Here is a 144,179-nt window from a genome sequence, read left to right on the forward strand (position 1 = left end):
AGTCCCAGTTCTATCCAACTTGAGTGAAACCAGCAGCTTCTCTTGCCAGTATAGGAGAGGAGTTGAAATACCTAGAACAGGCCCTGACACATAGTGGGTACTCAATAAATGTTTCTTGAATATTTGTTGAATGAGTGAGTAGGCTGAGACTGAGAGGCCTGACTTGAAGTGACTCAGAAGAGAGGTTCTCAGCTTACTGACCTAATCGCCTCTGGTCCCCTGGGAAAAACCACCTGTCAACCTATGTCATGTGAGACCCCAATAGGCTGCCCTGCACAGGTGCTGGGGGACCTCACATACACTGATAGATAAAGGCAAAGTGAGCATGAGACACTCAAAGAAAGAGCAGCTTAAAGGAGAAGGAACAGGATGAATTAGATCAGGAGGGTAATGTGGAAGGCAGAACTCAGGGATGTAGTGGAAGAAAACTTCATTAAAAATGTAATGAGAACTCTAAGTAGATGTAATTAGAACACTCTGTCAAGTGTTTCTGGAACTTAAAAATATTCTAGAACTTAAAAAAATTTCCCAGTTAAAAAATTCAACAAAAGAATTAGAAAAGTGAATGGTCACTGTTAAAAACACAAATTCAGCCCCAAAATATATAGAAATCAACACAATGAGGAAAAAGGTAGGGGTCATGGGAGGGAGACAGTTCTGACAGGCTTATAATACACAAATAATCAAAAGTCCCAAAGGGGCAAAAAAGAACACACAGACCAGAAGTAATAATCAAATAAGTAATAGAGGAACACTTTTCTGAAGAGGACAAAAACTTGGGTCTTCATATTGAAAAGCATCATCAACTCACAAACAGGACAATGAGAAAGGATACACACCTAGAATCTTTCACCTGGTGAAATTTCTGAACCTCAAGGATAATGAGACAATCTTACAGGTTCCAGGCAGAAAGAACAGGTCACTGACAGAGGAAGAAGTAGTCTGGTGCTGGGCTTGCTCATACCCTTCCCTGCCTCTCTCAATCCACAGCGTGGAAACACCACATGCCTAAAGACATCCACATCTCTCCTACTCTCCCATTCAGTGTTGCCGCTGAACGGGGCTGGAGTATCCCCACTCTGGCTTCCCTTTAACTGCATGTTAGGAAACTTCAAGTGGGTCAGGCAATCATACTGTCCTTCCCTCGTGCATCCATACCTCCTCTCTCCCCTCTCCCAGCTTTGCTTCCTCCTCTAAGAAAACTAAAACAATCCAGAGAATTTGTGCAGATTCCCACCATAAAATCTAGCCACCTCTCAGCATCTGCACCACATACTCTGCTCTCCTCTGATATTAGAAATATCTCTGATCCTCTCTTGTGCATTCTCTCTGACTTACTGAAGGACATCACTCAAGCAAACCTCCCCCCTCTCTCATGTCTTATCAATTTTTTGTCTTCAATCACGGCTATTAGCGTTCAAACATATTATTACTTCTTCTACTTTAAAAACCAACCAACCAACCTCCCTCTCAACCTCCCTTCCCCTTCCTGTTACCAACCCATTTCTTTGCTCTCCTTTGCAGCAAAACTCCTCAAAGCAGTTCTCTATATTCCCTTCTACAGTTCCTCCTGTTTTTCTCTTTTAAAACCACTCCATTAAGACTTTTTCTTCCACCACTCCATTGGACTCACTGTTGTCAAGACCACCACCAATTCCATGTGGTGAGAGCAGTGATCAGTCCTCAGTCCCACAGCACTTGACCCCACGGTCCACCTTTCCTTCTCCCTGTTTACTCTCTTTCCTTGGTTTCCAGGATGCCACACTCTCCTGGTTGTCTTCCTACCTCACTAGCGGCTCCTTCCCCATCTCCTTTTCCACGCCTCTTCTTCTGGCCTGTTTTAATTTGGTTTAAATTAATATTCCTATGTTCTTCAGTGGAGCCTGTCCAACTTTATATAGTGTTAGACGTTCTTCAGCACAATGATTTTCTTTTGATTAAAAGGTATTGAGAAATCGCCTCATCAGCAAATGAAAAGAAGAAACAAGAATAAAATAACTGTCAAGTGGGAAAAAAATAACAAAAATGATAATGGCTAATGTAGCCAGGGTTACTTGGCTTGTGTCAACGCAAATAATCAATAATCATTCTATTGTTAAAGAAAAGGGGAGTGAGAATTTTATTCCAGCCAAACTGAGGACTGTAGCCCGGGAGCCACAGCCCTTGCAAGGAAGAAAGTGCTCCGGAGAAGAGTGATTTTCAGCACGGTTATATACATTTCCAAACAAAGAGACACACACCAAGCATGACAGGAGTACATTCTTTCAAGAGTTCAAGGAGATATTTTGTTACAAATTAGCACCTACACAGCAGGCCAACATGACTCGGGAGTCAAGGGAAGGGAGACTTATCTTCAAAGAATGCTGAAGTCATAGGAAGGGAGGCATCAATTCTCTTCAAAGAGTACATTCTTAGGATAATGATTAAAGCAGATGTGCAATGAATGTTTGACAAGCAGCAAGTCAGGCCTTTTGCTTCAAATAAAATTTCAAGTTTAAACCAGAATAGCTTCCCCATACACCTCAATATATAAAAATTTTCTTAAATCACTTGGGAAAAGACCAATTTGCTGGTGGCACTGCATCCTGGTTAAGTCAGTCCCCAATATGTAGCAGGCTCTCTAAAGTGTGTTTGAATTCTTTAAAGCAGTAATTCTATTTTGGGAAGACACTCTAAGAAAATAATCCTAAAGGAAAAAAATATATCAGTTGTAGAAGTACAAATATAGGTGCTCCATTTGTAATGCAAAATACAAAAATAAAATGAAAGAGGCAGCGGCAGACGCTCAGCAGGTGGGAGCGGCCGCCATTGACTGTTTTGTGGGGACCAACCCACAGGCAAATCATGGGAGAGTTATATATTGAAATATTGTCTACAGTAAATTTATGAGGTCTGCGTTAATATTGGAAATGTTTAAACAAAAGCGATCTGAATGGGAAGAAAAAAGAGGGGCACAAAATAGTACTTAGGTACTGATTGCAGCTATGTAAAAACAATTCAGGCTGTAAATATTCATTTGGAAAAAAGTTATTATTTGCAGCCTTTAATGAAGATGGTAACATGTTGGGCACTGACAAGAAAACGGCACAAACATGCAGGAATAACGCACGACAAGGAAGTCCAAGCTGCGGTCTGGACTCCCTCGAAGTACCTTGTAAGCTCTGAGCTGGACGTCCCGGTCGGGCCATGAGCGCACAGGCCGCCAGGGGGCGCTCCAAACACGTCTCCACGTCCCTGGGCGCCCTCCGGGCCGCGCCGCTGCCGCAGCCGGGTCCCTCCCTGCCAGCCTCCGCCCCGCCCGCCGCCAGGGGGCGCCGCAGGCTGCCCGGCGCTCGGCTCGCCGCCCCGGAGCGCCGGCGCGGGCGGGCGGGCGAGCGGCGGAGGCCGGCCTGGCGGGGGCCATGGGCCGATTCGTGTGGACCAGCGGCCTCCTGGAGATCAACGAGACCCTGGTGATCCAGCAGCGCGGGGTGCGCATCTACGACGGCGAGGAGAAGGTAGGGCGGCCCGCCCGGCCCGGCCCCGCTCCCCGGCCCGCGGCGCGCAGTCAGGCCGGCCCGCAGGGCCTCCGCCTATGTCCCGGCCCCGGCCCGCGGCCTGAGCGTCGGCGCCCCCCCCCGCCGTCGGCGCCCGCCCAGCGCTCGGCGCCGGCTCCGGCTTCGGAACCGTCCGGGCGGGCGCGGGCGGCGGCTGCTCCCCCCGCCCCCGAATGTCCCCTTAGGATGGCGGGGCCTCCGCAGGCCGGGGAGGGCGCGTGCCGCGCGCGGTCGGGGCGGCCACAGCGACGGCAGATTCCTTGGGCACGGTCTCAGGTCCCTGTTACCCCGATCTCGGCGTCACGGCCGGGGCAGGCCGGCCCCGCCTCCTGCCTGCGGAGCCGGCGTGGTTCTGCGTTCCCCAGCCCGGGGCAGCTCTGCGGTGGCGACCTGGCGGGAGCCGGCGGGATCCCAGTCCTGGCCAGGGCGGGTGACGGATTACTTTGAAGGGGTTTCTGAAAAGAGGTGTCGTTGTCTCGTTGGGACGCCTTTGATAAGGACTTTTTTTGGAATTACTTTAGAAAGGAGTTTTGTCAAGTGATGTAGTAGGCTGTACCTTGTAATCCAAGCATAAACCTTAGGAGATGCATTTGTACATTGAGAGGAGACGTATTAACTGTATGTAAACATTGGATGGAGACTTCCGTCAAACTACAAAATTTCATCTTATTCTGGATGAAATGTATAAGCTGGAATTGGAAAAACGTAAAAACCGCATTTACTCACCAGTACTTTTAGTTGCCAGGAGTTTTCACTTGCTCCCGCTCCTTCCTTGCAGGTTTGTTAATACAACTCCTTCTGTACTTCTGCATCCGTTCGTTGACCCATAGCTTTTCCTGGTCGGTGCTTGCAGAAGCTTGGGGCTTCCTTCCTCCTAGGTAATGGAGGGCAGGGGTTACACTGCTGTCTAGAGGCAGGGCTGAGGTGACATGGGACCCGGCTGCTCCGCCTCCCTTAGGGCATTTTCTGTGTACTGTGTTGCCTCCATTATTGAGTTAAGGTCTTTTTTTTTTTTTTTTCTTTTTTGAGGAGATCAGCCCTGTGCTAACATCTGCCAATCCTCCTCTTTTTTTGCTGAGGAAGACTGGCCCTGGGCTAACATCCATGCCCATCTTCCTCCACTCTATATGGGACACCGCCACAGCATGGCTTGACAAGCAGTGCGTCGGTGCACGCCCAGGATCCGAACCTGTGAACCCCGGGCTGCCGCAGTGGAGGGTGCGCTCTTAACCGCTTGCGCCTCCGGGCAGGCCCTAAGGTCTTTTTCTTAAATAATTTACTTGGACTTACTCCATTTATGGCCTCAGCACTTGTATGAACTTGCTCTCAAATTGAGTTTGCATCTTTTGGCTGGAGTGACAAGTTAAGTGTTTTTGTTTTTTAAACCAAGGTTACAGCTTTGGAACTGTTTTAAATGGGAAGCATAATCAACCTCCCGTCCATCAGCGGGTTTAATATGCCCTCACTCTCAGAAGTGGATGCTGACGGTGATGGGTCTTCAAAGACTTCTCCAAAGCCACTCCCTGCAGGAAGTCATGCTCTCGCAGAGCACCAGGCTCTTGTTCTTTGCAATTCCAGTATGCAAGTTAGGAACACCTTGGCTGGCACATAATGTAACTATGATCTGTTTAAAACAATAAAAAATCAAAATCATTGCTACCTGTATGTGAAAAACCATTGTTAAACCAGCAAATTCTAGTTTTCCCTTTCAGCAAATTCTAGTTTTCCCTTTAAGTTTTTTGTTTTTTCTTTTAGCAGATAAGTAGATATAGATATCAGAGGATTAAGAAAAAAGCCACGGGAAACACTTAGTTGAGACCCTTTGATCTAGTCAAGAATTCTTAACTGTTCCAAAAGCTAGCAGTGGTGAGAGAAGGGTGTAGGTGTCTTGAGTTGAAGCACAGCTCTCAAACAAGCCTGCTCACCACTGTGGTCCCTGGGCTGGTCTACTCAGTCACTTGCTGACCTGTCTCTAGTATGACTGAGGGCCAGACTGATTCCTAGGGAAAGTCCTGCATCCTGGCTTCCTCCAGCTACTGGAAGGCTTACAGACCTCGCGTGGTCTGAGGACTCTAGGAAGCTGGACATCAGCCTCCAGATCTGATCAAGTTCCCTTGCAGAATCTTTCTCTGGCTCCCTTGATCTAGGCACTGCCATCCACACTGCTTAGCCTTCACAGCTTTGCAGCCCAACACATTCCCCAGGCAAGGGTGCAGTGGCTGTCTAGTAGACCAGTTGGATGCTCCTGGAGGGCAGAAAGTGTACCTTACTCATCCTTGTATCTTCTGGCTTATTGTGGGTATGAAATACATTTTTTAAAAACCCTGAATAATTAGGGCACCTACTGTGTACCAGGAGCTTTATGTACGATCTCATTTAATCCTCTCAATGGGCATATGAGGTGAATATTTTACTGAATGAGAAAAATAACTTTCAGAGAGAAAGCCACTTGCCTAAGATCCACAGAATTAATTATTAGGAGAGACAGGAGTTAAATCTCTATTGATCAGACTCCCAAAGCTTTGTTCACTGTGCCGCAGTGCTTCAAAAGTACGGCAGTCAGGGGCCGGCCCCGTGGCGTAGTGGTTAAGTTCCGCTACAGTGGCCTGGGTTCACCAGTTCGGATCCTGGGTGCGGACCTACACCACTCGTCAGCCATGCTGTGGTGGTGACCCACATACAAAATAGAGGAAGACTGGCACAGATGTTAGCTCAGGGCTAATCTTCCTCAAGCAGAAAAAGAGGAGGATTGGCAAAAGATGTTAGCTCAAGGTGAATCTTCTTCACCAAAAAAAAAAAAAAAAAATACAGCAGTCACCAGTGCTAGCCTCTTTTGTAATGTTTAATATAGCTAATCCTCCCAAAGATGAGGACAGAGACCCTCAGTTGATAGTTGAGGAAACTGTGACCCGTCCAAGGTCCATGCTTAGTAACTGGTGGAGCGAGAGTAGACTGTGTTCTTCCCACTGCCCAGGTGCCTCTTGCGAATAAAGGCGCGCCTGCTTGTTTATAGAGGCCCGGTTTCCACGGGGCCATCATGACCAGATAATGTGTGGTTTGCATAAGCAGCGTGGACAGGTCGTTTGTTTCAATTCATAGAAGCTTCTATAGCCTCAGCTAAGTGAAAAAATAATGTAAGAAGCGTGTTAAAATAATGTTAGTAGTGTGTAAAGTGGCAAGTTGGCAGCATATACTAGAGGATTTAGAAAATGTTTGTTTTCTTTCAGCTGGCTATTTTACTTCTAGGAATTCACCCTAGGGAAATTGAATCAGAGATGCATAAAAATGTAATGAAAGAGGATGCTCATCTCAGCAGTATCATATATTATATACTATTAGGGAAAAATTGGAAGCAATGTACATGTCCACCGTAGCGGTTGGTTAATTAAATATGACATGCCCTAATCAGTATGAGGAATTGCTAATGATAGGCGGCTAAGTAAAAAAAGCAAGTTATAAAACTAAATATCACGGCCTCATTTTATTTAAAGATTATACACACACATGCACACACACATGTATACATGTACAAATATATACATGCACATATATGCGTATACACGTGTGTATACGTGTGTGGCTAGTTTGATTATGAGTGATTTCATTTTCTTTTTTAGACTTTTAAAAAATATTTTCCAGATTTTCAACAGTGTATTACTTTTGTAAGAAAAATGTTAAATAAAAAACGAAACATACAAAGTAAAAGCCTATTCAGCGAATGTCTAAATTAGATCAACTGTTTAAGTAGTTAAAATTATTCTGGCTCTGAGAGGTGGAAGCAAACCAGCCTAAACTTGTCTGTCAGGTTTAGCTCGTAATCCCTTGGAATCCCTGAAGGGAACTATTACACAATGTCTTCACTTAGAGCAGCAACGTTTTACGTTTGCACATTGTTAATTGACACAGCAATGGAACATACTCTGGCTTCAGCTTTCAATTCACATCCTTATGCTTGGATTTCAGTAAACTGAAGTGCGAGTTCTTATCAGAACTATTATGCTCAAATGTAGCATCATGTACTCTCAAGTTGATAAAATATTTGCTTTTGGAAAAGGGAAATCTTACTCATTGGCAAAAAGGAGATTTTTAAAATATCTTAAACTCAATTATTTAGTTTTTCAGACACAAGGTTAACCAAAACATTTGAAGCCAGACTGATTTAAGTGCCAAGAGTATGTATGTTTTACTTCTGATTCAGAGGAAAACATAGAATTCGTGAAGTCTTTTCTGGGAAGTGTTGAAGCGCTTTGGTGGAATGATCTCTCACAGAGTGTATTTCAACCAGATGGTTCAGGAGGTCTCTTACCATTAAAGCTTATTAACCATGTTATTTAATATTAAGATATTAGTAATACAGTCATACCTTACTCATAGAAATAATTTTTTAAAATTCATGTCAAAAGTATGTTGGTTATTTATTATACAAAGACTTTTTTGGCAAAAAAAAGTGTTTCTGCATATGTTTGATTTAACAAGAAATAATGTATATACGTTTCAGAGTTACCTGAAGTTATATATGCCTGTAACAGATTTCTTTATCTTTTTTTATTAGACAAATAATAAAGTTGTTTAATATGGGTAAGCCAATAGAAGAAACTTGAAATAATCAGTAATCCTACTATCCGTAAACAATTACTTTTGGCATATTCTGTTTGTGTATGTGTGTGTGTAATCATGCTATGTATACTATTTTGAAACCTACTTTTTTCTGTATTAATATCATGAGTATCTTGTAATATATTTTGTCAGCTGCATACATAATTAAATTTATGATTATTTTTACTTAAGAATGATATATAGGGCCGGCTCCGTGGCTTGGCGGTTGAGTGCGCGCGCTCTGATGCTGGCGGCCCGGGTTCGGATCCCGGGGGCGCCCCGAGGCACCGCTTCTCCGTCCAACGTGAGGCCGAGTCCCACGTACGGCAACTAGAAGGATGTGAACCTATGACATACAACTGTCTACTGGGGCTTTGGGGAGAAAAAACTGAATAAATAAAATCTTTAAAAAAAAAAAAAAAAAAAAAAAAAAAAAAGAATGATATATAATAATGTTCTAATTGGTTATTTACTTGACCGTTTTTAATCAGATTATTTTAAATTCAAAAGGATTATTTGTAATAAACTAGACTCTCTCTAAAATGCCTTCCTTTGAGTTTTTGTTGTAAGGTGGCATTATAAATGGGACCAACCTTGTAACTTTTGAAATAACTAATTACTCCTCAAAAGGATACAAACAAGTCCTACCTTATGGCAAATTCTGCTTTCTAGTAATTAGAGTTAATAGACGCTTCCAATATATTTCTTGCTTTTAACAGAAATGAAGTGATTTGATTTATTAATCTCTTGGGTTCCAACTCTAAAATTTGCTTCCTTATATATTTTCAGTGCATAATAACAAATTATGAAGATTAAAGGTTTGGTCCTAAAGACCTAGCTGGCATTTTTTGTGATTGTGTTATGGTTTTAAAAAACATTTTTACATTTATATTTTGAGTAGGGACACAATCCCATGATAAAAATTAAAAACCCACAAAAAGTATAAAGTTAAGTCTCCTTCCCACCTGTGTCTCTTTGTCATCCAGTTCCCCCCCAGAGGCCACCAGCACATCATTCTAGAGAGCTGTGCATATATGTCATACATAGGTATTTGTATAAAATATATTGTTTTTTCCTTTTTAAAATATAAATTTGTAATATACTATGCACACGAAGTTCTGATCTTGTTTTTTTCACTTAATCTATGTGGAAAATTTACCATAGTTCATCAATTCTAAATGTGCACTCCCCCCCACACACATTTTAACAACTCTGGAATCAGGATGCATCTTACAATCACTAGCATCTTAGATTCTATCAAATACAGTAAGTATGTAAGGAGTCTCCTCATTCGTTTTAATGACTGAGTAGTCGTTCAGTTTGTGGATGTACATTTCCCTGTTGATGGACATTAAATTGTTTTCTACTTTTTGTTTTTTTTGTGAGGAAGATCAGCCCTGAGCTAACATCCGATGCCAATCCTCCTCTTTTTGCTGAGGAAGATTGGCACTGGGCTAACATCCCTGCCCATCTTCCTCTACTTTATATGGGACGCCACCACAGCACGGCTTGACAAGTGGTGCATCAGTGCACGCCCAGGATCCGAACCTGCGAACCCTTGGGCCTTGGAAGCAAAGCACGCAAACTTAACTGCTATGCTACTGGGCAGGCCCCTGTTTTCTACCTTTTGCTTTTGACAGACAGCAGTGAATAACCTAGCAGTATATCATTGTGCACGTGTGAATTCATCTGTGGGATAAATTCCTAGAAGTGCAATTATTGGATCAAAGGATATGTGGTATTTGTATTTTTTTTTTTTCGTGAGGAAGATCAGCCCTGAGCTAACATCCGTGCTAATCCTCCTCTTTTTGCTGAGGAAGACTAGCCCTGAGCTAACATCTAATGCCAATCCTCTTCCTTTTTTTTTTCTTTTTCTCCCCAAAGCCCCAGTAGATAGTTGTATGTCATAGTTGCACATCCTTCTAGTTGCTGTATGTGGGACGCCGTCTCAGCACGGCCGGACAAGTGGTGTGTTGGTGCGCGCCCGGGATCCGAACCCGGGCTGCCAGTAGTGGAGTGCACGCACTTAACTGCTAAGCCACGGGGCCGGCCCCTGGTATTTGTATTTTTGATAGATGTTAATACATTGTCCTCCATAGAGCTTGTCCCTTCAGCAATGTGTGCAAATGCTTATTTCCCCAATGCTTCACCAGCACAATGTTATCAAACTTCTTGGACATCTGCCAAACTTATGGATGAAAGGGGTATCTTGATGTTTTCTTAATTTGCCTTTTTTTTTTTATTATCAGTGAGGTTGGCATCTATTAATTTGTTTAAGAGTCACTTATATGTTGGAGAGGATATGGAGAGAAGGGAACTCTCATGCACTGCTGGCGGGAGTGCAACCTGGTGCAACCACTATGGAAAACAGTATGGAGATTCCTCAAAAAATTAAGGATAGAGCTACCATACGATCCAGCTATTCCACTGCTGGGTATTTATCCAAAGAACATGAAAACACCAATGCGTAAAGATACGTGCACCCCTGTGTTCATTGCAGCATTATTCACAATACCCAAGACTTGGAAGCAACCTAAGTGCCCATCAAGGGACAAATGGATGAAGATGTGGTATATATACACAATGGAATACTACTCAGCCATAAGATACAATGAAATCCAGCCATTTGTGAAAACATGGATGGACATTGAGGGTATTATGCTAAGTAAAATAAGTCAGAGGGAGAAGGTCAAATACCATATGATCTCACTCATAAGTAGAAGATAAAAACAACAACAAACACACAGAGACAGATTAGATTGGTGGTTACCAGAGGGAAAAGGGGGAGGGAGGAGGGTGAAAGGGGTGATTAGGCACATGTGTGTGGTGATGGATCGTAATTAGTATTTGGGTGGTGAACCTGATGTAATCTATGCAGAAATAGAAATATAATGATGTACACCTGAAATCTATACAATGTTATAAACCAGTGTTACCGCAGTAAAAAAAAAAAAGAGTCACTTGTAGTTCCTCTTCTGTGAACTTTCTGTTAATAGTCTTTGCCCATTTCTCTAAGGGATTACAGGCTATTTTCTTATTGATTTATAAGAGTACTTTATATATGAAGGAAATTAGCCCTTTGTCTCTGATGTGAGTTACAATTATTTTTTCCAGTCTACCATCTTTGCCTTTGGTGCAAGCACCAAGAATTTGTGTGCTTGTGTGTATGCGGAGTTGAATTTATCGGTCTTTTCCTCTGATGCTAATGGGTTTAATGTTTTTCTTAGAAAGTCTTTCTCCATTCTGAGATTATTTAAAAAATTCTCTCGTGATTTTTTCTAGTGCTTTTATAATGTTTTTCTTTTAAGCTCAAATATTTGATCCATCTAGAGTTTATTTTGGTGTAATGTGTTAGGTATAAATCCAGCCTTATCTTTGTTTGTTTTTTCTACTGGGCAACCCAGTTGTCCCAGCGCCATTGGTTGAATCTCCATCCATACTTATTTTTACTTGTTCGTATCTATTTCTGGATTTTCTTATTATTTAAAAATTATTTTAAAAAATTATATGAGTATTATACATGAATTCAATCTCATGGTAAAAAAGTTCAACCAATGGTGAAGTGTACAGTTTCTCAGAAGGGCCCTTTGCTTCTCTTCCTCCCATTTTCTTGCTTTTTCTGAGATAATCACTGTTAACAGATCAGTGAGTATTCCGTTTAGACCTTTTTCTACTACTCTTGTGTGTACACATGTGTATAAATCACATGTGTGTATATATATATCTCACGTGTAATTTGGGGGAATATGGAGATTATCTATACCTATCTATCATATCCTATCACATGTAATTTGCTGCAAGCTGCCTTTTTCCCCCCTAACTCTATGTCTTAGAGTTCTGTGGTAGTCCATGCAGTTCTCCCTCATTATTCTTATTTTTAACATGCATGGATTCCTTACATGAATGTATCATACTTGATTTACCACTGACCTATTGTCATACTTGTAGGTTGTTGGGAATTTTTTCCTGATTTTAGCAAGGCTGTATATATAGCTTATGAAGTGTGTAGCATTGCTTCTCTTTAATTTGTGGTAAGCCTCATTTAAAATGTTTATTTATATGATTTACTTTTGTGTAATCCATGAGGAAGAAAATCTGAACCACATTGAGTGATATATTAGTAATATTTTGTGATAATCTTGTCTTTCTAGATAAAATTTGATGCTGGGACCCTCCTTCTTAGTACACACCGGCTAATTTGGAGAGATCAAAAAAATCATGTAAGATAACAGTTTTTTCCATCTGTTCTAAGTTTTAAATCACTGAAGTTTTTCTTTTTTTTTTTTTTCCTTTCTGGGAAAACTATAAATAGATGCAGTAAATTTTCATTTTCAGAATGTTGAAAGAGTGTGACCCATATGATCTCACTGAATGGAGTAGAGACAGAAGAGTAGGTGTTGTCCCTCATTCAGCTCCAGCAAAGTCTGTAGTTACTGAATAGAGAATCACGGTGACACCAGCCAGATCCTACCTCATAAATGCATGTTCCGTGTGCAATGGGAATGATTCTCCCATCAGTTGTCAGGGGTCCTTAAAAAAACTCATACATCCTCAAAACAACCCTTTCTCCCTGATTGTTGTTGAGAATTAGGAGGACAGGTCTGCTGTGAAGGGCATGCTTTTACCTAGATATTAAGAACTGCTACAAGTCACTCAGCAAGAGGAGAAACCCCCTCATTTTTTCATTTTGAGGAAGAGAGAACAAGTTATGTGTATGGAACTGATATCTTTATTCCAAAGAGCTTTAACTTGAAATTGTGTGTGTGTGTGTGTGTGTGTGTGTGTGTGTGTGTGTAAATTTCAGCATTGCCAGTAAATTAAACAATCTCTTTTACATTATTTTCATAATTGCTGCCCCCTCCCCATGAAATTTTAATTCACAGATAAGCTATATACTATACTGAGGCTTTTTGAAAGGCCACTAACATTGCAAAATCTGACTCTTTTTGCCCCTCAAGAACCACTTTTTGCCCCTTTACTGGCGATATTGCCCTTGTTGATAAGTATACCTTAGAACTGTTAATGTTGTCTAATTCTTTTAAAAGAAATATACATTCAGGAAAGAAATCTTTTTTGGAGGGATCAGTGTCCTTAAACCATGTTTATAAATTAATTAATCTTAGTATAATTTTTTGATTATCATATAAAGAGGCTAATTTAGAAATCCTTTAGACCTGTTAAATGCCAGTCATTTGTAATAATTTTTAAAATTAAATGTACTAATAAAGGGAAGCTACGTCAGTATTTTCTGTTAAAAATGAATTGTGGGTGGATGAGTAAAGTATAGAAAATCATAAAGAAGAAAAATCACCTTTATAATATACTCCTTAAAGTTGTTTTGATTTACCTGTTCTATTTTTTGTTTTCTATATAAGAATATATTATATATAAAAAGTTTTCATATAAATACTACTTTTTAAAAGATGTACATACTGTAAAAGGTAGTTACAGCTGCTTTTAAACCTGTATGTTCGGCCGGCCCTGTGGCTTGGTGGTTAAGTGCGCGCGCTGCGATGCTGGTGGCCCGGGTTCGGATCCCGGGTGCGCATCAAGGCACCACTTCTCCGTCCATCCTGAGGCCGAGTCCCACATACAGCAACTAGAAGGATGTGCAGCTATGACATACAACTATCTACTGGGGCTTTGGGGGGAAAAAGTAAAATAAATAAAATCTTTAAAAAAAAAAAAAAAAAAAAAAAACCTGTATGTTCTTTCATGCAGCAAAATGACACCACAGTATTGTTTTCATACAGTTTTTCATTGTTTATTTAAGGAATAAAATAACATTATTTTTTGTTTTTATTATTAAGTACCTTAAAGGTATATGGCACTGTATTAAATGCTATAAAACAAGGATTTCTGATGAGTCTTATGAATCATGTTTTCTATTGATTTCCTCCTAGGAATGCTGCATGGCCATTCCTCTTTCCCAAATTGTATTTATTGAAGAACAGGCAGCTGGAATTGGGAAAAGGTAAGGTCTATATATTACAGGCTTTATTCACAAAAGATGTTTCCAGTCAAGCTATTATTGCTAACTTAGTTGCTCTATTGCTGTGCCACGACTGCACATGAGGGAGTGAATCTAAGGGTTGTGTTTTGGGGCTTTATAAATAACAGTTGTGTGTCAGGAGTTCCCCTTAGACGTATTTTCCTACATTCAACTCATTGATGAATGGAAGTCATTCTTTTTTTTTTTTTTTGTGAGAGAGATTAGCCCTGAGCTAACATCCGATGCCAGTCCTCCTCTTTTTTGCTGAGGAAGATTGGCCCTGGGCTAACATCCATGCCCATCTTCCTCTACTTTATATGGGACGCTGCCACAGCATGGCTTGACAGATGGTGTGTTGGTGCGAACCCTGGGCCAACGAAGCAGAGGGCAGACACTTAACTGCTGCGCCACCGGGCCAGCCCCTGGAAGTCGTTCTTAAAGCATGAATCAAGTACTAAGGTTTGCTATAATATCCTTGGGTGATAATAAATAAATGTGGGCCAGCTGTTGTTATATATATTTCCACAGACGTGGTTTTACATGTCTATCTATCATTGAGTACTTAAAATCAGAAATGATTCATCTGAGGAAAATAACTGACTTTGCTCCTATTTCTAGTTGATCATTAAGTTTCTCAACTTGGACTTTTTCCGATATCAGTGTTAGAGTATCATAATAGTTATTGTCTAAACTGGTACATTTATAAGAGTAATAGTGGGAGCTGTTTACAATTAGACCAGGGCAAGCATAAAATGGTTCTATCCCAGGCAGCCCAGGAGATGTGGTCCCCCTGGTTTAAAGCCACAGGTTAAAATGTTTCTGTTTATTCAAGTATATCAAAAATTCTGGCTTCATATTTTAAGTGCATGTAATTGAGGGCAATTTATGAACAAATATTGCTGATAAGGAAAATTTTTTCTAAGCTCATCTTTAGCTTTAGTTGCGTTAGGTTAAACAAATGTTGAACTTCACTGGAAATGCAGTGCATGCCTTAATTATAATGCTATAGCTAGCATAAAAGATTCCCTGTTGACGTAAAAGAAACTAACCAACATTTTGGAAAGATTAATAAGGCATAGATTCTTAGAGTAGGCTATTTCTCTAATTTATAGTTTCCCCCTTGTTACTTTTCTCCATCTTCTTAAGTTTCTTTTTTTAAATTGAGGCATAATTGACATGCAGCATTATATTTGTTTCAAGTGTGCAACATAATGATTCGATATTTGTATATATTGCTTTTCTTATTAAGTTCTGAAAGTAAAACTAAGGGTGTTCTAGGGCCGGCCCCATGGCTTAGCGGTTAAGTGCACGCGCTCCGCTGCTGGCGGCCCAGGTTCGGATCCCGGGTGCGCACCGACGCACCGCTTCTCCGGCCATGCTGAGGCCGTGTCCCACATACAGCAGCTAGAAGGATGTGCGGCTATGACGTACAACTATCTACTGGGGCTTTGCGGGGGGGAAATAAATAAATAAATAATTATAAAAAAAAAAGAATTAAAAAAAAAAAAAAACTAAGGGTGTTCTAGATCATCTGAATTTTTCTGTGTTGTATTCTAAGGAAATATAAACTCTATAACAAAAATATTTAGAATATTTACCTTCAGATTAGTGTCTTATTTTTATTTCTCCAATGAGGAGAAATTCAATAATATGGCCAGGTTAACTTTCCTCAAATATTCTCTTTAGTTCCTCCCCTCAAAACAATTTCTGTATCTCGTTGATTCAAAGGTATATATATATTTTCACCTTTTAACATCTCTGAACCCAAGATACTTCTTTGATTTGGAAGATTTTAAACTTGATGAAGTATGGTAATTGAATGACCCAAGAAATGAATATATGAAAAAATTGGCCTGGCTCTTTTATGCTGACTTGGGGATTTTTAAACTTCACTTTATAGCATAATCTTTTAGCTTTCCTTTGGGTTTCCTTTGATGAAATCTGATAGTAGGGCTCAAAATTCTTTGACAAAATCTGATAGTTTTAAAGATTGTGTAATGCTTTTGCTCAGTCACTTTATCCTAATTGTCATAGTTTTGTTGCTGTACTTGACAGTGCATTTCAAAGAGTCCTGTGATTCTGCTTGCACGGTTTGTTTACTCACTCCACTTAAAGGTGTTCAGCACAGGAGCCGGCCTGGTGGCAGAGTGGTTAAGTTCGCATGTTCCACTTTGGCGGCCTGGGGTTCATGGGTTCGGGTCCTGGGTGCAGACCTACACACCGCTTATCAAACTATGCTGTGGCGGCGTCCCACATATAAAGTAGAGGAAGATGGGCACGGATGTTAGCCCAGGGCTAATCTTCCTCACCAAAAATAAAAGATATTCACCACAAAGGAAGCGATGAAGGAATAGGCCCCAGGTCACTAACCAAAGCGTCTGTTACATTAAGGAGACCCCACGCATGGTGTTTCAATTGTACAGTGATATTTAGGTAACCATAACAAAATAAAATTGAGTAATAGGTGAATCTATAACGTGGTCATAAAGAAAAAGCTCTAAGCTAAGTATCCAAGGTATTTGACTGAGCTTTGTGGTTTTGCTAATCTTTGTAGAAGATTGTTTATTGAGCAGGCTGGGAAGAAAGACTTGTAAAACTGAACAAATATAATGATATTTTTAATAGAATAGGAGATAATGGTAGTCATAAAGATTATGGTAGTTTGTCTTCCTAGAGCAGCAGTGTTTTGAGAATTGTTTTTGCTATTGGATATCTTTCTAGATCATGCTGTTGATTGAGTGGCATTTTCCATAAGTGACACTGTAGAGTGTTAGTTTTGGATGGAGTTTTAATAAAATGTCAGCTGGCCGGTTTTACCCAGATAAGTTTTCACATTTTGTTTTCAAATGAGTAAAGTAGTATGCTTTGGCAGAGATGATAGGCCCCCTGCTAACCTCTGGGGATGACTCTGTGGATGGAAATCACTAATCATAAACCAAAATCATAAACCACCCCAAGTTTTGCAAATTTATTTTGAACTTATTTCCTAAAACCACATTTTTATTAATCTATAGAGCTAGTAACTTGAACTTTTTGGTTCATAGCTTGTAAGTTTTAAGTAGAGATATTTCTGAAAAGTTTATTAATACTGAATGAATACCAACTTTAAAAGGATTCCTTTTAGGATGTTCTTTGTTTCTACCTGAACTTTAAAAGTGATCTGGAATATATTAAAAGTTATGAAAATAGAATTAGTGATTTTTAAAATACAATTAAATACATTATATTCATTCTTTCTTTAGTGCCAAAATAGTGGTTCATCTTCATCCAGCTCCTCTGAACAAAGAACCTGGTCCATTCCAGAGTAGTAAGAACTCCTACATCAAACTCTCTTTCAAAGAACATGGCCAGATTGAGGTAAGTTTCTATATGAATAAAGTTGGACTAGAAATGTGTGCTTGTATGTATTTTCGTTGTTGTTTGTTATTATGATGGAGGGCAATATTGTACAACACACCAGGTTTCACCATATTTTTACAATAAAATTTTTATTATATCTTAAGCCTTATCAGTGGAGAATATGAAGTTTAGGTTTCAGTGGGAACAGGAAGCAGGAGGGTGTGGTCACAAGGAAAGAGCAGAGGTTGGAAATATGCGAAGTCATGCCATTAGACTACTAGTAAAGTTTTTAGTGGTATAGTTTGATTAAAGGACAGAGTATAATGCAGTGAAATGTTAAACTACCTCAATATCTGAAAGCTCACCAGCCTTAAATCAGGCGGTCTATCTTGATTAACTCCATACAGTTCTAATCACTTCAGTACTTATTCCATAGTATAATAGGTTCTACGTCCTGATTAATAAGTTGCTGTATAAGTATTCTTTAGACATTTGCTAGTGTGTATTTATCTCGTCATTGATATCATAAATTACTTATGTTCTTTTTTCTATAGCACCTCACCTAGTGCTCCTCACACAGTAGGCACTAAGCAAGTATAAGTGACTAACTGAAGTCATTCTCGCTGTTGGAGAAAAATATCATTGATTTTTTTGTGAGCATAGGCATGTTTTGGCCCTAAGTTCTGGCTTCACATTTTAACTAGACAAATTATTCTCTGCTTCCTTCGTGGATAATGGTTGTATATTTTTCTTGGCACTGTGTCTGTTTTCCTATAGATTGAAAACAATCCACATATGCAGGATTGTTTAAAGTAAGTCTATTTATTTCATTGTCACTCATCTCTTTGTTGAGAATTGCTCACATTCTATAGAAGGTCAGTTCATTTTTTTTATTCCTTTGTGCTTTCTGAAGTTGATCCAAGAAAAGAACTTCCTTTGATTTCCTTTGATGTCTCTGAGAATTCTAGGCTTGTTGGAAGTGACTGAACAGACCTTTCAACTAAAGAAATGTTAAGTAATGATTTGTATGAGGGTGCCACAGCCTGACTGACTCATTTAAAGTGTATGTATGTGCATAACAGTTTTACAGGCGTTTGTCAGAGGAAATGACACAGAGAAGATGGGAGAATATGCCGGTTTCCCAGTCATTACAAACAAATAGAGGACCCCAGGTATTTTTTAAATTGTTTCTTAATTCAGTATTTTCAGCATTTTACTTGCATCTTCATTAAGGGAAAAGATTTCTATGATTATAGAACTTGCCAGGAACAAAATGATGAAATTCTGATTAAAAATTTATTTTCGCAGAACCTAATTTAGTGCTCTATAGACAGTAAACACGTAGTAAAAATAAATGACTACTTATTAGAGTGATTCTTGGGGTGGTAGAGGTTAGATTCCACTCACTGCATTCTGTTCTTCCTAATCATTTGTGCCATCTGAGAGAACAGACAGTACCACTGGGTGATGTTTCCAGGCCAGTCTAAATTAACCACCAACTGTAGACAGACATTCAAATGTGTAAAAGTAGCTTGTTTGATTAACTGTCAAGTGCCAACTTTTAAACTACCATTTTTTGCACATTTGAGACCCTATTAAAGGTCTGATGCATACATAACAGCTTGCCAAAGAACAAAAAGGAATAGGAAATTTAATTTATATCTAAAATACACAGTAAAATATGCCATTTATTTTATGTTCAGTTATTCCATATAATAATTTGGAGATCATTATGTATGGCAAGAAACTGACAAATGTTTTGAAAGGAAACTGAATGTAATTGTATGCTGTTTTTCTTTGGTTCTTTGTGGGTCCTTTCCCACCATTGAAAACACAACTGGTGGGTTATAAAAGATTGTATCCTTCCTATTTTGTATGTTTTATTTTCTGCTTTTGTTTTTCAGCCAGGAAGAATAAGAGCTGTAGGAATTGTAGGTATTGAAAGGAAACTGGAAGAAAAAAGAAAAGAAACCGACAAAAACATTTCTGAGGTACCACACAAGTTCCATTCAGCTGTCTTTTTCAGCCATTTGTATTTATTCTTTTGAATACAGCTTTGACTAATTCCATTTTGTATATTGAAATATATTTAGTTTGCCTGAAGCCAGACGGTCTCTTATTCCATTTAACAGATCTATTTCAGATTGGCATAATTTAGCCAAAACGTGTTTTAAAAACCTTTTCCAAAGAGGAATAAAAAAGAGACACAAATTTGTTTTCTGTGATATTAGAAAACATCATGATTGTTGTCTGTAAATTTTAAAGTCTAGATGGAATTGATTGGAGAATACTCCTAATGAGTTCAAGGTCCTCTGTATAATTATTCTGGACGTTTGATTAACTTAGTTGAGGGAAAAATGCTGTTCTGTGGCCCTTAACCCTGGCCAGACACCATAAAATTTTATGCTGATGACTGACCACTCAGGGACCAGATAGAGAGATAGTTAAGAATGGCTCAAACTAGCCTATCACTTCCACAGGAGAATGACCCTGAGCATGTACATTACAGTGTTTCTGAAACTTCACCATATATGAGGAAATTCAAGTGAAGGGGAAAGAACTCTAGTTAAGAAAACCAGTTATGCATTAGATTCTGCAATTAGTTAATACATCTAAACACATCCTTCGTTTTTCCATGTTTATATAAAAATGGTCTTGGATTTTTATAAAATGGTAGTATGAAGTAGTTCTTTAGTTTTTATAATAGTTTGTAAGTAAAATTCTGTTGATTATTGCTGTTCATAGAATTTCAAAGATCTAATCAATCAAATAAAGTCTAAACTGCAAATAGTTATTGAATAGCTATATTAGTCAAGGTTCTCCAGAGAAACAGAACCAGTAGGAGATATATAGATATGGATAACTACATCTCTCTCTCTATATATATACATAGATGAAGGTATATCCCTATGTTTATATCCCTCTCTCTATGTACACAATGGGATTTAGTATAAGGAGTTGGCTCATGTCGTAGTGGAGGCTGAGAAGTCCCACAATCTGCCATCTGCAAGCTGGTGACCCAGGAAAGCTGGTGATATAAATTCTAATCTGAGTCTGGAGGCCTGAGAACCAGGAGTGCTGATGGTGTTAAGTCCTAGTCCAAAGGTAGGATAAGATTGATGTCTCAGCTCAAAGCAGTCAGGTAGAGAAGCTGTTCTCCCTTCCTCCAACATTTTATTCCTTCAGGCCCTCAGTGGGCTGAATGAGGCCCACCCACATAGAGGAGGGCAGTCTACTTTACTCAGTCTGCCAGTTCAAATGCAATTCATGCAGAAACACCCTCACAGACACACTCAGAATAAGGTTTGATCAAGACCTGGGCACCCCATGAGCTAGTCAAGTTGACACATAAAATGAACCATCATAATCCCTGTTCTGGGCCCACTAATTGAAAAGACAGATTATTGTTGAGAAACCAAGGGTATTTGACCTATCAAGTGCCCGTGGTCTAGGTTTTGCTGATTATATATTTATGATAACATTGTACGTGTTCCTCAGCTCTATGAATTTCCTGCAAATTGGCAGCTGGATCCAGAGGTGTGATCAGACTCACGTTTGATCCCTTTGGTAAGACTAGAAGTGATGCTGTATTCTTTGATCAGGAGGCACATCATGTCTTTTTTTATGATGTTAGCGGCTGTTAGTGTTCAGTGCATAGATCTGTCGGTTCATTGGTGGTTGCAAATGGTTATATTCTGTGATTTATTTTTCATTTATTAGAATACTTTTTAAAGAGATGCTTCCCTTCATCTACTATGTGGCTACTCAGTGATATAGTTCATATAGGGAAGCCAGGATAAGTGCTTTTTCCTTTATCATCAGGGTAATAAATTGGTTCCTTATCATCCCCCAAAGGTGACTAATTAGGTTTTTTTCATATTTTTATGAATTTATAAATTTTAACACATTTGATGGGTTTCAATCAATTGCAGTTATCCTATTTAAAGCTCAAATTGTCCCATCTTTGGCCACTGGGAGTCTCTTCAAGTTGGCTCCTGAGTGCTTTTGATGTGACCTGGTGGACTTTGATAGCTTCTTCACTATCTGGTGTGACAAAAGTTCCAGGACCATCTTGTACATTTCTTGCCCAAGATCTGGAATCAACCATTATCTGAGAAGCTTTGATTTCTTGTGCTAGGAAATGGTATTTCAGAACCACAATCTACCTGCTAGGAATCTGTATCTCTGCTGCATTGATCTTTATTTCTAGGCCTTTTCAGTGCAAACAGCTAGGATTTTTTGGTTTGTTTAAATATAAGTGGCTCACGAGGTCATACTGATACTTCCTATTCAAATTCAGGACTACACTACCAAATAATTACTAAAGCAGTTAAAAAGAATTTTTTTGTGTACATTCTCCCCATTCTTCCACCTTTTAAAAATAGTTGTATCGTATCTACACCGTCTGAGCATTCAGCCACTACAGACACTCTTTCCCCTCTGGCTTGCATTCAGTCTCAGTTTTACAAGCAACTGCATGTGTAAAATCACAGTCCTTATGTTGCCCTGCTCTATTCATTTTAGTTGTCTGAAGCTCATGCTTTAGGAGATTTTTCAGAAAGTGCTCATGGGAACAGTATTCCCTGGGTCTGGCATGGTTGTATTCCTTACACATGAAAGTCAGTTTTGGTGGATTTAAAATCTTTGGCTTATACTTTCTTTCCTTGAGTGCCTTCAATACGTTACTCTCAGGTTTTTGTCTCGCATGAAGTGTTGCTGCCAAAGAGTGATGATGATCTAATTTTTCTCCCCTTAAAAGTCACTTGCTGTTTTTCCTAGATGCCCCTCAATTTTTTTTTTCTTTTTTTATGAAGCTCAGTAATTTTACAAGAATGTGTCTGTGTTTTAGTTATTCTGGGTTGTTATTCTCAGGTACACAATGTGCTTCAATATTTAGTTTCAGAAATTTTTTCTTTTAATTTCATGGACGTTTTTCTATATTATAATTTTCAATAATTGCTCTGATGTTTTTCTTCTGAGACTCCTATTGTTGCCTGTCTTCACTATTTGTGACTTTCTTTCAAACCTTTTTTATCTCTTCATTTCTTTATTTAGAAAATTTTCCTCTTTTTCACCTTTTGTTTTTCTAAAGATATTATCTGTTGAGTTTATGTACTCTTGGGTTCTGTCTAGTATAGTCTTTATTTCAGAAATGATTTAAAAAAAAAATTCTTTCCTGAATCCTGGCATCTCGTTTCTCATTTATATTGCCCTTTCAAAGCTTGTGTCATTTTATTAACATCTTTTAGCTCATTTTGAAATAAAAGGCTAAATTTTGATCTGATCTTTGATCATGTCTTTCTGGCATGCTTTCATTGTAACGTCATTATGTTCCTTATTTTCTTACAATAACTTTGTTTGAGATTTGACCTCGATACTTTGCTGTTGCTAATTTTCATGTGAAATTAGTTTTCCTGACCTTTTAGAGGAAGATCTAGTTCAGGCTAGCTTTTCTTCCTCCACGGAGCTCACTTTCTGCTGTGTTCATGCCATGTGTTCTAAAAGGGATGGCTTGCTCTCTCTGATTCCCTGGCCCTGTTCCCATCCCCTGCTTCTATCTGGACCTTTTTTCCCTTCCTCTCGATTATCCCTACCTTGCTCAGTTTCTGATTCCTCTCTCAGTAGTTTCTCCCCAGAGTGGGTGCCTGTCCTGGAAGGGAAGCCTGCAGGGTCAGTTTCAAGAGTTCATAGGCTGCTTTACCCCTTCCTGAGGACACCTTGGACCACCCACCATTGAAGTGGGCAAACCCTTCCCAGTTTTAGTTGCTGGCCTCAGATTGGCCTGGTTTACGTTCCAGTGACCACCTGTTGGCCCGTTTGGGGCTCTCTTCTTCTCACACTTATCAGTCGCCCTGTTGCTTCCCTTTACTTTCTCTGACCTAGGTGGTGATGTCATGCAGGTCTTGTGGCTCTTGGTGGTTTGTCCCCACCTGCTTGTATCTTGAGGTTTTTGTGGATGTCTTGTCCCTTAGTTTTGTAGTATATGTGGGCTGTGGGTTTTTGGTTTTGAGATCTAGTTGGCCTATCTGTTTTTATGTTGGGATTTGGAAAGATTCAAAAACTATGCTGCCACAGCCACCATCTTCCCGGAATCCTGGGTTCCTACTATCCAGAGAAGTAATCATCTCAGAGCTCATGACTAGATTTGAACCAGGGTTATGAGAACTCAGGTCTCCTGATTTGCAGGCAAGTGTAGTCTGCTACATCATGGCCCCTCTCTTTGACACCCAGAAGGTGCTATCACTGTCCTCTTTCAGTGACTTTTGTTGTCATCCTTTTTTTGTGACACTTTTGGAGATGGCATGGAGTGGTGAACTAATTTTGCACTTTGCGTGAGCCATGCCTCAGATGTTTTGGATAGTATGGTGATGAGCCAGCCAGGCAGGCAAACAGGCATTCTCTACGTTGTGAGAAATACTGTGTTAGGAGAAAAGAGTGGCTGTAATAGGAAAACATAACATGGTCCCTACCTTCTGTTGGAGGCAGAGAAGGCTTGTTAGCAGAAGTAATGGAAGTGAAGGCCTGAAAGATGAGCAGGCGCTAGCAGGTGACCATAGGGATAAGAGAATCCAGGTAGAGGGAACAGAATATTCAAAGGCAACAGAATCAAGAATATTGAAACTGAAAATTCAAGAATATATTAATAGTTACTGAAACTAATGACCAAAGTAATGACTGAAAGTCAGTAAGAAATAAAGCTATAAATCAGCTTGAGAGTGTATCCCATGGTTTTAAAGCAGATGCCATTTTTCTCAAAATTGGAGTGGAAATTTGACTACGAATGTGCTAGAGGGATAGAAGGTCCTGTAAACTGGCAGATAAAATAATAGAATGGGGATGTGCATCTGTTTTGCATTTATACACGTATTGCTTTAATTTTTATTGTAGGTAGTTTCTCCACCCATTTTTTGGATAGTTGGCTAATTCCAAATTTTAGAATAATAATAGAAAGAGAAATGAGGAAGCTTTTGTTTGTGTTTTATAATTATTTAAAATATTTTATAGGTAATTCTTCTAAGGCACTAAAATATATTTATTTTTCACTGACTATAAGCAGTATGGACTAATTTATATATTCTATGTGGACTTACTATTACTTTTAGCATATTTTTTCTATGAAAATATAAAACAGTAAATAAAGTTACTTACCATATACAATTTTAAAACTGTTGTCTTACAAGTTTCCATTACATAGGTAAAAAAAATATACAATATTTTATGTATTCAAAGTAAAAATCTAAGTCTGTAAAGTGTTAGTGTCTTTTATTTTTGAAAACTAGGTTGGTGTGTGATTTGTCCTCCATTTAAATGTTAGAATTGACTTAGTTTCAGAGCTGGTGCCCAGAGTTTCCCACAAAAGGTTTCCTGATCTGCTGGCTGTTGCTGATAAGAATCCAGTGTTTAAGCCTTTTGTTTATCTGAGGAAATTCCTGTTAGGTGTGTGCACATTCCCCTTTGTTTTCAGTACTAGCTTTAGTGGGTAGGCCATAAGAATCTTACACTATTCTTCTAGCAAAATCCTTTTGCAGATGGGGGATACTTTCCTGCATGTAATTAAGATGGGCATGAGCTAATCAGAGCCTGTTGGCCACTAGTCTATGTGGACTGAAAGATTTTTCAATTAACGATTAGTCGCTTAGTAGGTTTTAAAAAATAACATCTGTACATCTATTAGATGTAAGATATTCTACACTAGAAGTATATTGTTGATAACGTAATTTATTTTAAATGTGGCTGATTAAGTTTGAAGAAGCCTTTGAAGTGGATATTCACTGTAGTAAATTAGCAATTGATGGGTTTCATTTAGACACATTTTGGTGGTATTTGAGTGTTTTTCTTTTGTGATATCTACTATAACCAAAGCTACCAGTATAACCTATTCAGTATTCGGAGGCTGAGGTTCAGGAAATCAAGCCTGCTATTAAAGCCAGAATTGTTGTGCCCAAAGGACTGTTCCTGCAGCTGCGTATTGCTGCTTTCAACCAGGAAAGCTTTACAATGCCTTTGGTCTTGACCTCCTATCAGGAAATGGTTTTGGGAAAAACCAGTGACAGATTTTCTTAGTTGTGTCAAAGAACAATAAATAATATTTTCTGAACTATTACTTATGTCACCTTTTGTTTGTTTAATCAATAACTGTTTTAAAGTTGTATTTTATGGTTTGTTTTGGAAAATGTATGGTTTCTTAGCTAAATTGAATTCTTAGAATAAGGTAGATTTATTATTTGTATACATATTTATATAAATAAATTGATATTTGTAAGAGAATTTTACAAATTTTTATCATAGGGAAGAAAATACAGTGCTTTATTGCTTTAAAACATTTTAATTCTTTAGGCAGATTCCAATAAAGACTCATTTCTCATTTCAGGCCTTTGAAGACCTCAGCAAGCTAATGGTCAAGGTATATGTCATTTACACCCAGTGAATTCATACCAATTATACAGTTTTGAAAATATATTTTGTTAGCAGACACTTTAGGGACATGATTTCTTTTCTGTCTTTTACTGTTCTCTTGACAGGCTAAGGAAATGGTGGAGTTATCAAAATCAATTGCTAATAAGATAAAAGACAAGCAAGGTGACATCACAGAAGATGAGGTAAATAGGTTGCTTTTTTAAGGCATTAGAAACTAGGTTACACAAATAACACGATGAAGTTTTGGTAGTTTACCAGTTTGCTTTCTTAATGTAGTGTTTTATTTCTTTTAGGACTTAAGGATATATGAAAGTGCTAAAGAAAAAATCAACCATAAAAAGCTTTGATAGGTCTAGTAGGATTAAAGGATATTCAGTACCTTTTCCTGGGGTGTAGAAAACAGAGATATTGAAATGTATGAGTGGCTGTTTTATACACATCCCTAAGTTTGATATCTGTGTCATTAGATTTTTCTACCATCTGATCACAGCCATTTTCCTTTCTAAGTTTTCGGTGGTATCATTTAGTTGGCATTAAATATAGCATAGTTGTTATCTAAATCTCCTCTCCCACCAAACTTGTGAGGTAAATGGAGTATGGGATATCAAAATAGGAGAAGGAAGAAGAATAATTAGATTTATGCAGGATTTATGCAGGGAACTGCTAGAAATTCGCTTCCATATAGTTCACAGAAGAGAAACACAGTAGAGAAAATGGGTAGATATAGAAATAATTGAGTAGAATTGAATTTATGATGGAAGGATTTCATAAGTTGGGGTGGATAGACTGATTCTACATAGTCTTTTTGTGTATTTTCTTTTCTCATTATAGACCATCAGGTTTAAATCCTATTTGCTGAGCATGGGAATAGCTAACCCAGTTACCAGGGAAACCTACGGCTCAGGCACACAGTACCACATGCAGCTGGCCAAACAGCTGGCTGGAATATTGCAGGCGCCTTTAGAGGTACAAACAAAACCTAAATAGTCTTTTTAAATTGTGTTAAATTATTTCCGTGTCATCAGAAATCATAAGAAGAGCCTAACTCCTTTCATGATATGGTTACTAGTCAACGAACGTTATTTTTTCTTTCAGGAATATTAAATTAATTCAGTGTACTTATTAATGAATTCTTTGTCAATAATCTTCTAAATTGTTTTCAATTTCCATTTCAGATATCTATAACTTTTGAAATCTATTTGATATGAAGTTTTTATCTCTTATTTTCAAAAGGAAATCTATGATCTCTCTATATATAGATATATTGACATATATCTAGTCTTAATATATAGTGTACTGTTAATAATTTCATAATACAGACTCATATTCTAGTCTAACATTATTCAGGCAATCAAAACTTTTATTTATTAAAGTGCTTGTATTAAGAAATATTTCACACATATGATAAAGTAGAATAGTATAATGAATCCCTGTGTGCCCACCATCCAGCTTCATCTGTAAGCCAAATCCAAGACATCACCTTGCTTTATGTGTAAATATTTCAGTATGTAATTATAATGATAAATATGCCTTTAAATGTAATTATAATCCCATTTCACACCCAAAAAGTTAAAAATAATTTTTTAATATTATCAACTATCTGGTTAGTGTTCACATTTTTTCTTACAGTTGGTTTGTTAAATCAGGATACATAGCAATTGGTTGATTTATCTCTCAAGGTTTTGTTGTTTTTTTAATTCCATGTGTTTCTCCTTTTCCCATGTCTCCCTCCTCCCCCCATAATTTATTTATTGAAGAGACTAGTAGTTTATCTTATAGAGTGTCTTAGAGTCTGGATTTTGCTGACTTGTATATTAACATGCTTCCCTGTCCTATGTATTCCTTGTAAACTGGTAGTTATATCCAGAACTTCTTTTTTTTCCTGACAAGAATATTTTATAGAGGGTGTTGTGCATTTCCATCAGGAGGTATATAATGTCTGATTGTCTTTTTTTTGTGATGTTAGCAGCCATTGACAGTCATTATCTAGATCTGTTCCTTTGTTAGGGCTTGCAAAATGGTGATATTCTTATTTAATTCTATGATTTCTTCTTCATTTATTAGCTGGAATAACTTAAAACATTTAAATGCACTTTCTGAAACATGGTATAGGGCCCCTCTTTTCATTAAGTAAATGTGAAAACAGTAATAATGACATTAAAGTCCAAATATTGAATCTGAAGTGCCTCGTGGTATCTGAACAGGTTCTCCTGTTTGTAAATATAGTTTTTAAAAGCCTAAGAAATTTTATGATTTCTGTTAAGAAATGCTAATGTGCTAATTATAACATAATACTTATTTTATTGCATATTTTAACAGGAACGAGGGGGAATAATGTCACTCACAGAGGTGTACTGCTTAGTAAACCGAGCTCGAGGAATGGAAGTAAGAATAGAATATTTAGATATTCTTTTAACTAAATATAGACTTTCTTAATGTAATACAAATTCCCCTATAGTGAATACAATTTGAGGAAGGGTTGTGACTGTCAAAAGTATTTTGAAAAGCAGTGTGGTCCAGTGAACAGAACATTGCCCTAGGGTCTAGGAGGTGGATCCTGCTCCTGGTTTTGCCAATGATTTGCTGAGTGACCTTGAGTAGCTTACTTAACCTCTCTGGAACTCAGTTTTCCTACCTTTAAAATAAGGGTTTGGACTCACCAATACTTTTCAGCTCTAATATTCTGTGTTTGTACTGTGATTAATAAGGTTGAGCATGATGCCCTTTCTCTGTGGCAGTTAACTATTTGAATTAACTGGGATGGATACAGATTGCCTGTAGATGATACAGAGGGGAAGCTGCCCTGCTCCTTTGGCTCTGAATCAGCAGCGGCCATTCTTCACCTCTCATTGCCCCTTCACACCCTTGGCCTCCACGGTTCTGTCTGTGCACTCTTTGTGCCCTCGAAGTCAAATACAGTTTTGTGGTGTCAGCAGTTGTGTCCATGCAGATGACCCACACCTGTCTCTCCAGCACTCATCCTGGTCCCATGAGTTAAGCCTCTGCTCTGTTTTTATTTGAATAGTCATCATAACTGCCATCAGTGAGTACTCACTATCCACCAGACACTGCATGGGTTACCTCATTTATCCTGCCAGTAACTCGGTGAGGCACCTACTTTTACTATCTCCCTCTGGGGGATAATTTGGGGATGAGGAAATTGAGGCTTAGAAAGATTAAATAATTTGACCCAAGCCGCACCTAAAGACAGTGGTTTGACAGGGATTTGGACCCAGGCGGGGCTGGCTCCGGAGCCATTCTGTGTGACTCAGAGCTGTGCTTGTCAGCCACCACTTGGGCTCATTGTGAAGGCCGCATGGTCCAGAAGGGTAGCCGCTAGCTAGCTACATGTGACGATTGTGAACTTGATGTGTAGTTAATCCAAATTGAGATGTGCTGTAAGTGTAAATTACACACCAGATTTAGAAGATTTAGTTCAGAATAAATAATTTTTTATGTCGATTATATGTTGAAATTTTGGATCTATTGGGTTAAATAGAATATATGTATTAAAACTAATTTCACCTATTTCTTTTTATTTTTTTAGTGTGGCTACTAGAAAATTAAAAGTTACATATATGACTTGCATTATATTTCTCTTGGGTAACACTGCTTTAATGAATAGAAGTCTGCTTAGTCCTTTTTGCCTTATAGTGATTAAGGCACCTAAAATCCTTGATAAGTGATAATTTTTAAATTTCCTCTTCTGTTTTAGGGATCATTATAATTATATAGCATCATTCTATTAATTTGCAGTGTAAACTGGATTTTTTTCCCCCATTAGTTGCTCTCACCAGAAGATTTAGTGAATGCATGCAAGATGCTGGAAGCGCTGAAATTACCCCTCAGGTAAAAGAACCTCCGCGGGAAGTTTGCCGGCTATAGCCACTATTCCTCACAGAGTAGACAGGCAAGCCCTGCCAGGCACCATCCTGCGGGGCCAGCCAACATATTGCCCCTCTTGAAATTACATTCTGTGTGAACAGAATTCACTTGGCACTCACGCATCTCTGTCATCCTGGCTTCCATCCTGACGGGCTGTGCGTGGCCTGAGGGGGCTAGTAGTCCAACTGTTGTCGACTTAGGCCAGTGAGAGAAGAATGGAGGCACCTCCCATGAGGTCAGAATAACCAGCCCCTCTTCCCCTAGACATTTTGTGTTAGTCTCTGGAGACTTAGAAGTAAAATGTTGAGTTGTGAATTACATTTTCCTTATCCTCAGGTTAAAAAAAAAGTAGCCAGACGTTTTATTTAGCATCTGGATTATAGTTCATAGTTTTAGTAACTGTTTATTTATGAGCTTTTCAGTTGTGCTGTAGTTGCTTGTGGTCTTTATGTTTTAAATGTTGTTTTGTGTTAATATTGCCTTGATACCTGGGCATAAGAGAAAGTAAAAAATACTTGCGCCTCCTCAGGGGTTGAAGATCCCAGATACTCACGGCTTTGTTCTCCCGTCTGCGGTTTGTAGGCTCCGAGTTTTTGACAGTGGCGTCATGGTAATCGAGCTTCAGTCCCACAAGGAAGAGGAAATGGTGGCCTCAGCCTTGGAGACAGTATGTGAACCGGGTTCCTCCAGTTATTAGGCCTTGCCACCAAGACCCGAATGCTTAGAAACTTGAGAAACAGGATTTCCTTTTGAATTTAACTTTACTAAAAAGTAATATTTGTAGACCCGATTAAAGACGGTTTATCAAGGAAAAAATAGTAATCAAAATTATACTTTAAAAGCTTTTTGAAACTTACCGACACTCATAACATCTTCTAAGTAAGGAGAATTAGAATTAGTGAGGTGCTCTCTTTTCGTTTGAAGCTCAGTGTTGAGAACAAGTTTTTAATTTTTTAATTAGAATGTTACCCATGATTGAACTTTTTCTTTCAATAATACCTACATAAGCAGCATTTTAAAACATCACAAGTTGTTTTGCAAAATAGTTGCTTCCAAAAAATATGAAAAGCAACTATAGTTTAGATGGATTTTACTGGCCAAACTGCTGATATTACTCATTAGGATACTTGAAATAGTACTGCCTTCATAGCCTCTGCAGTGAGCCCGAATAATTTAAATAACTCACATTTATTATGCTTCTTATTTTAAGCTAGGTGAAAACTCCAAGTCTAGATATTTCTACCATGTGATTTTTTTTTTTGTTTTTTTTTTTTTTTTGATGAGGAAGATCAGCCCTGAGCTAACATCCATGCTAATCCTCTTCTTTTTGCTGAGGAAGACTGGCCCTGGGCTAACATCTGTGCCCATCTTCCTTCACTTTATATGGGACACCGCCATAGCATGGCCTGACAAGGGGTGCATCGGTGCGTGCCTGGGATCCAAACCCAGGCCGCCAGCGGCAGAGTGCGCACACAACCGCTATGCCACAGGGCCGGCCCCCTCTACCACGTATTTTAAACTGAACCTATAAAGTTCCTCACTGGAGCACATAATAGGCACTCAATTAGAATTTGTTATATGTTCCTTTTCAGAATATCGAATAGTTCTTTTTAGGCTTTATGACAGTGCCTTTGTTACATCACAGAGGGCTTCATGATAGTTTAACTTCTCTATTTCTTCTGGGTCCTTCAGCTTTTGTAGAATTAAACATTAGTGAAGAAGATTTAGTTCTGTAGTGAATATTCTGTGGATTTAGTAGAAAATTCAATAAATTACTTCTTGATTATGCTGGTAGACATTGTCCCTAGGTTGGTACCTAGGTGGTCTACATTATCATATTTTTTCTGCTCTGTTTCTGTTAGGTTTCAGAAAAGGGATCCCTAACGTCAGAAGAGTTTGCCAAGCTTGTAGGAATGTCCGTCCTCCTGGCCAAGGAAAGGTAAGTAAGGCCCTTCCTCTTCATTACACCTTGTGTTTGTGTTTGTGTTTCTGAACGGACAGATGACTGTGGCTTTTTCCCTTGATTTCTAGGTTGCTTCTTGCAGAGAAGATGGGCCATCTTTGCCGAGATGATTCGGTGGAAGGCTTGCGATTTTACCCGAATTTATTTATGACACAGAGCTAAAGGTTTTGTATTTGAAATACTTCTTGTCCATACACTTGCATCATGTGGAGGTTGTCTGACATTGAGCTAAGGATAAACCCTGATAAACTGAGCATTTACTGGAACTTTGCAGTATAATATAAAACCCTTTTAATTTCTCCATAAATATAATGGTTCAGGAAGTTTATTTAGGATAAATATAGGAAAATACAGAAAAATGAATGCCAATGTGAATTTGAAATCATGCTACAGTTGTAAAGAATCCTCAGAGTTTAACTTGAAATATGATGGATTTTAACTTGATCCTCAAATCTGACCATTTTTTAAAGAAGGGAATTTAGTTCACGGGGGGAATAAAGGAGAAGTTGCATGTTTGGACAGGTTAGGTCATTATTTTGGTGTGACTAAAATTCACTGAATTATAAATGAGGTTTTTTTCTGTATCTAATGTGCCCATTTTGGGGGGTTTTCATAAGCAGGTCATACCTACGGTGTAGCTGAAGAACCTGCCAACATTGGAACAAAATATCAAACTGCAGAGTGCCAAATGAGGCTCCTCCTAAGGGCTTTTCTTTAGAAGCAGTCACAAGCATGTCTTCAACAGACCAAATAAAGCACTTAAAAAAGGAGAGAATTTTATGTGACTTACGTATATATAATCTGAGTAGTTTCTTTCTTTCTTTTTTTTTTAAGTGATGATTTCATAGCTGGCATTTAAAGAATGCAACTATGTCATTTTGTTTAAAAAATGCGGTGGATTTTGAAACTGCATTAAAGAGCTGTGTAGACATGCCCAGAGATATGATTACAGATTTGGGGAGTAGACGGCTCAGGAGTTCCCTAGGATTGTTGTGTAGGCCGAGGGGCTGGGAGGACCTTTAACTAGCTTACCAGGGACCTTGGTGCTCTTTGACCTCGAAGTCAAGGACAGGAACATAGAGAGTGGAAAAGTAACGTCTTCTTTTCCTTCCCTTAGGGAGTTTCAACACTGAACTTTTAAAAATCTTTCTATCATATTCTAGCAATATTTTTTTTTCTTTACCCCACACATCATAAGTTGTGTGGAGAAACTATCTCGCTAAAAAGTATTACTGAGGTAATAAAAACCAGCTAATATTGAATTTATATTGAGTTTTAAAGCAGACTTGTCTGCCTTCATATGATACCGCTATACAGCATACAGTGTGATGGCATTACCTCAAACTCAGGGACCCCACAGGGACAGAGGAGACCCTCTTTCTCAGACTGAGTTGGTAGTGGAAGGTAGGGATGGTTTTTGGCCACACCTCTGAAAGGGATAGTATCTATATTGAGAGAACTGCTGAGACCGGGAGGAGGGGATACCCAGGTCCACAGTCTGGGATCCCTAAGACGTTCTCACTGAGTGAGGTGGAGGGCCACTGCCAGAGGCTACTGCAGATGCCCTTTGGGGATGTTGCAGGACCCTGAGCTGCAGACCCAGGGAATCCCTCCAAGTGTAGCCAGAGTCAGTCCCTGATCCCTGCCAGAAAAGGGCTGTCGCTGCTTCGCATCCGCCAGTGTCATGGGAATGTTGTGGCCGAGGCATCCTGCCTTAGTCTTGGTTCTCCAAATCTGTCACTGATTCTCCGTTGTGATGACAGATCCCCTAATTCTCCCACTGCTCAGCCTCAGGTTTGTTTTGGGGACATTTCGGTGTCTGGCTGCCCAAGTCTTTTGGGCCATTGTGTAAGCTTGTTTGTATGTCACTCCTCTCTCTGGGTTGCACTCTTTCTCTCACACTGCTCTGGCATACTTGCACGTGCACATACACGCATGTGTGCACACACACACATGTGTGCACACACACACACACACACAGACTTACATGATATCTTATCTGGCTAAGGTTTTTAAAAATTACAAAGATAAATAATGTGTTTCAGCAGTTGGAATGAGTTGCCACTGAGGTTGTTTGAGCTACGGGATCTAGCTCTAATGGTTTGGATTCATTATAGAAAACTCCCATAATTCAACGTATTGATTTACATTAGTGTGACAACGCATTAACAAAAATGGAACAATCTGAATAGTATAAAGTGAACTAAAGAGGAAAAAAAGTAACATATGAATATATTTTGCAAATGTCACATTAACTAAAAAACAAATATGATTGATTTTACTGTTTTATTTTTAAAGTGGGCATTCTTCACTGTTTCCAGACCTCTGTATGTATATTTTTATCTCTTTTCTTTTTTTGCCAAATAAGATGTTATTTTGGTCCTCTGTTGGTAGAGGTTATGTTTAAATACAGCCAATCAGGCCCTAAGTGCAAAAAAGTTCTTTCTGTATTGGTGCTTACCACTGGTATGGTTATTATTTTTGCTTTCCTAACTTTGCTCTTAGGAGCATAAATCTGTTTGTAGCTTTAATGGTAATGGAATATTTCTAGTCAGATACTGTCAAAAGTTTTTTTTACATTGTACGAGTGAAGATTGTTTTCAGGGTTAAATGATTGGTATTAATGTATATAGAGTAAAATTATTGCAAAATTTAAAAATGATTTTTCTTGGTGTTCTTTTTAAATACTCTGAAAAATATATGAAAATGATAAACCTTTAGTCAGAATAAGCGAATATGTTACAATTTTTTCGTTTAGATTTTATAATCAAGAGTTGGTTATAAATATTTTTGATCTCAAGCTCTTACTATTTTAGTTGTTTTAAAAGAATGGGAAATGGCTCATGAACTGTTTTTTCTAATTCTTGCTGTGAATTCCACTGTTGATTGACCATGTGTGTTCATGTGAATGTACTGTCTCTTATTCCCTGTTACCCAACAAATCTTACCAGACGTGGATTCATCGTCATCATTCTCATGCTCAGATACTTAAAATGGTTCTCCTTTGCCCAGCAATCTCAGAGTTTTCATTTTGGTACAGTAGAGACACAACTTATAAGGTGGTCAGGTTTTAAAGACTGTGCTGAAGACTGCCTAGGGATGAAATCATGCATGCTCAAAATGATCCTTGAAAATCGCTTAACTTGCCAATAAAGTTCTCTGTATAGTCTTATAATTAGAATCCCTGTGGTGTGATACATGAGTGTATTTTATGAATTTAGTAGGTACAGTATGTAATAGAAACTATGTATCAACAATAGACTTTATAGCACCAATAAACTATTTAAATGCATGTCTTTTTTTTTTTTTTTTGCCAACAGTATGGTTGAACTTATGTAAATTTATTGCCAATCCCATCCCATTATCTAGAGTGTAAGCTCCACAGGGAAGAGATATTTCTCTGGTTTATTCATGGTTAGATCCTCAGAGCCCAGAACAGGGCCCTGGCACACAGTACGACGCAGTAAATAGTTACTGAATGAATTAACTCTGATGTATATACCTATTTATAATTTGGCTCCACCTTATCCTACTTTTTATCTCCCATTCAATTCAATAAAGAAAACACTTTTTTTAAAAATACATACTGAATTTGTGTGAGGAACTTTGTGTGCCACTGGTGGGGATACAAAAGTGAATAAGATAAAGCCCCAGCCCTTAAAGAGGTTGGCCTATTGGGGCAGTAGACATGTGAGCAACCTTAATTCAAGATGAAATGAAGTATGTGCCGTGGAGGGGATACAAGTACCATGCTGTGGAAGACAAGGAAGGAGCCCTTAGTTTTGATGGAGGGACTTGGGAAGGCCTTGTGGGAGAGGAAGAGCCTAGGAAACTAGGCTCACAAGGACCAAGAGATGGTCAGTAGGTAAAAGGCATTGGTCAAGGGAACAGCATGGGGTGTGCCTCTTCCTGTTCCTGGGACACTTTCCCTTGTCTATCCAGACTTTCTTTCATTACTTCTTCCCACTCACCCACCCCCATGCGCACTAATCAAAATCATACTTTGCTCAATTCCAGCCACTCTAGAAAAATCTGTTTCCAGTACACAACTCTACTATTTCTAAACTCCATAAGAGTTATTATCTGTCTCATATACTTGACTATATTTTATCTTGTTCTCTAACTGTTGTCTTGATGCCATAAGAAAATAGAGAAATCAGGTTTCTTTGAGTTTAAGGACTGTCACACAACACTTCTTTTGAGTTCCCACTGGCCTAAGTCAGTGATTGTACAAGGTAGATCCTAGTTAAGTATTAACCAAATTGAGTGATTTTGGATTATAATGTGTCATGAGTGACTCACAAACCTAAATCAGTGTCCTTTACTCCTCTTCCTAAGAGGCTTCTCAACCAGGCTTGTCAGGGCTCAGCCTGTCTGAGATACGCTTACTGAAATTCCATGACATGGGCCACATCCATGATTTGCGTAGCACTCCAAAAAAGTCAGGTTAACACACATGTAAGAACTTGTTATTACAGTGAGAAAACTGGGTCATTCATGTTCCTCCTTGTGCCCTGATATTCATGAGTCAGTTAAAGCTTTTCTCTCAGGGTATTATCTAGGGAAATAAAAGATCTCTCCATTTGTATAAAGGACATTATTGAGATAGTGAAGCAATGTCACACAGTTTGCACAAGATCATTAGACCAGTCACTGACCCAGAAGGAGAATTCAAGATATATGGACAGCCAGCTTGTTTAAGTTCGATACTGACAATACCACTGTTCTTTTTTGTGTGTGTGTGAGGAAGATCGGACCTGAGCTAACACCTGCCAATCCCTCTTTTTGCTGAGGAAGACTGGCCCTGGGCTAACATCCATGCCCATCTTCCTCTACTTTATATGGGACGCCGCCACAGCATGGCTTGACAAGCGGTGCGTTGGTGCCCGCCAGGGATCCAAACTGGCAAACCACAGGCCGCCGCAGTGGAGCGCGAGCACTTAACCGCTTTCGCCACCAGACCGGCCCCTCCACTGTTCTTTTGAAAGCTTTTTTTTTCTTCAAGTCAATGTGCCTTCTTTTAGGAAAGATTAAACTATTTTAACTGTCCAATAAAGACAGTAATACAGTTTGGCAAGAATTCTAATTAAGGCAATAATGACCAAGCATCTCAATAAAGCTGTTATTTTAAAAATGACCCATTGATCCAGCCACTTGCTCCTAGATTGAGGTCCTTGCACCCCCCAAGAGTGGGTTTCTAGGGAGAGTGTGTGTCTGAAAGGTTAATACAGAGCAAGTTGCTTTCTACATGTTTCACTCAGTCACCACAAAACTTTGATATAACCGATATTATATGCCTTTTCCAGTGGAGGAAAGGAGGAACTAAGTAATTTGCCCAAGGTTACAGAGGCAGGGCTGGAATTAATCTCAGCTTTATCTAACCCCAAAGCCCACTCTTTCCACTGAGCTTTTGCTTTTCAAACGGAAAATGCCAGGGACTGTGGCATGCATTTGAAAAGGAATCCCGACTTGAGCTGATGAATGGATATTAGACTAGATAATTCTACTGTCAGTGAAAATGGAAGGTGACTTTCAAGCCTTTTTTGAAACTTTGGATAGATTTAATTAGTACTGCTAGAATTAGTTATTTGAGAAGATAAATACTTAGCAAGTTTGATACCTCTGATAAACTCTAATTGAATAATTGTGCTACCTTTTAAAAGATTAAGTGATAGATTCAAGGACCTGCAAATGCTATATTTTTTAAGAGTTTTAAAAATTGAGGTAAAATTTACAGTGAAATGCACAGATCTTAAGTTGGATGAGTTTTGACAAATGCATAATAAATCCATGTAACTCACACCAACCAAGATCTATCGTTACTAAAAGTTTCCTGGTGCCCCTTTCCAATCACCTGCTCCCCAAAGGTCACCACTGTGCTGTGATTTCCACTACCACACATTAGTTTTGCCTGTTAAGTGGTATATTTTGTGTGAAAGAAAAGCAAATGCAAAACTCTATGGCACCTTACAGTGTACTCAAAAGCAGCCACAGCTGTTAAACACGGTGGAGGGCCGGCCCCGTGGCTTGGTGGTTAAGTGCGTGCGCTCCGATGCTGGTGGCCCGGGTTCGGATCCCGGGCGCGCACCGAGGCACCACTTCTCCGTCCATCCTGAGGCCGAGTCCCACATACAGCAACTAGAAGGATGTGCAGCTATGACATACAACTATCTACTGGGGCTTTGGGGGAAAAAATAAATAAATAAAATCTTTAAAAAAAAAAAAAAACACGGTGGAGCTCTATCCTCTCGTGTTCTTTCAAAAAGACAACTTCAATGCTTTGTGGATTAGAGTTTTTAAAATGCTATTTTAAATTTAATTAAATAATCAGTTCTGGCTCCTGAGAAAGAAAAACGAATATGCACTTTACCTAAATTGCTTCCTTTTGAAACTCTTCAACGACATTTGGGAAACCAAGTTTACAGGCCACCGATTATGCACTTCAAACACTTACTTTTATGTTCCCCCAGAAGAAAGTGACACTGGGGAAGTGACTGTATTTGAAATATTGGGAGACTGCTGGCTCGCCCTTAAAACCCGGGTTCCGTCTGCGGGCTGTGGGTTTGTGTGCGTTAGGGGCTCTGCACCCCCTTCCCGCAGGCCCTGGCCGGTCATGCGCGTTTCCTGCCCGGTTTCCCGTCCAGCAGCGCGCTAGCCGGGCGCGGGCAGGAAAGGATGCGCTGCCCAGATGGGGGCGGGGGGGGGGCAGACCTCGCCAAGGTCCCCCGCCCTCCGGGTGCCGCCCTCCCCGCGCCGTCGGGGGCGGGCCCGGGTGGGGCTGCGGGAAGCTCGCCCAGCTGGCCAGGGCGCGCAGTCCCGGGACGCGGGATGCTCGGCGCGCTGCCTCGCGGCCCCCGAGGCTTCCTTCCTGACGCTCTCCTCGTCACCTCGCTCGCCCCGGCCCGGGCTGCTGCGCCCACCCATCCCGAGAGGTAAGAAGAGCCTTCCGCGATCCGGCGGCGCTTCTGTGCCGCGAGGACTCTCGGTGGCTCCGCCGGGGCCGGGCAGTGCGCCAGGACTCTGCCGCCCCCACCCTCCCCGCAGCTTGAAAGCACAGGTGGACGGTGCTGTTCCCTGGACGTACCCAGTCCCCTTGCCTCCCTTCTTGGTGCTCAGCCTCTGCCGCCGAGGAACACGCTTTAAAAAGTGTGCGTCTCCGTATTTCGGCGTCCCGGCTTGAACGTGAAGCCGGCTCTCCCCTGGCGCAGGTGTTGCCGAGGGACGGAGGCTGACCGGAGACGGGTGTTGAATCCCAGTTGGGACCCAGGAAGAATAACGTGTAGGGATGCTAAGCGTTTCAGAGCAAGTTTGCGTCTTTCCAAATAGAAATCCTTTTTGAGATATAAGCATTTCAAAACAGTCCTCATTTTAAGAGGGCTTTGTGCTGACGACACGGGCAGGGCTGGATTTCCAAACAAGAACTTGACTTGCGGGCCTTCAGGAAGCTGAGTGGAGGTGGGGAGCGCCTAGCTCCTAGGGAAGCTGCATCCAGCCCGTGGGACCAGGGCAGAGCCGATCGAATATATAAAGCCTGTTTACACGAGCTGCGTTGGAATTAGGGATTTCCTCCTAATAAATATTATTATTAGATATACACACACACACGAGCGTGTGCGTGTTTGTCAGAAGGGTCAAAAATTACTTTGCTTATTTTTATTTTCCGTTTTATTCTTTGATAAGTCATTGGTCCTATGGACTTAGCGTACTTCATTTTCTTTTTCTGCAGCTATGAAGACCCTGTGGGGGTTTATCTTAGCTGGTTTCGGCAAAAATATGGTATCTGAGCTTGGCGTGATGCTGTTAGCCATTGAGAATATTCACAACTGATACCTTTAGAATTTGCCTGTAAACGTTTATGTAAATGCTGTATAGAAGTATTTAAAAATGTGTATGAAATACACTTGAGTTCTTATTTTCTCAAAACGATTCTCAAGCCAAACGTTGTTAAATAGCCAGTACTGTACTGGAAACAGCATGTTGGAAGAAAAGCAAGCAAGGTAAAAAAAAAAAAAAAAAAAAAAAGAAAATTAAAGAAGCACGCTATCTTTTAAAAAAAATTGTAGTGCTTTTTGTCTAGCATTCCATTCCGTTCTGGGGTGCTCTGTTAATGTCTTCACATTAGTTGTTGAGCTAGTAAAAATTCAGCATTTATTTTCAAAAATTTGAGAACATTTTAAAAAACATCCTTACGATTTTCAGGTAGGCTGGTTTATTTTATAATTCCATTCAGCTCTAAATGTGGATTATCACACAATTCTGTGTTTTACTGGTCATTTAATCACAAAATCAGTTGTGATCAGGAGCTTCTTTAAGAAATGGTTGTCATGGGGAAGCAAGCAAATTGGGAGAACCGAGTACAACTTTTGGGAGCGAGGGTCGCTTGCTCTTCCTTACTTTGGTTACTGAGGATCAGTGACTTAAAGGGAGTGTTTAAATTGCCCTCAGCAGCCACATTTGCCCAGGAGATACGATGATACTCGCCTGCTGTCTTTGGCCAAGTTTCCCAGTCCATGTACTAGGAAAGGATTGGGTCAAATCTGTGCCTAATTCCATCCAGCAAAATTGAATTTTCTTTTTCTGTTGGGGAGGGGATGGAGCCTAATCATTTGCATAATTACACTTCAGATCTCCGCTTTCCTTAAGGAAGTCCAGTATTTCCTGTGTTCAACCAATTTCTATTGAAAGAAAGCTCATAGAGACACCAGTTCTCTTTCCATTGAATTTTTTATTATTTCCATCAGTCCTGGGGCCGGCCAGGTGGCACAAGCGGTTAAGTGCGTACACTCTGCTGCGGCGGCCCGGGTTTCGCTGGTTCGGATCCCGGGCGCGCACCGACGCACTGCTTGGCAAGCCATGCTGTGGCAGCGTCCCGTATAAAGTGGGGGAAGATGGGCACGGATGTTAGCCCAGGGCCAGTCTTCCTTAGCAAAAAAAACAGGAGGATTGGCAGATGTTAGCACAGGGCTGATCTTCCTCACAAAAAAATAAAAATATATTTTCATCAGTCCTTCTAATTCCATTAATTTCTGTCTTATCTGAAGGGATGTAACATACATATATTTGGAATATAGTATACTTATTAAAATTAAAATATATTAACTGTGGATAATGGGGAATGTAAACATTAAGAAAATATATATTTGGTTATGTTTAGTAGCCCATAGTTTACTAGACTCTGGTGTGGAAAAAACTGGCTCTTAAATGCCCTAGGTCTTATTCTATCGTCTAATAGTCTGTTTGTATCAACGTTAAGTCCCTCCTCTCGCAAGAACCACAGGCCAGCAGGGTCTTTCCTGCCCTCTGAGGTGGTCTGGGAAGATTGTTGCATGAAATCATCTCTATCTCCTGATGCATACCGGCAGGAACAAGTATTGGAAGACTGACAGGAGATGATAATTGTTATTTATGTTTTCTCTTTAGAGTGCCCTAAACAAGGGAGTCCGGGCCACAGGGAGTTCACCTTTAATTGTAATACTCTGGGTATCTTTTTTAAAGGTCCAATAGTTTTGATGTAGCTCCTAGGCATTAAGAAATGAAGCAATCCAGCTAACACACCAATTGTGCAAGAAAGAGTATTAATAAGCCCATTTGGAAGCAAGGCAGGTCTACACAGCATAATGCAAAATGAAAGTTTGGCAAAAATTTAGTAAATTGATCAGTGTGAAATGCTAAGCAGATGTATCCTCCAGATTGACTATTAGTTTTGATGAAATTAAGCAAATAACAGCAAACTCTCCACTTAAGGATGTGCTGTAAAGAGAAGAGATGGTGTTTCGCAAAGATAATCTTGGTGTTGGACATACCTGCAAGTTCTTTAACAGGCAAGTTATAATGGAAGAAAAGGAGCGTGTAGAATTACAGAGCTTTTCCCTGGGGAACATTAGTGTCCTCCTTACTTTCTTTTCAGTATCAACTAGGAAGTTTGACTTCTTAGAATGGTTTTATTTTATGATTACTATTATATGAATCACATTGAACAGAGCCGTCATTTTTTTTCAGGTTCTAATTTCAGGTGTTTTTGGAAAAAAATCACAATTTGGTTGTGAGAAAGGACATGAGGAGACCAAAGACCTGGGATTTTGCTGATCAGAATGAAACAAATGTTGAAAGACTTTTCAAATCTATTGTTGGTGGTGCTCTGTGACTGTGGTGAGTATTGTGAGTATACTTAATGCTATAGGTATCAATAATTGATGTTTATTTAAACATCAATGTGAGGTGTATAAATGCATGATGTTGACCCTGCGTGAAGAACATGCAGTACCTTTTAAACTGTGATCCTTGCAACCCTGGGTTCTCTTAAGGTACTGCATTATTGCTTCAAATTTCACTTTATATTTTTAAGTCTTTAAAAAAATACTAAAAAGCAACTCACTTTCATTTTAACAAATCAGAGACAATCATGTGACTCTGAGTTCTCTTTGATTGATTTCCTAGTAATTCAGTATTATACATTTAAACTCCACTTACACACATGAAATCATGTTTTACATTTTGGGGTTCTACATAAGATTTTGCTTGACAGGAGAATTTTGCCACTAGAGTATCTTTGGAACCAATCCGAATTTCAGTCCTTGCCAGTTGCATGCCTTAGACAAGTTTCTTAACCTCTTTAAACCTTAGCGATAATATTGACTTCACAGGGTAGTTGTGATGTTAAAATAAAATCAAGAATGTCTGAGCATATAGTAGGTGCTTAATGTTCCTTTTCTTCATTCAGTTTGTTTCAACTAAAAATCGAGTTCGTTTCTCAGAGAGTTTTATGCAACTACTGAACCAATAGATTCAAGAATATAATACTCACTACTTTTCTTTTGATGATTTCCAAATATTTCATAGACATCTAAGCAGCTGATGGTATGAGAGTGGAAATTGTTTTCAAATTGATGAAGAAATTATGATCCAAGAGATAGAGAATCCTGGCTCATGTAATATCAGTGGCACATCTACTTAAATGGACCAGAGTGTGTTCTGTTCATTTTGTCCAGTGAATCTCCTTCCTTAGTCTTTTTTTTGTAAGAAGTTTATTTAAACAAGAAGAAGATGCTTGATTTACTGAAAACCAATCTGGGATTCATTTCTTTTAAAATCATTTATCCCTACTTAAACAGATCGTTGTATGTGTAACAGCCTCATACAAAAAATTATAAGAGTGTGGTTTCAAAATGAAAAAAGTATCATAATCTTCTGTTTAAACAAAGTCTGCAAGGATGTTTGTCATTGTTGAGAGCAAAATATCTTACTGGAATATAAAAATAAAGGTTGAATGAGTGTAAAATAGAGCAGAGCATAGAAGTTGAATGTACAAGCTACTAATGGAAAGGAAAGTATTTTCATAGAGCTGGATTTTTTCCCTTCATTTGATATGGATCAAAATATATCACTACCAGGTAGTTTTTTTTTAAACCACATGCTTATATTGAGACATGAGTTACTTTAAATACAATAAAGAAATGGGGAGAGAGGAAATGAAAGAATAGAGAACACTATACAGTCAAGCACCCCATAATGACATTTCAGTCAACGACGAACCAAATATAGACGGTGTCCTATAAGGTTAGTACCATGTAGCCTAGGTGTGTAGTAGGCTGTACCATCCAGGTTTGTGTAAGTACACTCTATGATGTTTGCACGATGATGAAATTGCCTAACGACGCATTTCTCAGAACGTATCCTCGGTAAGCGAGGCATGACTGTACTGTAGTAGAGGATATGGTAAAACCAAATTGTAGTTTTCTAAATGATAATGTATTCCTCTGTGTAAAAACAAGAGCTCTAGAGTAAAGTAGCGAGTTCTCTCTTTGCTGCTGCTGGAATCCATCAGTTGTATCTTTTTTCTCCATTTCCAGCTGGGCATGTGTGTCTCTTTCAGTAATTGGCTGCCCATCAAATCAGAATCTGATCTGCCTCATTGACAGTTCCTGTCATTAACAGTAGGCTCTCATTAGTTAACTAAGTGGTGTATGCCTCTCAACCTTAAAACAAACACAGAACCATCCTGCTCCATCAGATTCAAATTAATATGACCTTTGTTCTCAGCCTTCGCTCCTTCCTTGGGCTGTGGTGAGAGCTGGAGTCTCTTTAGCCACCCGTTCACAAAAAGGTACCAGGTGGGCTCTGAACCGGTGCACAAGCTGTACCAGAATCAGCCTCCTTCCTCAACCTTGAGTCGTCTCCATCTGAAAGGGAGTGTCCCTCTACTTCTGTATTGACTAAATGAAAAAAAAAGAACTTTATCCTATTACGGTTTTCAAGCAAGTGGTGATCAAGCATTCAGGTCTGTCCAAGTTTTATATATTTTATTTCACCTCATCTTAAATAAGAAATGGGTGAAGTGCTGAACTAATTAAAAAAAAACCCAAACTTTTATGTGCTGATATATTCATGTGCTGATTCTAATGATCGTTGATTGACTACGTGTAAGGGTATATTTAAAGACTACCAAGCCAGGGCCGGCCCCGTGGCTTACTGATTAAGTGCGTGCGCTCCGCTACTGGTGGCCCGGGTTCGGATCCCCAGCGTGCACTGACGCACCGCTTGTCCGGCCGTGCTGAGGCCGCGTCCCACACACAGCAACTAGAAGGATGTGCAACTATGACATACAACTATCTACTAGGGCTTTGGGGAAAAAGAAAAAAAAAAAAAAGGAGGAGGATTGGCAATAGATATTAGCTCAGAGCTGGTCTTCCTCAGCAAAAAAGAGGAGGATTACCATGGATGTTAGCTCAGGGCTGATCTGCCTCGCCAAAAACAAAAAAAAAAAGACTACCAGGCCAAACAACACATTGAAGTCTTTTGGACATGTATGATATATATATTATTATTATATTAGAAATGATGAAATCCAGCCATTTGTGACAATATGGATGGACACTGAGGGTATTATGCTAAGTGACATAAGTCAGAGGGAGAAGGTCAAATACCATATGATCTCACTCGTAAGTAGAAGATAAAAACAACAACAAACAAACATATAGAGGGGCCAGCCCAGTGGCACAAGCAGTTAAGTGCGCACGCTCCGCTGCGGTGGCCCGGGGTTCGCCGTCTCGGATCCTGGGCGTGCACGGATGCACTGCTTGGCAAGCCATGCTGTGGCGGTGTCCCATATAAAGTGGAGGAAGATGAGCACAGATGTTAGCCCAGGGCCAGTCTTCCTCAGCAAAAAAGGAGGAGGATTGGCAGATGTTAGCACAGGGCTGATCTCATCACAAAAAAAAAAACCACATAGAGACAGAGATTGGATTGGTGGTTACCAGAGGGGAGGAGGGGAGGAGGAGAGGGAGGAGGGGAGGGAGGAGGGCGAAAGGGATGATTAGGCACATGTCTGTGGTGATAGATTGTAATTAGTATTTGGGTGGTGAACATGATGTAATCTATGCAGAAATATAAGTATAATGATGTATGCCTGAAATTTATACAATGTTACAAACCAATGTTACTGCAATAAAAAAGTAAATTAATTAAAACTTAATAAATAAATAAATAAATAAAGACTACCAACCCAAACAACATGTTGAAGTCTTTTGGACATGTGTGATATGTATATTATTATTATATTAATATAACATATTGTATTATTATGTATATACAATAAGAATAATAAATTCATACATATGTTGTTTTTCAAACCAAAAGGGTGCTGCAGTCCCTAAGTCTAGAATTATTTCTTACCCTAGGCATAGGCCAGCTGATTGTTGCTTTGCCAAATTCTGTCTCCTTTGATATATATTTGGATAGTGTTCAGAATAGAAGCAAGGATTCTTGTGTGTCTGTGTTTTTTCCACTCTTCAGCTGCTCTGATGAGTCTTTTTTAAAAAGATATGATTGGGGGCCAGCCTGGTGGCATAGTGGTTAAGGTCACGTACTCCGCTTCGGTGGCCTGGGTTCACAGGTTTGGATCCCGGGCGCAGACCTATGCACTGCTTATCAAGCCGTGCTGTGGTGGCATCCCACATATAAAGTAGAGGAAGATGGGCATGGATGTTAGCCCAGGGCCAATCTTCCTCAGCAAAAAGAGGAGGATTGGCAACAGACATTAGCTCAGGGCTAATCTTCCTCATCAAAAAAAAAAAAAAAGATATGATGGATCCTAACTGAGTGATACTTGTGGGCTAGTAGTCATCTTTCCTGTCTAGGCCAGTAGCAGTTACTGTAAGGTCATTAAAATTGCCAAGGACAAGCCAGGCTATTTCCTAAATGTTCACTCTATCCCTTGGATGATCCATGGAGAATAGTGTCAACATTTCTTATTCCTTTAAAAATTTCTGCCTCGTATAAACCGAGGGCACCAGTTCCTTTACTGGTGAAAATGCCCAAGTACTTGTCTTGAATGTCAGAAAATAACAACTTTGAAGTATATTTAGGGTCTTAGATTTTAAATAGTCTAGAGCAGTTTATATTATATCATTTAAACCAAACTTTCTCTCACTTCACTGTAAATCCATTTCCCCCAAATACCTAAACACCAGAATTTGATTACAATGAGAAAAGTGAGGTGTTGGATTTTCATCTTGAGAATTGTCAATTGTTCTTGCATTGTAGATTTTCACTGCAAATATATTACATTGCTGAATGTTGTGAATTCGGAGTATTTTTCACTGATTAGTTACTTTAAACATAACCCTGAAAGATGACCTGTAGGAACAGAGCCACTTTAGAATGGCAACAGCACAGTGCCCAGCTCCCAGGATAAGCGCTCAGCATCCTTTTACATCATTCTTGGCTCAGTTCAAACTTCTCTTGTGTCTAAAATGATGTTTTCTTTGATGTCACCAATAGTGCTGTTCAAATATACCTTTTTAAAACCCATTCTGACCATTTCATTTCAGTTCTTGGAGAAACTGAATACCTCCTCTTGGGAGAGCCAGGCCATGTAGCGCTAAGCAACAACACTGTGTCTGTGGATTTCCATTATTTCGATGGTGCTAATGGGACGCTGAGGAATGTATCTGTCCTGTTGTTGGAGGCCAACACCAATCAGACTGTTACCACTAAGTACCTCCTGACCAACCAGTCCCAGGGGACTCTCGAGTTTGAGTGCTTCTACTTCAAAGAGGCTGGCAACTACTGGTTCACGATGACTCTGGAAGCGACAGATAACAGCACTCCAGTCCCCTGGTGGGAGAAAAGTGCCCTTCTGAAGGTGGAATGGCCTGTCTTTCACGTTGACTTGAATAGGACATCCAAGGCAGCAGAAGGCACCTTCCAGGTGGGGCTTTTTACCAATCAGCCACTGTGCCCATTCCCTGGGGACAAACCCGACATCATGGTGGATGTGATCTTCACCAACAGTCTTCCCGAGGCAAGAACAAGTCAGGGACAGCCACTGGAGATAAGAACCAGCAAGAAGACAGAACTCTCTCAAGGCCAATGGGTTGAGTTTGGCTGTGCACCCGTGGGGCCTGAAGCCTATGTCACTGTGGTGCTGAAGCTGCTTGGCCGAGACTCGGTCATTACCTCCACAGGACCCATTGACCTGGCCCAGAAATTTGGATACAAACTGGTGATGGTGCCGGAACTCACATGTGAGTCTGGGGTGGAGGTGATGGTACTGCCCCCGCCATGCGTCTTCGTCCAAGGAGTGATTGCCGTCTTCAAGGAGGCCCCCAGACCCCCCGGGGAAAGGACCATTCGACTGGCTGAAAACAGCCTGACCTTGGGAGAGAGGAGAACAGTATTCAACTGCACTTTGTTTGACATGGGGAGGAATAAATACTGTTTTGACTTTGGCGTTTCCAGCAGAAGCCATTTTTCCACAAAGGAGAAGGAGTGCATGCTAATTCAGAGAAATATAGGTTGGTATTGAGATTAAAAATTTTTTTAATCAAATTGATGCCTTCATGCAATCAAAATTATTATTTTGAATTTAGGTGAACTTAATTTTCTGTGAACTATATATGATCATTTTTATCATTTACTCCCCATTAGTGTCTCAAATGGTATTATCATCCTTATCTGAAAAGTTAAGAGTACTGATAAGGGTACCCGGCTCACTCTTAACCTCTTTCTGTCTCAGTTTTCCCATCAGTAAGGGGGATAATTAGTATGTACCTCACAGAGTTGTGAGAATTGAATGAAATAAATGTATACAGTTCTTAGCATAGTGCCTGCCACGTAGGAAACACCAATAAACATTAGCCATTATTACAATATATTTTAAAAATTCTATTATTACATCATATGGCAAATCCATAGCAGGTATGATCAGAATTCAAAGCTAAATCCCAAATCGTGTTTAGTAACTTCTGGCTTCCTCTAAGCACGTCTCTTTCCTCTCATGTTCTTCATTGTAGGAATGAAGTCTCTTTAGTGAGCTTTCTGAAAGCAAGATTTCTAAAAACTTCAAATTCTGAATTCTTTGTTTAATGACCTACCTAATCACAAGGAAGCGAGGTTATCACCATCCCTTCCACCCCCGTGCTCCTCTTTGCATTTCTTTTCCTTTTCCTGGGTGTAAGCCTGATCTTGGCAAGAGGTTAATCTGGCAGAGATTGTCTGGTTCGCTTACATGTTCTCTTGTCTTCATCCCCACTGAGCCAAGTGCCCCTCGACGGCCCAAGCCTTGACCATCTTTGTAACCCCAAGTGTTGTGTTTTTTTTTTTCGCTGAGGAAGATTCGCCTTGAGCTAACATCTGTTGCTAATCTTCCTCTTTTTGCTGAGGATGATTTGCCCTGAGCTAACAGCTGTGCCCATCTTCCTCTATCTTGTATGTGAGCTGCCATCACAGCGTGGCCACTGACAGACAAGTGGTGTAGGTCCATGCCCAGGAACTGAATCCAGGCTGCTGAAGCAGAGTGCACCGAATTTAACCACTAGGCCACCAGGGCTAGCCAACCCCAGTGTCTTTTTGCTCCAGATTCACTCACTTCCTCTTCTTAGAAGAAGTCCCTTTCCTTTGACTCCCTTCCCACTCATTGTCCACTTCCCTGCTTGCACTTACCTCTCTATCTGGCCTAGATTATGAGGCCCATCCCTTTACTCACTCTCCTACTAATAGCTTAAACTCCTCTGCCCTTGTCCTTCCGCTGTACCTGCCAGGCCACACCCCAGCTCTGCATGGATCCAGCAAGCTGCGGCTGCCCACTGCATCCAGACTGCACGAGAAGGTCACACCTGGGCAGACCAGGGCCACCATGGGTGGGTCATGCCTCCACCCTCAGCTGGGCTCACCGTGCCACCCAGTGAGGCGCCCTGGTCAGCTCTGCTCCTGTTCTCCACAACAGCTCTTTCAGACCTCCCCCATGGACCTCACGCCCTATTCCCTGGCTAACTGGAAGCCATCAGATGTGAGTGCCCTCACCCTCCTGCTGAAGACTCTGTAGGCCTACAGGCATTGTGCCATCCTCTCCCTCTCCTTTGTCACCGGGGAAGAGGTGTCATTCCTCCAGTACAAGGTCAGCCCTCCCCTCCACTGTGGATTCCAGCTCCTCTGCTCATTTCAGGAAACTTCTGTTTATCATTATCCTCTCTCTCTGTCTTTCACTATCCCTTCTTTACTGGCTCATTCCCATCAGCTTTGACATTTACTTAATTCTGTTATCTAAAAATGAAGCAAACCCCGCCCTTCAACCCCTGGTTCTCCCATAGGTAACACTCTGTCTCTTCTTCCCTTTATAGCCCACGTTCTTGGAAAGGTTTCCTGTACTTTGGGGTTCATTTCTTCACCTCACATTCACTTTTCAACCCACTCTGAACCCACACCCCTCCCTGGAAAACGCTCTCACTAAAGCAGCCAGCACATGACTTCCAGGTCCCAAAATCCGGGGATGCTTTTCAGTCTTCTTCATTGACCTTGTGTCTGTGACCTCATACCTTGTTTATCTCCTACCTCCCTGGCTGTCTCCTTTGCCTGTCAGTTCCACCAGCTCGTCTCATCCGTTAAGTGTTGGACTTCTGCATTTTTTTACTCTTCACATACTTGCTAAGCAGTTACTAGCCTGATGCTGACGACTCCAGATTGGCGTCTCTCTCCTGCATCCAAGTGCTGCTGAATAGCTGTCACCCCTCAGATGTCTCCCAGGCACCTCAAAGGCAACATACCTGGAACTGGACTCAGTTTACCCCCTAAACCTGCTCTTCAGTGCAGGACTCCACCACCCATCTTGTTCAAACCAGAAACCCCAGGAGTGCCCCCCTTCTCCTTCAGCTGCTATAAATAATAAATCATTAAGACCTATGCATTTTGTCTCCTTGGAGCCTGAAGATAGTATGTAAATAACGATTTATAGCAAATATATTAGATATTGCCAAAAATGATTATTTATGATCTTCATTTATCCTATTTAGTGTGAATGTTTATATTTTTCTCTGCAGAAATGTTAATGTGTTTGGTTATGGGATACTGCCTGAGATCCCACTAGGGGGGGTGTTAGTAATATACAGCACAGGGACTGTAATAACTTGAAAAAATCTAGATTGAGAAATTCTAAATTCTGAACACGTCTGCCCCACGGGTTTCTGATAAGGGAGTATGGACCCTGTATCTCAAGGCAAAAAATATGTATATTTAAGTTGAGAATTATTAATGATAGAGAGTATAAATTCATATTCACGTAGTTTTCTTCTATTTTTTTGACAAATAAAAATTGTCTATATTTGGGCCGGCTCCGTGGCTTAGCGGTTAAGTGTGCGCGCTCTGATGCTGGCGGCCCGGGTTCGGATCCCGGGAGCGCCCCGAGGCACCACTTCTCCGTCCAACGTGAGGCCGAGTCCCACGTACAGCAACTAGAAGGATGTGAACCTATGACATACAACTATCTACTGGGGCTTTGGGGGGAAAAAACTGAATAAATAAAATCTTTAAAAAAAAAAAAATTGTCTATATTTAACACATAGTTTTCTTGATAATTTAAATTTTTTGCCCATCTTTTTGTTTCTCTGGTTAGATGATCCTGTTTTAACGTCGTAATGATAGAATAGGAGCTTTTTAACAAAGAATAGTACTGTCACCTGTCAGTTTTTTCTTATTTGCAGCTGTTTGCAATAATAGTGTTATCTTTAATTCTTTGCTGGAATCTTTTAAAACCACTTGTCTACCTTGTGATTTAGTTTACCTAAAACTAGAAAATATAGTTTAAAAAATTCATGTAAGCAGATCTTGGATGCTTTAATACTCCACAATTCTCTAAAAGTGAATGAACCCCTAAAACCTTTCACCCAGTGGAACTCCCGCTCTTCCTTTGGAATTCCTTTAGGATATCTGACATAATAAAGCTAACATTTATATGGTGATTACTTTGCATGAGGCACTGTGCTTTATGAATATTAACCCATTTAATCTTCATAACAACCCTCTTAATCTTCATAACAACCCTCTGAGTTAGGCTTATTATATTGTCAATTTTATAGGTGAAGAAATGGAGGCACCGAAAGGTTAAGTAACTTGCCCAAGGTCAATGGTGGTGAAGTGGCTTAACTACCACTGGTGGTTAGACTGGCTCGAGAGTTTGCTTTTACTACTGTTCTGTACTGCCTTCCATACAATTACCTGTCAATCCGTGTATTAAACAATATAAGGCTTTTTAGATTGAAAAAAAGTTCTAATATTTTCCTCCTCATCTCACTGGTTCATCTTGTGCTGCCACACTCTTGAAAGACATGTAACCCACTTTGGAGTCCACTGGCCCAGGTGTAAACATGATTTGTCCAATATAAGTGAGTCTTGTTCTGTGCACAGAAAGTCTAAACTGCTTTTCCAGGAGACTTTGCTCCTGCTGCTGCTTGTAGCTACTCACTAATGTCTGTAGAATTTTCTTAAAAGCATGTTTTGTTTAGTTACTTTAGTCTCTTGAGCAAAATGTCTTGCAGATGTGAATATTTCATAGGCTGTGTTCCTTCAGATAGTCTTGGGAGTGGAAACAAATCTCCCTTCTCCTATTCCAGACAAATTTTGCTCATTCAGAATTAATATCCTCTAGAGTGGCCTGAAAGGTATTTATCCTGGCCAAACAGGTTTGTTCTATAGTGTGAGCGCATGTGTGACCATGTAAACAAGACAAAACAAACAACCTTTCATTCATGAAGTAGGACTGTTTGGAATATTGGTCATCTTGCTCTTCATTTCTAAAACATAAACTACAGTTATTTAATGACTTCCCATTTTGCCAAGTATTTCCCTCAAAGTTATTAGCAGAAATCTTCAGGGAACAGATAGAGTTACTTACGGCAGTTTTTTTGTTTGCCTGATTAAATTTGTCCATTGCTTTATTTGAATGTTTTCCTGTGTTTCCTGTTTGATTAATTTGGCTTAGAAATAAAAAGACATAAAACGTAGCTTAAATGTTTGTTTATTTTTTATTGTTGATTATCCTACAAGCCATGATTTTACTTTCAAGGGCAAAGGACACAACATTTCAAAATGAGATTTTTGACATTAAGATGCATGCTTTTATTAAAACTTTGATTTTTTTCTGGCACCTACTAATGAAATTATTGTTTTTAGTTTGACAAATGACTTTTGGTATTTAAATAAATTATGTAAAGTGAAAAAAGAGTTAAGAAAGAATAACAAAAGGATTCTCAGCTTTTGTAATTCTACATTTTGTGGTCTTAAATATGAGCACAAAGGAAGGATAAACTGTACATTGACTTAATTTTCAGTTTAGATTTCACAGCAGTGGAATTCCCAGTACATGCTTGAAAAATAAATCATAATACTTTAACTCAGAGAGACTTTAATATGAGAGAGTCCCAAAGCTTTGCAAGCACTGGGAGCTTAGTGCCTGAACAGCTCTGAAGCTTGAGGACAAAGCTGGCCCATTGTTCTGCCGTTTGAGGAGCTGCAGTGTGATCTGGGAGGCACAGAACCAATATTGTGTTCAGTTGGACCTCTGGATGGAACATAATTACCACACCTCAGTTGATGTTGGTCCAGGATACTGGTTTGTAATGCTCCCACTCTTGTGAAAATCCCGGAGACTTTTAATTGCTGTAAAGAAGTCATAGTCCATGACTCACTCACTCCAAAGATTGCACCACTTGGCTCACCTGAGAATGTATCTGCCCTCCACGTTCTCCTCATGTTTTTGTAGTGCTTTGTGTGCCTTTGACTGCATTATGAGTTTTTGTCCATAAAGAATGAAGAAAGACTTTTATGCAGAGGTTGTTTTGGTGCCTAGTGTTGGCATGACCTGATGGGTCTTGGGGTTGGATGGGTGCTGATAGAGAAGGGACTTAGAATAATTTTTTATAGGGGACTATTCAGTTATTCTATCTGGCGTGATTGCATCTATGCTTGGAAGAGAAGTTTGCATTTATCAATCAATAATGACTGTTCTGGGAGTGTTTTGTATGTATTTTGAAGCTGTGGTGTTACATTTATCCCCATTTAGGGTTGTTAAATCTCCTTGCTGACTTGACCCTTTTATCATTAAGTAGTGTCCCACTTTATCCCTGGTAGTATTCTTTGTTCTGCCATCTACTTTGCCTGATATTAATTTAACCACTCCAGTTTTCTTTTGATTAGTGTTCACACCGTATAACTTCTTCCATCTTTTTACTTGTAACCTTTTTATGTATTTGTTTTTTTTTTTTTTTTTGTGAGGAGGATCAGCCCTGCGCTAACATTCATGCCAATCCTCCTCTTTTTGCTGAGGAAGACCCACCCTGAGCTAACATCTATTACCAATCCTCCTCCTTTTTTTCTCTTTTTCTCCCCAAGGCCCCAGTAGGTAGTTGTATGACGTAGTTGCACATCCTTCTAGTTGCTGTATGTGGGATGCCGCCTCAGCATGGCCGGACAAGCGGTGTGTCGGTGCGCACCCAGGATCCAAACCCAGGCCACCAGTATCGGAGCACGCACACTTAACCGATAAGCCACGGGGCCGGCCCTTATGTATTTGTATTTAAAGTGAGTTTCTTTTAGACAACATATAATTGGGTCTTGCTTTTTTATCCAGTCTTACAATCTCTCTTTTAATTGGTGTCTTTAGATTATTTATATGTAGTATAATCATTATATGATTGGATTAAGATCTACCATCTTGGTAGTTTTATATCTGTTCCATCTGTTCATTGTTTCTTTTTCCTCTTTTTTCTGCCTTCTTTGGGGTTAATTGAATATTTTTTATGATTTACTTTACCCTGTTGCTTTATTGTTTATACCTTAAAAAGTTTTTTAGTGGTTGTCCTAGAGTTTACAATATTCATCTTTACTTTCAATCTACCTTCAAATAATGTTATATTGCTTCCTATGTAGTGTTAAGTATTACCGAACCAAGTAGGCTTGCCTCCTGGTGAGTTAAATAAGACTCTACACCAGTGGAAGTTGTCCACAAAGTAAAGAGTATTTGCAGCAAATAGGAGGCCATGAGGAATCATTTCCAAAGTCATGGCATCCCCGGACAAAGGGAAGCAGGAACTTTTATTTCAGTTGGGGAATGAATATTCAAAAGGGAGAGGTGGGTATTTGCTTGCACAGGCTCAGCTGGAGAACATGCTTCCACATGAGGCCAAGACCCTCCTGGAGAGATCTTTGCATTAAAAATAAGGCAAAGGTCATGGGCATAACTCTTGTGCTGAGGCTTGGTCAGTTTCAGGATGGCTGGTGGTTATATCACCTTAACATACAAAAGGAAAAGAAACAACTTGGAAAAACAGTTAATTGCTTCCAAATGCCCCTTTACTCTTTCTCCAGGCACCTAGTCGGTAATGTAGGGACCTTATAACAGTACACTCCCAATTCATTCCTCCTGTTCTTTGTGTGATTGTTGTCATACATTTTACTTTATATAGGCTATAAACACATAATACATTGTTAGTATTTTGCTTTCGACTATCAATTATATTTTAGAGCATTTAAAAATTAGAAAAAGTGAATTTTATCTTTACCTTTATAAATGCCATTTCCGGGCCGGCCCCATGGCTTAGCGGTTAAGTGCGCGCACTCCGCTGCTGGCGGCCCGGGTTCAGATCCCAGGCGCGCACCGACACACCGCTTCTCCGGCCATGCTGAGGCCGCGTCCCACATACAGCAACTAGAAAGATGTGCAGCTATGACATACAACTGTCTACTGGGGCTTTGGGGGAAAAATAAATAAATAAATAAAATTATAAATGCCATTTCCGGCACTCTTCATTTCTTTAGATAGATGCAAGTTTTTGTCTGGTATCATATTCCTTCTGCCTGAAAGATTTTATTTTAACATTTCTTGTGGTGAAGGTCTGCTGGTAATTAAGTCTATTAGTTTTTGTTTGTCTGAAAAAGTCTTTATTTCTCTTTCATTTTTGAAAGATATATTCATTGGGTATGGAATTCTGGGTTGGTCATTTTTACTTTTAGTTTTAGAGATATTACTGTATTATCTCTGGTTTGCATGATGAGAAGTCTGCCGTAATTCTCATCTTTATTCTTCTGTATGCGATGTATTTCCACCTTCCCCCTTCTCTCCTGCCATAGCCTACAAAGTTTTCTGTTTGTTTTTGGTTTTTAGTACTTTGCATATAGCATGTTTAAGTTTTTTGTTTATTTGCTTTTTTGTATTTATCCTTCTTGGTGTTTTCTGAGCATCTTGGATGTAGTTTGGTGTCTTTCATTAATTTTGGAGAATTCTTGAACATTATTCTATTCTCTTCTTCTCTTCTGGGATTCTAGTTACTTGTATAAGAGACTATTTGATATTGTCCCACAGCTCTTGGGTATTCTATTCTGTTTTATTCACTCTTTTTTCCCCTCTTTGTGTTTCAGTTTGTGTGATTTCTATTGACCTATATTCAGATTCATTGTTTCTTTCCTCAGCTGTGTTGAGTCTACTGATGAGCCTCTAAAGCATTCTTCATCTCTGTTATCATGCTTTTCATTTCATTCCATTTGACTCTTTTTAGTTCACAATTCTTTGATGAAATTTTCCGTCTGTTTATGCATCTTGTTCACTTTTTCCACTCAAGTCTTTAACATATTAATCATTGTTATTTTAACTTCTCTGTTTGATAGTTCCAATATCTGGGTCACATCTGAGTCTGGTTCTCTTGATTACTTTGTCTCTTGATAGTTTGTTTTTTTCTTGCTTCTTTGTGTATCTCATAATTTTTGGTTGAAAGTTGGACATCTTTTTTAGAACTGTAGAGACTGATAAATAGTATTTATGTTTGGAAATCGGCATATTTTGTTTTTGCTAGGTCTTTATTGTGGGGATTGGGTCAATGTGGTAAGAAATTGAGCCATTTTCGTTTTTGCTCTTGCTATGGCTACCCACAGTGCGTGACCGAGTTCAAAATTTTCTAATGTTACTTCGTGATTAGGGTAGGAGTTTGGTTGCCAGAGGGGTTTTCTCCATGCTTCTGTTGCACCCTCAGCTTTAGGGTTGAGCCTGCACATCAGAGAGGTTTTCTTGTCACTCTTGCCCCTGCCTCAGCAGTAGACAGTTGTTATTTGATACTTGGTAATTGCTGTCCTGGTGCAGGGTGGGGGTGGGCTATGGGAGTGGGAGAGCAACCTTTTTGTTCCAGTTCAGCCTTAAAATCTTAGGCAAGTGCTGTGCCCCTGAGTTTCAGAGATGGGGCTTTCTTGATGATCCTGCCCCTCCCCAGTGGTAGAAACCTTCTAATAGTCTGGCCCAGGATATTTTCTGCTCCTCTCTGGGGTGAAGGGTTTTCTTCCTTTTCCATTCCCTAGTGGCACTGGGTATCAGCCAGTGGTCTTAGAGTAACAGGTATTTGCTGTCTTGTCCCAGTGGTTGAGACTTTTGTTGATAGAGCTGATGTAGAGGAGGATCTGGGTGAGGTTTGCATCTTTCCCACAGTGCTGCTTCTTCCCTCCTCGGGATTCCACCATGAGGGAGGCTTTCTCTTGTCTTGTGCCTGTGCTCAGTCCTTCTTGTGAGCATCTGGTGAAAACCATGGAGAAGAGCTGGCAAGTGGGTACACATTCCCCTTGTGTATGTGGCTCCCAGGGGTTCTATATTCTCATGATAGCCCACACGAGGCCTCTAGCAATTCATTACGTTTTTAGATGATTTCTCACCAGTTTGTATGAGGCCTGATGTCTGCCCCAGTAAGCAGTGTTTGCATCCTGTCTTTCCTTGTATTTCAGGTTAGTTGGTTGCCCTGTGACCTTAGCTCTGTGGTGGGTTCTAGAAAGGTTAGTAATTTGTAGATTATACAGCTTTTCTTTGTTTTAAGAATAGGAGCAGCACTCTTTTCCAGATTTTTCACATCTTTAGGAATGTTTTTATTTACTGACTTTTCAAGGCCTGAGGTTTGAGTTTTGCTGCTTCATTTGGCTGCAGTTCAAGTGATTCTCAAATGAACTAGCATTAAAAGCATGGCTAATGTCCTTGCAGAAACTTGGGGACTGTGGCAGCCGTGGAGCCAGTGTAGTGCCACGTGTGGGGATGGTGTCAGAGAGCGTCGCCGCGTGTGCCTGACTTCCTTCTCCTCCAGACCTGGCTGCCCCGGAATGTCCTCGGAGACCTCCCCATGTTCCCTGGAGGACTGTGCTGGTAGGTATTCTTCTTTCAGGAATCTCTCCTCAGAGCCTCCATCAGAGGGAATATTGAACCCAGGCCTGCCTGAAAATACCAGTCTGAGTTCAGGAGTGGATTCATTAACCCTCTGTTACTGCTGTTGGCTGTGCTAACCCTATTTTCCTTAATGTGTCTATGACTGGGAGTAGCTGGCCAGTGGAATGACAGGGGATTTAACACTGTAGAAGATCAGGAAAGGACAAGGAAATCTATCTAAATTAAAGATTCAGACATATTAAATAATTTTTAAAAACACAAAAACGGGAGAGATGGTTATTTCTTCCCCAGATTGTTTTGTTTTATTTTGTTATTTCTCCCTCCTCCCACCAAAATTGTGGAAAAACATACAAAAAATTTTTTTCTCCTCATCATCCCAGAGAAGCCCCAGGGGACCACATAAACCGTTATTTGTCAAAAAGGGGGAAGACACCCTGCCTTATCCCCTGAATGGCTCTACATATATTCTTTACCACCCCTAGTCAGGAGGAGAAGGTAGGGAGATTTCTTCTTTCCATCACCTGGAGACTAACTTTTCCTTGATCCTCTGAGCATCTGCAAGGCACACACTAGGAGGTGCTCAATGAGTGTTTGATGTGAATGGTCCGTAGATGTGATGCTCACATAGCTCAGTTAGGTTTGCTTCAGCTTATGGAGCTGCATCCCATTCGTTTGCCACAGGTTACAGTAACAAAGACTCCTTGCTCGTCCCACACACCATCCCACCTTCTGATACACAGTCAGCCCCCTATTTAGTTGGCCAGCCTTCGCTCTGGTCCTGACTCTTAGATAAAGTCCTTCTGTCAAGTCCTGCCTTCTTCCACTCTCTAATTCCAGGTTAAAAAGCCATCCCTAGTTCCTTGTCCCTTTGGGATCTGGAGGAGTTCGGTGTTTTTCTCTGTTTAGCTCTCAACATACCTTTTGGCTAAAGAGCACCTTTTAGGCGAAACCACAGGCAGCTAGCAACACCTTGGCTGATGTCCCTGCCTGTGGCCTTAGAAGATTATTCTTGCTATCTTGTCTTTCCAGCAGTGCTATACACCTTGTTGCCTTTATTCTAGCATCCTGAGGATGTTTTCACTTCTGAGTTTTTCCTATTACAGCCTCAGTCCTAGGCTCTTCTCCTAATCCTCAGCCTGTCCTTCTTTCCTAATCCCTGGGCCCCACGCTGGATCTGTTCTTTCTCCAGTTATGTTTCATGCTGTTGTCTAAGGCTCTCTTCTGTGTCTACTCTTTTCTTTATAAGTTCTCTTCACTTTCCACAGCTCCTTCCTTGTGTATAACTTCCTTCAAATACGCCTGCTCCTCTAAATTCTGGGAGAGCATATGGTGTTAAGATATTCCGTCTAGAGTTCCATAATACTAAATGAATTTAAAATCAATTGCCACTGGCTTCTACTGCACCTTTGGAAGTGACAATGGTATCAACCATTTATTGACCATCTGCTATATGCCAGCACTTTAAATACATTATCTCACTTAAAGCCCACAATAACTCTACAAGGTAAGGATTATTATGGTGGGCTCAAATCTTGAGAGCTTGCTGTCTGCCAGGCATTTTTCTAAGTGCCTTGCACATATGAAGTAGGTGCATCATGATCTCCACATACAGATTAGGACTCTGCGGCCCAGAGAGGGTAAGTGACCTGCCGAAGACCATAAAGCTAGAAAGCAGGGGAGTAGATCTGACCCCATACTAAGCTACCTATCTTGACTACTTTGCCTTTATATAAAGGCCAGTCTAGCTTTCTAGAAGCATCAACAACCCGGAATTTGCAATCATTTTTGAGGATATGTGGTATTATTTCATATCATGTTGTGGTATCTTAACTCTTTAATATCGGGTGGGAACTAGAAATTTTTACATTACCAATTAGCAAAAAGGGTAAGTGCTATAGACACCACTACTTCTACTATAGGTGGTTCTCACATAAGTGCTTATCTTGGTAAAAATGATCATTTCTTCCAAGTGTTCTCTTTTTCCTATTTACCCTATTTTCCACTCTTTGGAAATGTAAAGATCTGTTTGCGAGCTGCTTAGCATCAGGTAATCTCCGTCACTTTAGGTGAAGGAGGAAAGACTAGATGAGGCAGAGATGGGAGAGGTCAGCAGCTTTTGGGCTTTTCTCCAGCCATGGTTTTGCAGGGAGCTAGCCAGAGTCAGAGATAACAGCTAAGTAAGGGGTTCCATAGTGTGCAGTTGCAATGCTGCTTCCCGCTGATGTAAGCAGCCACTGCAGATGGAAGCAGTGATAAGTCAGGAACCAAGTCTTTCGTTGTTCAACTATTTTCACTTGGTCGAGAGTTTAGAGTTTTGTTTGGCTTTGAAAGGATATTTTTATGCCCAAATCTGAGTGTAGCTCTATATTAATTTGGTCCATCTTGTTCAACACAAGAGTGGGAAGATCCATTCGCCATTGCACCCGTGTTCTGTCTGGTGAGATATTGATCATTTTGCTGTTACCTTTTTAATAATAAATTAATTAATCTACCATTTATTGAGTACCAACTCTGTGCAAGTTACTGTGACTGGGGTTGGGAATATATGGATAAGACATGTCCCTCTCTGGAGGGGGCTTGATATAGTAGCTCAACAGACACATAAACAGGTGTAATACAGAGTACAATAGAGAGCCTGCAATGATGAAGGTACCCACAGCTTGCTGTAGATGCTTGCAGAGGTGATAATCTGTGCTGGGAACATCTCCGTTCTTGGAGGAGGCGATATTTGAGCTGAAGTTTGAGAGCTGAGTAGGTGTCACCCAGGTGAACTAGGGGAGAAGGGGAATTTTAGCAAAGAGAGCAATGGATGAAAGCATGGAAGAGAATGGCACATTAAGAGACCCAAAGAATTGAAAATAGTTTAATGTGGCTAGAGCATAGTGTGTCAGGAGGGAGTGGTAAAAATGAGGCTGAACAGGTAGGCAGGGGCCAGATCCTGAGGGGCCTTGAAGGTTTGGACCTGTATTTTAGAGGGATCTCTCAGCTGTAGTGTAGAGTACAAATCAGAGGGGGTAGGAGTGGCAGCAGCGAGGGCTGTTAAGAGTTTTTCAGGAACCCAGCTGAAAAATGAAGAGCTGGCAGTGGGGTTGCAGAGGAGAGGCGGATTCAAAGACTCTGGATGTGGTGAGTGATGGAGAGAGAAGCATCAAGGATGAAACCCAAGGTTCTAGTACTGGCAACTGCATGGACAGCAGGGCCATGCCCTTGAGATTGGATATATCACATGAGGCATAGGTTCTGGGGGGAGGATGATGAGTCTTGGGCATGTGGATGTGAAGATGTTGGTGGGACATTGATGGAGAGAGCAGAACTAACAGAGCCACGATGGGATCTAGTCTCCCTGGCTCCAAAGTTCATGTTCTTCCCTCCAGTTAGTTAAGTGAATGTTATCATTGAAACTAAGCAGAGAAAAAGTCACAGGAAGTGTCAGACAGTAGCCAGTGCTGCAGAGGTCAAGGAATATCAGGACAGAACTCCTTTGAATTTAGCTATTAGATCGTTAATGACCTTGACAGGATGCATTTCATTGGAATCCTGGGGGCAGGTTGCAGGAGCCAGAGATGATGATGTGAAGCAATAAGTCAGCAAATGTGGACTCCTCTTTTTGTGAACTTGGCTGGGAAGACCAGGAGCAAGATCTGGCTATGGCAGTAGTGAGAGGGCTCTAGAAAGGTCTTTTTAAAGTGAGAAGAGCCCGAGTGTGTTTCTGTGGAGCTGCATAGAAGAGAAGCTAGAGATAATTGGTACAGAGGGACGATCCCCCTAGAGAAGGGTGGCCTCGAGAGCACTGGGTGGACTCGCTTTATAGGAAGACACTTCTCCCACTAATTCCACAGAGAAAGAGGTCAATCCAGGTGTGGCTGCTCGTAAGTTTTATAGGGGAGGAGAGGATGGCAGAAGAAGCTGGGGATGTGCTTGCCTGATAGCTTCTATTTTTTGTGACCTAGCAGACTGCTGAGGAAGGGGATTAGGTAGGGGGCTTGAGGAAAGTGGTGAAACTTTGAGGCAGTACTGTAGGGGATGGAAGAGAGAGTCGCTTAGGGACCCGTGGAAGGATTTGTGGGCAGCTGTGGTTGGGCGCTGACAGTGCGCAGAGGCGCTGGCCTGCGTGGGTGCCTTATTTTCTCCGCCAGAGCTCAGGGCCTGGGTGCAGCAGCAGAGGATCCACATGACTGGGTTTATCTAGGGATGGACTTTTGCTGCAGAGCAGGGAAAGGGGTATATCTCAGTACTAGCGGTGAGAGAGTTGAGGTTTTGGCAGGAGAATGGTTTAAGTGATGGATCACAGGTGTAGGGAGAGAAGTGAGGCCAGGAGGTGGCTGGCAGATTGGGAAAAAATGGAGGGGTTGGGGAATCTGAAGTTGCAGTGAGGTTGAATACCCGGTGTAGTAATCATGAGTGGGAGAGAGGACCGGATATAGCCAGAAAGTGGGCTCTGAAGTTGAAGAGTTCAGAAGAGGAGCAGCTGTAGACAATGGAAGGCGTGATCTGTGATCTGTTGGATGGACACTGAAGCACTCAGCTGGTCCTAGCTATGGGATGGTGAGGAAGACTGGGACCCAGGTGGTAGTGACTGATGGCTGCCACAAGATTGGGAGATGACAGGGTTGAAGGACGAGTAGGGGGCTGGTCTGAGTGGATGGCATGGGCATCAAAAGAGTAGAAGTTTTATACAGAGGTGAAAGAGTTGGTTGAAAATGGCAATCAGGAATGAGGAGACTGAGGACACACTGTGCTGCTGGTCCTCTTTGCTTATAAAGTATGTGTCACAGCTTCCACCCAGGAGGATGGGCAGGGGGAAGCTGTGCCCTGCAGGCTATTCAGTCGTCAGGTAAGGCAAGGAGGCAAAGGGAGCATTTGGTGGAGAGTCTGTGGATGTGAGGAGGTTGGTTATCAGGTGTCCTATAGAGTTCAGTAGAAAGGAGAGGGGAGGGTGGGAGGATGGGTCCAGGAGATGATGCACAGAGCTGGTGGTGATAAGACTGTGGGAAAGAAGAGATAGGACAGGTGACTGGAAGGGCTTGAATGGAGGACAGTGACCAAGGAGGAAAGCGAGGTGAGGCCTGGTGGCATTAGGTGGTCTCAGGTTCCCAGGTATTTCAGTGGCAGTACAGCCTGAGGCCCCAGCTGGCCTCTGAGTCTTAGTGAAACATTTTGATGACTGTAGGACAAACCAGTTTGAGAAAGCAGAGAAGAAGAGGAGAAATGAACGCCACATGGAAGGTAGCAAGAGGAGCGGACGGCTGAAAATAAAAGAGTGAGAAAGCAGAGGAACATTTCAACATTTAGGAAAGACAGTTCCTGGGTATTAGAAGGGAGGAATGAGTTGTATTATATTGCCGAAAGTCTTCCTTCACCTATTAATGTCTCTCGAGATGTGCAAATTTAGGTACAACCTACCGAAATTATTTTGCATTCCAAGTTTTATACTTGGTAAGAATTTTCTGATGTGCATTTTGAAGGTACATTTAACTACAGATATCCCATGTTTACGTTATCTTAAGAAAAAACCTGGATTTTTCCTTGGAACTTCCCTCATGATGCTTCTATGTAGAAAATTTGAGACAAGTGTCAGCAGGAGCTAAGGAGTCACCTTGATTGTGGCTGAACTGGTCACCTCACTTCTCTGGGTCTCTGTTTCTTAGCTTGGCTTAAGCTGCCAGCAGAGATACACGTAGTAGAACCAGAAATCCTAGTCCTTGTTTATTTTACTTCTTCCTTTATCTGCTAGATAATTAGAGCAAGCCACTCAGCGACCTTAAAACCACCGGAGAAAACAATACTAAAGAATACATCTGTTCTTCCTTTTTTAATAGTTTTCCAGCCATCCAGTCCGTCTCCTCTTCAGCCCCAGGGCCCAGAGAAGTCCAACAACATTGTGACGGTCACCGGTATTTCCCTGTGCTTGTTCATCATCGTGGCCACCATCCTCATCACGCTGTGGAGGAAGTTCGGCCGCCCCCCCAAGTGCAGCACCCCCGCTCGGCACAACTCCATCCACTCGCCCAGCTTCCGGAAGAACTCGGACGAGGAGAACATCTGCGAGCTGAGCGAGCAGCGCGGGAGCTTCTCGGATGCGGGGGACGGGCCTGCGGGGGGTCCGGGGGACATGGGCATCCCTCTGACCTACAGGCGGAGTGTGCCGGCCGCTCCCGAGGACGACGCTTCCGGCAGTGACAGCTTCCAGTCCAACGCCCAGAAGATAATCCCGCCGCTGTTCAGCTACCGCCTGGCCCAGCAGCAGTTGAAGGAGATGAAAAAGAAAGGCCTGACAGAAACCACTAAGGTGTACCACGTGTCTCAGAGTCCCCTGACGGACACTGCCATCGACGCCGCCGCGCCCCCCTTAGACTTGGAAAGCCCAGAGGAAGCTGCCGCAAACAGGTTCAGGATCAAATCCCCATTTCTGGACCAGCCTGCCATCAGTGCCGGGGAAAGGCCCCCCTCCAGGCTGGATTTCACCGTCTCTCAGGCCAGTTGCGCTGTGAGCCCCAGCCAGACCCTGATCCGCAAGTCCCAGATGAGGCACGTGGGCAGCAGAGGGGGGCTGTCGGAGCGGAGCCACCCCAGGGGTTCCCATTTCCGGAGGACGGCTAGTTTCCACGAAACCAAGCAGGCCCGGCCGTTCCGGGAGAGGAGCATGTCCACGCTGAGCCCGCGGCAGGCCCCGGCCTACAGTTCTAGGACGCGGACCTGGGACCAGGCAGAAGAAAGACTTCGGCCTCAGAGTCGAGGTGCTGCCCTGCTTCCTGAGAAACTGGACCATTTCCAAGGGGCAGGTGGAACCGGTGGTTCATTAAGCCCTCTCCCTAAATCCTACCCCTTGGGGCAGCCCACCAGGAAACCAGACCTGGGGGATCGCCAGGCGGGATTGGTGGCAGGAGGTGAGAGAACGGAGCCTCACAGAGCTCGGAGGGGACCGTCCCCCAGTCACAGGAGTGTCTCAAGGAAGCAGCCTTCCCCCACGGCCCCCAAAGATAGCTACCAGAGGGTCAGTCCTCTGAGCCCGTCTCAATGTCGGAAAGACAAGTGTCAGAGCTTCCCGGCCCACGCCGAGTTTGCCTTCTACGACAATACATCTTTCGGCCTCACTGAAGCAGAGCAGAGGATGCTGGACCTCCCGGGGTATTTTGGGTCAAATGAAGAGGATGATACCACAAGTACTCTTAGCGTGGAGAAGCTGGTCATCTAGACCAAGAACCAGCCTGAGACTTCACACAACTGGGGTCCTGTGCTCAGGTTGTGATATCAGCTGCTCACATTGTTCTGTAGACTGTTTTGTATAACTATTTGTTCAGTAGGACAGAATGGTGGGGGGATAACTCACGCAGACCAGCATGTGTGTGTGCCCAGGTCTTTTAACTCATAAGGAAGAAGTTATTTATCCTGACTTTCCCTTTGTTATCCTATTTCTGTTGGTTTATTACTAATAACAATGATAATAAAATTTAAACCAGAGTGAAATAGGGTTTGGTCTCTCATGTGGATATGAAAGATGACAAGATGTGACTTGTGAGGATGAAATGCTTTTAATACTTCATTGGCAGCTTCCCACCGGAAACAGAAATTTGTAAGTCTCAACTATAAAAGGGCTGGAACAAAGTGAACTTGCTAACACAACTCTGAATTGTAATTTATTAAGTTATAAATACATAAGAATTTGACTCCTACAGGGGCGGTATTGAACAGGTTTCATATTTGGCCAATGAAGTCAATTATGACTATTACGTACTAGGCCACCTAGGAATGGTGAAACCACAAGATATTCCAGAAGAACTTTCAGGCCAGAGTTTGGTGATATCGTAATGTTTTTTATGCAGGAAGAGCCCTGGTGATGTGACGCAAAATTATGTGAGTTAATTCTGCTTTGGAGAAATAACATAAGAAGCTGATTGTTCAGGTAGTCAAATGAAGACCTATCCATGCATCCATCACTGTTCTGAGCAAAATGTAAACATTTTGGTAAGGAAGGTTTTGTCTCCTGCGAAAGCATCAACTGAAACATGAGTAGTGGGTGATGGCCAGGACACTGCCTGGTGTCAGGATGGTGACTTTGTGCTCCTGGACCAAACTGGCAGCAGAGACCCCAGGGGGTGTCATTCTGAAACTGGTGTGTGTATGTTTCTAAAGATAACTTTTATCATGTTACTCATACTGTGCTTAAATTAATCTCAGGTATATGGAAAGCAGCCAGCCTTGGTGGTCTAGTTGTTAAGATTCAGGGCTCTCACCCCACGGCCCCTGGTCAGGGAACCACACCACCCTTCTGTCAGTTGTACTGTGGTGGCTGCATGTTACTGTAATGCTGAAAGCTATGCCACCAGTATTTCAAATACTAGCAGGGTCACCCATGGTGGACAGGTTTCAGCAGAGCTTCCAGACTAAGACAGACTAGGGAGAAGGACTTGGCCACCCACTTCCGACAAAAATTGGTCGTGAAAACCCTATGGATAGCAGCAGAGCATTGTCAAATATAGAGCTAGAAGGTGGTGCAGAAAAAAACCAGGCATGGTTCTGCTCTGCTGTACACAGGGTCACTAGGAGTCAGAATTGACTCCAAAGCATTAACAACAAAAAAATATGGAGAGTAGGTAGACTAGATTATGATTTTTTTTAATATTTTATTTTTATTTTTTTGTGTGTGAGGAAGATCAGCCCTGAACTAACATCCATGCCAATCCTCCTCTTTTTGATGAGGAAGACCGGCCCTGAGCTAACATCTATTGCCAATCCTCCTCCGTTTTTTTTTTTTTCCTTTTTCTGCCTGAAGCCCCAGTAGATAGTTGTATGTCATAGTTGCACATCCTTCTAGTTGCTGTATGTGGGATGCCACCTCAGCATGGCCGGACAAGCGGTGCGTCGGTGCGTGCCTGGGATCCGAACCGGGGCCACCAGTAGTGGAGCGTGCACACTTAACTCCTAAGCCACAGGGCCGGCCCCAGATTATGATTTTACAGCTTAAGCTTTTTTAATTGGAAGAAAGAGGTAAAGAGGGAAATAGAGAAGTCTTTTAGAAATTTAGAATCACTTTTGTTTTCTGATTCAATCTCCTGACCACATTTTACAGATGAAGAATTTGAGGCTCAGGGAGGGGAATTAACTCCTGTAGGGTTGAATGGACATAGACTTATATTTTTATTCTAAATGCCCAACTCTTTTGCACTCTGCTGTCACAGCCTTTGCAAGTCTTCTCTAACAGTAGAAACTTCAGGAGAAAGCTGGCCCTTTTTGCAATAAGAGGGCATAGAGAGATGCCTTTACTAGGTTTTCCCAAAGGAAGGAAGCTTTCTGCTGCTTAATGTTAGGACTTGCAACTTGCTTTGTTTGGAAGTCAGGGCTAAACAAAAGAACCCAAAGGTTGGGCTCCTTCCTTAGAAGTCTGTTGGCAGTACCATATGGGCACTGTGCAATCTGCATACTTCCTTTCAGCCCTTGAATGTAATGCCTTATCTACATGCACTTCAGTAGCTGCACTTTTCTTCTTGTTCACCACAACCCTTCTAGCTACCACACCCTCCCTGCCTTTTGGACTATGTTTTCCTTCTTCCTTTTGGACTTTATCAGGGTGTCAGCCTGCTGGCGAGTTTTCAGGGATCATTGGGAAGAGTGGAATTAGATGGGAAAAAAATCACAAATGTAAATACTGTAGCTTTAAAAGTTCATCTTATATTCTTTGCATTACTACTTCACTTGTGCCATTTTTATTGAAAATTAAAATATACTTCCTTTTGGAAATGCTGTAATAATAACTATTTACCTTTCAGGAACAGGAGAAATAGATTATTCAGAGGTATCTGACAACTGGTATGTGCTGATGCAAAGAAGAGGAAACCAGACTTTTTAATCTCCATTTTCTTTGTTTATCATACTAGAAAACTTTGTTCTCTTTCCAAGTTCACAGGTTTGTGTGCCAACCTTTGAGGACAGAGGGTACATGCTCACTTGTTCCAGATTTCATAGTGAATTTTCCTACAGTGTTAGAATGAGACCAAAACAGTCACAGTAAAGGTAAAAATTAGAGAAAAACACTATGAACAGAAAGATTTTCTGTTCAATTCTGTTCTTCCCTAGTATATCATGCATCTAAATTAATATCACAGTGAACTAATACCAGCTTATAACACGTTAACCTTCCATCCAGCCCAGTTTTCTGTGGGTCTAACAAGAATCAATCTCTGCATTTCACGGTTAGAAGGTAACTTGGCCTCTGCCTCTGAGAAAGAGAAAACTAGATGCCTCAGCGTTGTCTTTGGTGGATAAGTGGTAAACTGCATTGGAAATAATCTCTTATTCTTCACCATTGTGTCCCTAGGTCCTAGCCCTAGTTGCTGCCATTAAGTAGGAGTTCAATAAAGATTTGTTGAATAAATGACTAGCTATTCAAAAGCCCTCAAAACTATATTTGCAGTTGAACTAGAACAATTCTAACGCTTTAAATCTTAAACCATTACGAATGGGATGTGTTCCTATGAGATATTGTGGGATTTTAACTTCTAGAAGTCTCCAAAAACAAAGAGATTTTCATCTTTTGGAGATATTACCCTGGCGGAAGGTGAAGGTGTCTCTACAGTCTATTGCAGTGCCTGTACACAGTAGTCACTTAATAAGTAATTAAATGTTTATGAGAGAGTGGCTTCCAAGTGGACAGGGTGCCCTGCCTTCCTAGCAAGTCTATTCCATTCATACCACTGTTCTGGAGTCTGCACCACCTCTTTGGGGCAATTGCTCCCCAATTGTGACTTCTAAAGTAGATTTGATAGAGCTGAGAGCACTCCAGTGTTCCAAGCCCTTGCCACCACTACCCAAATGATAATCCAGCCTTTCCTACCAATTTTCTCTCCTCAAATTCTAGTCCACTTCAACCTGACCCACAAAATATAAAATTGCTATTTTATGACTTTGATGATGTCTCATTTTATTCTAGATATGTAATTTGTAGAATGATGTTGCACAGTTTTTAGTCTGGGCAGTTTCTGAGTCATTTTTATACACAAATGACAGCATATTTAAAACTCATAGTATTGGGCCGGCCCCATGGCTTAGCGGTTAAGTGCTTGCGTTCTGCTACTGGCGGCCCGGGTTTGGATCCCGGGCGCGCATCAACGCACCGCTTCTCCAGCCATGCTGAGGCCGCGTCCCACACACAGCAACTAGAAGGATGTGCAACTATGACATACAACTATCTACTGGGGTTTTGGGGAAAAGAAAAGGAGGAGGATTGGCAATAGATGTTAGCTCAGAGCCGGTCTTCCTCAGCAAAAAGAGGAGGATTAGCATGGATGTTAGCTCAGGGCTGATCTTCCTCACAAAAAAAAATAATAAAATAAAATAAAACTCATAGTATTATGTAAGTTCTTGTTTTTCGAGATCATACCAACTGAGTCATGGTTTGGACAAAAATAAGTAGTTTGGTGTAGTCAAAAGAATACACGTTTAATCCTGGCCCTTCCCTTTCTAGCTGCGTGATCTTAGGCAAATCACTTAATCACATAAGCCTCTGTTTTCCATATGTAAAATGGGAACAATAATACTTACCCTTGCTACTGGATCATGATGGGGACTTGAACACATATTTATTTCCTCTCCCTTCTAAGACTCAATTATAATTAGAGTAAAGGAATATAAATACCAAAACAGTACGATACCAAAAACAGTTTACAGAACAAGATGATAAGTGATTTCAATGAATTTCTGGGAAACAAAGTGCATGGAAGAACACTGAGTAGAAGAAGCTATAGCGCGGGATATGATTGAAGGGTCTTGCAGAAAAACGAGGGAGCTTCCCTATGTGGTAGAACCTTGCAGAGGCCAGGGACTCAGAGAAGTTACTGGAGTGAAGAGAAGAGGGAAGACAGTGAAAATCTGGATATGAAATGGTCCTCCTCCACACTGCTCCTCAACTCTGGTGTCAAGAACCCCCTGCAACTAAGCGTTTGACCACAGAAAAAAACAAAACCAACCAATCAACCAAAAAATGACCAGCGGGGACTTTTCTAAAGACACTGAAAGATCTGTCTGAGAAAACTTGGGCATCTTGAGTCGTCACTGGTACCCCAGCACAAAGCCAACTACATTCTGGTATTTGAGAGGCCTCAGCACAAGGATCAGATCTCTGACTACCCTAAATTGAAGCCTGTCAGTCAGCAAGTTCCACTTATGTGCTTAGAGTTCCTAGTCAGCCTTTCTCCTGTCTCATTCTTAAGAATAGCCTGACAACTGAGAATCACCAAACATTTGAGAAAAGCCTACAGTATGATGAAGAAAGATAAACAGAGAATAACTGACCCTGGAGGAAACAGATATAATTCAGGGAATACAAGAAGAGTCAAATAAAAACCCTACAAAACTAATTATTTATTACTAAAGAGATATGAAATGATATTACATCTATTAAACAAGAATATGATGCTATAAAAAGGAAGAATCAAAAAATGGGAAGGAACCCTTGGAAATGAAATATTCAGTAGAAGATTATAAGATAAATTAGAGGCAGTTTCCCAAAACTTGGAGTAAGAATATGTAAAATATGAGAGTATAAACGTACACACACACACACAAGATCAATCCAGACGGGTTCAATAAGAGACCAGTGGGAACTCTGGAAAGAGCAGAGAAGACTGAGGGGAGAGAGACACGAAAGAAATAATATAATGAAAATTTCCAGAACTAAAGATGTGAGCTTTCAATTAAAAAGGGCCTCCTGGGTTTCCCTTCCCCCCCTCATTAGGGGGAAGGGAAAAAGCCACACATCATTTGGAAGTTTTAGAACAAGTTATACAGAGAAGATCCCAAGAGCTTTCCTGGGGTAGGGGAACACCAACTCCTACAAGAAACAAGAATCATGTGGCATTAGATTTCTTACTAGCTACACTAGGAGCAGTGGTATAATAGCTTCAAAATTCAGGGGAAAAATTATTTTCAACCTGAGAAACCTATACCCAGTCAAATTACTTGTAAGGGTGAAACAAAGACATTGTTAGAGATGCAAAGACTCAGGCAGCTTCTTTGCTATACACCTTTTCTTGAGAAGTTATTTGAGCATATTCTCCATCAGTAAAACAAAAAAGTAACACAATGAAGATGTGGGATTCAGGAAACAGCAGATGTGACCAAGAATGTCATCTGGGTGGGTGACTGAGCCACCAGTTCATATATGAGCAAGAATAGGGCTCCAGAAAAGAAAGAAATTTCATAGAACATAGAGTTGGAGGAACTCGAAGATACACTGTAGGCAAAGAATGCATGAAAAGAAGAAAAGCAACTAGAAATTAAAAAAAAAAAAAGACTATAAGAAACTCCCAATACAAATATGAATCAAGTTAGAATAGGATGTCAATGGGCTTCACAAAGCGAAAAAAAAAAAAAATGGAATCCAGTAGATAGAACCAACAAGATGGCACAGGTGTCCCCTTTCCACAGGAGAAGAAAACACTAAGAAAAGGAAATCAAACTAGCCATGATTTTGAGCAATTGGGCAGCACACAGATTGTGACACTGAGATGGAAACACACTTCTTGCTCTGCTATGAAGGAAAGTTTTTGTAAACATACTGGTGTTAATGCTGTTTATTGGTTACTCTCTGTTAGACTCTACCAGACTCTAATCTAAGGACATACTATAGAAGACTTCACTATAGTTACAGAATGGCATGGAAATGTACTCAGTGGTGGCAATCTCAGTTAGATTCCAGCTTTATGAAAAGTTTGGAGGTAGAAGTAGATGAGGGGAGTCTAGGAGAAGTGGAAGCTCAAATATCCTCCTCTCACAAAATGGAGAGCCAAGAGATGCTGTCTGTATTTGAGAGAACCAAAAACAAAAGTTTAAGGAAATCAAAGTTGCAAAAGTGAACAATAGAACTAAAAATAGTGATGTAACTATTGCGTGTGCGGGCATGATACTAAGTAAGCTGAATCTTGATCTGTCATTGCAAGAGTCGATAAGTAATGTCATAAAATAACAGCTCAATCATATGTACACTGTTGGAGAGCATCAGCAGGAGAATTAAAAGCCAGCAGGGTAAAAGTGGTTACACTTGCAAAGGACTGAGGCTGGAAAGTAAAAAGCAAGGAACCATTGCTTTTTGCTGTAAATCCTCCTGTACTATTTGCCTTCTTTTTTTTTTTTTAACTTTGACAAAACAAAAACCAAATGTAACAATCCTGCCTTACGGAGTTATGGTGAGGGTCAGGGATAATCTATTACTAATGCCTAAAAATCTAATCAGGGAACTGCCTTGTGGCTGTTGTTAGTAGAATTCGCTCCTGGTGTTGTTACTGGACCTCCAGCCTGCCCCACCCATGTTTTTTCCTGCCTTGGGGATCTTGCACGGCTCATACCCCCAGCTGCCCTGTCATGTCTTCTGTTTCTCCCGGCGTTGCAGCTGTGAGTTGTCTCTCACTATCCACGTCTCCTCCGGACGCCACCTCCGCTGCCGGTGTGGGTGCCCCTGATCCTGCTGTTATTGCTGTTGTCAGTTTCTCCCTCAGCTGCTGCCAAAACACACCAAGCTGCATCTTATTATTATACATTGATTGATGTAAATATATTTCATAAGTTCAAATGCATGAACTTGAAAACTTACTATTTAGCTTATAATCATATAATTACTCAATTAAAAATATAGCTCATAATATACAAAGCCTTGTATCAGTTTTTGCTGTTTCTAAACTTTACACCAGAACTGCTTTATAATTTTTCTTTAAAACTAAAGCAATATGTGCGTAGCATAGAACATTTCAAAAATAGACATAATTGCTCTGTTCTTCTTCATCAGCTTGGAGTACAGAAAGAAACCTCATTTTGTTAAAATTAAATGGTCCCCAAATCACTTCTAAAGAGAAGGTTTCTCTTTCCTCTTTGAGTCCTTTGGCCTGAAATACCTCCCAACCCTCCAGGGATTCTTACGCCTCCTCTTCCTGAGATGTCACTCTGGCCAGAAATCTGGAAGTCATCCTAAACGCCTCTTTCCTCTTCATTCTTCAGATCTACTCAATACTAAGTCCTTGGGGAAATTGTAACTCTCCCGGGTCACATAGCATCTCGTGGGTGGCCCTTAGGAGCCAAAATCTAGTGTTTAGGAACCTTATGCTAAAGCACCCTGTTCTTAGGTAGGTTTATGCTTATTAGGGTGGCATGGGTGGGAGCCCTAAGGAGGATATGGATAGAATCAAGCCTCCCCAGCTCCCCTCCCCTCCCCTCCCCAAGAATGTTCTTTTGGCTTCATTGCTGTCACATAGCTAATAAATGGCAAAGGCAGGATTCAGTTCCTCAGTGAGTTTTTATGTCAAACTGTTGTCTTTTTTCTTATTTTGTTTTTTCAAAATTTTATTAATAAAATTTTCAAATAATCAGAAAAGTTGAAAGAATAGTATAGCACTCATATATCCACCACCAGACTTCAACAGCTGTTAACATTTGTTATACTTGGTGTATTTATCTACTTATTGGGTTAAACCATATGAAATTGTAACAGAAAATGGTTGAATAGAAAAAATTTCCTGTAGTTCAATCTAACCTGTGAGTGAGTGGGTGTGTTGCTGAACAATTTGAAAATACGTTGCAGATATACATAACCCTTCAAAATGTATTTTCTAAGAATGAGGATATTCATCTGCAAAACCCATATTATCACACCTAAGAAAACAATTCCCTAAAATGATCTAACATCCAATCCATGTTCAGATTTCCCCAATTGTCCCTAAAGTGTCTTTTTCTGATTCAGAACCCAATCAAAATTCATGCATTGCATTTGATTATGTCTTTTTTTATACTAGATTGTCCCTCCACGTACACTTTTTTAACAAAAAACATTGACCTTTTTTAATCCACTGGGCCAGTTGTCTTTGTCGAATGTAGATTTGTTTGGTTGCTTCCTGGTGGTGGTAACTTGTTCCTCTCTTCCCGGTATTTCTTGTAACCTGGACGTTATGTCTAAAGACTTGATTCGATTCCATGTGAAGACTCATAGGGGGTCTGTGTGCTTCATGTTGCATCCCATCAAGAGGCACAGGTGTCTCATTATTGGCGATGCTAAGTTTGAACACTTGATTAAGGTGGCAATGGCCAGGCCTCTCCGCTTTATGTATGTATGGAGAGACAGTTCTCCACAGGTCTCTCACTTTTCTGGACAACTTGTGAGCAAGGCACTGAATGCCCTTTTTCCCCCTGGACTATGTTTTCAAGGAAGTTTGGATAGCAAACAGCCTTGGAAGGCAGAGATACTGTCAGTCTCTGCAGCCTTGGGCAGGCATGCTTACTGGCCAGGATAAAAGATTAGGGTTTCCTAAGCTCAGGGTTCTTTTACTGTCATACAACCCACGGTGTGCAGGTGTCATCTGGCCCTCTTTGCTTTGCCCCGCGGGTTTTGAGGAATCAGAACAAAAATGATGATATACAGTGAGGAATAAACTCTAAGGAAGCCAGAAATCCTGGGTCTTTTAAATGCATCCAAGAAACTGGCAGGCTACCTTGTCAGTTTGCAAGTAGGATTTTCTCAGATCCTTCACAGTTCCTGATAATGTTTCCCTTGCAATTAGTGAGTCATCTGTGGGTGATACATCAGCACTGTGTGAATATCTTGTTCCCCCACGACATTTTACCTAGTGGTTTTAGATTCCATTTATAATCTTTGTCTGAATCAACCAATTTATTGGAGGTAGCAAAATGGTGATTTTCTGTTTCTATTATTCTTTCCACATGTACGAACTGCATTCTTCTGTAGAGCTTCCCCTCATCCACTGGGAATGAACTACAGTTCCTTACCAAAAGGTAGGCTAAATACTTAATTCTTCCCCTTTAATTATCAAATATTAGAGTAAGGTGGTGGTGTAAGAATTTCTGTCTCCATGAACTCATGGAGTTTTAAAAATTTAGTATTTTATAATCAACTATTCCTTTTGATGTCCAAATTGTTTGGATCTGTCCAGTGGGAACCTCTTCAGACTGGTGCCTGTGTCCTTTTGGCACGTCCCAATACATCTTTCAGAGCTGTGTTGCTTTTTGGCACATTAAGATGTCCTGGACTCAACATGTGTTTCCTGTGCCCAGGGCTGCAATCAGGCATTTCTCTAAGGAGTTCTGGTTCCTTCTGGTGGAAATGTTATTTAGAAACCAAGATCAAGGGTGCCATTGCTTGTAGTCTTTTCAAGGATAGCACTAAGAAATATGTTTTTAAAAATCATGAGTTCATAGTGCTATTTTGATTCAGATTTTTAAAAATTGTGGTAAAATACCTATAACAAAAAATTTACCGTCTTAGACATTTTTAACTGTACAGTTCAGTAGTGTTAAGTATATTCACATTGTTGTACAACCAATCTCCAGAACTTTTTCATCTTTCAAAACTGAAACTCTATATCCATTAAACAACCACTCCTCATTGTACCCTCCCCCCAGCCCCTGGCAACCACCATTCTATTTTCTGTCTCTAATGAATTTATCTACTCTGGGTTTCTCATATCAGTGTAATCATACATCATTTGTCTTTTTGTGACTGGCTTATTTCACTTAACACAGTGTCTTCGAGGTTCAATCCATGTTGGAACATGTGTCAGAATTTCCTTCCTTTTTAAGGCTGAATAATATTTCAGTGTATGTGTATACCACACTTTGTTTATCCATTCACCTGTTGATGGACATCTGGATTGCTTCCACCTCTTCACTATTGTGAATAATGCTGCTGTGAATATGGGTGTATCTCTTCAAGATCTTGATTTCAGTCCTTTTGAGTATATACCGAGGAATGGAATTGCTGGATCATATGGCAATCCTATGTTTAATTTTTTGAGGAATGGCCACACTTTTTCCCATAGTAGTTGCACCATTTTACATTCCCATCAACAATGTGCACAAGGATTCCAATTTCTTCACATCCTCGTCAACACTTGTTATTTTCTGTTTTATTGTTTTTTAAATAGTAGCCATCCTAATGGATGTGAGATCATATCTCAGTGTAGTTTTGATTTGCATTTCCCTAATGATTAGTGATGTTGAACATTTTTTCATATGTTTATTGGCCACTTGTATATTTTCTTTGGAGAAATGTCTCTTCAAGTCCTTTGCCCATTCTATCATCAGGTTATTTGTTTTGTTGTTGTTGTTGTTGTTGAGTTGTAGGAGTTCTTTATATACTCTGGATATTAATCCCATATCAGATATATGATTTGCAAATATTTTTTTCCATTCTTTTTTATTTTTATTTTTTTTTTGCTGGGAAAGATTTGCCTTCCCAAAGCCCCTTGTATATTCTAGTTGTAAGTCCTTCTTGTTCTTCTGTGTGAGCTGCTGCCACAGCATGGCTGCTGACAGATGAGTGTTGTGGTTCCGTGCCTGGGAACCAAACCTGGACCGCCACCCACACGGACCTTGAACCACTAGGCCATCAGGGCTGGCTTGTTTTTTCCATTCTATAAGTTTCCTTTTCATCTGTTGATTGTGTCCTTTGATGCACAGATCAATTCAGATTTTAACATTACATTTTTTCTTCTGTAATTTGATATTTGTATACTGTTTTGTACACTGTTTTGCTTTATTCTACAATATACACAAAGTAGTCTCCAAAAATGCTATAATTACAACTCAAAATAGAAGTATAGGATGCAGTTTAAGATGTCTTCAAAGTTCTTTTTGTCCTTAGAATATATAGGAGTAAGATATATAATCAGAGCATTGTGTTAAAAAATGCATTCAAAATTATTGTCTCTGTATGGTTATCTCCCCAATTTGATACACAGTTTGGTTAATTTGTTTCAGTCTGCTTTTAATTTTAGGGTTTGCTTTTTTTTTTAAATGTAAAATATTTACATGGATCACAAATAAAAACTCTATAAAAGGATGTACTCAGAGAAGTTTCACTTCCACCCCTATCCCTTCTAACCCATTCCCCATACCTCTACCCTAGAGGTTTTTGATTTGTCCTTCTAGTGTTTATGCAAAAACTAGATATATGTCTGTATCTATACATTTATATTCTTTTTTCCCTCATTCTTTACACAAAATGTAAAAGTTTGTTATCTTGAACCACTTCATTTTATTTTTTATTTTTATATATATATATATATTTTTTGTGTGTGTGTGTGTGTGTGTGTGAGGAGATCAGCCCTGTGCTAACATCTGCCAATCCTCCTCTTTTTTTGCTGAGGAAGACTGGCCCTGGGCTAACATCCGTGCCCATCTTCCTCCACTTTATATGGGATGCCGCCACAGCATGGCTTGCCAAGCAGTGCATTGGTGCGAGCCTGGGATCCGAACTGGCGAACCCCGGGCCGCCGCAGCAGAGCGCATGCACTTAACCTCTTAATGCGCTTAACCAGCCACCAAGCTGGCCCCTTGAACCACTTCATTTTAAATGTACAAATCTTAAACTCTCCACTTTTAAAATCTGCGACTAAAGGGGCCTGCCAGGTGGTGTAGTGGTTAAGTTCGCATGCTCTGCTTCGATGGCCTGGCATTCATGTGTTTGGATCCCAGGCTCAGACCTGCACACCGCTCATCAGGCCATGCTGTGGCGGCATCCTGCATACAAAATAGAGGAAGATTGGCACAGATGTTAGCTCAGGGACAATCTTCCTCAAGCAAAAAGAGGAGGATTGGCAACAGATGTTAGCTCAGGGACAATCTTTCTCACCAAAAAAAAAAACAAAAAAAAAATCCTGCAAATAAGGCTCATAATAATCAACTACATATAAACTAAAGACATTGATGATTCTAAATGAGAAAAGTTGAATACATATCTTAAAGTAAAGTGGCAGTGAAGGATACTCACTGTACCATCATGAGACTTTATTAATATTTTGCCTTTGTCATTCCTGTTCTCCCTTCCTGCCGACCATAAATATACAGCTGCCTGAGAGAATTTATAAGCCTGTATTCCCACAGTACTTCGCTCATAAACCAGTTTCACATTAATCTCATTGCTTTATTGTTATTTATATGCTTTTGTTCCCAATAGTGTGTGAGAACTGAGAGCAGGGACCGTATATTCCATTCCTCTTAGTATCACAAGCAGTATGTTGTAGGGGAACGTTCATTGTCTCTGAAATCTTGGCTCTACCACCTCCCAGCTGCGTGAGCTTGTGCCTGGTACTTCACTGCTGTGGACTTCAGACTTCTCATCCATAAAGTCAGAATAAGCTCTTCTTGCTAGACTGTTGACAGCATTAAGTGAGATGATGTGAGTGAAGGACGCGGTATGTGGCCCAACCGTCCTCCCAGCTCTCAGTGCCATTTGGCCACCATTTTGCTTGTCCCTAGATTCAACTTTCGTTTCCATTTCTGACATCAGCTCTTTCAATGAATTTTCCTTATTTATTTCTTTGTTATTTGTGTCCCAACTAGTTGAAACCCCTCATGATATCCCCGTGCTCTCTCTATTGAAAATAGATGTTCTTGCTTCCTAATTCATAGCAAAAATGGAGTTAATGGAGCGAGAGAGTTGGGAACACCCCATTTCACAACTCCAGGGAGCAATGGACTACAAAGTCATCGGTGTCCCTGGAACTGTGCAGCATCACAGCCCCACTTCCTGGCCTCCCACCTACGAAATTATCAGTTTCCAAACTTTCTTCGTCTACTCTTTCCCCGTCCGTTCTACCTGTGCTTAGGATCTCATCCCTTGCCTTTAGCATTAGGCTTCTTGGAGAAGTTATTCATTCCATTTCCTTCTCTTTTATCAGCTCTTTTCTTCTTTTTTCCCCATTCACTCTTTCATTCGTTGCGGTCTTACTTTTACTTTCACTAGATTGAAACCGATTCCAGTAAAAATTACTCTAATTTCAAGACCTTTGCACTTGCTCACTAAAACCTTTTAATCACTCTATTTTACGTTGCATCCACACCTCTCCCAATCCCAACTCTGTACCTCCTTCCTAGTTTATTTTTCTCCACAGTGCTTATCCAATATATTAAAATTTCACATATTTGTTTGTTTATTGTCTGTGTCTCCCACTAGAATGTAAGCCTAGAGGGCAGTTTATTTTTCTCCATAGTGCTTATCCAATATATTAAAATTTCACATATTTGTTTGTTTATTGTCTGTGTCTCCCACTAGAATGTAAGCCTAGAGGGCAGGGATTTTTATTTTCCATTTTGTTCATTGATTTATCCCCAGTGCCTTGAGCAGCATATGCACTTAATAGGTGCTTAATGCATATTCACTGACTTGAACAAATAGATGACTTTCTGGTTTCCAAATTCCATGTCTCCTTTTCAGATTGTGTCCTACTTGGCCTCTGGTGACATTTGACACTCGTTTCTCCTTGCTTCCATGACCACATGCTCTCCTGGGTTTCCTCCTATTTTCAGATCACTTCTTATTTCCCTTTGTCAGCTTCTTTTCTTCTTACTCCATACCAGGCCATCCTGGTATTGTCCTTGTAATTTTCTCTTTTCACTCTCCACACTCTTCCAGGTAAGCCTATCCACACTCAGAGCTTCAACTACCATTCATAAGATGAAAATTCTCAAATGTGTATTTCCAGCTCTTGACTCTGCTCCTCGCATCTTCAAAATGGTCATCCCAACCTGGATCCCAACACATCCTCTTTTCTCCCCAAACTGCTCTATATTCTGGAAGCACCATCACACAACTGACCCCTCAAGTCAGAAATTTAGGAGTCGCTGTGAACTTCTCCTTTCTTTCACCAGCTCCCTGCGTCTAGTAGGTCATCAAAAACTGTGTCAATCTTATCCCTGCTTGCTCCAGCCCTATTGCACTGCCTTATCATTTCTTGTTTGTATTGTGTCATTAATTTTCTAAAATTCCGCATCTATCTTGCCCTCCTCTAATTCATCCTATACATGGCAGCCAGAGCATTCTTTTTAAAATGCAAATCTGACCGTGACATTCCGCTTAGGGTGTCCTCTTTAGTGACTTCCAAATGTCTGCAGAAATCATCCAAACTTCTTGGCATGGTGTGGAAGGCCCTTCAAGATCTGGCACGTTTCCTACATTGACACAAATATCCCACATACTGTGTGCAGTTCCTTAAGGAAGCCACACTCTTTCTCATTTCCCAACTTCACATATGCTGTTCCTGATGCACGGATGCCCTTCCATACTTTGTCCATCTGGTGAACTCCTCAGGTCCTCCCTGATATCCTCCAGCAGAGACGAGGAACTTCCTCTGTGTCCCCTCCCACCATTAAGTACCTCCCTTATAGCACTGATTACATTGCAGAAGTTATTTTTCACATGTTTGTTTTCCTCAAGAAAATCATCTTTGTTACCTGAGGGCTCAGGTTAGTGGCTGGCACAGAGTTTTCACTCAATCACATTTATTAAATTGAAAAAAAAATCCCTACTCTTCATCATCATCATCATCGTCTCACATCTAACACGACGTTCTTATTTAAAGTGTTCCTAAAACACTCTCCGGGTTTTGGGCAATTGGCAATTGTTACTCAATGCAGAAAGGAGGAAGCCGTCCATGTGCACTGCAGAGTGTGGCCTGTCTGTCAGGATCTTGAGTTCTTGTCGCTCAGCCTCTATATGGACTTGACAGACATGTAACCCATCAGGCTTCAGTTTCCTCAACTATAAAATGAGGAGAGGAAGAACCTGAGTTCTGAGAGCGAAAACTGTTAAGTGGGACTAAAGTAACGGTTAGCCGTGATTCTGCTAGGACAACCAATTTACAAGCTTTACCATTCTAAAATCAGCTCTGTTTTTTGTCTGTTTTTGTATTGCAATTAGTTCTGTTCATCCATTTTATATCTACCAGAGTCACAGGTGGTCATTTTAGATTACAAATTCCAGAAGGGCAAAGAGCCCTATTACCCTCAGCGTGTGGTTGAGCCGAGTATCTGGTGCTTCATAGATACTGGCTGAGGCGACTTGAACAGAGTTCAGAACAACTCTCGAGCAAGCTCAGAAATGCAGAAGTGGCAAGATTAGAAGCAGATTTGGCTGGCCCAGCGGCGTAGCGGTTAAGTTCGCGTGTTCCGCTTTGGCGGCTCAGAGTTCCCAGCTTCGGATCCCCGGCACAGACAGGCACACCACTTGTCAAGCCATGCTGTGGCGGCGTCCCATATAAGATAGAGGAAGATGGGCACGGGTGTTAGCCCAGGGCCAATCTTCCTCAGCAAAAAGAGGAAGATTGGCAACGATGTTAGCTCAGGGCTAATCTTCCTTACAAAAAAAAAAAAAGGAGCAGATTTGCTGTGATTTTACTCATAAGTAACGAGGAAAAAAATATTTTGATTCTGATAAATGGAAGGCACCAGTTTATCTAAAGGAATAAGAGAGGTAACTGATGACATGTACTAAATCCAAATCCTTTTAGTAAAATAGGGGCTGGAAAATGGAAAAACCTGCCTAGAAGCCTTTGTAATGTTTGGTTATGCTCAGAGTAGGTGCTCTATAAATACCTGTTGAATGATTCCAGTTACTCCACTGGATTTGGCTTTAATGAGCTCCTAGGAGCAGTTAGCCATATCCCTTAATAGTGCCTTAGCGCTGACAGCTGCAAGATATGCATGGTGTTAGCATGACTGCTAGATCACGGAAGAGGAGAAAGGCCAATCCTAAATAAATATCTAGGAATTTAGTAAGAGAAGTTTACCAAAGAACTGCATAAAATTGCAAATAAGGCTAAATACCAGTTAATGTAAACCTCTTTCAGTTAGGTATACCAGTTAAAAACAAAAAACAAAAGCTGATTCTGGTTGTCTGAAGATTGACTCTCACCTACAGATGAGTTTTGGACAAAATGTTTTAATTAGAATCCTTCTTTGATGGGGCCTACGCAATCCAGTTTTCCACAGTTGCTAACACTCCCTATTATCTTGCTTCACTCATTTATGTAACGCATGAGATTCCTGAAAGCAGGAACCCCTGGCTTACAGGGAGCAGAAAGCAGGGAGAAACCTTTGGTGCCCAACTGGCCTAAAATTAGAATCTAGTCTTCAAAATCTGGTTCAAAATTTGTTTAACCAAGCTTTTAGAACTGATGGGCATTGTTTCTTTATTTAATTTCTCTTAAGAGCTTTGTTGACTGATACAACTTGTGAAAAACTTAAAAAAGAAGGGCTCATTATGAGTAATTTCCCAGAGGAGCTTACAGATATGCATTTTTTCCAGTAATCAAGAACTGCTTATTGTATGAGTTCTCTGTAGCAGCTTACGTGCACAGGTGAATGATGTCTCATTGAATTGCGTGGCTGTGGGAGGCTCAGAGAGTAAGGACTTGCTCAAGGGAACAACCTGTCACCATGGCTGAGGAAGAATCTCCTGATCCCAACACCATGTCCTTTCCACTGGGCCCTGAGGCAACACATGATTTCTTATCACATTGGGCACCGAAAAGAAGGATAGGAATTTCATAATTTATCAATGATAAGCCTGAAGAAAGGTCTGTTGCAAGATTATAACAAAATAAAAATAACTAATATTTATTGAATGCCTACTATGTGCTGGCATTGTTTTAAGTGCTTACATGTATTAAGGTAATTCATTTAATACTCATATCAACTCTGTAAGATATTATTCTCATTTTACAGATGAAGAAAGCGAAGTACAAAGAAGTTAAATAACTTGTTTGCTCAAGGGCACAGTTAGTAAACTGCTGAACCAGGATTTGAACCCAGGCAGTCCAACTTCAAAGTTCATACATACACAATAAACTATGTTGTAGTTATTTCACTTTTATTTAATTGGGGGGGGGCAGCAAATTAAGCACTAGCCAGCATTCAAAATCCAATGAAATATTTCTGGTATAAAGACAATGATGTGATCTTTATTGATATTTTGATTGGCATTCAATGTTTTATTACTATGCCATCTTGTGATACAAATGTACAATTTCTTTGGAAAGTTCTAGAACTATAAAATATTTTTTGACGCTAATTAGATAGAGACACCTAAACAATTTCCTTGTTTTCCTAATTGTTTATTATTATTAGGAAAACAAGGAAAAAAACATGGGATGAGCAGCTCTCAGCAGTAGAAGAGTCACAGCTCTCCTTCCATGAAGTCACCATCTGTTTCTACTCTACTATGGCTGAGTCCAGATGTTCTTATCCTCTGAGCACCATCCCCACAGTGAATGTTTTCTGATTGGAACTTCTTGTTCAAGCAAATCAAGGCAGAGCAATGTTTTATGTAGGTTGGACTTTGGCTGTTTTGAGCCATCTATTATTAAAAGACAATTCTTCTGTTGCTTTTGTGCTGTGTTCTCAATTAGTAACATGGCCCCCTCATTCATTACATTAAACTTTCGTTTTTGCATGTCAGAAAAAAATATTTAAATTTCAAGTTTGGAATACTATAGGAAAAATTCTTTCTAAAATATGAGAGGTAGCAGGAACTTGCTGTGGGTTCCTTGCTCACAGTTGTAAAAATAACATTATGACAAGAATGTTTGCTTGACCTAACTTTTTAAAAACCAATTGATTCTGGGGATTCATAAGGTGATATTCATAAATAATGATTGTTTGAAAGTTATATGAATCAAAAGAGGAAAGTCATTAATGAGTAATTTTAACTTAATTTCCATATATTTAAAATTTGATTTAAGTCGAAAGGAAGCTTTTGAAGAAGAAAATAAATGTCACAGATCCCTAACACCGTTTTTTCAGTTTTGAATGTTCTTTTCCAGCCTGTGACATCAGTGAGTTATTACTGGATATAGTGCAGGATACATTTATGGTGCTAGGGATAACCTATCCAAAGTGCTATTACTGAGTTTAAGTTTTATGACCCATCCCATAAGACACCACTCAAGTGAAAGAGGGGGCTTTTTTTTCCATTTAAAAACTATTTCTAAATACAAAATTTACTTTCAGGGAATTTGAGTATTTTCTAGAGTTTGAGAGGGTGTGGGTGACCATAAACATCAAACGGCTGTTTGTTGACTTTATGTAGAAGTTATACAGGCTTGGCAAAGCAGAATGTCTGAAACTATTAAAGAAGCCAATCTGGTAATAAATAGCAGCAGCAGGACTGGGGAATGATTGAGTTTGGGACGGGCCGTAAGCCATGTTGAGGCTGTGTCTCCGGAGTTGGCAGTGATGGACCAATGGCAGGAGATGAGAACAGAGAATAAGAAGGAGGGACTAGATCCGGTTGGAATAAACTAGGCCCTGAAATTAACATGTGGAATTACATATCTATGAAGAAGTAGCCATGAGCCCATCTACTATTTATACTTACAGTGTTCTAGGATGTTAAAGAAATAACTTGCCAATGTTTATACCAGAAATCAGGACCACTGTTTGTATTTCTAAATATTAGAGCTAAATAGGTGAGATTTGGACATTAAAAGGTTAAGTCCAAAGAGACTAGTCTGCTTGGCATTTGCTGTCAGGGAACCACGGTATGTAATCCAAGCTAAGATTTGCTGAGAGCTCGCTATGTGTAGGCATTGGTAAATGCACCTGACGTGTATCTAATAATTTAATCTTTACACTCACTTTGTGAGCTACATGTCTCCAGACAGGGATATTGAGACCCAGGGAGGTTAAAGAGCTTGTCCAAGATCACATTGAGAAAATGATGGAGTCAAGATCATACCCCAGGCAATTTCCTCCAGAGCTCACAGTCTTAACCATCAGGTTAGAACTGCCTTTCTGATGTGTGGCTTCTGGAGTGGTGTCTAAGCAATGCTTACCCTCGAAAGGGCTCACAGCAGATTAACTCACAATATTCCCTTCTAACAGATTCACAACTAACATTACTGTGGTGGGTAATCTATCTGGTTCATTCACTGAGATGTCCTCTTTAGCCTGACTTTACATGAGGGGTACAGTCTGACTTCCACCCACTCAGTCCTCAGGCTTTGTCTCTTAACTCCCTGGGATGTCCCAGCCACCAGGATCAGTGCAAACATGAGCTTATCCTTTGGATTTTTTTTCTAGTCCTTTCTGGTCCTCTTACCATTTGCCTTATTTTTATCCCAGTCTAGCTTTTAAAAATATGCTTTTTGTAGTAGCATATTTAGATTTTTTTGTAGTAGCATTTTTAGATATTCTATACTGGAAATAATGACTCTGAATGTTTATTTCTCAATATTGACCCTCAATTATCTGAGATGCTCTTTTCTAATATTACTGTGTAACAGCTTGGACTCATCAAGACCTACCTAACTCACCCAACAGCAAAAGGATTTCTGGTTAGCAAGGCATGGTGGATGTTCCTGCTCTGGAGAGGCATACATTGACTAGAGCAATGCTTCTCAAAATGTCTGGGAATCATAATCTTCTGGGAAACTAATTTAAAATGCAAATCCCAATCCCTAGCCTCCTTGAGATTGAGATTCAGCAGGTCTAGAGTGGAACCCAGTAATCCACATTTAGAACAATCACCCCCAAGCGCTTCTGATACAAGTGGACAGCTGATCTACTTTGAAAAACACACAACCAGCAGAAGGTTAGAAAAGCATATTAATATGGAGAGAGGGCTATAGGAATTATACTCATGGACTTGGAGACATGCTTGCTCTTTGGGAAGCAAGAGCCTGACTTTAGAACCAGACCAACTCATTTGAACTTTGTTCCATGCTAATTACCTATCCAATCTTGAGCAAGAGTTGTAACCATATTTGTACCTCGGTTTCCTTATGTTAGATGAAGCTAATACCTTTCACGGTAAGGTTGGTGTAAGGATTAAATGTGATAACAGAATAGAGTCTCTTGTAGACTTTTTGCTAATCATAGCTTTTAAACACGTACATTTATTTCCACTCATGCTGAAATCTCACCAAAATAGTGGTAAAGGAATACAAAAAGGCATACACACCTAGGGGCAAGGAGAATGGGAAAAGAGACAACAGTAAACAAGAAATGTTGCCAGAGTTTTGGAAAAAAGAAACTGGATGGAGGCAGAGCAGATATTAAATCGGTACTCACCAGTTCGCACTAGTATGACCCTATTGGTTGTGCATAGGCAGTGTCCCTTCCGTGCTCATGCCCTCCTAGTGGTTAAGTATTTTCGTGGTTACCCCTGGATGGAGGAATGTAACTGACTTAGCAAGCTGAAACCTAAACCTAAGAAAGCTGAACCTAAGTGCCTGAGGAAAAAACTGATTTGCTCCAGGGAAGAAGAAGCTGATTTGCTCCAGAGATCACTGGGAAAGCTCAGGATTTGGCAGCAGCAAACCATGGTGGATGTGGAGGACAAGGATGAGGAATAAGGGCTCAAAACAGGGAGACTGGCTAAAAAAATGTGTGTTGGAGCAGATTTAGACTCAGAATTAGACTTCTTAACTGCAACTCTGAAGTCAAGAAGACAATGAAATAACTCTGTCAAAATGTAGAGGAAAAATGTTTTTCAATGAAGTATTCTATACCAAATTAAACTATCAATCAAGACATTTTCAGACACAAAAGGTCTTAGAAATTGTACTTACTATGTTTTCTTTCTCAAGAAGTTACTGGATAATGTGCTTTATGAAAATGGAGTGAGCAAACCAAGATAGAGGAAGACACAAAGGGCAGGAAATGAGGAATCCAATATAGAAGAGAAACAGAAGGAATTCCCAATAGGTGGAGAAGGAAAGTGCCAGGACAACTGTGCACAAGGCCTCGATTGAGCAGGACAATGGACAGTTCTGGGAAAAAGTCCCTCCCCTAAAGAAAAATGGAATTGACAGATTATCTGATGTGTTTGGCCAAGAGAAAAATAGTATGAAGAGGGATTTTACAATGATTTTGAGAGTTTGGGAATAGCAAATGTATATACACAGAAACCTAAAACAAGGCAATTATTAACTCCAGGAAAAAATCTGCACAAGCAAAAACATCATGATCATAGTACTCTGCTTGGCTCAGAAGTAAACAAAATTGTCATATACCCTATTGGGAGGATGAGAAAAAGAAATGAAGGAGGTGAGGCTAAATTCTCATACTCCATAATAGGAAGTCAATAAATACTGTCTGAAATAGAAAAATCAAGAAATAGCAGCATAAGGATTTTATTTATAATATTGGATGTCAGGCCGGCCCTGTGGCTTAGCTGTTAAGTGCGCGCGCTCCACTGCTGGTGGCCGGGGTTCGGATCCCGGGCGCGCACCCATGCGCCGCTTCTCCGGCCATGCTGAGGCCGCGTCCCACATACAGCAACTGGAAGGATGTGCAGCTATGACATACAACTATCTACTGGGGCTTTGGGGGAAAAATAAATAAATAAAATTATTTATAATATTGGATGTAAATATTAGAAGAAAGTTAAATGAACTGAAGGCAGTTTCCTCTGGGGAACAGGATGGGATTAGAGAAGGATGAGGCAAGGGACTGCTATTCTTCATCAGAAATCTTATAGTACTATTTGCTTTTTAAAAATTATGTACAAATATGATTTTAGCAACAATTATTAATTTAAAATATAAATGCTATTTTCATATATAGATATACATATACAGTGCCTGTCACTGGTAACGACTCAGTAGTTGGTAGTTATTTTCATGGTTTATGATGAACTGTAGATGAGAACTAGGACAGACACAGAGGCTTCTCCAGAATTTCTATAGGAGAGGCTTAGAGGCAGCAATCAGATTAGAAGGTGGGTGTAGTGGGTTGAACTGTGGTTCCAAAAAATTATGCCAAAGTCTTAACCTCCAGTATCTGTGATTGTGACCTTGTTTGGAAATAGGGTTTTTGCAGATGTGATTAAGTTAAAGATCTCAAGATGAGATCATCCTGGCTTTAGGGTACACCCTAAATCCAATGATGAAAGTCCTCATAATGAACAGAAAAGGAGAAGACACAGAGAAACATAGCAGGGAAGGCAATCTGAAGATGGAGGCAGAGATTGGAGTTATGCATCTGCAAGCAAAGGAACGCCAAGAATTGCTGGCAGCCACAGTCTAGGAGAGATGCGTGGAACAGATTCTCCCTCAGAGGCTCCAGAAGGAACCAACCCTGCCAACATCTTGGTTCAGACTTCTGGCCTCCAGAACTGTGAGAGAATAAATTTCTGTTGTTTTAAGTCATTCAGTTTGTGGTAATTTATTACAGCAGCCCTAGAAAACTAATTCAGTGGGGTTAGCAGATAGGACACGAAGCTTCATTTGTGGAGCATGTATCTTATTCTCTAGATTATATATTTATTGGGAGATCTGATGGGGGACTGAAGGAGATTATGGGGGTGACTAAAGCCTCCTTACACTATCCCTTGGCACTGCCACTGGCTAGATCCCAAATTGGATGCATCTAGTGAAATAAATGTGTTTTCTTATTTTTTCCAGCTTTATTGAAATCTAATTGACATATAATTGACATTGTGTAAGTTTAAGGTGTACAACATGTTGATTTGATACACTTAAATATTGCAAAATGATTTTAGCTAACCCCTGCATCATGTCACATAATTACCATTCATTTTTTGTGGTGAGAACATTTAAGATCTACTCTCTTAGCAACTTTCAAGAATATAAATACATTATTATTAGCTATAATCACCATGCTGTACATTTGATCCCCAGAGCTTACTCATCTTATAACTGCAAGTTGGTACCCTTTGACCAACCTCTCCACTTTTCCCCACCACTCAGGCCCTGGTAACCACCATTCTAGTCTGTATCTCTGAGTTCAGCTTTTTTAGATTCCATATACAAGTTATATCATACAATATTTGTCTTCCTCTGTCTGACTTATTTCACTGAAATAAATGTATTTTAAAGTGATCTCAGAAGCATATGTTCATGTTATGAAATGTATTTTGGGGACAGCAACATTTATACACCACTGCGTAGTATAGGGCTTGAGTGTTTCCCCATTTCATCAAAGAGGTAGATATGAAACCAAGAGAAGAAACAGGTTTCTGTGCCCATCCTTCTAGTAAAGCTTAATGAAATATGGGCTTCAAAAAGGCATCAGTCATTGATATCCCACTTCTCTGTTTTTTTGTTTTTTTTTAAGAAGATCAGCCCTGAGCTAACATCCATGCCAATCCTCCTCTTTTTGCTGAGGAAGACGGACTCTGAGCTAACATCTATTGCCAATCTTCCTCCTTTTTTTCCCTTTTTCTCCCCAAAGCCCCAGTAGATAGTTATATGTCATAGTTGCACATCCTTCTAGTTGCTCGGACGCCGCCTCAGCATGGCTGGAGAAGCGGTGCGTCGGTGTGTGCCCGGGATCCGCGCCCGGGATCCGAACCCGGGCCACCAGTAGCGGAGCACACGCACTTAACTGCTAAGCCATGGGGCCGGCCCCCCCACTTCTCTGTTTTAGGACTGGCTTCTTAATACTTAAAGTTAAATAAATAATCTCTTTTTCTATGACATTCTTTGCTTTTTTATTTTCCTTTTCTCCTTAGTCTCATATCTTTTAGCTGTCCTGGCAGTACCTTTTAATGATTCACAGAAAATCAGCCCACACCAAAAAGATGATAAATTTAAGATTTCAAAAATAGTGCCTGGACATTTACTTAAAATTTTGCTGTATTTTTTACATAGAAATTCATTTGGTTGATGCCATGAGCTCAAATTCTACTTCCAAAATATCTGTCAAATATGCACATATTTCGCCATCTCTAGCCTACAAAAGGCCATGCCCGCATCTCCAAAGCTTTGCTAGTGGAGCTTTGTCTGCTTCTCCCTTTATACTTCCATCTCCTCCATGGAAAACAATGGACCATATTACTCTCCTTTCTGAAACCATTCACAAGGTGCATTTAAGATAAAATCTAGCATGCTTCATGCAGCCTGCCAGGCCCTGCATAATCTGACCCCAGCCATCTTCATCAGCTTCACCTCCTGCCACTATTCCCTTCAAACACTATGCTCCAGCCACATGGCCTTCACTCAAATACACCAAATATTTTTTTCCTCACGGCCTTTGCATGTACTGTTCCTTTTACCTACCATACTCTTTTCTCCACTCTTTTCTCTCTTCTGTAATTATAGTTATATTTCACTTGCTTTGTTTATAGGTTAATTCTAAAAATTAAAAGCCAATCAATAACACTTAAGAAATGATTATGTAGGGGCCGGCCCTGTGGCATAGTGGTTAAGTGCCCGCGCTCCGCTACTGGTGGCCCGGGTTCGGATCTGGGCGTGCACCAACGCACCGCTTGTCTGGCCATGCTGAGGCCGCGTCCCACATACAGCAACTAGAGGGATGTGCAACTATGACACTTAACTGCCAAGCCATGGGGCCGGCCCTGGATCTGTAGATTCTTATTTCACATGTGATGTTATGATCCCAGATATCTCATTCCCAAGCCTACATCAGATTAGAAGTAGCTGAAAAGTACACAGGCAGGCACATTGGTAATAGTAAACAGGCTGACACACTCACAGTGAAGGAGAAAAAGAAAAACTGACAGTATGACCTAAAAATTCAAAAGAGTGTGGGCCTGGAATAATTGAAACAAAATCAGACAATGCTATACATTCCCCTAGCTATACAGCATCACATTTTATAAGAGGTTTCATCCAGAAACGTTAGATTATATGCAATATATTCTATTTTAAATGCAAGTAAGGATAAATACATGAACATTCCATTGAGAACAGTTTAAATAATATTTTTGTTTTAGTGCTCAAAGGGATAAAACTTCAAATATCTGGATTACTCTAGTCAGAGAGTAAAACCTCTCCCTAGTAAAACCTAGGACTGGTGGCAAAGGAGCCCCCTTCGAGTAGATGGCTACCTTTAAACAACTGAGCGGAGCTCTAGGCAACTGAAAGGGGTCATGCAATCCCAGCAAGTACTGACCTAACACCATTATCACCAACATGTAATTTCCTACCACTATAATGATGCTGAGTAACGCTGAAAACATGCACCTTCCTTGGGGCACATGGCTGTGAGAACTCCATAGGGTGAGGCCCAGGAAAAGGTCTTGCTAGTTTTTCTGAAAGTAAATCATTCTAAATGGGCTCCTAAAGAGTTTTCTGGGTGATTTCTACTCTACAGAGATTTGATTGCAGAAATTTTCCAGTAAACTTAAAAAAAAAACCTAAAAACTCAACTTCCTATAACACTTAGAAATTGTGCCAAGTGGGGCAAAGTATTAAAAACACTTGGTTGTTGCATTGAAGGAGAACCTTGATGAGTAGAACTTCAAAACAAGAGAAAAAGGTGGAATGGTCAAGAGGACAAAATTTTCTGATTGTCAGTGACCCAAGAAAACTTGGCTGAACTTGGAAAGCATAATGAAAAGGGGATTCATCCTAGTTGAGGTATTGTATCGTGGAGCTCAGATTCATGCCTGAATTAGATGCTGTGTATTTGCAGGAATAAAGGACCACCGAGAATGAGAACAGGGAGGCGGATACCCTTGGAAGGAGCGAGCATGGAATGTCCGTAGTGGTCAAGAGAAATGCATATGTGGGTGTGTGGGAGGGTATCAAGGGAAATGAACACTGCCAAGCTGATTTATTTTCTAACTGCCAAAGCATTCCTGGGACATTCTCTCTGGATGCTAGGAGTAGCAAGATGGCCAGTTTCAACAATATGTTAATCCATTACAAGTACAAGCATTTTTTTTTTTGGCAGATGTATTTTTAATTCTAAAAAGACAATGATGACATTAAGGAAACCTTGAAACAAAATGACCCCTCATAATTCCACTACTCTTTAACTGGTAATATTCTATTTTTCTGTTTTCTTCTAGACTACGATTCTCTTTCTTTAGCGATACTTTTGGGTGAGGAAGTTTCCTTTGGTCATAATATCTATTAAAGCAGCTTCTGACCGCTAATAAGCTGGGAGTAATTCTCCAATTCTCCAGTCCTGTATCATTCATTCTGCCTTAAATTGGAAATTTGAATTGCAGAGACGAATTACCTGCAAATATCATTTCACAACTATTTTCAAGATTCTGCCTTTCAACAACTGCTGATCATGGTCCTTTGGCCAGCTGATGTAAAGGAAGGCAAACATTGTGGGTAAGAAAGCATCTCTAAAGTTGTCCAGAATGGGTTAAGGATCATCGTCCTAGCTCCCTGTTTAATAAGGAAAAGGAGAACCAGAAAGGTCACAGAACTAAAAAATGCTAGAGCTGAGATTTGAATCAAGCTCTTAAAAATAAAACTCATAATTTAGAATAATTTTAGATTTATAGAAATGTTTTTAAAACAGCACATAGAGTTCAAGTGACCCTTCATCCAGCTTCCCCTAATGTTAACAATTACACAACCATAGTTCAATTATTGAACCAGAAAATTAACATTGGTACAATACTATTAATTAAACTACAGATATTATTTGAATTTCATCAGTTTTCCCTCTAGTGTCTTTTTTTCTGTCATTCTGAGATCCAGTCCAGATTCTCACATTGCACTTAGTTATTAGGTCTCCTTAGCTTCTTCCAATCTGGGAGAGTTCCTACGTCTTCGGCTTTTATGACCTTGACACTTTTGAAGAGTACTGGCCAGGTATTTTGTAGAATGTCCCTCAGTTAGGGTTTGTCTGATGTTTTCCCACGATTACACTAAGATTATATATTGTTCGCATGAATACGACAGAGGCGAAGTGTCCTGCTCAGTGCATTATATCAGGAAATAAACATGTGGATATGTCCTATTACTGGTGATGTTAATCTTGATCACTTGGTTAAGATGGTATCTGCCAGGTTTCTCCACTGTTGTTTTACTATTTTTCCTTTGTAACTGATCAATATCTTGGAGAAGATACATTGAGAACTATGCTAATATCCTGTTTTTCCTCAAACTTTCACTCACCGATTTTAGTATCTATCGGTGGATCTTGCCTGCAACAATTAATATTGTGATGCTTACCTAGTGGAGATTTTGTAATGCATTTATATTGATATGTATGGACTCACAGATATTTATTTTATTCCATGGATATATCCTAACACTATCATTATTTATTTTGTTGCTCAAATTGTTTCAATTTTGACCGTTGGGAACTCCTTTAAGTTGGTTCCTGTATCTTTTTGTCATGGCTTGTCATTGTGGGGTTGTTGTTTTGAGTATTTCCTTATTTTCTGACACAAGATTTTCCAGGCTCAATTAGATTTCCCCACCCCAGCTCTAGAATTAGCCACTTCTCTGAGGAGCCCTATGAATCAAGACATTTTGATCTAAACCTCTTATGCTCCTTCCACCAGCTCATGTTATATCCTAAACAGTTTTGAACTCTTTATAAATTTTCTCAGAAATATACCATAAAGGTCGATGGAATTTGCACTTGTCGAGTTTGTTCTAATTATCCAGCATTGCCTTGTGGTTACTCCCAATGCTCCTCTGTCCACTCTGTTTGTACCGCTGGGATGAGGTGGCAGGAAGACGAGAAGATATAGAAGTGGATTTGAGTGTGGATAAGGACATAGATATAGACAGAGATGATGTGGATATAGGTGAGATATGAATGGGGAGCCTGGGAGCATCCCTGGTTGGCATTCAAATGTATGCATCTGAATTCTTTCTGCTCCACCACTATGCAAATCAAAATAACACAAAAGTTTCAACCACAAGTCAGAATCTTTGAAGTTTAATTTTCTTCTGGCTGATCCACTTGAGCCAGATCCACTCAATCCACTCTGCCCGTTCGGAAGGTGCTCTCTGTGACTTCAGCTTCTCCTCCCTCTCTCTTACTCTCTCAAGTTGCCTCCAGCAGCTGTCTGGGCTGATTTATGGAGTCATGGCAAGTCTGCTTCTCTCTGAGTCTCATACACTCATTGAGGATGCATTATTATACTCTCTGTGTTAGGGATGGATAAAATTCAACATACGGATGTTAAACGAAAACAGAGCTAAGTTCACACTGGAAATTAAAAGGAAGACTGAAAACAGAAACTTTAAAATTCTAGATTTCTCATCTTTGGCATAAAATAATAGAACTTAAAAATCAACTTAGAAAACTATTCCAAATAGATGAGTATGTATCATGATTTAAATACTTGCAGTAAGGCCCATTTTCCATTCCAGGATTTAAGAACACTTAAGGGTAAAAATCGCAGTTTCTTGGGGTCCATTATGAGTGTAAGATTGTTTTTCCACTCTATGAGTAGTCATTCCATATCTTTTTATTTGTAATTTTCTACAAATGACACTATACTTTTTTCTATAAACTTGTCTCTGTGTATGTGTACTTGTATATGTGTGTGTGTGTAATGTGTGTGTGTGTGAGAGAGAGAGAGAAAGAGAGAACGAAAGAAAGAAAGAGAGAGAGAGAGGGAGAAGGAGAGGGAGAGAAAGAGATATGACGTGCTAGTTTCTTACTTTTACAGGAAATTTAATACATGTCAGCACAAATCTAACTGAGACTGACTCATTTGGCAGGAAGAACAAGTTCACACGCCAGAGTAAACAGAGAATGGGGTGAGGTCTCAAGAAGAGGGAAAGGGTGGGGAGGCAGTTTACAATTTAAGACATGAGTAGAGGTGCTTTATTAAAATATTTTCAATTTCTGATAGTCATGTTGAATTTTTATCCTGACCTCCACAGTCATTACCTTAAACTATCTAGGAAATTTCCTCCTCCTCTCTGATGCCCACAATTGTTTAGTCATTAAGTTGAACCTATTCTGCCTCCTCCACATCTTGTACATTTATCTCCTCCTTTCTATCCTCACAGGCACTCACTTGGTTCAGGCCTTCGCCAAGTTCTGTCTGGACTATTGCTATAGTCTTCTTCTTATCCTTGAGTTATTCATCCCTTAAAACTCATCCCAAGCATCTCTTCCTACTCAATAAGAGCTAGCCATTTCCTTCTTGAGGCCACCACTGAACCTTGCGTTAACCCATTCTATGGTTCTTCCCCAAATGTACTCTAATTGATCACTTTTTAAAAATAATTTTATTTATTTATTTCCCCCAGAGCCCCAGTAGATAGTTGTATGTCATAGCTGCACATCCTTCTAGTTGCTGTATGTGGGACGTGGCCTCAGCATGGCCAGAGGAGTGGTGCATCGGTGCACACCCGGGATCTGAACCTGGGCCACCAGCAGCGGAGCGTGCGCACTTAACCGCTAAGCTACGGGGCTGGCCCTCTAATTGATCATTTATATACTGATCTCCCCTACCTGACTGAGTCTGTGAGCTCCTTGAGGACTGGGATTGTGCTCTTATTTCTATATCCGCAGTGCCTAGCAATGTTAGGCACACTAGGTGCTTGATAAATGCTTTGTCAATGAATGAAAAAATGAACAAATGAGTGGGTGAACAAATGAAGGAGTCCACTCAGTTCACTGATGAATTATTAACTAATAAACTACTCATTGTCAATCCCCAGCAAATGTTTCTCCCTGGAGCTGACAATTCATTACATGGAAGATCATATTCTTTAAGACGACTTCTTACAAGCAATAGTTTCTCTTCTATGAATAATTATTTTCTCAAGATATCGAGTCATTTTTCCTTTTTGAAGGCATTTGTAATTATTATGTCTCATATCTCCATCTAGTGAAGCAAACTGGTAATACAGCAGTTAAGATATTCATGTGTGAATACAAGAAACATAGTTGTGAAAAATCATTTACAGAAAATTATCCTTCATTCTCCAGGTTCAAAAACCTTCCATTGTGTCTACTTTGTGCTTTCCAGAGTTCAGCAAGTTTTTTCTCGCCACAATAGCCTATTTCTAAGTATCTGGACAGTTTTGTGCCCCTGGAAAATAATGTGGGCATATGAAAAGCATTTACAATTAGCCTGTCTTCCACCACTTTTAAATCAAAGAGCTATTGATATTTATTAGCACAGAATATTATTTAGATATTTATAGAGTAACATTTTTGTAAACTATGGAAACAATAGCAGCAATTTAATTAAACTAATGTTTACTGAGGTTTTTTTAGTGATCAAGATATGCTTCAAGGTAAATATTTCTTCATCATGATACCCATTTTTATAAAGCTTAAAAATAAATTAACAAAACAATATATTGTTAGGTACATCTCTATCTGTCTATCTCTAGACTATAAAGAAAAGCAAGAGGGTTATGAACATAACCTTCAGATGGTGGTCACCTCTATGGAGAGGCCAGGGGAATGGATCAGGAAGCAACCTCCAGTAGCTTCTAGAGGATTAGGAATGTTTTCACTCCATGTGATGTCATGGGTTCATGGATGTTTATTTTATTGTTATGCTTCCTCATTTAGACACACATATTCTGTGATTCAGTAATCCTACTTTTGAGAATATCTCCTACAGAAACAAAGCACCACTGTGTAAGCCTAGGCATAAAAAAGGGAGAAGAAAGAAAAAATAAAGGAATGAACACAGTTGTTGCATAAGCTCCATGTATACCCTAATTTTGTACTCTTATCTAAGTGTGATACATATTGGTTTTTCATAAAGGCAAAATTTAATGATAAATATTATGAGCATTAAGATATGATATGCTTCAATAAAAATTATTTATGTTTTAAAACTTTTTTTAAAACTTTGAGCAATATAATAACTTAAGCATATTGTTTGGTATAACTAGATACATGTGCATAAATATAATAAGGTATATTATGCTGATGAACATTGAATATGAAAGCGTGGAGAAAGTCTGGTGGCATAAAAAAGAGATAAATGAATTACAATGCTTTCATATGGGGACTTAAGAGACTTAAAGTTTAAAATAATCCTTGTTGAATATTATAGGAACACAATGTTCTGTAGTATTTTCTTCTTCACTTTAGTGTGAATTGGTAGTTGTTCCTGCAACAATATTTTATATGAAGAATGAAAGCCCCAAACCCAATGTAAATAATGCTGTTCATCTGTATTTTGGATTTGTTTTGTATTACTAGATTACACAAATAAATAACTATATTATTATCGTTATGAATCCAGTATTTGCAGCTAGAAGGATAATTGCATGACTCATCAAATTATAAAAGAAAATCAATAGTATTTCTATATGCTAGCAAGAAACTATTGAGAAATGAAATAAAAATTACCATTTGCAATAGCATCAAATACATAAAACTATTTATAAAAAACACAAGCATGTATAAATTGAGAGGTATGTCACATTGATGGATTGGAAGCCTCAAGTTTCTTGGTCTCCCCAAATTGATCTATAGATTTAACATACCCCCCAATAAAAATCCCAGTGGTAGTTTTTGTAGAAAACAAGCTGGTTCTAAAATTAATATGGAAAGGCAAAGCACCAAAATTAGCCAAACCAACCTCAAAAAAGAAGAAAAGGGCTAGAGGATTATACTATTTGATTTAAGACTTACTATGGAACTAGAGTAATCAAGACAGCATGTTATTGGCATAATAATAGACAAAGAAGCCAATGCAACAGCATAGAGTCCAGAAAGAGACCCACATATATATAGTCAATTTTTTTTTGCTGGGAAAGATTTGCCCTGAGCTAACATCTATTGCCAATCTTCCTCTCTCTTTTTGTTCTCTCCCCAAAATCCCAGTACATAGTTGTATATTCTAGTCGCAATCCCTTCTAGTTCTTCTATGTGAGCTGCTGCCACAGCATGGCTACTGACAGACGAGTGGTGTGGTTCCACAATCGAGAACCGAACCTGGGCTGCCAAAGCAGAGCACACTGAACTTTAAGCACTAGGTCATCAGGGCTGGGTCTATAGTCAATTATTTTGACAATTGTGCTAAGGCAATTCAATGGGGAAAAAAAGTCTTTTCAAAAAATGGTACTGTTGAAACATAAGCAAAAAAACATAAGCAAAAAAAAAGAAACTGGAAGGCTACCTTACACTATGCACAAAAATAAATTTGAGATGGATCATATATCTAAACCAATGTTTCTCAACCCTTTTTTCATTACCACCTCCTCCCCTTAGGAGCTTTTTGAGACCTATTTTTCCCCCAATCACCTCCCCTCCACAGTGGCCAAAATGAAAAAGAATAGACTTTCTTAGTTTGAATTCCCACAGAAGCAGGCCCTGGGACATGGACTTAAAACACCAGTAGGGGAGTGGAAAAGAGAGGGAAGGTAAAGCAAAGCAAGGGATTAAGGGTGTTGCCAACTGGAGCTTATCCTGCTGGGGAACTCCAAAAGCAAGTGTAGATGTGCTTTAGAGTTACACTACCCAAAGGTCAAAGGAGCTGACCTCTCATCAGTCGCTAGTTGAGATCTCTGCTCAGGGCTTCCCCTACCCTTCTCACCTGTTCTGAGTGGAGACCGAAGGGGTTCTGGTGGACTGGGAAACTCTGAGGGAAAGAGTTTAAGATGCTGGCGTGCACCGAAGTGGGAAAGCTTAAGGCGTAATGGGTGGGCCATCAACAGCTTCTGCTATAAATACCAAGTATTGGCTGGGATGTGGAGTGACGGAAACTCTCAGACACTGGTACAATCGCTTTGGAAAACTGGCTACTTAGGCTGAGCATATGCACACTCTATGACCCAGTTATTTCCATTCCTAGCTACATATCCAATAGAAATATGAACATATTCACCAAATAATATATTAAAAATGTTCATATAAGCAGTATTCATAATAGCAAAAACTGAAAATTCCCAGATGTCCCTTAACAGTAGAATGAACAAATCAGAAGTGCCATATTTATGCAATGTAATATACTACAGCAATGAGATTGAACGAACTACAACTATATGCATCAGTGTAGTTGAATTTCGCAAACATAAGGTTGAATAAGATGTAATGGGAAAGAAGCCAGACATGAGAGTAGATACTGAATATTTCAACTTACATAATTGTAAAACTGGTGTAACTCATTACGCTATTAGAAGTCAGAATTAATCCAGAATAGTGGTTACCTTCACAAGGGAAGTGACTAGAAGGGGGCTTCTAGGTCCTGGTAATGCTCTGCTTCTGGATCTGAGTGCTGGTTACGCGTACTGAGTACATACTCTACTGTATGTTCACAATGTAAAAGCTCATTGAGCTTTATACTTGTGATTTGTGCACTTTTCTGTATGTTGTTATACCTCAACCAAAATTTTACACCCCACAGAAGTCAACATCAGTCTTCCTCATCTGCATCCCCTCAACCATAAGAAAAAAACTCCAGTGTGGTCCTGACACATGATGAGAGACTGACCAACCGAAACAGAACAGAAGGTCTATAAATAGACCCGATACATGTGTCAGTTTATACAATGTAAAGGTGGCTTTTCCAGTTAGTGAAAAATACATGGATTATTTAATAGATGGTGTTGAGATAACTGGGTAGTTATTTGGAACAAAAATGAGTTGAGCTCTACTTTATATCTTACATCAAAACACATTCCAGACCAAAGATTTAAATTTTTAAAATAAAATGATAAAATTAGTAAAAGAAACCCTGAGAGGATATTTTCATAATTTTAGAGTAGAGAAGGTTTTATAAAGTGCAATATAACAAAAAAACTCAAAAAACAAAAAATAAAAGACTGGTCAATTAAACCATATAAACCTAAAAAAAAGTGTAGCAAATCCCAACATAAATAAGAAAGTCAACAAAAAATGGGGAAAAATATTTCCACTTCACAATACATACAGATAGCCAATATCACTGGTGTTAAAAAGCTCCCTCAGATCAACAAGAAAAAGATCAATCAGCCACCAGAAATCTAGACAAAGCATATGTGAAAACAGTTCATTGAAAGAGAATAAAAGTGACTCACACATGTGAAAAGATGCTCAACCTTACACATGATGAGTGAAAGAAAAGTAATGCTACAAAGATATCACTCCTACAGTATTGACAAACATAAATACGTTTTGCCATACACTGACTTAGCAAGAGCATGAGGAAGCAGGCACTCGCTCACATTGCTAGAAGGAGACTCTAAAAGTTGGTGAAACCTTTGTGGAAAACACTTTATTTTGATAGGCAATATCTATCAGTATTAGAGATGAACATACAATTTTATCCAATAATTTTACTTTTAGGGATATATCTTACAAATATATTAGAACATGAGTAAAATTATACATATATGACTATTAATTTCAGTCTTATTTGAAATAGCAAAAAACTGAAAGAAAAAAAACCTCCTAACATCTATCAACAGAAAATTGGTTAATAAAATTCAGCTATGAAAAAGAATGAAAAAATTCTTTTTTTTTTACAGATATGGAACAACTTCAAGTGAAAAAAGCAAAGTGTCGATGAGTATATAGTACACAGTATAGTAGTATTAGTATATAGTATATTAGTATATAGTATAAATATATACTTATATTTTTTAATGTAAAAAATAATATATAGTTTAATAGATTCAGAAATAAATAAAATTTAAAAGTAGAACTATAAATCTAACTCATAAAATGTGAGTAGGAAAGGTTTAACTCAGCAGATTTAGGATGTTCAAACTTTGTACATTCCAAAGAAATCTCCCAGGGGATAACCAATGAGCCTTGGAATATCTTGCCTGATAAGAGTGTCTGTATACCTGGGGCCTTGGGCCATGCCAGACAGTTTATGCAAATAATGTGATTTATGGTAAACACCTGTTTTCGTTCACCTGGGGCCCTCAGTCATGCTATATGGGTTTGACCTCTGGGAGAGACTAGAGACTGAGTAGTTAACATCAGTCACATGAGGGCTCCAAGCCTATGTGTCTGACCCCCAATAAAATCCATTAAAGTTTGGATGAGCTTCCCCAGTTGGAGGTACTTTGTACATGTTGTCGCACATCATTATTGGGAGAATTAAGCTCTGTAAGTCCACACAACTCCACAGAGAGAGGACAACTGGAAGCTGTACCTGGTAACCTCCTGGACTCTGTCCTATGTGTCTTTTCCCTTTGGTGATTGTATTCTATATCCTTTCAATGTAGTAAACCATAACCATGAGTGTAACAGAATTTGTGACTTTTGTGAGTCCTTAAAGCTAATTATTGAACTCGAGAGTGGTCTTGGGGTCTCCCAACACAGTGGAGAAAGTGATATTTAGAGGGGAACTTATTTCTTCAGATGCTGACAGTAGAAAGGAATAAAGACTGAAAATTAACGAGCTAAGCATCCAGTTTAAGAAAAAGGACAACAGAAAACTGGGGATCCACATGCAAAAGAATGAAGTTGGACCCATATGTTACACCACTCACAAAAAATTAATTCAAAATGGATTAAAGACTTAAATGTAAGACCTGAAACCATAATACTTCTAGAAGAAAACATATAGAAAATCTCCTTGACATTGATCTTGGCAATGATTTTTTGGATACGACACCAAAAGCACAAGCAACAAAAGCAAAAATAAACAAGTGGGACTACATCAAACAGAAAAGCTTCTGTACAACCAAAGTTACAATCCACGAAATGAAGAGGCACCCTACAGAATGGGAGAAAATATTTGCAAACTATATATATCAGATAAGGGGATTATATCCAAAGTATATAAGGAACTCATATGACTCAATAGCAAAAAGATTAATAATCTGATTAAAAATGGGCAGAAGACCTGAATAGACGTTTTCCCAAAGAAAACATACAAATGGCCAACAAGTATATGAAAAGATGCTCGGCATCACTAATCATCAGGGAAATGCAAATCAAAACCACAATGAGATATCACCTCACACCTGTTAGGATGTCTTATTATAAAAAAAAGATAAAAGATAAGGAGTGTTAGCGAGGATGTGGAGAAAAGGGAAGCTTTGTGCACTGCTGGTTGAAATGTAAACTGGTGCAGCCACTATAGAAACCAGTATGGAGGTTCCTCAAGACATGAAACATAGAACTACCATATGATCCAGCAATTCCACTTCTGGGTACATATCTGAAGGAACTGGAATCACTATCTTGAAGAGATATCTGCCCTCCCATCTTCACTGCAGTGTTATTCACAATAACGAAGACATGGAAACAAACTAAGTCTCCATGGATGGATGAATGGATAAAGAAGTTGTGGTATATATATATATATATGTAAAATGGAATATTATATACAATTTATATATATGTATAAAATGGAATATTATATATAATTTATATATATATAAAATGGAATATTATATATATATAAAAAATGGAATTTTATTTGGCCATAAAAAGAAGGAAAACCTGTCATTTGCAACAACATGGATGGGACTTTAGGGCATTATGCTAAATGAAATCAGTCAGACAGAGAAAGACAAATACTGTATAATCTCACTATGTGAAATCTAAAAAAAAAGCTGAACTCATGGAAACAAAGTGGAATGGTGGTTGCCAGAGGCTAGGGGGGTGCAGGAAAGGGGGAGATGTGGGTCAAAGGGTACAAACTTCCAGTTATAAGATGAATGAGTTCTGGGGATCTAATGTACAGCATGGTGACTATAGTTAATACTGTATTGTATTCTTGAAATTTGCTAATAGAGTAGATCTTAAATGTTCTCACTACAAAAAAAATAGTAGCTATATGAGGTACTAGATGTGTTAACTCACCTTATTGTGGCAATCATTTCACAATACATACGTGTATCAAATCATCACTGTGTACACCTTAAACTGATACAATGTTATATGTCTATATCTCAATAAAGCTGGGCGGAAAAGATATCAAAGGAGTTGGAGACACCAAAAGAAGGAGGCAAAGATGATGTGGGGGTTAGCATGTAGACGTAGTAAAGGAACCACGGGATCCTGTACATCACTTATCTTTGGGCCTAGAGAGGTGTACAACTTAGGGGCACGTAGCTCTGGACCCATACTCCTCTGCTCTAGCTCTCAGATCTCAGGACTACAGCAGCAATCTTCAGTTCCTATAGAGAGAGCCAAACCTTATGGCTAGCAAGATGAATAATGTCTGCTCTTAATAATATCTTTAACAATATTGCACATCCATCATTTTGTTTGATTCTCACAGTTTGAAATTCAGGCAGGCTGTCACCTAAAAGATGGAAAAGACAGGACCAAAGAACCCAAATCCAATGATTTTCCCCCGATTTGCCCATGGCCCCAAAAATTTTTAGCGAGAGAAGTAACGTCTTAAAAGGGCTTATGGAGTCACACAGCAAGGCATACCTGACTCACAGGTGTTGGCTTATATCTGGAGACACACAGGGGAAGAGGCGATCAGGATTTGCACACACAAGGGAGCTAGTAACTGACTTATCCCAAATGAAGTTGGGGCCCATCCTGGAGGGAAGCCCTACTCTCGCTCTGCTTCCAGCACTGTTTCCCCTGTCCCCTACTCCTCCTGCCCATGGGGAAAGGAGGAGGTTTCAGGGAAACACCAAACTCATTAGCCAAGTTACAGAGAGGGGATGAGGAACTATTTACCCACAAAAACATACTTTGAACTCACACCTAGCACTCACAGTTTTGTATATCTTTGGAATCGATTGTTTTTCAAAAAGAGTTGTGTTCCAGGAGTTGCCGCTGACACAGAATACAACAGGAATAGGGCTCCTTGGAGTTAGACAATACCAAGCCCTACTTTCCACACCCAATATCAGGGCAACCAAAACATATGAATGGGCTGACATCTTGGGTGTGGAGTGGGAACAGGGAGCCCAGAGCCCAGCTGTTGGGACTAGATTTTCTTGCTGGGCTCCCTGGAGCGCCAGCCTTCATGGCACTTACTAACACTGAGAATCGAATATGAGTCTTCGTGCTTAGGGCAGGGACCCAGGCAAGGAAAGGACCTCTTCTCTTGGAGACCTGTCATCTGGAATTTCCACGGGCACTGGAAGCCAGAGCCTAAATTAGCCTGCCCCCATCACAAGAACAAGTTTGGGTTTTATTAGGGAGACTGAGTGGCAGTTCAGGAACTTGTGGCTGTTGTCCCCGAGTCGCAAGGTCTGTTCCTTCTTTCTTTTGGGCACTGGAGAAAGGTAGATTATCATGCAAGTGTAGGACCCATGGCAATGCCTCAGTGCAGGACAAAGTCTGAGCTGCCAAGAACTGGGGGGGTGAGGTGGGGGTGGATAATTTCCCTGTGTAGGGACTCGTGCTCTATCTCCTTACTGTACGAGTAAAGAGGTCACGATCTAACCACTCCTGTGTAGCTGTCACCATGTTACGAGTGTGTGTTCATGGCCCTATCTGCCAACAATCAGTTATTCTTGAAAATAAAATAAAAATTACTAAGATTAAACACAGTATACGCTATGCAAATCCTAAAAATGATTTTCCAAGAAACAAGTTTTGGAAATAAATTGTCTTTAATTTTGCAGTTTTGACATATGATTTCATATAGCACTGTTAACTTTGCTAGAACACCAAAAGTTGTTATTCAAACGTTCTTCAATAATGTTTACATAGGCATTTTGCAGTGTTTGAATATTTCTTATAGGCCACATTTTCTTAAAAATAGTCATAAACTTAACACTTTATATTCATTAAAAATATGTAAATAAGGGCTAGCCCACTGGCGTAGTGGTTAAGTTCATGCGTTCCTCTTTGGCAGCCCAGGGTTCGCCAGTTTGGATCCTGGGCGCGAACCTACTCACCGCTCATCAAGCCATGCTGTGGTGCTGTCCCACATAGAAGAACTTGAAGCACCTACAGCTGGGATATACAACTATGTACTGGGGGTTTGAGGAGAAAAAAGAAAAAGAAGAAGATTGGTAACAGATGTTGGCTCAGGGCCAATCTTCCTTAAAAAAAAAAAAATGAAGAGTAGGAAAACTCATTGGGAAAAAAAAAGTAAATAAAATGTTATAAAACTGTAAAATAACTTATGATTTTAGGAATTCCTGAGAATTCAGATTTCTCATTTCTGAATCCTAGAACTTAATATCTTTTGTGAATTTGAAAACACTAGTGACAACCACTATGAACTGAAGACAAGATGCTCTTTCTTTAGTTTTTTTAAGGGCAGTTTATATCATACTAAAGAAGGAGAAGGGCCCACAAGAATGACTGATATCGGGTGTTTTCTTACCATAGTAAATGGGGGTATAGAGCCAGATTTAATTTAATTCAGAAAAATTAATGTGATTTTTTTGCATCTCAATGTTATAGAGCAGATTCATGTTTTTAAATTTATCACAGTCACAGTCACAGACGTTGGCTTCATATGCTATCCAGGAGCACCTCCCCACCCCCCACCCCTGCCATCACTCAGCCACTCCCAGATGATGCCCTGACCCGGGGCTGAATGCTGGGGGAACAGGTGTCTCCACACAGACCTTACAATTCTATGTATTTTTCATCCCCTTTAACAGAAAAAGAAACTGAGGCACAGAGAAGTTAATATACATTTAGTGAACCAGCTCAGAAGCAGGAACCAGGGATGGAGAACTCCCTGGTATTATGAGAAATAATCTGAATATAAGTGATATAAAGTACAATTCAATGGCCTAAACACAAAAGGGAATATATTGACTCATGTGACTGAAAAGTCTGGATCAGGACTGGCTTTAGGCAGAAGCATTGACACCGGGCTCAACTGACACCATTAGGATTCAGCGACTCTCCATTTCTTGGCTCTCTGTCTTCTGTAGCAGCTTCATTCGCAGACTTTATATGGTGGCAGGATGGCTGCCAGCAAGTTCAGGGCAATACCCTCCCAGGTTCAAGTGCAGCTGAAACTATGGTGCCTCATTCACAAGGGTCCATGTGCAAGTCTCACTGTGCCTTAGCGGCTCCAGTTGAGTCACATGCTCATCCCTTTTGCCAGGCCTGAGTCACATACCCACCCCTGGCGTAGGGGTGTGGTGGGGAAAACTATAATATCTGCACATAGACTGAGACTGAAGAATGGCAGTAATTCCCAGAGAACAATAGAGATACTGTTTCCAGATGGGGAGAACGAAGGCTGGGTGTTAAAAACAAACGAAACAGATATCTACCACATACTTCTCTCACTGCCCTGCTCATGTCTGCTGGCTCAGAGCCACTTCGCTGCCCCTTCAGGCTCTCAAACTTCGATTGAAGGGTGGATGCGAATTCTGTGGAGGCTCTGGGAGAGGGGAAGGGGCGGGATGTGTCCCAGTGCAGGATGAAAATTTCTGGGAGATCCTAACTTCCATGTGACTAGACCGTCCAATAACCTAGACTCTCAATTAATAGACTTACTCATCTCAGAGCTCTTAACCTCCATTCTCACTCATGTACAGAAAGTCCTAGACCTTATTTCCAGGAAGAGCTCTGTCTTCTGAAATAATATTCTGATATCCTACCCTTTGACCTCAACCTCCAGACCTTCTAGCCTATGTCCTCAATATGCCAGTTCTTCAACTTTGTTAGGATCTTCAACCCATCAACCTTTCCACCTACTCGCTAACCATTAGCAACCTCTTTTGTCTTCATTTCCTCCCTCTCTGGTTGATTTCAAGGTCTGTCACTTAAATGACATCCCAAAGGCCTCCACCTCATTTCCTTTTCATCATTCCCACCTGGCAAAATCGCAACTCTGTCTCTTCCAGATCGGCCCTTTAGTAAGTGATTCAGCCTTATTGGATAAAATCACACACGTGAGGATACTGGCGCTACCAGGAACTCACGGTCACAACTAGTGATCTGCTCCAACACAAAAATCATTTATTTATTCACTACTTCATTCATTCCATTCATATTAAGCACCTTCCATGTGCTATGTACTGTACTTAGCCCTTGTGAACCCCAACACAGGAAGCTTCCTGCCTCGTGGAGTTTACATCATAGTTTTCTTTCTTTTTTTTTTTTTTTTTTGTGAGGGAGATCAGCCCTGAGCTAACATCCGTGCTAATCCTCCTCTTTTTGCTGAGGAAGACCGGCTCTGAGCTAACATCTATTGCCAATCCTCCTCCTTTTTTCTTCCCCAAAGCCCCAGTAGATAGTTGTATGTCATAGTTGCACATCCTTCTAGTTGCTGTATGTGGGATGCCGCCCCAGCATGGCCGGAGAAGCCGTGCATCGGTGCACGCCCAAGATCCGAACCCCGGTCGCCAGTAGTGGAGTGCGTGCACTTAACCGCTAAGCGACCGGGCGGGCCCACATCATAGTTTTCTTAGTCAACCCTCTCTTCCATCCTACTCAAGATTATTTCACATATCTCCACTTTCCTCAAAATTTTGTTCCCCCAGCTGATGGGCTGGAGCCCCCACTTCACAGAGGAACCAGGAGCCATCAGATGGGAGCTTTCCATCCAGAAACCTTCAATGAGACTTATATCCCACCCCTTCTTTCCTTCCTTTTATTCTGAAAGAAGTGTTTCTCCGCAAGACTTTCTTGTCCCTTCCTGTCTCCATCCCAGCACTTTTCACACTGAGGACACTGTCTATCCCACACACTGCCCTGTCCCCAGCATCTGGAGTTCAACACGCGGCTGGTACTCAACAACCATTTGAGAGAGTGAATGAACCACGGGAGGGATCTCCGGGAGGAGCCCTCGCGCAGCGCGCCCTGGGGGCGGGGCCAACGCTGGAGGCGGGGCCAAGGCAGGGGCGGAGTCGACGCAGGGGCGGGGCCAGATGGACGCCGTCTCCTGGCTCCCGGGCGGCGGTTAGCGGGCTTCATTTGAGGAAACTGAGTTGCTCCTCCGTCGCTTCCCCGAGAGAAGAGTTGGGCACATAACTTCTCAGGTAAGGGTCAGGCAGGCTCTCTGGGTGCCCGAGGGTCTCTTCAGCCTGCCAGCCTGAGGGGCTTTTCCCACTGCCTTGTCAGACCTGCTCGGAGCGGCCTCACAGCCCTGGAGGGCGCTTGCGCCTCCAGGCCTCAGAAGGTGCTCTGAGGCCTGCTGGGGGGCTGGACCCCGAAATTGGGAAGCCCTCTGTGCTGAAACTCCACGAAGATAGTGAAATAAGGCAGTAATAAGGACTGCTGTTTATTGAACCGCCATGAGGTGTCGAGGCTTCGGCGAGTGGTGGGACCTAAGGCCCAGATTTCACTCTTCCTGGAAATCTATTAATACCTGTCCAGTAGAGCTGTGACGAGACAGGGAATGAACAAGAAAGGCGCTTTTGACAGGACCAGAATTGAGGACTTGGTCTGTCGCCCTGCTGCAGCTGCCACACGGCCTTGGGGACCAGCCTCACCCAGCCCCGAGAGGCTTCAGGCCTGGTCAGACAGACGGTGAGACCTCAAGCCCTCAGCCTCTGCACCTGCCCCCGAGCCTGAGGGCTAAGTGTCCCAAACTCTCTCTGTAGGACCCATATCCAGAACGTGGAGGATGCACACAGCCCCATCGGGACTTGCTGCCAGAAGAGCTGATCTCCCACGAAACTCCCTGGTGCCCACGGTGAGGCCAGCAGGAAAGGTGTGTGGGAGCCCAGGGTAGAGGCCGGAGACAAGGCTACATGCCCCGCAGACTCCAGGACTCTGTCTCCTGGGGCCTGGTGACACCTCCAGCAGATAGAACTGGAGGGCAGGCTGGGCACCAGGCAGAACATCAGAGGCCGCTGCTTTCATCCTGCATTTGATGCCTTCTGCACTTCTCAGACCTGGTGTCAGACAGGCTCTGCAGCTGTGTTTGTCTCCCTTGGAGGTGGAGGGAAATGAGAGTTTTTAAAAGAGCCGTATTGAGCTATAATTCGTATACCATACAATTCACCCTTTTAAAGCATACAGTTCAATGGATTTTAGTATGTTTATGGAGTTGCACAGCCATTGTCACTACCTAACTTTAGGACTTTTTCATTTCCCCACAAAGAAACCCTGTACTTATTTCTAGTCTGTCCTAATTTTCCTCCCTCCCCTCCACCCTCCACCCCAGGCCTTTGTTTTGTTGTTAGTGCCTTCGCGACTCCTAGTGACCCTGTGTACAGCACAGTGGAACCCTGCCTGTTCTTTTCGCACCAACCTCTCACCTTCCAGCGCTCTATCAGACAGTGCTCTGCTGCTATTCACGGGGTTTCTATGGCCAATTTTTTCGGCACTGGGTGGCCAGGTCTTTCCTCCTAGTCTGTCTTAGTCTGGAAGCTCTGATGAAACCTGTCCCCCTGGGTGACCCTGCTGGTATTTGAAATACTGGTGGCACCACTTTCAGCATCACAGCAACATGCAGCCACCACAGTATGACAACCGACAGATGCGTGGTGTGATTCCCTGACCGGGAACCTAGGCCTCAGCAGTGAGAGCTCAGAATCCTACCCACTAGACTACCAGGGTTGGCTGCTCCAGGTGTGGGCAACCACTAGTCTACTTTCTGTCTCTGTAGATATGCTTATTCTGGACATTTCATATGAATGGATCCTACAGTTTGTGATCTTTTATGCATGGTTTCTTTCACTTAGCATGATGTTTTCAAGGTTCACCTAACTTGTAGCGTATGTCAATACGGTCATGCCCAGCATAACGATGTTTCAGTCAGATATGGATGGCATATACAAACGGTGGTCCCATAAGATTAGTACCAAATAGCCTAGGTGTGTAGTAGGCTATACCATCTAGGTTTGTGTAAGTACACTTTATGATGTTTGCACAACAAAATCGCCTGACCACGCATTTCTCAGAGCATATCCTGGTTGTTAAGTGACACACTTCATTCCCTTTATTGCCGAATAATATTACATTGTATGAATATCCCACATTTTAAATAACCATTCATCAGTTTGATTGACATTTGGGTTATTTCTGCTTTTTGCAATTATGAATGATATTGCCATGAGCATTCATGTACAAGTCTTTGTGTGGATGTACGTTTTCATTTCTCTTGTGTATACACCAAGGAATTGCTGGGTCATATAGTAACACTATGTTTGAACTTTTGAGGAACTGCCAGACTTTCCCAAAGTGGCTGCACCATTTTACATCCCCACTAGCAGTGTATGAGGGTTCCAGTTTCTCCTGTATTTGTCAACACTTGTTATTATCTGTCTTTTTGATTATAGTCATCCTGCTGTGTGTGTGTGAGGTATTATCTCACTGTGGGAAAATGCATTTTTAACAGTTGTTTCCCCGTTATAAAAATATTATAGAAACAATTTTGAATAATTTGAAAAAATTACTTTTAAAATATATGTTATTTCTTTCCAGACTTTGCTATGCATGTGGTTACGTTGTTTACATAATACATAGTTTTAAAAATAAAAGTAAAAAAACTCTTAACATTTAATCATAAACATGTTACGTTTATGTAAACTCTTCCTACACATCATTTAAAATAACTATGATATTCTCTAAGGTGGATATACTATATTGACTTAACCATTCTATTTTTCTTTGACACTTAGGTAGTTTTCAATATTTTGATATTATGAGACTTGTTTTACATTTTTTCTACATAATTATTTTTGCTTAAAAACTATCTTATTCCAAAAAACATCAAGCTTTTCCTGAATTTCAGGAAAACCCAAGGTTCTACCCGTGGGCTGCTGCTCTTTTCTTTCTACTGAGTTATCCACTCAAGTGGTTAGTTATCAGTGCTAACTTCTCCTCTGAGCTGCAGACTCATAAACTCAATTGCTTCCCAACTTTGGTTTCCCACAAGCACCACAAACCTAAAATCTTCAAAACTTAACCCATTATTTTCCTCTACCACCAGTTGTTCTTCCTCTTTATTTCCAGTATCAATAACCAGCACACAGTTATCCAAGGAAGAAACATGGGAGCCATTTTCCCCCTTAATCCTGCACATAACTAGTCAATCACAAGTTTTGCTGATTTTGTCTGCTTTTTCTCAAGTCTGTGTCTCCTCTCAGGTCTCACTACTACACTGGTTTTCAGGCTCTCAACATCTCTCACCTAAGCTGAACAGTAGCCTCCTACTTGATCTTTAATCCCTCAGCATTGCCCCTCTTAAATTCTTTCCCCTCTCTACTGCTAGACAACCTGCCTACAATAAAATCATCACAAAATACCCCTGCTTAAAATCCTTCTGTGGCCCTCTACTGCCCACTAAATAAAGTCTGTACTTCTTAATATGGTGTATAGGTCTCTCTATTTTGGCAGCTTTTAGTACTCTCTGCTCTGTATTTGTTACTAAATACATATCTAGTTTGGGCGCCTGGATTTATGTGGAGGTCTCAGATTCAGCTGCACACTTCGTCAGGTTCAAATCCTATTACTTGGTTAACCAGCAAAACTCTAGATTACCAGGAATATGTCAGAGCTTTTCAAAGCACTCTCTTGACATCTTATTCCACAGTTGTTCTTTTCTTAAGCATTTTGGTTACCTGTTGTTTGCCCCACGTCCTATCTACCACTTTAGGCAGCCACAGGTTAACCAACAAGGCTCTAGTTTTTTCGTTTTGACGTACTTCCAGAGCATCTGTGGTTTGTGTGTTGGCTTAGCGCTTTAGTTTCAGCTCTAGAGTGTGGGAGTGTGTGCGTGCGTGTGTGCATATGTGAACATTTAGTAGTCCTCTTATTTTCTTGTGAGTTTAGCAATGTATTTAAAAGTATGTTTGAAAGTAACATCAGTGAAAATGGCCAAGTAGAGACCTCCAAAAATTCTTTCCTTTATAAAAGCAACAAGAACACTGGCAAAAATGGTGAGAATCAACTTTTTCAAACCTCTAGTAGTTAACCAAAGGCTTGCAGCAACTTGGGGAGCATTTATTTAAGAACATAGGCTGAATTTGGGTGAGAACAGGGAGCTCTGTGGTATACTAACTTGCCCTATTCCTGTCATACCCTCCCCAGCTCCATAGTGGCCTTGAAAACCAACATCCAACAATCATGGTGAAAACCAGCCTCGTGGATGCCATTGGAGGGGACAAAAGGGAATTGGACTCATTCAAAGCCCCATTCCCAGAGAAGTGTCATTATTTGACGTATCTAGTGGGTCCCTGGAAAACCCCACTCAAAATACTGTCTTTATTTGACCTGACTTGTAGGTCCTCCAGCCTTTTCCCTGAGGACATTTGTTGAAAACAATCAGTCAGAGGCAATTGTCAAACGTCATGGCTGCCTGAGGTGTAGACAGCAGTTGGGGCAAACAATAGGCTAACCAAAATGCTTAAAAGAAAAAGCTGTGGAATGAGATGTTCATAGGGAGCTTTGAAAAACTGCAACATATTCTTGGGAAGCTAGGACACCTGCACATCTTGGGATGTGCACATGTCCAGGACTTTGCATACTTAGGAAAGACGTGAAAAGGCCCAAAGCTCTCACCTCTAGCTAACCTTGAGGCTATGCTCAAGGAGAAAATGAAGGTCACGGTGGAGCTGTAAACTTTTTGGCTAAATGTTGAAGGCACACTCTAACATGCACACAAAGCCCCTTCTTAACCAGTGAGAGACTTACTGGCTCCAGGCGTCTGAGGGAATCTCTGTCCAATGATTAGCTGACCGTTGTGCTAACAAGCTGACTTTAGAGGCCACACTGCACAAAGAATAGAGAGTTTACAGAATTAGTTCAGAAAAGTCACTAAACAAACAAAAAAACAGCATCAATAAACCCTGGGGAACGGGAAAAATCTGATTTCCAGTTGTTATATTCTTTAGAAAGTCCAGTTTTCAACAGAAAATTAGGAGACATGAAAAGAAACAAGGGCTGTGACCTTCAGAAGAATTTCTTGGCCTTTTTTTCGTCCTCTTATATGAGACAGGAAGGCTAGAGGGGGCTTGCGTTGTCTTATTGCCCTTGCCCAAGGTCAGGTAAGGCTCTGGTAAAGTACCGTCTCTTTGGGGTAGGTCTTTCTCACAGAGAATAGAATGCTCAGGGCATATTTCAAAATGATCTGGCCTTTAAGTCATCAGCGACCATGATTTATTCATTTTTGTATCTTGCAAAGTGCTTTAGAGAAATACTAAATGAATATGACTTTAATCTTTTTTTCCATGTCTTCAACTGTGACCATTTACTCAACATCAGAACATGTACCAACACAGACTGTCAAACTGATCTGTCTTTATTTATTCCTCTTTTTGTGGTAATTTTTATATTGTAATTTCCAAACAGAAATTTCTAATGCTTCATCTACGTTTTTAAAACTTTCTTTCCATATTTGCTTTCATTTGCTTAGCATTTGTTTCCACCTTTCAGATTGACTGTACCAGGAGTATGGGTGTATTTTTGATTTACAACTAATATTTAATTGCTTCCTCTCAATCCTGTGAAATCATAGCTTGAGTAAACGAAATTTTTTTTCCTGAGTCTTGTATTAACCTTGCCTATTTTAGTCAAATTTAATATTAACTGGAAGACATTCAGCCCTCTGGTCTTTCTCTTCAGCCCACAGGGAAAGCCAAAAGGTTAATGTAACCTTCTTCAGAATCAGAATATGTAAGATGCATCCCCTCCATCAGATGCAAAAAAAAAAAGTAACAGGCAAGAGAGTCTACTCTGAGATTATTATCCTGGGGTCTTTGATCTTGGTACCCCTCATTCCCACCACTTCTTTAAGGGGAACAGCGTTTGTGTGTCTGTCTTTTGTTTTTTTGTTTTTTTAATTATTTTATTGAGGTCATATTGGCCTATACGATTGTGCAAATTTCAGTTGTACATTATTATACGTCAGTTTCTGTATAGACTGCATGATATTCAACACCAATAGTCTAGTTTTTATCCCTTACCGTATACGTGTGCCCCTTTATCCCTTTCGCCCTCCCCCCACTCCCTTCCCCTCTGGTAACCACTAATCTGTTGTCCTTATCCACATGTTTATCTATCTTCCACATGTGAGTGAAATCATACTTTGTGTGTGTCTGTTTTTTTTTTTTTTTTTTTTTTGGTGAGGAAGATCAGCCCTGAGCTAACATCCATGCTAATCCTCCTCTTTTTGCTGAGGAAGACCAGCTCTGAGCTAACATCTATTCCCAATCCTCCTCCTTTTTTTGCCTCCAAAGCCCCAGTAGGTAGTTGTATGTCATAGTTGCACATCCTCCGAGTTGCTGTATGTGGGATGCGGCCTCAGCATGGCCGGAGAAGCCGTGTGTCGGTGCGCGCCGGGGATCCGAACCCAGGCCGCCAGTAGCAGAGCGCGAGCACTTAACCGCTAAGCCATGGGGCCGGCCCTGTGTGTGTCTGTTTTTAAGCCCCTGCAGTCTTGAACCAAGTTCATTCTATTCCTCCCTCTACTATGATTTCATGAGAAACCTCAGGAATCTATTACTTGGAGTTGCCATGATGACAGGGTTCTTATTTCAGTACTGGGTTATAACCAGCATGAGGTAAAGACCTAAGGATGGGAGGTCTCTAGACAAGGGCATCACATCCCGTCCTCTGCCCTCTATGTTGCCCTCTTACCCTCAGAGAGTTAGAGTGTAACCTCTTAGAGGGATGGCTGGGGCACTGAGGGGAGGAGGAAGGGTGGAGAGAAGGGGCAGGATGGGGGTCTTTGGGGCAGATAGGAAAGTTTGCCTTGTGCTCAGCTGTGGGGAGCATTAACTCACATTCCTCTCCCCTCACAGAGCCCCCTCATCCTTAGGGAATGGGGGACAACTAGGTGGATGGAGGGCTAAGTAGCAGTAACCTTGTTGCAGGCTGGGAATTGGGCCAAGATTTGACTTAACAGGCGTGGTTTTGGGAAATAAAAAATAAAAAAGAATGGGGGGCCAGCCTGGTGGCGTAGTGGTTGGGTGTGCACACTCCACTTCCCCACCTAGGGTTCATGGATTCGGATCCTGGTGAGGACCTATACAGTGCTCATCAAGCCATGCTGTGGTGACATCCCACGTACAAAATAGAGGAAGACTGGCATGGATGGCTCAGGGACAATCTTCCTCAAGCAGAAAGAGGAAGATTGGCAACGGATGTTAGCTTTGGGCCCATCTTCCTCAGGAAAAAAATAAAATAAAAATAAATAAGAAGGAAAAAAGGAAAAGGCATTATCCTGAAAGACAGCTGAAGAGAAAACTATTACCAAGATCTCAAGTTAAGTTCTCTCCCACTTAGGAAAAGTTGTACATGAGGCATACATCAGAGTCCTGCACCCCACCACCCCACCGCCCCTCCGCCCCTCCGCCCCAGCCCCTTCTGAGCCACAGCGCCTCAACAAAAGCAGCATTGTCTGCAGGTAAGCGGATCTGAGGCTTGCAGGGAGGCGGGACCCCCAAGTCATCTGGCTCTGCCTTGGTTCTCGGGGCCCCCTCTCTGGAACAGAAGGCGGTGGCCTTGGAGCCTTGGGATTCCAGCTTCCACTGCGCATAAGCTGGTATCCCTTGAAAGTCGGGAATTTACAGGTGGTTTTTGGGCCCCAAGCCGAAAACTCAAAATCAACATTTATGCCCAAATTGATCTGTTTTTTAAAAGTATTTTTCTATTGGTTTTCACTTTTCTCTCCTCGCGCAGAGTTTAGATGCTTGTGGCACGTTTTCTGGCAGGCTCAGTGCAGACATGATGTCACTACTAATTAACTTGACAATGTACTTGGCAATGTCGTCTTATTCTCCAGTAACTTCCAGTTTTCTTGCATGACATACATCTGCTCTGTGAAATGTTGAGAAGCGCATCTCTTTGCTTTCCTATTCCTTTCATTTATTCTACAGAATTATTTCAGGGTCGAAATATCGTGAATCACTATGATTATGTAAAATTGGTTTGAAATGGGTTTTGTTTCACTTTCTGGGTCCTGTGTAGCAAGTGGACAATCTTTTTTTTTTTTTTTTAATTTTATTTATTTATTTATTTTCCCCCAAAGCCCCAGTAGATAGTTGTATGTCATAGCTGCACCTCCTTCTAGTTGCTGTATGTGGGACACGGCGTCAGCATGGCCCGGATCCCGGGCGTATCCGGGCCCGGGCCGCCAGCAGCGGAGTGCACGCACTTAACCGCTAAGCCACGGGGCCGGCCCGCAAGTGGACAATCTTTAAAGTGTCCTATACTTGAGCTAAACTTGAATTTTATTGAACATTTGAAAAATATTTTCTTGAAGTAAAATAAAATACTGAGAGCGAGTACAGAATGCATATTTCACAGGATTGATAAAATTGCACAGTATTGTAGATTTCATAAGGTTTTGGATTCAAGACTTTAGGAATGCTGCTGATCCATACCTAATAAGTTCTAGATGCGACTTGCTTTCTAAGTTGGGAATGTCATATGTGTTGTAAACACATTGAATATAAAATTCATATGTGCTTTTCCTTTTGAATATAAAATTCATATGTGCTTTTCCTTTTCTTAGGTTGATTGTAGATTAAATTCAACAACAAGACAATGGTAATACCATGCAGAGATTAAAGATGAATGTTTTAGGTCTCTGGTTCAGCTGTTGCAGAAATAATAAGTAAGTGATAAGACTCAAATTTACTGAATTTTAAACATAATTCTCAACCTTGGCTAATGGAATAGGGAATACATGCGTACCTTCTTTCATAGTAAATGTGAACTGTATGCAAATGAAATTTGTCAAACTCACAATTTAAAGACCTCGTTTTACACCTGTAATTTCATTAAAAATTCCGCATCTTGGGGCCGGCCCAGTGGTGCAAGCGGTTAAGTTCGCGCGCTCCGCAGTGGCGGCCCGGGGTTTGCCGGTTCGGATCCTGGGTGTGCACCATCGCACTGCTTAGCAAGCCATGCTGTGGCGGCGTCCCATATAAAGTGGAGGAAGATGGGCATGGATGTTAGCCCAGGACCGGTCTTCCTCAGCAAAAAGAGGAAGATTGGCAGATGTTATCTCAGGGCCGGTCTTCCTCACAAAAGGAAAAAAAAAAATTCTGCATCTTAGGCATTGTGCCAGTAATAGTATTTGTGTGCCAGTCATGGTCACTTTAAGCTTCTCCTCTGAGGGTTGGCTGGTTTCTCTGTCCAGGGGTGGTGAGCTAGTGTTGGACTCAGGAAGCCATTTTGCAGAGAAGGCCACTACAAGGGCTTCCGTTGTCTTGTCTTGATCAACACCTGAAACATTGTTAATTCCCACAGTGAAGGTGACAAATGAATTTTTATTAGTGAGGTTAGTGGCTTACAAATCAGCGTGATGGACATTGGAATTGTAGGAATATTCAAGATCTGTGAAATTGGCTAAAATATTTTAGAGACAGCCCACTCTTGCATCAACAGGATATAGGAATCTAATGAATGAGGCTTGTAGTGTGTATACCCTTAGGGATGACACCAGAGGCTTTATCCTTATTCTGTCTCCAGCCATTGGTTTAGGAAGTATTCAGCCTCTGGAATATGGGGAATCTATTGGGAATGAGCCTTTCACGTAAGGTGACGTTTGGAGCACCTAAAAGGACAGAGAGTTTACAGGAGCTTACAAATTGTTGTGCCTGCTTACTACTGAATGTTTTGTTAAATGAATGTCTGTATGTGTGGCAGATTTGGTCTGAGACCTGCTTTCATTATAACCTGGTAGCACAACTTAAAGGTGTAGCTACCCTTCAACTACCCCAAATTTCTGCTGTGGTTCCTCCTACCAAAAAGCATCTAAGAATTGTGCATGACCAAGTTAGTTTAGGTCAGTTTGCAAAACCCACTTTCCTTAGAAGGCAGTTTAGCTACCTGCTTATTCATGTCCCATGAAGAGATTTCAGGTAACATCTGGGGACGTCTCATGCCCCATTTGTAGATTGGTGCCTGTCATCTGGATCTTGGGTAATTTGTGTATCTGCCAGTTCTCTTTCTCAGAAGCCTTCTGGAAAATCCAGTAATCATTCAATAGGCTACCTATGTCAGAAACTCAAATTCTTAGCTTTTTGGTCATCCAAGTATTTTTCCCTGATGTGATTTATTAGTGTATTCTGCACAGTCAATCCTGGTAGTCCTCCTGTTGAAAAGCAGCTGGTACATATAGAGGTCTTTCTTTTTGAGGTAATCTTTTCTCTTAAGGCCTGAAGGGACTTCTGTGAGCCATGCTTCATGGGCATCAGGACACCCATCTAGAACTGGGAATGCTCCTTTCATGGACCCTCAGCCCCAGCAAAGGGGTTTTATGACCCAAATTCTAGCTCTTCTTTCCCACCAGGCTGTGCTTAGAGTTCTGAGCTATTGATCAGAGTCCAAAATTGGCTTGTAGGGTAGAATAAAGAAAAATCATTTAATACGGTGTTTCTAAAATGTGCTCCTCACTTATTTCCACTGTGAGAAAAGAGGTTTCTGTGTTCAACTAAGTTCAAGAATCTTTGCATACTCTGGTCTTGCTCAGATAATCACAGTGCTTATTAGCATACAAGTCCTACAGCAAAAAAAAAAAAAAAATGTTTTCAATCAATAGTTTCTCAAATTTATTGAACATTTGGAGAGTTAGGAAAGTTGTTGTGGCTAAGAACATGGATTCATTAACAGATGGGTTCAGATCTTAGGTCTACCATTTCAGGCTGGTGATGATGGGCAAGTTACTCACCGTCTCTGTACCCCATTTCTCTCATCTATAAAACGGGGATAATACTACTATATACCCCATGGGATTATTGTGAAAATTAAGTGAATTTATTATGTGTAAAACATTTAGAATAGTACCTAGTACATAAAGTGCTGTTATTGTTAAATCCTATTAATATCTCCTCAAGGTAGTGTTCATTATATACACTTTGGGAAATGCTGGCTTATTAATATATTTTATATGACACAAGGATGCCACAAGAGCAAATGCTTGTGTTCATTGAGACATGTCTTGTAGAAAGCATTTCTTCTGACATTTATCTTTAGAAAATTTGCAGATTTGATGCTTATTAAGCATATGTGATGTCCAAAAGCCCATTGGAGAAAACTTTTCAGAGCAAAAAATGTTTAAAAGCCAGATATATTGAAATGATGGGAAAATGGAATCGCCAAACATTTCAGTCGTTATCAGGAAGACCTAATACAATGTCTAAAACCTACTTTTAGATACTTTGGAAATGAGAGAGAGATGATTCAGTTAATAAAAAATAAGTTATGAGGTTAAAATGTCTTCTTGTTCTAAAATTTCTGCATTCGGGCTGGCCCCGTGGCTTAGCGGTTAAGTGCGCACGCTCCGCTGCTGGCGGCCCGGGTTCGGATCCCAGGCTTGCACCGATGCACCGCTTCTCTGGCCATGCTGAGGCCGAGTCCCACATACAGCAACTAGAAGAATGTGCAACTATGACATACAACTGTCTACTGGGGCTTTGGGGGGGAAAATAAATAAATAAAGTAAAAAAAAAATTTCAGCATTCATTTTCTTACTTAGTGTATGACTATTCTTATGATTCTTTCTAAAGACATTTAAATGCAAACTCTGAAAATCTTGTAACATCTTTCATATGAGATAATAGCAAATAATTTCATGCCTTTTTAAAGGAAAGATGAGAGATTTGAATACCACTTTCAGATCAAGTGCCTCCTCTATTATATGTAACACAGCTGTTTCATGGTTCATATCTCTATTGTGGTTGAGTAATGGTAGAGAGGATGAGACACAGGTTGGTCATTGATGAAACAGATTGACTTGCCAGTTATATTTGATAGATGCTATGTATTGGGCATCTACTACTCAGCTTTACATGTTCACGTTTTGCAGGCACACTAACTCATATTTACCGACATGTTAGAATCCCAGTTTATTAATCTTAATCTGATGTGTAGTTGGAAGGGGACAAAATGCTTATGATAGTTGGTTGGCAGTCTCTTCCCAGAATAAATATCTTCTTAGAAAACCCAGTCAAGGTTTGTTGATGAGGATAGTCAGGATAAACGCAACTGAGTGATCTCCAGGACATTCTGTGCCCTTCCCTCCTGTTGGGCTTCACCTCGCAAGTGGTCCAGGAAACCTCTGTCAGCCTGGTTGGAGCTCATGGTATGGTGGCCGACGTGAAAGCTTTGGGAGTTCTTCCTCTGCCTCCACGTAGGCTCTGCTCCCTTTCATGGCATTAGAACCTGCCTGTTACCATTAGTTAGAGCACAGATGATTTGGCATTATTTTTAGTCTCCCTACTGAGACCAGGAGACCCCCTGGTTCCTTGGGAAGATTTGAACGGTACTTTGGTTCCATCCATTTTGCATTTACAGATTATCTGTAGTCAGTTACTCATGCAGCCGACTATTCCCATTCATTTTTTGTGGATTCTCCGTTCAGAGTATGATGTCTTCTGATGTGCGGAAGCTCTTAACTTTCAGTTTTACATATTGGGAACTTTATCATTGTTAGGAGTAAGGCATATTTATACCATAGCTATTTCTACCTTTTACTATTGAGATTTAGGGAAATTCCTATTTTCCTATATCAATAGGAGATCAGCCTCTTCTAAGGGTTTACTGGTCTTGGAATTTCTCTAACTTTTCCATGTGCCATGTACACATTTATAACTGCTAGAAGTTCTAAGGATTTTGAGACAGTTCATTAGAGTATGTGAAATTTTGTTATTTTAGTTAGACAGACAGCTGAGGAGCTGTGTTGTGTTTAGCTATGGCCAACCTAAAGACTGAACATTAAATCTCCAATTTATACCTGCCCAATGATTCCTTGTACTTTGAGCCAAGAAAATGGCTGATCGTAGATTTAGATTGCAATTTTTTTTTTTGCTTCGTTAGCACTTTGCAACAGTACCTAAAAATTTGACTTAAGATGACATGAAGGCATTCCTATAAAGTCAAAGACAAGCACAGTGGTTAAGAGTGCAGGCTTGTTCAAATCCCAATTCAGGAACGTAAATACTGACTTTGGGCAAGGTACTTAACCTGTCTATGCTTCAATGTCCTCGTTCTTAAAATGGGGATAATAATACTAACTACCTCAAGGGTTGTAATAGGGACCAATTAAAGTAATATTTGTGACTCATCAGGACAGTGCTTGGTGCTTAGTAAATGCCAGTTAAATGTTTGTTAAGTGAAATACTGCTTCTGTGATGTGACTTCTTTAATTCTGGTAAATTTATCCTTATCATTTTTTTTAACATTTTGTCTTCTCCATTTTCTTTTTTCATTTATTCTTAGATGTCTATAATCCATATGTTAGATATCTGTGTTTATCCTCCACATCACTTGGCTTTTCTTTTGTATGTTCTCTCACTTTATCCTTTTCTACCATTATCTGGGAGAGTTCTCAATGTCATCGTCCAACCCTAACTAATTTGCTTTTCACATGTATCCGCGCTACTATTTATCCCATGAATTAATTCTTTATTTCAACAATTATACTTTTACACTGAAGATTTCCTCTAGGGTTTTTTCCTTATTTTTCATTCTCATGGCATGTTTCTAACTTCTTCCCTGTATCTTTCAGTGTATTTCATGCTTGTTTGAAAATCCTGGTCAGTCTGTTCCTATAGTCCAGCCTCAAACGGTATACATTGTTAAGTTTGTACAGTCGTGCGCAGCATAACGATGTTTCAGTCAATGACAGACCGCACATATGGCGGTAGTCCCATAAGATTAGTACCACGTGACCTAGTACCATATGACCTAGGTGTGTAGAAGGCTGTACCGTCTAGGCTTGTGTAAGTACTCTATGATGGTCGCCCAATGATGAAATCGCTTAACAACACATTTTTCTCAGAAGGTGTCCTGGTCGTTAGACAACATGTGACTGTATTTCTTTTTCAGTAGCCATACTCCTTAGATATATAATTATTTTGTCATGTAAGCTTACATTCGTTGTGGCTATTTGCTCCTCTGTCTGGCATCTTCTGTTAGGGCAGGGCTGAAGGTTTGCTTGGGACAATCTCAGTCTGTGGCTGTTATCTCACCATAATTACTATAGCATGTTCTTTTCACTTTCGAAAGTGTCCTGGCTTGGGTGAGGTATTATATAGTCACCTTCGTTGAAAGCTAGAACCTAAGGTGTGTTTTTCTTTTTTTTTCTTTTTGCAGGAAAAGATTTGCCCTGAGCTAACATCTGTTGCCAATCTTCCCCACCCCGTTTTTTTTCCCCTCCCCAGAGCCCCAGTACAACTATATATGCTAGTTGTAAGTCATTCTAGTTCTTTTTGTGAGCTGCCACCAAAGCGTGGCAGCTGACAGATGGGTGGTGTGGTTCTGCGACCAGGAAGCAAACCTGGGCCACCAAAGCAGTGAGCGCCGAACTTTAACCACTAGGCCATCAGGGCTGTGCCTAAGGTGTGTTTTTCTCAATATGATTAACATGAGGGGAGGTGATAACCCTGGGGCCAGAGAGTCTCAGGAACCATGAAACACTGTGACCAGTCAACTCCTCTGGTCATGGTGTGTCACCTTTAAGCTCCTGGGCAAAGCAGCATTTGAAGAGGTAGTGTGCCTATCTTGTCACCTGGGGCTTTGGAGATGGAGGAGGTGGAGGAGTGAAGGACCAAGGATTGCTCTTCAGCCCTTCCCTGTTTTCATCAACCAGCCTAATGCTACCCTAATTTTATCCCAACTACGTCTGGGTAGTTGCTACTGGTTTCTGCTGAGAAAGGCAGTGATTGTCTCCAAGTGACTCAAGGGAGAGGCAAGAACAGAACTTAAAATATTCCCTCCCACTGAGCCCCTCAAGGCTGCCACCCGCAGCCCCTCATCCCAGGCTATCCACCAACTAAGAGACAGCCTTCAGGCCTCTGTCATTTCCCAGGGCTTGTCGCTGTTGTTATTTCTTGGAATCCATACTTCTGTTCAACTTGTGTAGTTTTGGGAGGAGGATGCAGCATGCTGTATTATTTGTCATCTTGATAGGAACCGATGATTTCTCTGGAAATTATTGAGGTGTAATTCTTTGTGAGAACCTTTGACTGTATTTGAATTTTTTTTTTTTTTTTGTGAGGAAGATCAGCCCTGAGCTAACATCCATGCTAATCCTCCTCTTTTTGATGAGGAAGACCGGCTCTGAGCTAACATCTATTGCCAATCCTCCTCCCCCCCCGCCCCAAAGCCCCAGTAGATAGTTGTATGTCATAGTTGCACATTCTTCTAGTTGCTGTATGTGGGACGCAGCCTCAGCATGGCCGGAGAGGCAGTGTGTCGGTGCGTGCCTGGGATCCAAACCCAGGCCGCCAGCAGTGGAGCGCGCACACTTAACTGCTAAGCCACGGGGCCAGCCCTGAAATTTAAAGTATATATTAGTTTATGCTGTTGTCACATACAGAATTTTATGGCATGACATTTGGTGAAGAGTGCAGATATCTAAAAACCAATAATATTTGTGAAATGCTGCATATTAGCCCGATTTTATGAAGTTTTGACAGATGCAAAGTGCATTTTGCATGTGTCATATTTTGTAGATGAGGAAAAAGTTACATAGAGAAAAAATTACCCAAGCCAGTGGTTTGGGAGTGAGAAGTCTTGATTTTGGATAATGTAACCGGATATGTTTTCTGAACTGACTTCAGAGAAAAAGAAAAAAAAATCATTGTTAACACAGGCTCTACACTCAGGTTGGAAAATCTTTTAAACGTCATTTGGCCATCCTTGACCTTCCTCCTTGTTTCTTTCCTACCAAATGGCGACCAGGGACTAGCCCTTGATGTTGGAATGTTAATTGTCCCTGTGTTTTCTCTCTTTTTTTCTGTATCCCTTTAGAGCTATGACTTGGATCCACCTCCCCATCCCTACACTCTCACATCTCTCTCACATTTCCAAAATTGATTCCAGAGTTCGTGAATGGTAGACAAAATGGGGAAGAAGAAGGGAGGTTTAATCATGAATGGTATGTCTCCCTTGCTTCCTTCTTTCTCTTTCCAGTGGACACATGCACACACACACACACACACACACACACACACGCACAAACACACACAAACACACACACAGCCCAGAGGCTGTTTGAGAGGGCCCAATCCCTGAAATGGATTCTTTTGTTCCTGTCATGTTTCCTCGTGATTTTACTTGTGTCCACCTTCTGTCAGGAAAAAGAACCTGATTATGTTCCAAAATCTCTGACTTTACTTTTCGTAAATGTTTTTTACTCTTTGGCAGAGTTATGGATTCTTCTTTAATGTCCTCTGGCAACAGTAACAACACGGGGTGAGTTGACTTGACTGATCTGAGTGGTAAAAGGTATTGGGAGCATCGATAGGAATAACCGGTTTCCGTAAGAGACTATAAGCTTCTCTAGGTCACCTTCTTTCCTTTTGGGTCTAGGTGGCAAAAAGAAGAAAGAGTCGTAAGAGGGTGACTTGTTACTCATAGTTTGTTGTGATCCTTAGAAACTAGTAGCCAAAACTTTTAGGAAACGATCAGAATGTCTTTGTAAGACTCTGCCTGAGTGGGCCAGGGGAGGAGAGAATCCTGTTTGGAGCGAGGAGAAGGCAGCCATGGACAGGGAGCGGCGGAGCTCTCAGCAGCAAAGAATGGAGCTGATAGTCCTGGGCTCTGTTCCTCACCCTCCAGAGCTCTGCCACCATCTAAAGCTGTATCCCAAATGCCAACCCACCATCATATGGGAGGGAGCCCCTGCCTCAGACCTGCAGTTATTGGAACCCTATCTGAGGATCAGAAAAGACATAGGTCTTCTTTGAAGAGTGAGGATGTGGTGGAGGGGCTTGAGAATCAGGAAATGAGGAGGGGCTGGAGAAATGTGTGCTTACAAACTGACGTTGAATTTTGAACTAAATTCAACCTCAATGCAATTACACATGAGAGTTAGGTTCAGTAGTAAAGAACTGTATTTCAGTCTTTATTTGTTAGGCTTTTTGTCAGGCCAGAGATCTTCGTTACAGCTATATGAAGCCCTATTTCTAGGGGAGATTGAAATACTAGTTTCCAGATAACTAATATCCAAATAATTTGGATTAGAGTTCAACCAGTTTCCCAATTGAAGACTACTTGTAACTGATTTCAAACAAAAGTGTAACTCTATGAAGTCACTTGAAGTCTGATCATCTATGTTTTGTTTTTGTGTTTTTTTAACATTTATTTATTTATTTATTTATTTAGTGTGTGTGTGTGTGTGTGTGTGTGTGTGTGTGTGTGTGAGGAAGATCAGCCCTGAGCTAACGTCCATGCCAGTCCTCCTCTTTTTGCTGAGGAAGACTGGCCCTGAGCTAACATCCATGCCCATCTTCCTCCACTTTATATGGGACGCCACCATAGCACAGCCTGACAAGCGGTGCGTCGGTGCGTGCCCGGGATCCGAACCCAGGCCACCAGCAGCAGAGCGCCCGCACTTAACCGCTACTCCACGGGGCTGGCCCCTGATCATCTATGTTTTTAATTCTTTGGACATGACCCCAATGAATTGACAGAAAGAATCTGTGATGAAGCCACCATTGAAAGGTGACGTATATATTGAGAGAGAGAGAGAGAGAGAGAGACGGCAATTCAGTCTCAGGATTATGCATGGCAGTTCAGAATATTCTGGACAACAATTATAAATTTTTTCTAAAATTTAGGATCCAGTGAGCTGAGTCATGTTTATTATATCTTTTAGATTCATAGAATTCTTGTTGTTCAAATAAGTTGATCACATCACTGTCCCATGTAGGAAGTCTCAAATGATATGTTATTGCATGTGTGGGTGTTTAAATTAAAACAGAACAACTCTCCAGGCTCCGTGATGGTTTGTTGTGAGGACCGAATAAGTGTTAAACACTTACCACAATGTCTGGCACCTAGTAAATGCCATTTAAATGCTTGTTAGATGAAACAAAAATTTTCTGTGTGCGTAATTGTATCATCTGAAGACAATGGTAATTTTCATTTTTCCGTTTCAGTCTTTAGAGCTTTCACTTCTTATGTTATTGAGCAGTGTTGGAAGGCATATGGCTCTTGGGAGGAAGTGAAAGGAGGTCAGGCCTGGAGGACAGGATTGAGGGAGAGGGAGGTGTGCCACAAGGACAAGAGCTGGCAGAGCCAGGTTTTGAAGGGCGTTTTAGGCTGTGTGGAATGGTTTTGGCTGAATCCTGATAGCACTGGAAAGGTAGTGAGGGGTGATCCTTGAGGCTCTACGTACAATAAACTCCGGTAGTGAACCTCAGACATACCAACTTGAGCTTTCTAGAGAGGTAGACTCTTCCAGAGAGGTACTCCTAGCTGTACATTCCCAGGTATGTGGACATCTTTTGGGATGATGTCTGGGACGTGGAGAGGGTAATGTTGTCCCTGCCGCTGTACGGGCCTTAAAGCACTGGAGAGCCTGTGCAGCTTGCTCTTCTGTCTTCTACACGAATGCTGAGAAGAGTTCGAGCTGACCACAGCACAGGGAGCCGACTCCAGACTGACCGTGGAGAGACACAGTGAAGACCGCCCTTTAAGTCTGCGGTCAGGAGGGGTGACAGAGCGAATCGAGAAACAGACTGAATAAGGGGCATTGTTCTAAATGCACTTGCAAGTTCCTTAGCAGAATAGGTTGGGTGTAGGATAAGTTGAGACAGAAAATTGTTGGTTTTTCAATGTGAGCTTTCTTATACTATTTCACTTTTTCCCCTATCTCATTTTCACCAGAACAAGCACCATAGGCGATGTTGTTAAAACACTTGTAATTTTGAAAGAATTCGAAACTTACACAGATTTGTCAAGGTTTTAATTGTGGTAAATACGTGTAACATTAAATTGATCATCTTAACCACTTTTTTTTTTTTTTTTTTTTGGTGAGATCAGGCCTCTGCTAACATCTGCCAATCCTCCTCTTTTTTTTTTTTTGCTGAGGAAGACCGGCCCTGGGCTAACATCCGTGCCCATCTTCCTCCACTTTATATGGGACGCCGCCACAGCATGGCCTGCCAAGCAGTGCGTTGGTGTGCGCCCGGGATCCGAACCGGCGATCCCCGGGCTGCCACAGCAGAGCGCGTGCACTTAAGTGCTTGCGCCACCGGGCTGGCCCCCTTAACCACTTTTAAGCGTGCAGTTTAGTAGTGTTTAGTACATTCATATTGTTGTGCAACTCATCTGCAGAACTCTTTCCATCTAGCAAAACTGAGATGCTGTACACATTAAACTACAACTCCCCATTCCCCATTCTCCCTTCCCCTAGCTCTTGACAACCACCATTCTACCCTCTTTCTCTATGAATTTGACTGCTCTAGGTATGTCATGTAAGTGGAATCATACGAAATTTGTCTTTTTGTGACTGGTTATTTCATGTAGCATAATGCCCTCAAAGTTAATCCATGTTGTTGCGTGTATCCGAATTTCATTCCTTTTTAAGACTGAACAATATCCCAAAACTTACACAAAATTCTCAGAAATGGTTCAAAAACCTCCAGTATACCCTTTACTTACATTTCCAATTGTTAACATTTTGCCCATTTGGCTTTGTTACTCTCCCATCGACACACACACACGCACACAGATATATATATATATGATGGGAGAGTAACAAAGCAAATATATATATGGGGAGAGAGAGAGAGAGTGAGACAGAGAAAATAGATATATAGAGAGAGCTATTTACATCAGTTGAGGCAGAAGATGTTTGATAGACACACACGTTGCACATGCCCTCCTCTACACTTATACTATTTTCCTGAATCATTTGAGAGACAATGCAGACCACATGTCCTTTACTCCTGAACATTTCAATTTTATTTTTCTACCTCCAGCGACATATAACCACAGTACAGTGATCAAAATCAGAAAATTTTCACTTCCATAACCATAATACAGTTACCAAAATTGAAAAATGAAAGCATTAATAGAATACTATTATCCTATTTATAGGCCTTGTTCAGATTTAGCCATGGACCCCCAAAATGTCAGTTTTAGAAATTTTATCTTATATCAGATCCATGCCAGGCTCATGCATTGCGTTTAATCTTCATGTCTCTTTAGCCTCCTTCCATTTGCAGTGGTTCTTCAGCCTTTCTTGGTCTTTCAGGACATTGACATTTTTAAAGAGTACAGGGCATTTGTTTGTTTGTTTTTATTAATTTTTTGTTTATTGCAGTGACATTGTATAAATTCCAGGTGTACATCATTATACTTCTATTTCTGCATAGATTACATCATGTTCACCACCCAAATACTAATTACAACCCATCACCACACACATGTGCCGAATTATCCCTTTCGCCCTCCTCCCTCCCCTGCAGGGCATTTGTTTTGTAGGATGTCCCCCAGTTTAGGTCTGTGTGCTGTTTCCTTGTGATTACACCACGGTATGCCTTTTGGCGGGAATAGCGCAGAAGTGATGTTGTGTCACATTCAGCGCAGTGTATACGTTCGTCCCACTATTGGTGGATGTTAACTTTGATCACTTTGTTGAGTAGTCACTTGGTTGAGTAGCCAGATTTATTCACTGACAGGTTACTATTGTTCCATTTATAATTAATAACGAATTTGGGGGAAGCTACTTTGAGTCTATGCTCAAAGTATCTCTATGTTCAATCTCCTGTTCCACATAAAACTTTGATGCACTAGTTTTAGCATCCATTGATGATTCCTGTGTGAATCACATATAGCTATGATGGTTGCAAAACAGTGATTGTTTTCAAACTAAATCGTTCTGTCTGCATTTAATAGCTGTCATTCTGTTGTACGGAAGAACTCTTCCTACTCCCCTATTTATTTATTACTGTGAACTTATAAATTCTTATTTTATTCAATGAGTTATAAGCCATTTCTAACTTTATTTTGATGCTCAAATGCTCCCACATTTGGTCAGAGGGAGTTCCTTAAAGCTGCCTCCTGTGTCCTTCTTTATTTTTGAAGACTTTTTTTTTTTAAGAGCAGTTTTAGATTCACAGCAAAGTTGAGAGGAAGATGCAGACATATCCCGCCTGCCCCCTGCCCCCACACATGCGTCGCCTCCCCTATTATCAACATCCCCCACCAGAGTGAGACATTTGTCACAACTGATGAACCTACATTGACACATCATAATGACCCAAAGTCCATAGTTTACATTCCGATTCACTCTTGGTGTTATGCGTTCTCCAAGAATTTGGAGAAATGTCTAATGACATGAATTTGTCATTACAGTATCCTAACCATAGAGTGCTTTCACTGCCTTCTGTGCTCTGCCTATTCATCCCTCTCCCCGCCACTTTTACTGTCTTGTCAATTTTGCCTTTTCCAGAATGTCGTATAGTTGGAGTCACACAGTATGCAGCCTTTTCAGATTGGCTTCTTTCACTAAGGAACTTGCATTTAAGGTTCTCCCATTTCTTTTCATTGTTTGATAGCTCATTTCTTTTTAGCACTGAGTAATAACCCATGACTGGATATACCACAGTTTATTTATCTCCTCGGCTATGAAGATCATCTTGGTTGCTTCCGGTTTTTGGCGGTGATGAATAAAGCTGCTTTCAACATTTGTGTGCAGGTTTTCATGTGGATATAAGTTTTCAACTCCTTCGAGTTGAAAACCAAGGAGCGCGATCACTGGACTGTATTTAAGGGTATGTTTAGTTTTGTAAGAAACCGCTAGACTGTCTTCCAGAGTGGCTGTGCCACTTTGCATTGCCAGCAGTAGTGAATGAGTGTTTCTCTTGCTCCACATCGTTGTCGGCATTTTCTGTTGTCGATGTTCCGGATTTTGACTATCCTAATAGGTGTGTAGTGGTATCTCATGGTTGTTTCGATTTGCATTTCCCGGATGACACATGATGAGGAGCACCTTCTCGTATGCTCATTTGCCATCTGTATATCCTCTTTGGTGACGTGTCTGTTAAGGTGTTTGGCCCATTTTTTACTCAGGTGGTTTGTTTTCTTATTGTTGAGTTTTAAGAGTTCTTTGTATATCTGGGATAACAGTCCTTTATCAAATGTGGCTTTTGCAAATATTTTCTCCCAGTCTGTGGCTTGTCTTCTCGTTCCCTTGACATTGTCTTTTGTGGAGCAGCAGGTTTTAATTTTAATGAAGTCCACCTTATCAACTCTTTCTGTAATGATCTTGATTTTGGTGTTTTATCTAAAAAGTCATTTTTATAAAAAGGTCATTTAGGTTTTCTCCTGGTTTATTATCTTCTAGGAATTTCATAGTTTTGCATTTTACATTTAGGTCTGTAATGCATTTTGAGTTCCTTTTGGTAAAGGTGTAAGGTCTATGTGTAGGTTCATTTTTTTGCACGTGGATGCCCAGTTCCTCCAGTCCATTTTTTGTAAAGAATATCTTTGCTCTGTTGTATTTCCTGTGCTCCTTTGTCAAAGATCAGTTGACTATATTGATGGGGGTCTATTTCTGGGCTCTCTATTCTGTTCCTTTGATCCATTTGTCTGTTCTTTCAACAATACCACACTGTCTTGATAACTGTAGCTTTATAGTAAATCTTGAAGTTGGGTGATGTCAGTCCTCCAACTTTCTTCTTTTTCAATATTATGTTGGCAATGCTGGGTCTGTTGCCTCTTCACATAACCTTTGGAGTCAGTTTGTTGATATCCAAAAAATAACGTGCTGGGATCTTGATTAGGATTGCAGTGAAAGTATAAATCAAGTTGGGAAGCACTGACATCTTGACAATATTGAGTCTTCCTATCCATGAACATAGACTCGCTCTCCACTTATTTAGTTCTTTGATTTCATTCATGAGAATTTTTCAGTTTTCCTCGTATAGATCTTGTAGGTGTTTTGTTAGATTTATACCTAAGTATTTCTTTCTCCCTCTCTGTTTTTGTTTTTGGTTTTTTTTGGTGCTAGTGTAAATGGTGGTGTGGTTTTACTTTGAAATTCCGCTTGCTCATTGCTAGTGTATAGGAAAGTGATTGACTTTTGTATATTAACCTTGTCTCCTGCAACCTTGCTATAATGCCTTATTAGTCCCAGGGTTTTTTTTTTTTTTTTTTTTAAATAACCATCCCACTTTTTGAAATAAGTTATCATTAGCCTCAATGTGAATTTATGTTATATCTCAACATATTTCTCTGCAACACCATTTTAAATTCTTAATTTGGGTGAAGTTGTTTTCTTTTTTTTTGGTGGAAGATTGGCTCTGTGCTAACATTTGTTGCCGATCTTCCTCTTTTTCCTTTTCTGTCCAAAGCCCTAGTACATAGTCATATATGGTAGTTGTAGAGTAGTAGCTCTTCTGTATGGGATGCCACCTCAGCATGGCTTGATGAGCGATGAGGAGGTCCACGCCCAGGATCCGACCTGGTGAACCCCAGTCCGCCAAAGTGGATCGCGTGAACTTAACTGCTACACCACTGGGCTGGCCCGTTGTGTTTTGTTTTTTTTTTCTGTCAGTTCTTTTGGATTTTCTATATAGACAGTCATGTCGTCTCGCCATTAAGTTGACAGTGGGTGTAACTTTTTATAGCTACTCTTTATCAAGTTGAGAAAGTCCCCCTCTATTCCTGGTTTACTGAGAGTTTTTATCATGAATGGGTGTTGGATTTTGTCAGATGCTTTTTCTCCATCTATTGATATGATCATGTGATTTTTCTTTATCAGCCTGTTGATGTGTTAGATTACATTAATTGATTTTCAGATGTTGAACCAGCCTTGTATACCTGGCATAAACCAACTTGGTTGTGGTTTATCATTCTTTTTCTACGTTGTTGGATTTGACTTGCTAACATTTTGTTGAGGGTGTTTGCATCTATGTTCATGAGAGAGACTGGTCTGTAGTTTTCTTTTCTTGTAATGTTCGTGTCTAGTTTTAGTATTATCGTAATGCTGGCCTCATAGAATGAGTTAGGAAGTATTCCCTCTGCTTGTCTCCTCTGAAAGAGATGGTAGAGAATCAGTATAATGCCTTCCTTAAATGCTTAGTAGAATTCACTAGTGAACCCATCTGGCCTGGTGCTTTCTGTTTGGGGAGGTTATTAATTGTTGAGTCAACTTCTCTAATAGACCTAGGCCTATTCAGAGATCCATTTCTTCTTGGTGAGTTTTGGCAGGTTGTGTCTCTCAAGGAATTGGTCTGTTTTATCTAAGTTATTGAGTTTGTGGACACAGCATTGTTCCTAGTGTTTCTTTATCATCCTTGTAATGTCAGTGGGATCTATCATGATATTCCCTTTTTTATTTCTGATATTCATAATTTGTGTCCTCTGTCTTTTTTTCTTAGCTAGCCTGGCTAGAGTCTTATTGATTTTATTTATCTTTTCAAAGAACCAGCTTTTGGTTTTATTTTCTCTATTGATTTCCTGTTTTCAACTGAATTCATTTCGGCTCCAATTCTTATTATTTCCTTTTTCTTGCATACTTCAGATTCAATTTGCTCTTCTTTTTATGGTCTCCTAAGGCGCAAACTTTGATTATTGATTTTATTCCTGTGTGCTTTTGACTTGATGTGTCTCCATCGGTTTTGAGCATTTCTCCAGCCCTGGAATCAGCCATTTGTCCAAAGAGCCATGATTCCTTTGACTGGAAATCATATTTAAAAGCCAATATTTGAGCATTTGGTATGCTCATGGCCACTGGGACCATCACTTCTAGGCCCTTTAGTAGCTATATAGATAGATAGAGCAAAGTGAAAGAGAGTTAAGATGTACAAACGTGTAGATATACACAGATATAATGTATAGGCGATTTTAATTTGTTTATCCTGATAAAATATGTATTGTTGTTTTGTCTATATGTCTAAAATTTACTTCAATTGTGTTGTTATATCTCATTTGGTTACTTTGCTGTTCGGTAATATGAGAGTCTTTTTCCTTGTTGTGTATACTTGTAGCTGTTACTTTTAACTGATATACAGTCTTCATTCCATGGTGTGCATCCACCCAGCTATTCCCCTAGTGAGGAACACCTATATTGCTTCCAACTTCCTGCCTTCACAAAGAGTGCTGCAGAATGATGGTCCTCGTACCTACCTCCTTACAAGGCTGTTTGCATATTTCTATAGGAATATTAGAAAGTGAGAATTTGGTGGGTCATAGGGTTGCATATTCTCAATTTTGGCTGAGTACTGCCTGTTGCTCTCAACAGTGACTGCACTCGTCTGCATCCCATCAGGAATACACAATGGTTCCTATACATACATATCCACATCAACACTTGGCTTGAGCAAACTTTCCAATATTTTGCCAGTCTAATAGTTGGGAAGCTATGTTGCATTGTGTTTTAATTTGCATGTATCTTATAACTTATGTGTTTGAGCATCTTTTCATATGCTTGTAGCATTGGGACTTCCTCTTCTGTAGTTGTGTATTCATGAACTTTGCCCATTTTGTCATTAGTGTTTGTGTCCTTGTCTTGTTAATTTGTGTGTGTACTTTCTGAATATTCTTTTTGAAATAAGTTTATCAAATTCCTCAAAAAATCATGTGTAATTTTTATTGTGATTATATTACATTTGTAATCAATTTGGCAAGAATTAAACCTTTTTTATAAAATTAAAAGCATAGAATCCCCGTGAGAAGCATGGGATGTCTCTCCATATATTCAAATCATCCTCCATATGAGTTTTGGACCTTACAATTATGTTCTCCCATTCTGTCATCTGCCTGTTAATGTTGTCAGTGTTATTCTTCATTCTGGCTATGACAGAACTTTTTGCCTTATCATTTTAATTTTGAAGTTTGAAATTTCCCCATTTCCAACTCATAAAGGTAATTTCTAACTTTATCATTGTAACTTACCCATTTAGCTCTTTAATCTACTGAGTGTCTACCCTTAAACATGGTGTCAGCTAGGGACCTGATTTTGCTTTTCTTTGGATAGTAACCTGATTTTCCTGATACCATCCATCAAACAATTCATCCTTTCTCTTTTTGTTTCTGTCATGGTCTATCTATGAACTCAATATTTTGTTCCATTGATTCTTGTGCCATCACCACACTGTTTTTATTACTCTGGTAGAGCAAGATTAAGTAAGTTATTAATTGAACCTCTATACTTTGACATATATTTTGGAGTAAGTTTATCGAGATTCTAAAACAATTTGAGACGCAAAACCACATAGACTTGTAGCTTATAGGGTAGGAGAGAACTTTAAATACCATGTCGATTTATTACTTAATTGGGTATTCTGTTTCTCTATTTCTTCTTGCACCAATGTTAGTGTTTTGTATTTGTCTAGGAAGTTTTCCATTTCATGTAAGTTTTCAAATTTATTAGCATATAATTGAATATAATAACCTTTTAAAAAAATTCAGTTGTGTTATAGTCGTGCCATTTTCTTCTACAGTTTCTTTATTTGAATCTTTTCTTTATTTTTTTTCCTTGATCAGTATTGCCACAGGTCTATTTTACTAATCTTTTCAAAGAGCTATATTTTTGTTTTGTTACAATCTTCTCCATGTTTTGCTGTTGTTGTTGGTGTCTAGGTCATTGATTTCTGAACTCCTCTGCTATATGTTTTGCTTCCTCATTATTTCATTGAGTTTTCCCCGTGGCTCTTTTTCCATTTTCTTTAGTTAAATGTGTACTTTGTTTGCTTTTAACCTTTGTGACCCCGATTACTGTTTCTAAATCTGTAAATTTTCCTCTAAGTACTGCTTCACTGTGTTCCACAAATGTTGTCATTTTATTATCAATCAGTTCTGAGCACTTTTCAATGCTCTTCGTGATTTAATTTTTAACTTAAGAGTTATTTAGTAATGTTTTAGTTACAAACATGGGATTTTAAAAAGCTATCCATATCCAGTATGGGCAGAGAACATCCATATGATATCGATCCTGTGGACATTATTAAAGCTTTCTTTATGTCCAAATATGTGGTCTATTTTCATAAACATTTCCTGTGTGTCCCCAAATAAGGTGTGTTCTGTTTGGTGTAAAGAAATATAATGTCGGTCTGTTCTTGTTCTCTTTGCTCTTTCTGGAAGCTTTTAGAATTTTCTCTTCATATCCATGAATCTTTTAAAGCTAATTTCTTCCTTCCTTCTTTAACTTCGAGAAATTTATCTTTTTTTTTTTTTTTAAAGATTTTTTATTTAATCAGTTTTTTCCCCCCAAAGCCCCAGTAGATAGTTGTACGTCATAGGTTCACATCCTTCTAGTTGCTGTATGTGGGACTCGGCCTTGCGTTGGATGGAGAAGTGGTGCCTCGGGGCGCTCCAGGGATCCGAACCCGGGCCGCCAGCATCAGAGCGCGCGCACTTAACCACTAAGCCACGGGGCCGGCCCAAGAGAAATTTATCTTTATTATTTTTTGAATATTTCCTCTTCTCCATTTTCTGTTTTCGTTTATCTTGGATGTCTTGGATTTCATTTAATCCAGACGTTAGATGTCTTTCTTTACCTGCCATATCATTTGGCTTTTCTTTTGTATGTTCTCTCACTTTATTCTTTTCTACTATTTTCTGGGAGAACTTCTCAATTTCATCTTCCAACTCTAAACTAATTTTCTTTTCACATGTATCCACAATATTATTTATCCCATTAATTAATTCTTTAACAATTATACTTTTACACCTAAGATTTCCTCTTGAGTTTTTTCCTTATGAGCTCTTATTGTCAGTCATGTTGTTAACATCTTCCCTTGTATCTTTAAGAGTATTTCTCATGCTTATTTTAAAATTTTGGTTGCGGGCCGGCCCCGTGGCTTAGCGGTTAAGTGTGTGCGCTCTGCTGCTGGCGGCCTGGGTTCGATCCCTGGCGCACACCGACACACCGCTTCTCCAGCCATGCTGAGGCCGTGTCCCACATGCGGCAGCTAGAAGGATGTGCAGCTGTGACATACAACTATCTACTGGGGCTTTGGGGGAAAAAATAAATAAATAAAATTATTAAAAAATAAATAAATAAAATTTTGGTTGCAATACGTTGCAATAGTTCTGCTTCAGATGGTGTATATTGTTGAATTTGTTCTATTTCTTTTTCAGTAGTTGTACTCCTCAGATATCTAACTGTTTTGACTTGTGACCTTTCATTTCTTGTGGCTATTGGCTACTCTGCCTGGCATCTTGTATTAGGGAAGGGCTAAAGGTTTGCTCAGAACAATCTCAGTCTGTGGCTGTTATCTCAGCACAATTATTAGTAGCGTGTCCTTTTCACTCTCACAAGTGTCCTGGCTTGTGTGAGATATTGTATAGTCACCTTCATTGAAGGCTAGGACCTAGGTGTGTTTTTCTCAGTAAGTTTCACATGAAGTATTTGAAATTAAAAATATGTATCAGGTAGGGCCAGCCTTGGTGGAGTAGTGGTTAAGTTCAGTGCGTTCCACTTTGGTGGCCTGGGTTCAGATCCCAGGCGTGGACGTACACCACTCATCTGTTGGTGGCCATGCTGTGGCGGCAGCCCACATAAAAAAAGAAAAGAAGAGGAAGATTGGCAATGGATGTTAGCTCAGGGCGAGTCTTTTTCAGGAAAAAAAAATATGGATCAGGTTATATTGTTGTCACATACTTATTTTTTTTGTATAACAATGGTGAAGAGGGCAGGTTGTCTAAAAGAAAATAATAATTGTGAAATGGTGAATATTCAGCATGATTTTATGAAGTTGACAGATGGAAAGTGTGTTTTGCATGTGTTTTATTTTATAGACGAGGAAATTAAATTGTAGAGAGATTAAATTACATAATCCAGTGGTTTGGGTGAAAGGGATTCTTGATTTTCAGTGATATAGCCAAATATCTTTTTAAAAATGAACTTGAGAAAAGGAAAAAAAATTATATTAATCCAGCGATATCAATAGTTATTTGAAATGTGAATGGTCTAAACATACCAATTAAAAAACAGAGACTAACTTGTTTTGATAACGAGACCCAACTATATGTTGTGTATAAGAAACCCACTTTAAATGTAAAGACACATGTAAATTAAAAGTAAAAGAATGGAGAAAAATATACCATGCTAACATAATTAGAAGAAAGTGGGAGTAGCTATATTAATTTCAGACACATCAGACATCAGAGCAAGGAAAATTATTAGAGATTAAGAGGGACATTAAATAGTGATAAAGGAGTTAATTCTCTAAGAAGACATAACAGTTCTAATGTGTATGCACCTGACTATAGAACATCAAAATATGTGAGGCAAAAACTGCTAGGACTGCAAAGAGAAATAGACAAATCCACTATCATAGATGGAGACTTTAACACCCCTCTATCAATAATTGATAGATCCAGCAGGCAAAAAGTCAGTAAGGATATAGTGGTACTGAACAGCACCTTCAATCAACTGGATCTAATTGACATTTAACAAGAGCAGAATACACATTTTTCTCAAGCTCACATGGAACATTCACCAGGATAGATCACATTCTGGGTCATAAGACACATCTTTACTAATGTAAAAGAATAGGCATCATTCAAAGTATGCTGTCAGACCACAGTGGAATTCAACTAGAAATCAATACAAGAAAGATAGCTTAAAAATCCCCAAATACTTGGAGATTAAACAGCACATTTCTCAGTAACACATTAGTCAAAGTAGAAGTCTCAAGAGAAATTTTAAAATATTTTGACCTAGGGGCCAGCCCAGTGGCATAGTGGTTAAGTTCCTGCACTCCACTTTGGCAGTCTGGGGTTCGCTGATTTGGATCCCAGGGGCAGACCTATGCACCACTCATCAAGCTATGTTGTGGTGGCGTCCTGTATACAAAATAGAGGAAGATGGGCACAGATGTTAGCTCTGGGCTGATCTTCCTCAGCAAAAAGAGGAAGATCAGCAATGGATGTTAGCTCAGGGTGAATCTTCCTCACCATAAAAAAATATATATATATACACATATATATATTGAACTAAATGAAAATGAAAATACAACCTATCAAATTTGTGGGCTGCAGCAAAACCAGTGCTTAGAGGGAAATTTATAGCATTAAATGAATACATTAGAAAAGAAGAGGGCCGACCCCGTGGCTTGGTGGTTAGGTGCTTGTGCTCTGCTGCTGGTGGCCGGGGTTCAGATCCCGGGCGCGCACCAACACACCGCTTCTCCGGCCATGCTGAGGCCGCGTCCCACATACAGCAACTAGAAGGATGTGCAGCTATGACATATGACTATCTACTGGGGCTTTGGGGGGAAAAAATAAATAAAAAAAAAAAAAAGAAGAAGAAAGATCTAAAACCAATAATCTAGGCTTCCAGCTTAGGAAGCTAGAGAAAGAAGAGCAATGTAAACTTTAAAAAAGCAGAAGAAAAGAAATAATAAAAATTAGAGCAGAAACCCATAAAATTGAAAGCAAGAAAACAACAGAGAAAATCAACAAAACCAAAAGCTGTTTCTTTGAAAATATCAGTCAAATTGATATCTCTCTAGCCAAGCTAACCAAGAACAAAAGAAAGAAGTCACAAATTCCTAATATCAGAAATGAAAGAGGGGTTATCATGATTGATCATATGGACATTAAAGGTATAATAAAGGAATATTATGAACAACTCTAAGCCCACAAATTTGATAGCTCATATGAAATGCAGTAGTTCTTTAAAAGACACTCCCAAAACTCATAATGAGGAATAGATAATTTGAATAGACCTATATCTATTAAAGAAATTGAATCAATAGGGGCCGACCTGGTGGTGTAGTGGTCAAGTTCGCATGCTCCACTTTGGCAGCCCGGGGCTCACGGGTTCAGATCCCAGGCACAGACATACACACTGCTTATCAAGCCACGCTGTGGCAGGCATCCCAATATAAAGTGGAGGAAGATGGGCACAGATGTTAGCCGAGGGCCAATCTTCGTCAGCAAAAAGAGGAGGATTGGCAACAGATGTCAGCTCAGGGCTAATCTTCCTCACAAAAAAAAAAAGAAGAAATTGAATCAATTAGTGACCTTCTAAAACAGATAATAGGCCTAGATGTTTTCACTGGTCCATTCCACCAAACATTTAAGGAAAAAATGATATCAATTCTCTAAAATCTGTTCCAGAAAATAAAAGAACAGGGAACACTTCTTTATTCCTTTTATGAGGCCAGCATTACCCTAATACTAAAACCAGACAAAGATATTACAAGAAAAGAAGACTACAGACCAGTATCTTTCATGAACATAAATGTAAAAACTCTCAACAAAATACTAGAAAATTGAGACCTACAATGTATATAAATATTGTACACTGAGAGCAACTGAGATTTATCCTAAGTAGACAAGCCTGGCTCAACATTTGAAAACTAATTTAATCCATCATATCAACAGGCTAAAGAAGACAAATTACATCATATCAACAGATGCAGAAAAAGCATATGACAAAATCCAACACTCATTCCTGAAAAAACTCTCAGCAAACTAGGAATAGAGAGGAACTTCCTTAACTTGATCAAGAACATCTACAAAAAACTTATACCTAGGAGGAGTGACATCAGCATCATGACAAAGTGAGCTCTTCCCTTAGACTCTCTCCTCTAAGATAGAGGAGAGAGTAAACCAACAGAGGATGTTCACACAACACAATACATGTCTGAGAGATCCATGCAGACAAACGTCTGAAGGTGGAAGTGCTGGACCCCCCAGAGGCAGTGGAAGGAGGTAAGGCAACCTTCTCTCCCTCCCCAGCAGTGATCTAGGGTGTGGGACCACGCACAGCTCTGAGAGGATAGAGCAGAGGGGTCAGCACTCCATGGGAATGCTTTCTCTCTCAGAGTGGCCTCCCAGCCCATGAGAAAGCTCCACACCAAGGAGACTAACCAATTACAGGGATGTCTTCACCAAGCCGAGCAGCCCAGGAGGGCAGACAATGAGTACAGAGCAGGAGTGCACCAGAATCATGCACATGAAAGAAAGCACCCCTCCCCCATCTGGTGCACCAGCTCAGCCAGTGGGCCAGAGCAAGGGACCCCCACCAGAGCACCTGTGCATACGTGTGTAAAGCAGCAGCGGCCAGTGGGCAAATACAGACAGGCCCTGTCGGCATAGCATCCAAAGGACAGGCACTGCTGCCAGGGATTGCAGTGGGCTCAGAATACACAGTTCCTGCTCCCCCCAGTGGCGGCAGGTGAAATCTCTGACCAGATACGGCCACTATGCAAAGGCACAAATCCACCCCATCAAATAGTATGAAGAGGTATATTGCCACTCCAGACCAGAAGGAAAATGACAAGCACCCAGAAATCAATCCTGAAGCACAGAAATTTACAATCTAAATGACAGAGAATTCAAGATAGCTATCATAAAATAAACCTCAGTGAGTTACAAGAAAACTCAGAAAGACAGTTCAATGAAATCAGGGATAAAATTAATGGACAGAGAGATTTCTTCACAAACGCGATTGAAACTATAAAAAAAAAAATCAGGGGGCCAGCCCAGTGGCATAGTGGTTAGGTTCACGCTCTCTGCTTCTGTGGCCGGGGTTCATGGGTTTGGATCCTGGGTGCGGACCTACACACCACTCATCAAGCCATGCTGTGATGGCATCCCACATAAAAACAGAGGAAGATTGGCACAGTTGTTAGCTCAGGGGCAATATTCCTCAAGCAAAAAGTGGAAGGTTGGCAACAGATGTTAGCTCAGGGCCAGTCTTCCTCACACAAAAAGAAAACAATCAGAAATATTGTAGATTAAAAACACAATGAATGAGATAAAGAAAAATCTGGAGTCCTTAAATAACAGAGCTGATATTCTGGAGGACAGAAACAGCAATTTAGAGGACAGAAATATAGAAATGCTTCAGATGGAGGAGGAGAGAGAACTAAGACTAAAAATAAATGAAGAAATTCTCCAAAAAATATCCAACTCAATTAGGAAATGCAATATAAAGATGATAGGTATTTCAGAGGGAGAAAGGAGCAGAGAGCTTCTTCAAAGAAATAGTAGCTGAGAACTTCCCACACATGAAGAAGAAGCTAGAATTACAAGTAAATGAAGTTAATAGAACTCCTAATTACATCAATGTGAAAAGACCTTCTCCAAGGCATATATTAGTAACACTGGCAAAAGTCAATGACAAAGAAAAAATATTAAGGGCAGCAAGGCAGAAGAAAATAACCTACAAAAGAACCCCTATCAGGTTTTCAGTGGGTTTATCAGCAGAAAATGTACAGGCTAGGAGAGAGTGGAATGATATATTCAAAATTCTGAAGGACAAAAACTTTCAGCCAAGAATACTCTATCCAGTGAAAATATCCTTCAGATATGATGGAGAAATCAAAACTTTCTCAGATAAACAATAGCTGAGGGAGTTCATCGCCACAAGACACCCCCTACAAGAAATGATGGAGAAGGCCCTCATACCTGAAAAAAAAAGGAAGGGTTTACAAAGCCATGAGCAAGGAGATAAATAGGCAGACAAAATCATAAAATTACAGGTCTCTATCAGAACAGGTTAGCAAACGCTTCATTAAAACATTAAAGATAAAGGGAAGGAAAACATCAAAAATAAGTATAATCATGTCATTTTAACCACAAACAACACAAAATGGAATAAGGTGTGACAGCAATAACTTAGATGGGGAAGAAGAAAGGGATGGAACCTGCTTAGACTAAGGAAATAAGACGCTATCAGAAAATGGACTATGTCATCTATGAGATCTTTCATACAAACTTCACAGTAACCATTAAACAAAAATTCAGAACAGAGACATAAATGATAAATAAAGAGAAAACTGAGAAAATCATCCTAGAGAACCACCAAACTGAATTGGCAGTCCGAAATACATGAGAAAAGAAACAAGGGAAATACAGAACAACCAGAAAACAAGTGATAAAAGGCAGCCATTAAGCCCTCACATATCAATTATCACTCTAAATGTAAATGGATTGAATTCTCCCATCAAAAGACACAGAGTGGCTGGATGGATTAAAAAACAAGACCCAACAATTTTCTGCCTCTGGGAAACACATCTCAGCTCTAAAGACAAACACAGGCTCAGAGTGAAGGGATGGAAGACAATACTCCAAGCTAGTGGCAAACAAAAGAAAGCAGGTGTTTCCCCATACTTATATCAGTCAAAGTAGAATTCAAGATAAAAAAGACAAAGAGGGGCAGTATGTAATGACAAAAGGGAAACTCCACCAAGAAGATATAACACTTATAAATATATATGCACCAAAAACAGGAGCACCAAAGTATGTAAACCAACTATTAACAGACCTAAAAGGAGATATTAACAGCAACACCCTAATAGTAGGGGACCTTAACACCCCACTTACATCAATGGGTAGATCATCCAGACAGAAAGTCAACAAGGAAATAGTGGAATTAAACAAAAAACTAGACCAGATGGTCTTAATAGATATATATATAGAACACTCCATCCAAAAACAGCAGAATACACATTCTTCTCAAGTGCACATGGAAAATTCTCTAAGATAGACCATATGGTGGGAAACAAGGCAAGCCTCAATAAATTTAAGAAGATTGAAAGCATATCAAGCATCTCTTCTGACCATAATGCAATGAAACTAGAAATCAACTACAAGAAAAAAGCTGGGAAAGTCACAAATATGTGAAGACTAAATAACATGCTACTGAACAACGAATGGATCATTGAAAAAATCAAAGGAGAAATCGAAAAATATCTAGAGACAAATGAAAATGAAAAAACACCATACCAACTCATATGGGATGCAGCAAAAGTGGTCCTAAGAGGGAAATTCATAGCAATACAGGCCCACATTAACAAACAAGAAAAATCTCAAATAAGCAATCTTAAACTACACTAACAAAACTAGAAAAGGAAGAACAAAGCCAAAAGTCAGCAGAAGGAGGGAAATAATAAAAATTAGAGCAGAAATAAATGAAATTGAAACCCAAAAAACAATAGAAAGGATCAATGAAACTAAGAGCTGGTTCTTTGAGAAGATTAACAAAATTGACAACCCCTTAGCCAGACTCACTAAGAAAAAGAGAGAGAAGCCTCAAATAAATAAAATTAGAAATGAAAGAGGAGAAATGACAATGGATACCACAGAAATACAAAGGATTATAAGAGAATACTATGAAAAACTATATGCCAATGAATTGTATAACCTAGAAGAAATGGATAAATTCTTAGACCCATACCACCTCCCAAAACTGAATCAAGAAGAAATAGAGAATCTGAACAGACTAATCACAAGTAAAGAGATTGAAACAATAATCAAAAACCTCCCCAAAAATAGAAGTCCAGGACCAGATGGCTTCTCTGGAGAATTCTTCCGAACATTCAAAGAAGATTTAGTACCTGTCCTTCTCAAACTATTCCAAAAAATATTGAAAAAGACAGAACACTTTGTGACACATTTTACGAGGCCAACATCACGCTGATCCCAAAGCCCAGACAAGGACAACATAAAGACAGAAAATTGCAGGCCAATATCACTGGTGAATATAAATGTAAAAATCCTCAACAAAATATTGGCAAACCAGATACAGCAATGCATCAAAAGGATCATACACCATGATCAAGTGGGATTTATACCAGGGATACAGGGATGGTTCAATATCTGCAAATCAATCGATGTGATATACCACATGAATAAAATGAGGAATAGAAACCACATGATCATCTCAATAGATGCAGAGAAAGCATTTGACAAGATCCAACATCCGTTTATGATAAAAACTCTCCATAAAATAGGTACAGAAGGAAAGTACCTCAATGTAATAAAGGCCGTATAGGACAAACCCACAGCCAACATCATACTCAATGGGGAAAAACTGAAAAATCCCTCTGAGAACAGGAACAAGACAAGGGTGCCCACTCTCGCCACTGTTATTCAACATAGTACTGGAGGTGTTGGCCAGAGCAACAAGGCAAGAAAAAGAAATAAAAGGTATCCAAATTGGCAATGAGAAAGTGAACACACACTGTTTGCAGACAACATGATTTTATATATAGAAAATCCTAAAGAATGCATCAGAAAACTATTAGAAATAATCAACAACTATAGCACAGTTGCAACTTACAAAAATCAGTTGCATTTCTATAGTCTAATAACAAACTAACAGAAAGAGAACTCAGGAATACAATCCCATTTACAACCACAACAAAAAGAATAAAATATCTAAGAAGAAATTTAACCAAGGAGGTGAAAGCCCTATACAATGAAAACTATAAGACATTATTGAAAGAAATTGATGATGACATAAAGAAACGGAAAGATATTCCATGCACGTGGATTAGAAGAATAAGCATAGTTAAAATCTCCATACTACCTAAAGCAATCTACAGATTCAGTGCAATCCCAATCAGAATCCCAATGATATTCTTCATGGAAATAGAACAAAGAATCCTAAAATTCATACGGGGCAACAAAAGACCCTGAATAGCTAAAGCAGTCCTGAAAAAAAAGAGCAAAACTGGAGGCATCACAATCCCCGACTTGAAAATATACTACAAAGCTATAGTAATCAAAACAGCATTGTACTGGTACAAAAACAGACACACAGATCAATGGAACAGAACTGAAAGCCCAGAAATAAAACCACACATCTATGGACAGCTAATCTTTGACAAAGGAGCTGAGAACATACAATGGAGAAAGGAAAGTCTCTTCAATAAATGGTGTTGGGAAAACTGGACAGCCACATGCAAAAGAATGAAAGTAGACCATTATCTTTCACCATACACAAAAATTAACCAAATGGATTAAAGATTTGAGGTAAAACGTGAAACCATAAAACTGCTAGATGAAAATACAGGCAATACACTCTATAAGACTGGTCTTAGAAGGATCTTTTCGAATACCATGTCTACTTGGGCAAGGGAAACAAAAGAAAAAGTAAACAAATAGGACTTCATCAAACTAAAGAGCTTCTGCAAGGCAAAGGAAACCAGGAACAAAACGAAAAGACAACCAACCAACTGGGAGAAAATATTTGCAAATCATATATCCGACAAGGGGTTAATCTCCAAAATATATAAAGAACTCATACAACTCAACAACAAAAAAACAAACAACCCTATCAAAAAATGGGCAGAGGATATGAACAGGCATTTTTCCAAAGAACATATACAGATGGCCAATAGGCATGTGAAAAGATGTTCAACATCAGTAATCATTAGGGAAATGCAAATCAAAACTACAGTGAGATATGACTGTGCACCTGTTAGAATGGCTATAATTACCAAGACATAAAACAGCAAATGTTGGAGAGGATGTGGAGAAAAGGGAACTCTTATATACTGTTGGTGGGAATGCAAACTGGTGCAACCACTATGGAAAACAGTATAGAGATTTCTCAAAAAATTAAAAATAGAAATGCCATATGACCCAGCTATTCCACTACTGGATATTTATCCAAAGAACTTGAAATCAACAATTCAAGGAGACTTATGCACCCCTATCGTCATTGCAGCATTATTCACAATGACCAAGATGTGGAAGCAACCCAAGTGCCCATTGACAGATGAATGGATAAGGAAGATGTGGTATATATATACAATGGAATACTACTCAGCCATAGAGAGAGACAAAATCATGCCATTTGCAACAACATGGGTAGACCCGGAGGGTATTATGTTAAGCAAAATAAGCCAGACAGAGAAAGACAAATACCGTATGATTTCACTCATATGTGGAAGATAAACAAACACATTCACAAAGAGAACAGATTAGTGGTTACCAGATGGGAAGGGGTTGGGGGGTGGGCATAAGGGGTAAAAGGGCATATATATATGGTGATTGACAAATAATAATGTACACCTGAAATTTCACAATGTTATAAACTATTATGACCTCAATAAAATAAAAATAAATAATAAAGAAAAGGAGTTAGAAAGTTAAAAAAAAAACCTACAGCTAGCATCATACTTGACGGTAAGAAACTTGAAGCTTTTGTGCTAAGATCAGGTACAAGGCAAGGATGTCCCCCTTCACCACTCTTTTTCAACATCATACTGTAAGTTCTAACTAATGCAATAAGAAGGAAATAAAAGTATGCAGGTTGGAACAGAAGAAATAAAACTGTCTGTGATCACATATGACACAATTGTCTGTGTAGAAAATCCAAAA

At 40.2% G+C, this 144,179-nt stretch overlaps 2 protein-coding genes across 4 annotated transcripts; both read left to right on the forward strand.

The window, feature by feature from the left end:
* The first annotated feature begins 3,343 nt into the window (after window positions 1–3,343).
* VPS36 (vacuolar protein sorting 36 homolog) lies at window positions 3,344–35,021 on the forward strand. 3 transcript variants are annotated; one of them, XM_087436123.1, is made up of 15 exons: window positions 3,344–3,497; window positions 12,284–12,352; window positions 14,036–14,106; window positions 17,367–17,481; window positions 18,546–18,635; window positions 19,368–19,454; window positions 25,835–25,867; window positions 25,986–26,063; window positions 26,713–26,847; window positions 28,201–28,266; window positions 29,666–29,730; window positions 30,349–30,433; window positions 31,629–31,705; window positions 31,798–31,893; window positions 32,350–35,021. In XM_087436123.1, the coding sequence occupies exons 1-14, from the start codon at window positions 3,402–3,404 to the stop codon at window positions 31,889–31,891; spliced, it is 1,161 nt and encodes a 386-aa protein (XP_087292249.1). In that variant the 5' UTR covers window positions 3,344–3,401; the 3' UTR covers window positions 31,892–31,893; window positions 32,350–35,021. The 3 variants fall into 3 exon arrangements, with proteins under 3 accessions (XP_087292249.1, XP_087292248.1, XP_087292250.1); XM_087436122.1 differs by having other exon boundaries at window positions 31,798–35,021; XM_087436124.1 differs by lacking the exon at window positions 26,713–26,847 and having other exon boundaries at window positions 31,798–35,021.
* Window positions 35,022–38,506: 3,485 nt separating this feature from the next.
* Window positions 38,507–64,649, forward strand: THSD1 (thrombospondin type 1 domain containing 1). Its single transcript, XM_004433691.3, has 5 exons — window positions 38,507–38,661; window positions 41,729–41,878; window positions 46,558–47,523; window positions 57,009–57,167; window positions 63,008–64,649. Exons 2-5 carry the CDS (start codon window positions 41,821–41,823, stop codon window positions 64,381–64,383), a joined length of 2,559 nt encoding a protein of 852 aa, XP_004433748.2. The 5' UTR covers window positions 38,507–38,661; window positions 41,729–41,820; the 3' UTR covers window positions 64,384–64,649.
* The last annotated feature ends 79,530 nt before the right edge of the window (window positions 64,650–144,179 follow it).

Source organism: Ceratotherium simum, chromosome 10, assembly GCF_057802395.1.
Source record: "Ceratotherium simum simum isolate JZ-2026a chromosome 10, ASM5780239v1, whole genome shotgun sequence".
Classification (NCBI taxonomy): domain Eukaryota; kingdom Metazoa; phylum Chordata; class Mammalia; order Perissodactyla; family Rhinocerotidae; genus Ceratotherium; species Ceratotherium simum.

Coding starts and splice junctions, on each gene's coding strand:
- VPS36 (XM_087436122.1), top strand. CDS start 3,402: ATGGGCCGATTCGTGTGGACCAGCGGCCTCCTGGAGATCAACGAGACC. Junction 14,107..17,366: donor GCAGCTGGAATTGGGAAAAG/GTAAGGTCTATA, acceptor TTCTTTCTTTAG/TGCCAAAATAGTGGTTCATC. Junction 18,636..19,367: donor AAACAAATAGAGGACCCCAG/GTATTTTTTAAA, acceptor TTTGTTTTTCAG/CCAGGAAGAATAAGAGCTGT.
- THSD1 (XM_004433691.3), top strand. CDS start 41,821: ATGAAACAAATGTTGAAAGACTTTTCAAATCTATTGTTGGTGGTGCTC. Junction 41,879..46,557: donor GGTGGTGCTCTGTGACTGTG/GTGAGTATTGTG, acceptor ATTTCATTTCAG/TTCTTGGAGAAACTGAATAC. Junction 57,168..63,007: donor TTCCCTGGAGGACTGTGCTG/GTAGGTATTCTT, acceptor CTTTTTTAATAG/TTTTCCAGCCATCCAGTCCG.